This window comes from Brienomyrus brachyistius, chromosome 1, assembly GCF_023856365.1.
Source record: "Brienomyrus brachyistius isolate T26 chromosome 1, BBRACH_0.4, whole genome shotgun sequence".
Taxonomy (NCBI): domain Eukaryota; kingdom Metazoa; phylum Chordata; class Actinopteri; order Osteoglossiformes; family Mormyridae; genus Brienomyrus; species Brienomyrus brachyistius.
Window position 1 is genome coordinate 45305009 of NC_064533.1, and position 140701 is coordinate 45445709.

Below are 140701 nucleotides of genomic sequence, written 5' to 3' on the forward strand. Positions count from 1 at the left end.
CACTTGCCACAATAATTACTGTCATCCAAGGGATCATGCAGTAGTTTACAATTACTCTGAATAGGCAGACTAAAGCACAGCCTGTTGTTAATCTTAAAAATGCATTCCACTTATTAAAAAAAATAATAACCTTAGGGATAGTGTTAGACCGTTTGATATTTCAAATCAATTAATAATGTAACAGAATCAAAAACATGCTACAAGGTGATACATTATATAAGGCAAACTACACAGATACACTGCAATGCTAATGCAACTTCTACATTTTCTTGGTCTTGGTTATATGCAACGCTCAATTTTCATTGTGCTATGCAGAAAATGCTTCGGATCATACTTTGCTCTGCGGGAACTTCTGAGAAACACAGAACACATACATTTCATTTGTAATCCCTTTTCTTAAAACTTCTTTTATGAACTGCAGTAACAAAAGAGGCACTGCACACCAACATAGGCACTGCATCTTAGATTTGTTATAATACTTCGAATTCATACTTTGCTAATCACATAGATTTTTTTAAATCCTCCCTTTCTGAAGCAATTTGTGATAATTATATATAGCTAATTAAACTACGAATTCGTATATAACGAGGACAGTTTCGGTGAGAAGAGCCCTGTACAATCAATGTGCAGAGTTCCGATATGTACTGTGAAGGTTCGTGATGACTGTGTACTTTCATCTTACATTCCCACGTGAAGAGTGACGGACACACACTGCAGTTTTGTGCTTTTAACAAAAACAAATGATACTACGGAATGGTTTCCACAGCTATGACAAAGTCCAATTCTTTATTTATTCTCATAGTCAGAGAAACATACTCATCCAACAGAGAAAACAAATAAAAACACTTATTCCAGCTCCACAAGAAGATCGCCTTCCCCGACAGTGTCCCCTGACTTACAGTGCACACTTTTGACCTGCGTGATCAGAAAAAGAAATGACATTTTCAATAACAGATTCCGATTATGGCTGTATGGAAATGAAAGTAACGGGTGTAATCGTTGTGAAAAGGGATAATCTATTAATCATAAAACTACAGCGATAAACTATTATCTGCGTGTGGAGATGATAGAGCGGTTGGTTCTCACCTTGCCTGTTTTGGAAGCAGTCATACTATTCTGCATCTTCATGGCTTCTATGACACAGATCTCCTGGCCCTCAGCCACCTAGAGAAACAGCAGAAATAAAAGCAAAAGATTGCGATGAAAGATCGATAACACTTTGGCCAAAGGATGACAGCAGAACCAAGATTATTTAGAGAGTCAGTATGATCTGGAAGGCAGAAATCTGTGCGCACTCAGAGGTGAGTTTGCTTTGACGTTGTTTTGAACTTTGGGAGCAGATACAGTTATCTGCGCTACACTTTACCAGCCATATAATTCCCGCTTCAAATTGTTGACAAAACTCACAAAAAAGGACAACTGATTTATGTGGTCTGGTCAGGAAGGAGATGTAAACACCATTCAAGCGACACCTGAGTAACTTACTACTGCATTACTGTCCACTTTCCAGAGTCCCCGGACAAATAATCCACTTCACAGGATGCCACAGTGTCAATTTAAAGAAAGCAGAAGCAAAAGTCTTTTTCACAAAAATAATGAGGTCTGAGAAACCTCCCCCAACCCCTGTGTATTTCACAGACTGTTTTTGTCATTTTAAGGGGGAATCTTTCCTTGTGCTTCCATATATAGTCGCGGCCAAAAGTTTTGAGAATGTGAAAGCCAATGCTTGTGACAAAGTTTGCTGCTTCAATGTTTGTAAATCTTTTTGTCAGATGTTTCTATGATATACTAAAGTACAATTGCAAGCATTTCATAAGTGTCATAGGCTTTTATTGACAAATACGTTAAGTTTATACAAAGAGTCAACATTTCCAGTATTGGCCCTTCTTCTTCAAGACCTCTGCAATTCACCCTGACATGCTGTCAATCAACTTCTGGGCAAAACCCTGACTGATGGCAGCCCATTCTTGCATAATCGATGCTTGGAGTTTGTCAGAATTTGTGGGCTTTTGTTTGTCCACCCGCCTTTTGAGGATTGACCACAAGTTCTCAATGGGATTACGGTCTGGGGAGTTTCCTGGCCATGGACCCAAAATGTCGATGTTTTATTCCCCGAGCCACTTAGTTATCACTTCTGCCTTATGGCACGATGCTCCATTACGCTAGAAAAGTTTGTCACCATTGTTTGTCACCAAACTGTTCTTGGATGGTTGGGAGAAGTTGCTCTTGGAGGATGTTTTGGTATCATTCTTTATGTGTTCTTAGATAAAATTGTGAGTGAGCCCACTCCCTTGGCTGAGAAGTAACCGCACACATGAATGGTCTCAGGATGCTTTACTGTTGGCATGACACAGGACTGATGGTAGCGCTCACCTTTTCTTCTCCGGACTATCTATTTTCCGGATGCCCCAACCAATCAGAAAGGGGATTCATCAGAGAAAATGACTTTACCCCAGTCCTCAGCAGTGCAATCCCTGTACCTTTTGCAGAATATCAGTCTGTCCCTGATGTTTTCCTTGCAGAGAAGTGGCTTCTTTGCTGCCCTTCTTGACACCAGGCCATCCTCCAAAAGCCTTCGCCTCACTGTGCTTGCAGATGCACTGACACCTGCCCGCTGCCCTTCCTGAGCAAGCTCTGCTCTGGTGGTGCCCCGATCCCACAGCTGATTCAACTTTAAGGGACGGTCTAGGCGCTTTATGGACTTTCTTGGGTACACTGAAGCCTTGAACCTCTCTTGTTGAAGTGCCTGATGATCAATGAATAGTTGATTTAGGAGATGGTTCCGATGAATGGTTGATTTATGTACAATCTTACTAGCAGCAGTTTCCTTGCCTATGAAGCCCTTTTCGTGCAAAGCAGTGATGACTGCATGTGTTTCCTTGCAGGTAACCATGGCTAACAGGGGAAGAACAATGATTTCAAGCACCATCCTCCTTTTAAAGCATTCAGTCTAGTATTCTAACTCAATCAGCATGACAGAGTGATCTCCAGCCTTGTCCTCGTCGACACTCTCACCTGTGTTAATGAGAGAATCACTGAAATGATGTCAGCAGGTCCTTTTGTGACAGGGCTGAAATGCAGTGGAAATGGGTTTTTTGGGAATAAGTTCATTTTCATGGCATAGAAGGACTGATCACTCTTCATAACATTGTGCCGTATATGGAAATTTCCACAATAAAAACTGAGGCAGCAGACTTTGAAAATTAATATTTGTGTCATTCTCAAAACTTTTGGCCACGGCTGTACTCCTCTGGGACTGGGTGAAAGGTTACATTCAAAATTAATAAGCGGGCTGTAATTAGGGATAGCTTTATTTACTTCCATGCACATATTTTGAAGAGCTCATGGCTGCCGAACATTCTAGAACCATTTCCAAACGACCACTGTCCATGATTCACTGCCCATGATGCACTGCCCATGATTCACTGCACATGATTCACTGCACATGATGGGAAATGAAAGCAATAGGAAACCAGCTGCTTATCTTGGTCCACAGAATTTCTATAAAGGCATTAAGCAATTAAGGCAGATTATGCAAGATTTGGGAAATTATCAGCATCAAGATTTTTGAAAAACAAAATAGAAAAAATCTTGACATGGGGATAGTTGTTGATTATATTTTCAAAGGTTTCCTATAGAGTCACAATTACCAATTATATTGACACTAATCATTTTTGTTGTTTCACTAACACAAACGCATATTATACAGATAAATAGCTCACTGAAGAACTTGCCCAACTGCAAAAAGCATTCAGCGAAATAAGAGAAAATGCTAAACCTTTTATTTAAAAAGCAATAATAAAGGAGTGAAAAGGGGAGCATTTTACCAGGGATTTTCAGCAGCTGTTTTGCAAAACAAAATCGAAATAGCTGCATCTTATTGAAAATATGGTGCACTGAGACGGAAATTTATTAAGCGGCACCAGTTAATGTGTGCATTATTCATTTCTGGTGAGCATGAAGAATGATTTAAAGAGGTCTGAAATTGCAGATGCAAAGGCTGACTGCACAGTGCCCGACTTGTTCATTTCATCCTTTAGAGAGGCACAGGAGTGTGATCTCCGTCACTGGACAGGGTTTACAGTAACAGCTGTGCTCTTCTCACAAGGGGGTGAGCAGTGAGCTGAGCTGTGGTCTGTATGGAACAGATGGAAAAATACATCAGTGCGACCCCCCCTTACCCTCCCGACACACACACACACACACACACACACACACAGTTATTAAAAATGTGACATATTCCACATTGGGATAAAGTAGCCCCTGAATGGACTTCAGTTGTTTAGTCAAAACAACATTGTTCCAGGGGCACAGGCTTGCTTTTGGTGCCATATCTGGCCAGAAAGGCGAAGCCTGACGGAGACCCCGCCGACGGACTTTTCTTCCTCTTTGTTTTGAGGCTTTTTAAACCCTCTTCCGCCCAGCGCACTGCGCAGGCTGCAGTGGAAATGGTGCCAGTGGCATATGGCCTTCCACTGCGCTAAACATTCATACAACAGACAGGTTCATCAGTCATTGCAGAGGCCAGATGAGGGCAAAATATGAGGCCCTGATGGATGGTATTTAGTACTAACCTGCTGGTAGCGCATTACCAGTGAAATGCAGGTTCCCTGGGCCACGGGAACTGCAGAGCGTGAAATGCGCCACTCAGAAGCGCACATCATGTACGCCAGGTTATAGCAAATAATAAATAAGCTATTTAAACCCTCTGCGAGGAACCCAGGGTCAGGCCTGCACAGGCCAATTAATGCACAGCATCTGCTGTGCACGGGCAGCACATGAAGAACTTCCGAACGATTCAGACAATTAAAGGAAAACTGTTTCCTGCCTGTTCAAAATGTCTTATTGCTAGAGTGGGCACCAAATCGCTCTGCAGATTTGAGCAAATTAAGCCATTCTTTGGGGAATCTTTATTTTTATGGTGAATGCCTTCCTTTGTTCTTCCTTTGGCCGAGTGTTTTTCTGCCAAATTTAACAGACGGCTCAGAGGCTAACTGGGGTCCACCCCAATATCACCTTCTGCTGCTGAGCAACTACCCAAGACAGACAACCACTCTGAACCCTGCTGTCTGTCCCACAATGTGAAAATCCTTTAATTAGGCTCTATTATGCTGCATTCTCCTTTCAAGTTGTTAGATCATATGTACAAAAATATATACCTTAAAAATCCAGTTAAATTCATTTTCCATTACTCTCTTTCACCAGACAGCAAATGATATAACCAATTCTTGTACAAATATTGCATTTACATTTTAAGGCAATATGAAGGGGTATTAATAGGTGTAGTACAGCCATTTTACATGGTTGGCATGAATGCAAATCTGTCCCTGCATTTCGGAGTTTCACATATGATAAATATTATATCATTTAACACCGTTACATTAAATTATCGCTACCATAAATATGAAAGCCTTTAAATGCAGTCCTTGATATTACCTATAGGGGCAGTGCTGGCTGCAAAACACCCTGAAAGAGACTGGAAAGAGAGAATGATTGCTTTCAATGTTGTTTCAGTAATGTCTGGAAACAGACAATCAGCAACACGATAAAAATAAGAAATAAAAAACTGAAAAACTAAATGAAATCATAGTTAGACAACTAACAATATTCCTATTAACTTAATCAGTCTGTTAGTTCAGAATAAAAAATATCATCCAAAATAATAAAAAAACTTTCAAATTTAAAATCAAATATTTGGCTTGTTTGAGAAACATAGAATTACTCAATGTCTCTTTTAATTCACTAAATGAATTCCAAGCTTTGCCTGGAATATGTTCTCATACACAAAAACCAAATGTTTTACACTTTTAATTAGTTTTTCATTAGTATAACAGAAATATAGAGATTTACTAAAAAGATGTTTGAGTGCCAAAATGTTTGGTTTTTATATATATAAAATTGAAAAAATGATTAATTTTAGAAACAAAATTAGAATGCTAATAAAAAAATATAAAAATTTTTATGATGTAAACCATATAAAGAATTTATGATTGTTTGTTTACATAAGAACGGTAGTGATAATTTTGAAGCTTGTTGGATAAACTACGGGCCTCTGTGATGGCAGTTTGCGTTATCTCACAGTTCATTTGGTAATCTCACCAGTAATAAGTCATAATTAGGGGACACTGGAAAACCACAACAGATTTTTTCCCCATTTAATTGCCAAGCATTGTTAGCCAAGCGCTTAACAGTCTCGGATTTGTGCCTGTTCCACGTGGCAGAATCCATACATTGTAAAGGGGATTTGCTAATGCTCTCCACTCAGCAATGGGTTCTGGCCGGGGCCGCGGGGCCAAGGGGCCGCGGGGCCAAGGGACGATGTGTCCGCGGCCCTTTGTTTTGCCGACTCTCCATTGTTATGTTTTCTATGCAAGGCGTTCAGTCATCACCATGTACATTTCGGCAATGAATCCAAAATACATTCATTTGCATCTTGGTTTCGATAATCTGACTCTGGTTCATGCAGATGACCGACTGGAACAGCCACAACATTCACATCGTCAATGGGGGTCGACAACCTTCCTAAATGCTGCCACAATACCCCTGTCAGTAGCCTGTCATTTGTTTGCTAAAGATTCTCACCGAACAGTTCAGCCTTTTATGCATTATTGCATTACAATATCAGGCAGTACTTCCAGTGTTTCCCCCAGTTAAAAGAATAAAGCTCTTAATTACAATATGCAAGGGATGAAATAACTTCACAACAATTGCAGTTCTTTCCTTAATCTCACTGTCTGATAAGTATGTCAGCTTTGATGGCATTTTTCCCCCGTAAAGCAAATCATATTTAAAAAAATAAATGTACTCCCCACTCATACTGCAGCTACGTTAATTCATTAAATCTTATTTCTACTTCTGATATTTCTGAAATACCAGCATTTGTTAATTTTGCTTTTGAATCACGCACACTGGCTTCCAGAACACAAAAAAGGGGTACATCCACATTTTCCACTGAGAATCAGGAGGGTTTTGCAATTCCAGCTACTGACATGTATCTAAATTTTTAAACCATTGAAGAATCAATTTGGGGGGAAAAAATGTTTAGCAACATGCAGGTCATCCAACTCATTAAATTAATTTTAAAAAAATGTCAAAGTAACAACAAAAAAAAACCTATGTGTATAATCTGCTGAAAGGCAATTTCTAAGATCTAGACTAAAAACAGGGAACTTTGATAAACAGGCACGACGAATCTTAGATCTCATATTTAACCCGGCGACAAAACTCCACCGGATCTATTTGAATTCATGAGGGTTGTGTAGAGGAGGAAGGATTTAACTTCAGTCCCTTTCAAGGTGGTAAATGTGTTTTTGTAATTACTGTATAACCACACATTTAACACTGACAAGTCTAGGTCAGCAGAGCAGAGCTTAGCTGTTCAGATGTTCAGCCAGTCTAAAGTACACAGTGCAAACAGCTGCAGAGCAAGAAGAGGAGACCGAGCAGAGGGAAACATTCGGAACAAGAGAGTTACTGAAGAATAAGACAGACTTCAGCCCACAAAACCTGGGATTTTTCAGCGCATCACATTTTCTGTACAGACTTGCATTACACCATGGTCCTGGTACATAGCAGGCCTTAGAAGAAGCCACACACCTTTCCACAAAGCTTATTTACTCTGCTACAGTAGATAAATCCACTTTCCTCCATAGTAGTGAAGCAAAATACCAGTAAACAGGTCAAGCAAGTATTTTATTTAACACCAACGCCTGTTTAAATTTTACTAAAATCAGAATAACAACATTTTCTCCCTTAAAAGAACACATTCATCTCTGTATTATATATGTAACATTGTATCCTTTGTATCACACATACACGAGCCACAACACCATGCGAAAGACTATCAATGAAAATAATGTTTAAGTTATCTTTATGGTGGTATCAAGTTATGATTTTAGGTCTTTTAAAGGCTGTTAGCTTTGAGAGTCACTCCGAAAGCTGCAGTTAACAATCGATATACCTGTGCATCTGCTGCCGCACCCACTAGCATACCGTGTTTAATTTGTTTAGCTAATTAAGTTAATTAAGTGAGCTACTGGTGAAATTTAAGGAATACATAGAATGGCTGGCGTGCCTCTGAGGCGATGTGGTTGTTCGAACCATTTAACCGGACTGCAGCAACTTTTTGGAGAACAGAAGAAACTATTGTTACTATTTATTTGTATATAATGTTAAATAGTGTTCTTTGAGCAAATATGCACTACAATAACTTTTAAGTACTGTGAGTATAGACAGTATCAGTCTATAAAACCATATATATATATATATATATATATATATATATATATATATATCATTCTGTAACAAACATCTGCTTCATGCCAAGATTTTAAGCTTTAAATTGAAGCAAAAGGAAGAGGAAAAAAAGTGTGACTGCTGATTTTTTTCCTTTCATTGTCCAGTTGCACTATTACGTATTCTTTACACTTTACAAATTGCCACTGCTCTGTGAACATGCACAAATTGCTGATAATTTCCTTTAATGGCACGTGAAAGACCATCCCTGTCTTTAAACATTCATTTAAGCCTCAAGTTTTACTCAATGAAAAGCAGAATTCAGGTACATTTAAGTGAAGTTGACACAGCCTTTTAAAGAGTGCACTGTTCCTTCATGACAACTCAGCCATGAAATTACAATGGCCCTCCTTCAACATCAAGCCCATTAGAACTGCAACAAGCCATTATTCAAAGGCTCATTGCAGTTTTTTGTACTTTTGCTGCCGCTTGAGCAATTTGAAGGTGCCTGTTAGGGTGACCAGCTGAAGACTGTTTTGTAGAAACTAAGAAATCTGGAAATAAACTAATACAATTCTGGTAAAAGCACTTCATTAAAAATGGGTACTGGTCAAGTCCTAAGGATTAATGGTTATTAAGACTGCATTTCTGATTTACTGTGGGGGGGATGGGGTTGACCTTAAATCAAACAAATTGGTAAAATGTTCAACTAAAAATATACACATGTACAATATATTTAAAAACAATAGACAACAAGAAAAGACAATATTGTAATTAAACTTCAATAATATGGTTTTCATTAATTATACTACCTGAAAAATAACCACACACGAGATCACAACACATTAGTCAAGGAAATTTTTGATTTCTACGAAGGTTAAAATCTATACATCAAGAGGAGCACATTGTTGTTTGCTCATTGTATCACAGCAAAAGGTACCGCTGTGTGCCCACTGCATAGCAGCGAACCGCTAGCATGCTGAACCAGGCAATGAGGAGTGGATTGCCCACAGCACTGCTTTCCCGTGGGTGCCACTGAGCGGTGGCGAGCTCATCGCTCTCCCGACCCTGCAGTGAGCATGCGGGGGCCCCTGGGCACCAATCCTTACCGTATCGCCGGGCCTGACGGACACTGCCACCACGGAGCCAGGCATGGGCGAGCGGAGAATGCTGCTGGTGTCTTCTGGCACCTTCTCGGGCATGTGTTTGCTCAGGACAGCTGCCAGCTTACTCAGCACCCGCACCTTATACTAGGTGGCATGCAGGGGGAAGGAGAACACACAGAGGTTAGGCCATAATGCATGTCTTTCAGTGACCAACACCAGGACATAACTACAGAGCACAACAATGCCACACAAATACACACCTGTGTAAGCATGTGTTCCGGTGAATGGAAAATAATAGCATGTAAAGCAGCGATGAGGGGGTTAAAAAAAAAAAAACGAAAAAAAGAACATAGAGGGGAACGAAGTTTAGCGTTTAAAACGTACTTTCCAATTTTTCCCTCTCCTGAACAGTCACTTTGGGAATTCTTCTGAATTTTATTTAAACGTTCCATTTGCAAAACATGTTTGAAACTGCGAATGCAACTCTGAGACAGTGGAGCAACTTATGTCCACATATTAATATTTGATTAAATGTATGTGTCTTGCAAACATCTAAGAAACAGGCACTTTACACAAAAACTCCTCTACGTAAGACATTCCCGACAGCTTCACGATTCATTCATCAATCCGTAATGAGAACACCTACTGATGTTTTGCATATAATCCAGTAGATGGCAATATATATCTGGTTTTGTGGCAGTATTTATTTATTTATCTTTTTCTTTTAATTATCCGTTTGGCTAAGCAACAACTTTGGAAGGAGAAGAGCAGGTAAATATTGTGAATAATTCAGACAGGGCCTCGAACTATTTGTGGGAATGATCAAAGGAAAAAAAAAAACAACCTTTTTTTCTAAGCCTTTAACTTGGAGTGGGGGGAACAGGGATGCTGCAGGATACAAATCCTACCTGGAGAGTCTCCTTCATTAGCACTATTACATAAGCAGGTGAGAGAGCATTAAGCCTACTTAAAGCGTTAGCAATGCCACAAAACTACCTCCCGTAACAGTGTTACATGCACAAATAAAGAGCTATAATGCATGCAGCCCCTATTTGGCAAAAGCTTCAGAAAGGATTTTACAGGGAGACTGCCGAAACACTGTGAGCCCCATCGCAGCACTGACTGTCACATCAAAAAGACTCCGGTAAGACTTCTCCATTGCCGCGGTAAACAATTTAATATTTGATGCACACGGATTCCTCTGCCGGTTTGTGCTGTGCGTGTGGCATTTGGAGAGGACGTAATTTGCAATCAGAGCATGGGAAGGCCCTGAGAATTCAATCATGAAGTCAGATAAGGAGGCAGATAAAAGGCACTTGCTCATATAAAAATATTCTAAATTAAGGCCAGGAGAGGGAGGGCCGGCATAAAATAGCCCCATCGATGCGACAAACAAGCTATTTGCAAAGAAATTCACCAAAGATAATTACAGAGCGAGAGCGAGTGCATTATCAACCCCGGAAACCGAAACGTGTGCAATTAGACACATTCGGCCATTTCTCATGTCACGTGTCGATGCCTGTAATGTATCTCATATACAAATAAAGAAAAATGGTGTAATGGACAGGCTATTCACTCTTCTCAAGTGACGACACTCACCTACGTTACACTGTGTAGCGAAGATGCTCACCACCATTACGCCGTGTAGCGAAGACGCTCACCGTCGTTACACCGTGTAGCGAAGACGCTCACCGTCGTTACACCGTGTAGCGAAGACGCTCACCGTCGTTACACCGTGTAGCGAAGACGCTCACCGTCGTTACACCGTGTAGCGAAGACGGTTACCGATGTTACGCTGTGTAGCGGAGACATTCACCTATGTTACACTGTGTAGCGAAGATCCTCACCTACGTTACGCCATGTAACGAAGGCGCTCACCTACTTAAAGCTATGTAGTAAGGACTCTAAAATGGCAGGAGCCTCGTGCCAAAAGAATTTGGATCAGACGGGGGCATGAAGGTGCCAGAGGAGGTAAAACCAGACAATCATTAACGCAGCAAATAGAACAGGCGCTTACGATCATAACGACTGGAATATGCCCCTATGGGGCACAGTAAAATTAGACCATAGCGTTACACCAGTCGGCCCTGCAGGATCCCCACTACACAGAGGCTCTTCAGATTAGCAAACATTATTTGACATGGCCCAATATGCACAGTGTACTGACAGAAAGATAGCCTTGATTAGAATATGTTAGAAGCCAGTATACACTGATCAGGGAACCTCCAAGAGCCAGTATAGGGGCCCGCTGTGTTAAAAGCCCGGTCTCCCATGGATACCTTACAAACCGCAGGGTCACATACAGCTCATTCAAAATGCAGAGGGATAAGAAATTCCAAATATCTAATTGGACTTCGATTCTCTTGCTAAGCAGAAGAGAAAAACTGATCAGGTCCTCACCAAACACACAAAGACAGAGGGGGACTGGGGAAGGTGAGAGAATTCTGTCATTGTTATAATTGTTATTTTTATTACTATTAGTCACTGGAAGTGTGACTAATATGGAAGTGTGTGACACACATTGTGTAAATAAAGGCTGACAGTCACAGTGCATGGAAAGATCTGAACACTGGGAGACCATGATTGATAAGCGCTCAAAATATTGCTGGTTAAGCGAGGTCTGAACTCCACCTCTTAGAACTTCTAGAGAAAATATTTTCATAGCTGAAAATACAGTAAAATTGGAACATATAATCTAAGCACTACACAACTGAAACCTAACGAAAGTATATCTTTCTCATCTTAAAACTATTAAATAAATACTGAGATACGAGTGGTGGGGTAGGGAAAACCTGGGTTGTGTGAAGGCCCACTAGTGCATATTTCAGTCGTTCACTGCCATAATACATCAAACAAGATGGGTATTTTCCCATCAAGCGCTTAACTGCCAAGCAAATACATCGCAAGCGCTATTTATTTGCCGTACTTGAGAAAATGCACGATAAAGAATATTATATCGCAGTATAATTTCGAGTTTCAATCTGCATGCTCCAAAGATTTAGACATGGACCCTCTTTGCTTCATTAACAGTGGGCATGTGACAGTGGCACAGTTTTGTGAATAAAAGGGGAACTACAGCAATCCAAAGAAAGCACATCCCAAAGCAATACTGACGTCTTGTTTGATGTCCTTGGTTGAATGTATCATCTGGTTACCATCATCTGGTACCTTTTGTTTTTTTTAACAGACTGCCTGATAAACAGCTCCGTCCCTAGGGGATGGGAATTGGGGAGATACTGAAGTCTATCTAACAGCTGGGCGGAAAGTTGAGGAGCGAAATGATGCAAACGAGACACCGAAAGCAACAGAAGGTATCAGCGTAAGCCATGTTTGTTTTTCCACCTTTCCTGGCGGAAAAAGGAACCCCTTGATCTACCTCCAAGCACACAGTTAGCTTTTGTTCAATGGCAGGAAAATAGATTTAAAAACATAAATTTAGTGAGCAAATGTGGTACGAGGATGGTCAGCCCCCTAACCCGAGAATCAACTTGGCTGGAGCAGAGCAACACAGGAAAGATGGACTAAGCGGCTGATTTTTTTTAGCCATCTGCATGAACACCTCACCACCAGTAAATTATCCATAAGGTAGAGAGGATATGGCGCAATATTTCAAAAGGTGGAGTTTAGTTCATTGGAGGTTAAGCAAAGACTAGCTTTTAACTTGCATTAAAAACACACAGTATTCGATACTTGGCAGACACTGTAATTGGCGAATGTAATTTTTCTCATACCTTTAGATGTTTCATTACAGCAATTTTAAGTGCCCGTTTCAAGGGAACAACGTACAGACCCCTCCCGAAATCTTGAAAATCGAATCTTGCAGTTAACCTGCAGCTAACATCCGCATTGAGAATTAAGCAGTGAAAACGATACAGTTAACGTTAAATTTCTCGATGGAAAACCCTTCGGAGGTGATAGAGCCAAGAAAGTTATATGCAGATTAGGGTTCCGGACTACAGGCCGCGTGAATGTTGTGGTCGATTTGTAAACAGCCAGATTAATTGCATGTTTTAACGTAAACACACAATTCCGTTAAGTGCGCACTAAAGCTCGGAGTTACTACCTAGTTAGCATCCCCATATATTTTGATGCACGCACAGCATAAACGCACATGTGCGCACGGTGCAGCGCTCAGTACATGTGCAGTGACTGGTGCAGCCTGTTAACATAATGCTTTGACAACTCCATCAGCTAAATCTCAAGGTAGCCGTCAATCAGGACGCATCATTTAATCCAACAGCACTCCAAGGACTTTTTCCCGAGCAGAGCACATGACAGCACACCTACAGCTCTATTTATGGATGCGCATTGTCGTGTTCGCAATGTGCTCATAATTAGAAAAAAAAAAGGGAAATGAGAAGCAAAAACGGGGAGGGAAAAAAGAAAAACAGCAACAAGTACCGATATTATGCAAACAGCACTTTATTTTCGACGCCGCCTGTTTGAAGTGTGATCTTGTTCCATGGTGACACCAGGCTAAATGACAAAAGCACTACTTCATTCATCCTCTTTGGAGAGACAGTGCTTCATTTGCAACTCACTATAATTAGATTAATGGTGTAGTGGCATACAAAGCGGGCCCACTCACATTAGATAGCATATAAATTAGGACAAACACTTATTTCAATTCCAGGCAGAGAAAGCAGAAGCTAGGGTATTTAGCATACTCTTTATGGTGGAATGAGATGTTAATTGTGTACCATTACCTCTAAACTGCTTGCTTGTTGTATTAATCACTGTGCTAATTGATGCAGAGATAGAAATGTAGCCACAGGCAAGAAAGCAACGGAATGAGCGCTGAAGATGACGGATAATGGATTATCGAATAAACCATATGGAGATGGCACGGCTTTGAAACCTTTCCTATATATGCTCGCAAACATTGCTGCTTGCGATAAGTATTGTGCCACCGCAGAAATATTAATTCCGAGTTTAAACTTAAGAGAAAGACACTTCAAACTAGCGCTGGAGCGTGAAGGCACCAACCAGATGCCACATGTGTGCTCGACACCTTGTTTTACACCAACACAAGGTGGGGGGGGGAGAATAAGGCGGGGTGGGGGTGGGACAAAGAGAAATTATGGAGACTTTTACGCTTCAATTGGATTTCCCCATGATTTTTCAGAATAATAAAGGGAAAGTTGGCCAAGGGGAGGATAAATGTCAAAGTACCTCTGGTTTGCTCCCCTTTCATTGTGGCACGTGTTGATGTGAAAGAGACAAAGAGAAAACGAAAGGCCAAAGTAGGGAGGAAAAGCAAATTTGGTGCCGAAGGTAGACAGAGCAGGGGGGGGGGGGGGGGGGTTAGACATTGGGACCATGGGAATGGTTTTCCTCTGCTTTGTAACACAGCCAGGCTAAAAATGTAAAAATAGCCATCTGCCACAGAACGATTAAAGATACCAACACTACCGAACGCTCCTGAGCAGCCTTCGCGGCTGATGACCGGTTCTTTTTCTTTTTTTTTTGTGGGAGACAACGGCTCTGACCAATCATCAGTAATCACGGTCGCTCCATCACCAAGTCCCCAGACCCAGTAGCGGTGCTGCTTCGACGTTTAAACATTCAGTTGTCTTCTGCTTCACTGCCCCTCTGTGAGAAAATACTACAAAAAGGCCATAATCCAAAGACAATAGCGGCCTGCTTTTGATAGGCTTTGATGACATATTGTGCGTCCGAGATGAAAAGGGGCTGGGATCCCACTAACCAAAGCCAAAGCTCCTATCCCTTAAAAAGTTTCACGTTTTTGTAATGCAGATTCCCTTGTCAGTATTCAGTTATTCAAAAAAAAAGTAATTTGAGGAGGCATATGCCAGAAATAGAAATATTTGCATACATTTAAACCCATTTGAAATGCTAATGGTCTGAAATTGCGCCATAAATGTGTTTTTCTAAGAACTGTACGCTGCTGTCCGTACGCTTTCTGATGCCAGGGTGAACAAGACCAATATTTAACATTAGCTCCACCTGGTATAACACCGCAATTACAAAAGCTATCTATTAACAATTTGCAGAAAGACTCCCACACCGCAATTATACATTTATAGCATTAGCTGAAAATTAAATACATTTGCACTTTTCCTGTTTTGCCTTTTCGGATCCGCAACTTTTCCAGGTAGTTAGATAGAAGCCGCATTCTCTAGCGATGAGGAGTTTCCCAGGCTCCCAAACGCCCAAACTGGTTAGCCCATGGTGCCAAATTTACTTTACGCAGGTGTTGAGAGCCTCGCGGACCTGCCTTTCAGATTTTTCTTTGTTCCCCTGCAATTGCTCGGAACTCACTGCTGTTGATGATAATAATAGTGTTGGGTATCCATTGATTTGCTGTGGTCTCTCATTGAGAGTTCACTCTAGAAGACATTCATCTGCTCGCTTTAATTAGCGGCTGCACAAGTCCACTCTTCACTCATATACTTGATTTTGTTACTCTGATACAGACGACCTCACAGTTCCGGGAGTCTTTGCCCCAGCATTTTGTTCGGTCGGACGCGGCGCCTCACCCATTTACCTATCTGACATGCATTCCTATTAAAACAGAGAGAAAAATAAGTAATAATAATAATAATAAAAGAAACAGACACTTTTGGCTGTAAATGACTAAATTCCTAAGGAGTACAATTTCCTTTGTGCCTTTGATTAATCCCTGGAGAGCTTCCATCAAAACCTTTGTTTACAAACTGTTGGGAAACACAGGGCATTGATGGAACACGACTCTCGAATTTTGTAAAAGTAACAGTGATTGCAAAAATAATTTTGGCAAAAAAAAAAAACGACACTACATAACACAACACAACACATGTGCATGCACGCACAGACACACACACACACACACACACACAGGCACACACATAAAACTCCCATCAGCATCAGCGGTGGGTTAGCTTTTCAAAATGTGCCCAACACAAAAGCTAGGCAGCTTAAGCAGCAACCCGCAAGTTGTTCCCAATCATTTCTCCTGATCCACAGGAGTCTAATTACTAAAGCACTGCTGCCCAGTTTCAATCAAGGAGAGCAAAATGACACAGTCTTTTGTTCCTCTCTCATATCACACATGATGCACTGTCATTCTTCTTACCACAAACCCCAGTGTGGTAAATCTCTGCTTGCCATCTGTCACAGAATGTGGGGGACTGGTCGGGACAGTCTGGACGGGACAGGAGCCATTATTCAGCTAGTCATGGTCTCTGCACATATTTCATGCCTCCTCCTGGAGTTCTTGTGGCAACTATTAGCAGCTTAAGAAGTTGAGAAAGCTTGATAATCGCTGAAGCTTTAGGGGCCCATATGACCGCTGCCACCCCCTAACCTCATTAGACAATAACAAAAAAACAAATCTACATATTGCCCACCATGAACAATGCATTGCTGACCAGTATGTCTATGCTTGTTTTTATTTTTTAAAAAACAAGACAAAAATGAGGGGGGGGGGGTCATTATTGGGAATTAGACAAAAATCAATAAAAATCAATGCTATTCTTCTCATTATTGTGCCTCAAACCTTAACCCATTGCACAGACAAGACAAGGACATAGACAATTACCACAAAAATAATAAATAAAAGAGCCAGATATGGACCAGAGAAGCCTGAACTTGAACCCTGAATGACGTTACAGTTTGCTACTTTCTGTACCTATCAGGCAACCAACTCCTAGAATCAAAGAATAGAAAATACTACCTAAGGTAGAGGAGTCCAAGTTTGATGCTAATCAGAGGTTGCCACACCAGCTGTGCGCCAGCAAGGCCTCCTGAAGGTACAAGCTGATGACCTGGATGGAGCCGCACAGATGTATAAAATCAATCCATCACTGAAGGGGGCCTGACAGTTGGAAGCAGGTCTAGTAAAATGACCCATGGATGGCTCTGTTCGGGTCTGTAAGGGGGATAAGTGTGCGTATGTGCTGGAGGGTTAGAGATGTGGGAGGAATCTTGGCTCAGGCAAAATAGTCTTTAAATCCGACCTTGGATGTCTAATATTGGAAATTGTTTAGTCATCATATGTAAAGCTAATCACACAAAGATGCAGTCCTCTGGCAAAGGCAAAAGTAATCACACAAAGACACAGTCATGTGGTAAAGGCAAAAATAATCAAACAAAGATAGTTACAGACCTATGGCAAAGGCAAAAGTAATCACCGACAGACACAGCCATGTGGTAAAGGCAATAATAATTACACAAAGATACAGTCCTATGGCAAAGGCAAAAGTAATCACCGACAGACACAGCCATATGGTAAAGGCAATAATAATTATACAAAGATACAGTCCTATGGCAAAGGCAAAAGTAATCACCGACAGACACAGTCATATGGTAAAGGCAATAATAATTACACAAAGATACATGCCTATAGCAAAGGGAACAGCATATAACCCAATGAAACCTTACAAAAGCTATTTTGTGTAACCAACTTTCACAGCACTGAATTACACTAATGTCAAGTTAATATTCTAACATTCTCAAACGCCAGGAGTAATTATTCCAGATTTTACAAGATAATAATTTTGAATAGATGGAAAACTAAGAAAAGAGTCTTAATTACTATTCTGTCACAACGGAAAACATGGGAAACTATTTGTTCAGTAGAAGAAAAAAATGTGTAAGTCAACTTGTTTTTTAATAGCAGTGCAGTTGTTGAGTATGCAACACCTCGAATCCCCAGCTCAAATGCCAGAACCTGTACAGACCCTATTGTTACTTCATTGTCCAAAAATGGAATTATTACCTTAAGCTAAAGAATGCAACAAACGTGAAATTAAGTTCATTCGTGACAGAAAATATGTAGAATGTCACAAGAGTATAATTTAATAATACTGTAGGCAAAGCATAATCTTGCTAGGTCCATGTGCAAAAACATGGCAAAAAACTCACAAAGTTACTAAGTAACAAAAACTGTAGTAATTAAAAACCATTATTATAAATAATAAAGTAAAATATTTAAACATCTGCCAAAAAATCGAAACTTTCCATGTTTAATTAAAATTTTAATGCACACTGACCAAAAAAAAAACAAAACGATGAAACTGACTTATGTTCATAGTCTGACAATATTCAGGGTTATTATATGGGCACAGTGACTTTTCACCCAGTAAAAATTTCTAGAACCATTCATTTGGGATTACATCATCTCCTTCTCCATGCAGTGTCTATATTTAGTGTGGGATACCCCACTGACAATCAAGAGAAGGGTAGGTGGAAGTCGCATCATAAAAATCACCTAAGGAAAACACAACAGGGTTCATAAATCAAAGTTTTGGGGGCAAAGGGGGTTTGGGAAGTGCACAGTTCCCACTTATTTTTAGGAAAGCAGGCATTTTCCTTCTGAACCCAGGTCATGGGTGGTCATGACCCTAAAAGAGCCATTGTGCAGTTGAAACCATGGTAACATCAGTGCCACAAATTATCTGGTAAAACAACCATAAAATTAGGCAGAAAAATAACTTTGCTCTCTACATTTATGAAAAGTTACCGACAAATTTTGCAGCACCACATTTGACCAAACAAGGACAGGTACAAAAACATAGAATGGTTTCTTGAAAAAGATATGCAAGTAGACTAAAATATTAACTGAAATATCCACCATCCAAAATACTATAAATGAATCTCCAGTGGGCTTATTACATCAAGCAGGGATCTGAGTAAATTGATTCGCTTCTACATTGTTACATAGAATTGAAATAGTCATATGGCAGAGTAACCGTATCTCCCAAGATATGTCTTAAAAATAAATAAAATAGTTATTTTGAATTGAACTGAATTTTGAAGTTCAGAGTGAGGCTGAGTGTCTTGGGCATCGGAAAAGCACAGTCACTGGTGATTCGGATACTTAAGGATGCTAAATGAGGCATCTTAAGCGTGAACTCTTCAGGATATGACATTAAAAGAGATTTGCATCTTTATGGGTTTTGGTAAGTAGTGGTTTTTTTGCTCTACACCAGAGGTGGCCAATCTTATCCGCAAAGGGCTGGTGTGTATGCAGGTTTCGCTGCAACTCCCTAATAATCTTACTATAGAGGACTGATTGGCTGAAGAGTCCTCACACCTGGGTTTGAACAGCTGACCTAAAGGTTATCCCAAAAACCTGCATACACACTGGCCCTTTGCAGTTAAGACTGGACACTCTTACGTGGCATAGTATCATCAAATTATGCAGAATGCCAAGAAATCTCAACAGTACCTCAATACACAAAAATCACACTAACTCAGGTATTTCTTGAAACCGAAGTAGGTAGTTGACAGGGAGAATGCAGCACATTGACAGGAAGCAATCGAGGAACTACACCGATTTGGCAGAACAGAAAATCACATACAGAAACTTCATGCTCCGAAAACAGAGAACCTCGCTCGCTGTTTCTCACTCTGTCCGTCCTACTGAATGTCCAGGCACCGGGTCAGGATTTGCTGTAAAGGGGCTAAGCCTTTGCTCAGTCTCCAGAAGAATAGAGGCCTGGGAAATATTCCAAGCTTCAAGGCCCGCGTCATTGGAGGGGGGTGTGGGGGGGGGGGGGGGGCGCGATGTGTCTACCGTCACGTGAGATAGCGTGTGACAGCAGAAACAGGAGCTTGGGCAGTGGCAGACGTGTCATAACAGTCCTCCCGACGATGCTGAACAAAGTCAGGAGGACAGGGGCACAAAACCGGGACTGCGGGGGGAGCAGGTACTGAGCTTCACTTTGCACATGGAAACATGACAACAACAGTCTCATTAGACGAGAAAGGGGGAACAAAACAAAGAGACCACTGGGGACTTAGACCAAGCGGGTCCTGAAGCAGAGGGTGATTTAAGGCCAACATGGTGTCAAAATACACAGCCACAAATCGGTTAATATACCCTACGGCTTGGGGTTTCTCGTAATCCCATAGTATTATCACCTTTCGTCATAATTAACACGTTCATTCAAAGTTCGGCTGGAATACGTGAAAGGCTATAATATTTAACCCCCCAAATAGTTATTGACGTTATTAAACGGAATTACGAAATTTTCGTTAGCGCGAGTATGCTAACAGTTATTGCATGTCATATTAGACAGTTGTCACCATGTTATAAACATCTTTTATAACTCCTGTTCTGGTTTTAGCTCCTAACATCCCATGTAGGCCATGTCAAATGTGCCCAGAAATAACACAAGCCTCCCCTACTGTCAGTGAGATTGCCCACCTAGGAGCTTGGCATATACCACAGCGCAGCGCACATAAGAACTGCTGGATCAGAGCGACAAAGAATATTTTAACGTAAAACTGGCCTGCACGTTTCCAAAACGCAAACCCTCATTGTCCACACTGCGTCAATTAGATTGACGGCAAATCATGGCTTATTACTTCATTCTTTTGCCCAAGTGAAACACACCCTCTGAGTCATCAATAACTTAAGTACAGTGCAGCTACTATGTCAGAGAGTCGCGAGACAGGGGCCCAAGGTGTTTGTCAGGGCTACGAAATTTTCCTCTGCAGTGACAGCAGATCTGCACAGATAAATGGAATTAATAACCCATAAGTTAAAAAAAACCAAAGAGCAGACAAAGTTTAAAGTAATAGCACTGTGACTGACAAGGGTGCAGGTGTACCCGTTTATTCTAGATGGTACCAGCCCGACAGGTGACCACAAACTACCTAACAAGCAAGTAATTACACCACAAAGGTAATTTACTGTATTAAGTGTGACTTTCCCCAGTCCATTGGTGAGACGGCACGCAATTACACATGGCGACCAAACAATAGAACAGTGTGCCATTCAGCGGGTGGGAGTGGCTGACTAGAGACAGACCTCCACAGATAAACATGCAGCAGTTTTAACAGGGAGACAAAGGATAGGCAAATAGAGGGCAGCCCCAGACGAACAAACGAAAAGTGCAGATACAATATTGTACACAGCCTGGATATACATGTTGCCGTCTGAACAAGTTTTGTTTATGAATTACCCTTCAATACCCTTCAAAGAACATTAAATCAAAGACTATTTATGTAAGAAAATGTGCGAATCTCCTTTGGGAGTTCGGGCAAATTGTGGAAAGCTATCAACCGGTGCTGAGAAAGCTGGCTCTATGTCCAACTGCATGAGCAAAGGACAATAAATACTCACAACACTGATGACAAGGTGGTTACCAGCGCAAAGTGTTTATCCCTGACCTGTATCATACACATCGATTCATTGTCTTGGCGAATATGCCAATATCCCGAATCCCACACTATAAGAAACCCCACAGACTCAAGTCAAGTAATTAAGATGCACTAAACGGAACTGACGATCGTGCTTCACTCTCCATCCCACCCAACATCCCTTGTAATCAACGTCTACAATTCATAGCGTAGCAAGTGTGGGGCAGGGGAGATGCAGCAGAGCCGAATTGAGTCATCCACGTCTGATGGGGGGGGCTCACTTCTGACCATAGACAGCACATGCCCTGAACTTAGTGACCTCTACTCAGCACTGTGTAAGAATACGGAGTGTCAGGGATCATGAGAAGCCCCTGTCCACTTCTATACCGGGGGGGGGGGGGGGGTTATGTGACGAGGCAGTATGTCCGCCCTGTTAGCTAGGTGACCAGGCCCTAGCGCCCCGCCTGAAAGCAGACAAACTATAAAACGGCTACACAAACAATGCGTATCCACCTGAGACTACCGCACAGGATACCGGCTACTTATAGCAACTGCAAACCAGCTAACAAGAATAGCAGGAAAGCTGTTCCAAACCCTGCCGCATTGATGCTTTGAAGTGCACCAATTCTAATCTATTATCATACTTCAGGCAAGACGCTTTGAAGGCAGGTTTATCCTCTGCAGCCGTGTGTCCTGTTGTGAATGAATTGTTTCCTTTTTTCCCTTTGTTTTTATTTTCTGTTGAAACTGACACTTGTGATTGTTCTCCATACTGAGCAAAAAAATAAGAGAATTAAGATTTTTCTTCAGCTCCATCGCATCGCCACTGGTCAGGCGGACAAAGTGACTACCTGTAAGCGGGAATAAGGGGTTTCCTCAATTAATGGGGAGAAATGCCCATTAATTTGACCATTTCTGGAAAAGCGGAACCAGGTCACAACACAGGTCTGACCACAGATTAGATGTTTGGTGATATTTCAATTAATGAAATACAAAAGAAAGACCAAACACATATCATAACTTCAAGCAGAACTGATAAACAGCCTTTTCTTTCTCATTGGAACCCTAAATAAAGTTCCCTTAGGTAATACAATAAAATTCCTTTCTTACATGTGGAAAATGTTCTGAAAAATGTACCGTATTTGTCATTTAGTTACATCCTAAATTACAAGAAAAATTTGATTCCAATCTTGAGCAGAATTACTGAACAATGTTAAGCACATAGCCCACTAGCTTTTTGGTTGCTTTTTTCCATAAGAATGTAAGTACAGTAACAGACTATACAATGACTATGACGTTAAAGATGCACCGTTGCCAGTTGTATTAATTAAAGACAAGAACCAGGAATCTGTTAACAATAAGTATTATAAGAATAACGCACTTCACTCACTGACTGGCAACATTCAGATTAAGCTATTTCCAGTCTTCACACTATTTGTGTTCCATTTTCATCCACTGAGAAGTAGTACGGTTGGACGGACAGAAGGATTTTAAGAATCGCTAAGGAATACATTTTACAGATGGCTGCTAAGTCTCTTTAGCGTTAATTTAATTTAGCTATCATAATTGTAGGGGGCAAGCACCATTGTCAAAACGAAGAAAAAGAGGGAGATAAAAACTTTTTTCAAATTCGTAGCCTGCTTTCTTAAATGAGCACAATGGGCTCAGTCAAAGAATAAAAAAAAATAGGGCTAAACACAAGAGACGTAACCCACAACCCATGTCGGCTGACCAATAACTGCTTCCATAATTAGATAAACATGGTGTACAAAGCTGAAGAACATTAAGCTTTGGCCTCTGTGTGGCAAGATATTCTTAGTGCATCCCCTACCCACTCTATAAAAGTCGGAAAGGAGTGCAAAGTTGCACGTTAGCCTACTAGAGCAGGAAATTCCACAGCTTTCCCTGTTCTGGAACACAATACCACTCGAACCAGAAAGATCAAGGCAAAGATATAGACGTATTTATTTGTACACACGCATAACTTCATGTACAGCAAATGTGTTTTCCCACTATCCAGCAAATGCATATTAGTCAATGAAAAAGTATCCAGTGTAGAATTTGCTGTTATATCACTACCATTAATTATTGGGTAGCTTATGTTGCAGCCTACATTCTCTATACCCCAGATGCGAGAAAAATCTCTTGACGGATTTAGAGAAAATGACATTCTTTCACACATTATTTTCATTTTCCTAAATTGCTATAGATGCAGCTAAGTAATTCTTTAGTGATTAGGCTTTAAAAATATTTCTCAACTGAATCAACTAACAGATTTCTAGATGAATAAAGCATCTGAAAAAGGACTGACAGAATAAAAATTAACATTGCCCACAACATATCTATTACTCCTCAGTGCACAAATGAATTCAATAACAAAACTATCGCTAACAATAACTTTGTGGGAAGCCCATTAGTAAAATTAACTTTGCTCTGATGACGGGAGATGTTTCAGAATATTGACCTTTTCACACCAAGTGTGTTACCATAGAGACAATCAACCAGAGTAAAGTTAAAAGCACAAAAGCAACAACCATTCTGTTATCGAAAAAAGACCAATGGGGAATGCAGGAAGGCTACATGGTGCGAGCACAGTCATTTAACGAAGAATTTCTAACATAGCCGTGTTTACTAGGGTCCGTTTATCAAAAATAAATTTTCTGATCAGTTATGTCTCCCAAAACATAAGTATAACAATGATCCTGCTGCATTTTCTTTGTGAACAGAATGTCCAGACTACAAGGGAAAATTCCAAGAAAGGAGATTATTTCAAAAAACAATGCATGCATTTAAACGAGATCTAGCAGTGAATGAGACCAAAGAGACACCGGAGTATTTGGGTAGTATTACCACAACAATCTCCTTCATTAGGTATTAATTTATTCATTAAATATTAACTCTTGCCTGGTCCCATTCTGAAGGTGACATCTTCATTTGGTCTAAGCAGGATGTGGACTTTAGTGGTAATTCTTCACAGTTGGGGAAAAAGCAAATTATTCATTATACTAGACAAGAGTGCTTTCTATTAAACTACACCATAGGATCCATAACTCCACATAATTAACTCCAAAACATTCAAAAGGACGACTGCAGATCCTATATGTAATTCACAATGTGTCTTGTGTCACAAACACTGGATACATTCTAGGACTAGAATATTTTACATTACCACCATGAATAACAATGTTTCATTACAACAGGAGCAGGAACAGTATTTAGATCGCCATAACGTACATAACGAAGACTCTACTATAGACCAAACTTTATTTTCTTTCCCGCACAAAGGACGTCAACTGAGGACTGCAACTACTAGGGACAAGATGAACCCAAAGAGAGGAATACTCCTCCCTTTCTCGTGACAAGACATTCTGCAAGTAACCCTGTCACACTCCGACTAGCACAGTATCAATGGAGTGAAAAGGCCCTACAAATAGACTTTAATCTGGACCTGAATGGCGCCTACAAGCACCAACACTAATTACGACTACTGAAGAGGTTTGCGTCCTTTTTCCCTTGTACGTACTAAGTCTGTGTGCAGGCTTTGAGACTTAAAAGGCCCGTCGTTACGTTAGACACCTGCTTTGTAACCCTCAGCTCAATCGCATTCGAGAGACATCTCTCACTTAAAGAAAGATCCATTGTGTAGATCCACTGAAAACATTGCCATGCTTCGATGAGACCAAGGCGGCATCTGCACTGTTCAGATGAGGAGGACGTTGTACTCAGTCTGCAAATTCTTACACTGCCTTGCAGGTACCAAGCAAACGGCTAACTAAAGCGTTTGCAAAAACAGGCACTTTACATACAAATTCTCTCTCATCTCACTGTGGTTCAGAGGCATCAAGCGAAAGATCTGCTGTCTATCGAAGACATCGGGTAATCGTTTTTGGGGATGCAGGAAGAGGTAGGTGTTGGGAAGTTCCGCAAACTTCTCGAAAAAGAAGAGGCAATACAGTTGCGTTGGTCAACTTCTGAAGGTTCTCTTGGCTTTCATTTACATATAATTACACTTTAATAGGAGCGTGACAAGCGCAAAGACTAAAGTGGCAGAGAGGAGCGGGCTGCTCAGGACCCCCTATGATAGTCGTTGACAAGACGCAGCACAGGCTCCGTCTCCTGCTAATTAAACGAATCAATTAAGAGACTATTGTTGTAACTGTGTAACTGATGTTCTATAGAGGCAATAACAGCCCCATTGGGAGGTCTTCTACTACATTAAAACACTGTCCTCTACAACTCCATCTGATATCATTAGAAACACTGATTTGCGTCTTGCTGTCATGTCAGCGGAAGCAACGCATTATGGAAATATGCCCAGCAGAATGGTCCCAGTATGAGATCAGGTTCACTCCTGAACCACCAAGGAGGATTTTTCACCCCAAAGTTCTCTGAAGTTCCTTAATGGAATCAATACATCCATCAACGCAGCAACCATTTAGTCAGTAGCTAAGGGTCACATATTTGCATACTTTCCCTGCTATGCAGATACAGGTTAAGATGAAAAATTATCATATTAAATTTACCCTCCTCAGTTAAACTGATTGAGTTCCAAATTGTTTTAGATGGCTGTCATTAATCCCCAACATAAGGTTAGCAATTTCTCTGCTAATTTGATTTTGTGGGTGCATCAAGGGTCAAAATACTAGCATATTAATGCCAAACCCCATTTAATCTCTAGATCTGGGAAACCATATTAACATGCAGTTTAGAAAAAGAAAATATAACAGACAGCTCCTCCCTCTGTGCCTTTTCAGAAACCATTTTTGTCTAAAATGCCACTGAAGGCAAATCTAAATATCATTTATATAGTAATACTAAAAATAATAAATTCTTCAAATTATATATATGTGTGTGTGTGTGTGTGTGTGTGTGTGTGTGTGTGTGTGTGTGTGTGAGTGTGTGAGAGAGAGAAAGAGAGAGAAGTTGTTACTAAAACAAATTCAAAAAGTAAAAAAACAATTAACTCCAGGATAGAAGGACAAACATGAAAAAGAGCAGAGTGTCAGGTGTGTGTGAGGGTATGATTCTGATCTGTCCTGACATGGATCACACTTGGCCGTCCACATTCACTGGTCTCAGCGCAACCTTAAGTTCTGCAATTGTCTCTCTGAAAAGCAACCAGCACTCATTACACAATGGCAAACAAAGCCAAAGACAATCAGCGGTCTACCGACGAGCCCTGATATTTAAGATAAAACTAATATAGAAATCGGATAGCAAAGTATACGTTTGAACCAATAACTGATACTATAATATGCATTTATATATTACAAATATGTAGGCTACTTAAGCATAAAAAATCTAATAAGGACACATTCAATGACCTTCAGTCCATTTTATTGTCATTGTCTGTATAAACACACTTTTCTGTCATGCGTGGAATTATAGTCACTACTTAAAAGTAGACTGTCATCATCTCAGAAACAAAAGGTACCTTAACATTAATATTATTTAATATTATCATTTTGGCATAGCATAAAAAACAGTGTCATAAAAGCTGATAAATTTGCCGTTTCAAACAAATGTGTGTATATGTATTACTAGCAAATTACTATACGCTTAACCATAGGCTTCATTTTGAGGATTGGAAATACTGCAAAGGAAATACATTATCATTTTCGAATGGAAAAAACCCACGGTGAGACTTAGATTCAGTGATGCAGTTGCGTAAATGGATGTAAATCCTACAATATACTAAGCACAAAGTCGAAGGGTGCCTATATCTGTACGTATAAATAGAAAAAAATGCAATAAAGAGCCGTATCATACTATAGATTCATTACGAGTCGCCACAAAAAAAAAAAACAAGCTTTTTTAAGCATTCTAATTAAAATACTGTTTTCCATCACCGGGAATTAATTCCCAGCCACGCTGCCAGGGAGTGAATGTTACTCAACGTCCTTCAACTGGCCATGTGCAAGAGGCCAGCGATGTCTCGCTCCGCTCTTCCCAGGCCGCCTGGCGCCCAGTTGTCAGATGGCTGGGATAACCCTGGTTTCCTCCCTGCAAACTGGCGGCAAAACCACTGTGCTTGCCATCTAGTGTCAGGGAATCAAATGAACCATTTCATCTGTGTTGATGCCCCCATGACAGACAGCCTGCATGCACCCCCCCACTCCCACTCCCCCCCCCCCCCCCCCCCCCCCGCCTCCCCTTTCTCTCCCATCAGCCCCGGCTGTTCGAACACTGCTGACAGAAAGGTCAATGAAGCCGGCGCTAAGCAGGGCCTGGGTGCCATGGACAAGTGCCAGGCACACACAAGGACAGGTACAGCACTGGCATCCAAGAGTGAAACGCTGAGGAGACCGCGGCCCTCGCCATAGCAGGTGTGCCAACCTGCCACTCCCACATCGAACATCTAACATCACTTCCTGAATTAGAACAAATGGAAAACTTGACTGCCATTCCTCTAAAGACACTACTACTGGAGTTCATTAGGGCTAAAGAGATGAACACACAGAACGGGAGATATTTTGATGGCCATTCGACATTCCCCTATGCTACCCCCCCCTCCCAAGTTCAAAAATTCCATTCAATGGACACTGGCCACCTGCCAAGTCAATGTCTGCTTGTCAAACCTTTCAACCTTAATGGGAAAATGATTTATTATATATACACGGAAATCGGCATAGTCAATCCGGGGCGTAAATATGTTCCACCTATATTAAAATATCCCACTCATAAATCTAAAAGGGTTTTCAGCCTACCTCCTGCCACTGATATCCACCCCCGCCTGACTCAGAAAACATTCAAATTTGCACACTAGAAAGTTTAATCATACATTTGTCTATATTCAAGGAAAGATGGAAGTAAAATTACTCACCGATGTGCCGAAATACTGAAGTTCTATCTCCCCGGCTGCATTACGAGAGAGGCACTGAAAATATGAAAATGCAGAGATGATTATTCTAAGGTTTAGATTAAAAGTAAAACCATATTAACATATCAAAGCAATGCAAGTCTTGCAGTAAACACATATTTTCAGTGAAATGAATAAAGGTAAAAAAAAAATAAAAAAAACTTGATTAATTTCCATTTAAAGAACAAAGTCTGTTTGAAATATTCAGTCAGTGAAACTTGAATAATTGTCAGTACAATATCACGTAGAGTTTAATATTAGATAATCACAATACATCACTATAAAAAATACTAAAACTGAAGACTTTGGACATTTGGGGATGATTACCAATATCTGCACAATGGATTTGTAGAATTAAAACAATCTGCGTTGAAAACCACACAGATGAACTGAACTTTGCATCAAAAATGTATGTCTGATGAATGGATCAATGATTTCAGCCATTTACAAAACATCTACTTCGGTCCCATGAAAGCGTCAGGTGGCCAGAGCAACAATACTAACAAAGTGAAAATGATAGGCTTGCAGACCTACGGATGGCGTTTAAGGACTTCTATTAAGTACACTTTCATGACAATTAACGTTCCCTTTTCAAAAAAATGCAACCAATATGTCGTCGGGCCAAGTGCCTTTCATGGATGACAATAGCTACTGAGGAAAGGTCAAACAGTCAATCACCGTGAGGCCTTTACCCTTACTCCTGATTGGCTGCACAGTGTGAATGGTTCCGACTAACGTGTTAAAATAGAATTATTATTTAAACTAAATTCATATAGATAAAAACATTTTAACAGGAACTTTACCGATGAGATGTTTCACATTAGAACAATAGACAGGGTGGACACGCGTTCCCTCAGCACTTTGCAGAGAAAATTCTAAGCTGACGACCTACACCAGATTTTAACACTGTGAGTAACACCGTGAGCACTGAGCTGACTCTCCTGCTTCCCACAGCAAATGAGCCAAGACGTGGCCACACAGCTGACAGCAGGCAGAGGGATCTTAGCCAGAAAGTCGTCTCCCTAACGTGAGGCTGGATGCAGGCGCGTTCAGTCGTGGCATCGTTACGAGCCGGGGAAGGAGACGTGGAAAGCACCGTGGCCTCTTACAGATTGCGGATCTCAGCGGTCTGTGCCCGTCACACTGCTGCCAAAATAATGGCTGCCCCCGTATGCGGCGAGCTTCAGTGAAGAAGTAAATACAAATGAATGCATGGTGCTCTGTATGAAGTGAAGGAGAAAGAAAAAAGAAAAAAAAACTTGCAAAGAATTATATGTTAAGTATCACAAAACAAATGCTTCTGGGGCATATGCCAGTAAGTCGAGTGCCGATTTCCCAAGATCTCATGGATGCGACATAAATCCTTTAATCCCTCGGGAGGGTTTGGTGGAGAGACGGCAGCGGCAGCGGGAGCCCGGGTGGGCCGGGGGAGGCTGCCCTGGGAGCAAGCCCAGGCGGAGAACTCCGCAGCACTCACCTCCTCTCCAACTTCTGAAGGACTCGCAAGTAGGAGGAGCAAAAGGCCTTGGCCAGAGTGGGGACACAACAGCTTAGCGGAATAAATATTCATGAGCAGCATGCACCCGCGAACTAGCGGGGCCAACCACCGAGGGCGCTTATTATCATCGGTATTATTACTGTTGTTGTTTCACAAGCACATATTTTCATACATAAAATCATTAACCGCTATTACGCTGATATTCAGTCATAAATGTACGCAAGATTAAAATCTTCTGATATACCCTTTCAGCATTTACCTAAATCCAGGTCAAAGTTACCTGGAGGTATTTTTAACAGCAGCAAAGACAAAGCAGATTAAATCCCCCCCCCCTCCCCCTCTATTTTGGGCAGGTTGTGTTACACTTTATGATGATGCAGCTGCACGAAGTCCATGACCAGGAAAGTGATTACCACACAGCCGTAAATGGTAATCTGCCTGCCTGCTCGTAAATTAATGTGAATAGAGTCACCAGGCTTCATGATTCTAAGGATGCTTCGCTTGATTGGCTCAGGAGACACAAGATTGCATGTGACTTGGCCCCAGCTTATCTACAGGATTTAAGAAGATCCCTCGCTATCTCTACTGGAAACCTTTGGAAGGATACCGCCTTGACATTTACACATCCTCAGTCTCCATGTGTATATTAGCATCGTTTTTTCATTCCGCGGACAAAGACATGCCGTTTTCATTTATACTGTATGGTTATTTTCTCCTTGTTATCTATTATTTTCCATGGCCATTTCATGGTCCTTCAAAGTTCACCGGTTTTCAGGAGAATCCCCTTTTCGGTATTTTTTAGTATCCTGTTGATACAGTAGGTTAGTGATTCTGGGCACGGTGGCTATTTGGACTCTTTCATCTATTTTTTAAATCTAACATTCTTTGATGCCTCTCACATGCCGACTCGATATCTGACCTCAACAAATTATAATGTCTTGTAGCAATTTTACATGGTTTATTTTCTGTTTTGGGAATATAATCAATTAAAATATAATTGACTGGGTTGCCAGTGAAGAGCATACAGTTTTGCACATGAAACATCTTAATTCCGTCAGTAAATGGAGGTAGTGTTTGGTAACCTTATAAATAATTGCATAATATTTTACAGTGAGTTTTATACCGCACAGGGCTTTTCTCTCCGACTGATTCGCAGAATCTGGCTAAACCACTTCAAAACAACAGTCTTCCCACCCACATCTATAATGGAACACTAAATACATTGTGAGTATATTATGTTTGAACTTCAAATTAGCTAGCTAAATATTTTTACCCTAACATAATACGGTCTGGTAAATTACTGAACAAATATTTGCTCGAAAGGATGGGTGTGATCCAACACTTTCAAATGCTTTGTACTGGGAGAGAGAATTCCTGAAATCAGTCGTTCCATTTCTCGGCAAGTTCACTACATTGTCAGTGAATCATATCTGTGGTGAATCAAAGAAAAAAAAAAAAGAATCGACCATATGGTAGTACCTTCTGCATCAACTATCTTAATTGGACCCCAACAACTAATCTTCATTTTCAATGGCTCAGTAATACAAAATTAAGGATCATCTTTGCATGGAACAATATGTAACACTACAGAGATTCTTTAGGTATGCTGCAGAATCTTTCCTACATCCACAGATCATATAATATCAAAATATTTATCAACACATATTCAATTTTCCTTACTGCTGCTGCCACCGAAAATTGCCACATTGAAATATAAAAAAAAAAATGTACATATATATGCACAACGGAGCAGCCTCCTTTTAATCCAAGCATACAAAGGAAATAAAACTTCACGATTACAAGCTAGAAACAATAATTCCTGCAAGCAATTACTACTTCTGAAGGAAGCGTTAATTATTTTACAAAGTGTAAGTATAACGTAACAACAAGGTAAGGTGTAAATGTATAATCCCCCTGATCTGGATATAACACACGTCATGATTCAGGGTTAATAACCACAAGAATACATGTTCCGCCACTTAACAGCAATCAAGTATTTCTCATTACACAGGAAGGGTTTGTGTGACACTGCACCAAATCTCTCCCTTATTCTTTCCCAAATTAGTTCCACTTAGTTGGGTACCAATGACCTATTCAATGCAAAATGCAATTGGTGACAATCAGCAGACTGGTGGCCTTTCACTGTCTAAGTTCAGGGCTACAGAAATTACAAGAAAATAAGGAAAAAAGAGGAAGGGAGAAAAAAAAAAACAGCAATTCACCTGCAGTGGAACTGCCCTCTAATGAAAGCTCTGGGGGGAATTACCAGCATATTTCCAAATAATAGAGACCCCCCCCCCCCCCCCCCAATCAACCGCATGATGGAATAAAAAGGTTACAATTTAAACAAAGCGATCATGTACGGCCCTAACTAACCACAACTTTAAAAAGTATACACACCCAATGCTGAAATTGCTAGAATCGGCGATTAAGCGTGTTTAATTTGAGGCAGTGATTCCCTGCAACACCACTCAGTTGTAAACTAAGAGATGTATATATTAAAGCAAAAAAGTTAATAAGTGTATAATACCACAATAATATCTAAATGCTAATTTGCAGCAATGAATATTTATCTTTATTTATGAATATTTATAAATGTTTTAAGAAAATATTGAACTATTCCGCTGAAAAATAAATTTAAATACCACCTCTTTTTTTAAAAAAAAAAAAAAAAACACTACTATGCTTGTTAGTGAAGGGACACGTAAAATGAGGTGGATGGAAAGACGGGTGGAAGCTTATGGGATTGCAGTCACGCCTCCTGTTACACTGCACAATAGGTTTGACTGTAGTTCTCCTGCATTGTACATTTCAACATCAGCATTTTACGGGATGACTTCTCTATTGGCATATTCCTACGCCACTTCTGATTCCCTAGTTCCACCAATCGCCCTCAACAAAACTGTCCAATCAATGAAATCTCGGTATTTTCCAGAAGATTTTACAGAGACACTTGAAGTACTATTTACCTTCACAGTAAGGATACTTGCTGAGAAAAAAAAAGTACTTTCACAGAAATTTCACTGAGTACTTTCAGAGTAAACCAATAAACATAAAAAAGAAAGTGGCAGAAAGAACTAAATCAATGCTCAATATTATATAACAGCAAATGAGTGTTAGAATCCTTCAGCTGCCTGATGAATCTTCAATTAAATATATTCCACATAAATAAGCAAGTAGCCAAAGAATGCTTTGGTAACTCAAGTTCAATCTGTCGTGCGACTGGAACGTTGCGTGCGTGCATGGTGTTTGGTTTCTGATACCTGCACGGTCCTTTGGGTGCCGTTGATGGTGACGGGTAACAAAGCAGACGCCAGGTTCCACTCACTGGACACATCCACCCTCATTCCATCAAGATCCACCTGCGGAGATGAGCACACAAGACTGTTACTGAAGAGACAGACACAAAACACATCTCAAGATCATCACTCCGTTACCATGCGGCAACCATTTTAAACAGATGGCGCCCAAACAGCCTGTCATGTTTACTGTTGCTGTCATAAAAGACAAGAGTCCAACAACATGGTCTCATGGGGGCCCCTGGGGATTGGCGGAGGACCTGAGAACAGCTGCCTGAGGGAACTCAGGGCTTCAGCCTGAGACGTGCCCCTCCCATGCCGCTCTTCCAAACTCCTCTACCTATGTGGACATGCTACATTTACTGCAATTAAATAAGCATGCCATTTGAATATTCGGTGACACATCGCAACCTGCTCAACGGGGCCTGCATATAATCTCGTCCCCACGGAGCAGGGAAGAAATTGTCCGTGTCACTATTAATGAAAGAATTTGCATTGTTATCTTAATTATGGAGAAATAATGAAGCTCACTTCTGAATTAGTTAATCGACAAAAACTTGTACAAATGTGTTTGCATGGCCTATAGGTATGGCCTGCTGGTAATGTATATTCTGCCCGGGTGCTTGGGGTTACGTCAAGCGACGTCTGCTAGCCCCTAATAAGGCAGGTGTTGCTGGGCATTTCTTCAGCTCCTTAGCAGTCACGATGGTTTTTGACCCTCTCAAGTCTTTCTTCTCTGTCTTTCACACGAAAAGGCAGCAGAAACCAGAAGGACCAGAATACACGTTAAAGCATTTGTGACATTTGACTATACTTCTGTTTAAGACCTTCTTGCCCCAGTTAAAACCAAAATTCTACTTGAGGGACAGTTGTTAGATTAGTTGTAGCAGGGCGGGGGGTTTTCCAGCAGCCGAGGTGGGTGGTAACCTTGGAGCTGAGGGTTAGAGAATGTTCGGCTGCCTTTCCGCTTTGTCTGAACACAGTAAAAGGACAGGAAGGCAGAGTGGAAGCCAGAGCTCAATGCGCTTGACAATTCAAGGGCCTCAAATGTCACATGAAATATCAACGCAACGGTGACAAGAACGGACGGCCACAGGAAGATGACGGTTTCTATGACAGTGCGGTTGCATGCTACCCTGACGAAAAGAAACCAAACTCAAGTAAGCAACTCAACACCAACTACAAGAAGCCAAGACTATGGGATTAAATTTGACTGGTCAGAGTCAACATTAGTTCATCTTAGGCTGAAAAATCGGTAAGACGATTTTTAAAAAGCCCAAAAGATATTTCATTGTACTTTTTGGAGGTTTACGGGTCGGGTCAATCAAAGCGCCAGTAGGACCTGATACTGCTTCCTCTATCGCTTAATATTCAGGAAGGACTGAAAATTTCTGTACTGCCTGTTTTTTTTTGTTCATAATGACCAACAGCAGTACTGCCAAAACAAAAGTTAAAGGCTACGACTTAATGGAAAGTGTTTTGCACTGGAAACCTCGAATTTGTCACCTGACCAAATACCTTTCTGAATCAGGCCAGATACATGAGCAGATAATACAGAAAATCTTAAATCGAGCTGGTTTACATAGATCAAAAAGAGAAAAGAGTCCCAAGTTATGCCTAAAATAAATACAATTTTAGCCTGCTCTCTGCAATAAGCTGAAGTTTTTTTTATGAACAATTAACACATTTTGGGATTTTGTGATAGAACAAACATAACCAACAAACATAACCAACAACAGAAATAGTGTTCATTCTCTGAAAGCTCTAGAAAATGATTTAAGTTAATTAACCAAATGTAATATCCATTTTAATAAACCTTCAATTATGTTCAATGAACTTGCTTACAATAGTAATTCAATTTTAAGTCGTCGTTATTATGTTGCCTCTGTGCTGAATAATCTGCGTGAAGAGCTTAGGTGTTTGCAATTCGCTGTGCGACAAAACAATGTCCCCAGTTGTGGGAGACTGAAACTGAACTCCAAACTTATTAGCCTTTCGGTTTAGTGTAATGGAATGACTGTACAAAAAAGAAAAAAAATCAATTAAGCACTTTGCTCATACACTGAACCAGCATTTATGTTTATCCAGAAGTGCAAAGTATCACAAGGATGACAAAATGAAGACAAAAGCAATACGAGTGCGGGTGATGATACTGACAGCTTATCAACCAGGCAGAATAATTCTAAAGAAAATCAAATACCAATTTAAAAAATATGTATTCCATTATTGCCCTGTGTACTTCCAAAAGTATAGCAACATTAGGAATGTGACACTATACAAGGTCCAGTGTTACTAAATTATAAACTAACATAAAAGGTGATAACACACTTATCGGTAGCCAAGAATGGAACAGGGTCAATTAAATGAACAATGAAATAAAAATGTGCGCGGATGCATCAGACGTGTCAAATACATTTACTATAACGGGAAAATGTTTCACAATAGTTATTTTAATGCACTTCCACATTTAAACTGACAATCTTTGGGCAAAACACCAATCCCAACAATGCAATGGCATTTTTAGTTTTTTGATTGCAGATTTTTATAAAATCGAATTTCCCCTTGTGGGGACCGAAAAAAATGTCCCCACAATGTCAAAATAACAGGTTTTTTTTTAAAATCACATTCTGGGTACAATAGGTCCGCACAATGTAATGCATAGCTGGACCACAAACACAGTACTGTGCAAAAGTCAGACAGCCAAAGAAAATTATGTAGAAATGATGTTCAAGTTGGTGTCAAACTATGATATTATGCTTGTCAAAGTGTGCCACCCTAACCGTTTCAAAACATCTCCAAAAGTCACCCAAGTATGTCCATTACACACGTGCATCTTTGGACCCTCCCCAAGCCCACCTCGTATGGCTAATCAATATCTCATTGACTGTTTTAACTAATTAAATTAATGAATGAAATGAGCTGGTGGTGAAGTTTAATAAACACATAGAACGGTGCGCCTGAGGAGAGGTGTGATCTTCTAGTCGTCCAACAAGATATCAGTGACTTTTTGGAGAACAGAAGAAATTCTTACTAGATTTTATTGTGCTGCTCTTAATTTGCACATGTTCTAATGCTAAATTGTATTTTGTTCTGAGCAAAAGTGCACTTACTAGCCAGATAAAAAGCTTTAAACGTTTATTTTAACTGCCTAAGATTGCACAGTACTGTGTATATACACACCAACATCTGCAGGTGCTCCCCAGTGGCATACTAATTGAAGATACGCATCCTAGAGCAGAACCAATTTGATCACATTCTGTGGTCTGTAGGCCCAGAAAACATAACTTTCCTTGAGTTCCATGGGATGTTCTAGAAGGCTGGGCTCTGTCTGTCTCTACAGCAACGTCCAATGTTGGACCGGTGCCTAGACTGCTGTAGGTGGAATGTAGTGAACAGCGCTCTCCTACAAGCATGCTGCACATTGCTTGATGAAGCATGCAGACCACAGAGGGAAGGCAGTGGCTGACAACACACATACAGGAGGTCTGCGCCACCCAACGTCTTTGATATGGCTGTCGGAGTCTGCAATCAAGTATGCAAACGGCTATCCCTGATTCAATTCAAAGATGGCCATTCAAATTAAATTTTACTTCATGTGTTGTTGTTTACACCTAGTTAAGTTTTTGTTAACCAACACAAATTGTACATCACATCATTTCTGAAAAGAAGGTTTTTACCATGAAATATCTCAGTATCTCCAAACTAGGTTATGCACCAATCAAAGATTGGATTGGAAGCTGGGCTTCCAAGCATTCTTTAACAATAGTCTACAAACATTCTTACATCTTCTGGTTTTCCTTCCCATGTTCTATATGTCGTGGGGTTTCCGAAATGCATTTCACACCGCATGCTATGGGATCAATTTTTCATAACTATCCATTATTACTGAATGATCTAGGAAAAAAACACATATAGTTAATAATATTAGAGCAGAGCTCGGAATAATGTCAAAATATCCAATGTGAAGAAACTTTATAATTGGAGTAAAAGCCTATATATAGGATGAATACTCAATACGACATTTATCTTCTCATACAAGACCTTCCACATCTGTAAAAGGGGAGACTGTAAGCAGGTAATCATGGTGAATGGATTCCTTAGCCCCTAACAAGTACTGCACTGGTCACTAGTGGCACTGGGACTCAACAGCTATCTTCTGGTACTGGAGGAGAAATGCCTCAAAACTGAACTTAAACCCCTTGATGTTTGAGTGTAAAAAATATATCTCGTTTTCAGCCAAGCCCAGACTTCCCAGCTTGAAGATTTTTTTTCTTCTGTTTAAGAGATCACTCCCTGACAGATATCATTATTTACTGATGAGGCCCAGCAGCTAAAGGGAGATATTTTCAACATGAAGCCAGTTGTGTAAATACAAGATCTCACTCTGGCAGAGGAGCCTGGCTTCAAAACAACAGTAAAACTGAACCTCAGAAAACCTTTCAAAAGAACCCTGTTTGAAGTTCTCGTTATGGGTGAATGGAATACAAAATCTATTGCAACAAACTATCATCAGGCCCATATGATTCCCTGATTGAGACCATGTGTGGCACTCCTCTGACGGCCTTCCTCACTGCAGGCCTACCTGTGTACTAGCCAACCCTGGGCTGCATGTGTCAAAACATTCATCCACAAAGTCACACTAAGAATGCAAAATCATCATGTACGAAAATGGAAACACGGAATTCCACTGCAAGATTGAGGTTCAAATTATCGTGCTGAGAAAATCGCGGAAAAGGACTATTAAAATCTTTCCGTTAATACTCTGAACGAAAATATTAATAGCAAGGTCAATCAAGAACGTGTACTACAACTAAGAACCTACATTACAAATCACGTCCTGGAAGGCTACGTGACATAGGCAAAAATCGCAAAAAACAAACATTCAAATTATTAAACTTTAAATGCTGCATGTTGCAGAAAGCAAGTAAATACATCAATTGCACAGTACTGGAAACATACAATACGCGGGTAATTGGAGGAGGCCAGTGCAGAGCATAAAGGGTCTACAAGGAATATCCTTGGTAGAGGTTTTCTGCGCTGGAACCATGTTGGAAGTAATAAAAGGTAGCATGAGACAGATAAGGGTTAAGGGACTCGAGATTGGATGAAGATAGATGAAGCAGATCAAAGGCTGCGGACAGAGGGCCAGAGGCCAGTCTGGGGATTAAACCCCTTTCTGTTTGCATTTTCCTGCTGTTTCACTCACAAGCTCTCATCGGCTTCTTCACAGAGATCAACCCTGGCTTGTTATGACAATCATAACAACAAACAGAATAGCAAAAAATGGATAAACCCACCAGGTAACATTTCGCATTGACTTTGTTATAAAGTTTTGCTCAGATTACCGACAACAAAAGTCTTATTAGCCAAGTAAGACAAATATCTGAGGTGGAGGTTTGAGCAGAATACTGAATACAGATAATGCTGGATTACCACAATGAGGATGTTTCAGTTCACACACACACACACACACACACACACACACACACATATACTATGTTTTATAAGGAATAATTACTGGTCAATGTCAATGAACAATGTCAACAGTCAATTTCAAGTAGAACAGAGAAGTTGATATGTAGCAAACTGATTATTAAAATGAATGCTTGGAAAACCACAACCAATACTTTTGTTGCAAATTTTCCTCAGTAATAAATGATTCAAGTAGATAAATTCGCAAAGTTTAGTTCGTTATTTTAGGAAGCATAAAAGTGGCACCCAGAGGAAAGAAAACATTGTATTTAATGAAATACATAAATGAAGTATAAAATCAAATTTCCATATTAATATAGTCAAAATTTTGAGAATAAATTTTACATAAAACAATCATATAATAGGTCAGGTGAGTTTGTGCCCCCAGGAAAAGACATTTATCTGTGATTACTTTTGGATCGTTATTACTAGTGCAGTTATCCAACCACAAAACCACAAACACCACATAGCTTATCTTAACAATACAAGTTGCCGTAACACGTTCAGACTTTAGGTGCTGTACTGACTTCTTCAGGGCTGTCATGCTTGCGAGAGACCAAGGGTCAATCAACTCAATCAGTTGTCCCACCCTATCTTGCGTAATACTCTAGATGATGCCATTTTTTTGCACTGCGGTCTTCTGAGGGAGGGGAACAGCCAGAGAGTATAAAACTTATTGAATATTGAAATATTGAGTGATATCTGAGCTGTGTCCCATTAAAAAAAAAAAAAAAAAAAAAACTTAGAATGAAGTTTCTCCCTACATGTCCCGTATTTAGCGGACTTAAGTCAACGGCACTGTACGTGTTCGGTGCACGCTATGTTAAATATCAAAGAACAATTAAATTCAGCTGAATTCTTTTCAAACATGGAATACAAACATTTCAGGAACTCACTGAAAATAAAGTAGGAAAAAGTAACGGCCGTGCATTTATGCATAAAACGGAAGACAAAACATTTCGAAATCCCAGGAATCAAGCACAGTCACTGCTAGAGGATTAGTGAGAGTTAGACCCTACATACTGGGCTGACATAGCCGCAGTCCATGACAGATATCAGTAATCCATGATAAACAAAAGAAGAAAAACCATTATCGTGTGTAAATGTTGTATTTAAGAGCAGATTTAACAGCAGCCATTATAAGAAGTAACCTGATCATGAGCTTGGAATCCCATACATCCAGAAAGTACCAGGCCCATTTGTCTGCTATAGAAATATGACTGAAGTTGACCGTCACTCTCTAGCTGGTAGTTACACAGCATGCAATGTGCATTCATTCTATTCCCTTAACATTTGAGTGACCAATTACCGCTATCACACTCATCAAGGGTCAAGACTGTCTCTCAGATCCAAATTGTAATGGACATTTTGTGCCTGCATTATACATCCTAGAGAAAACCCAGTCTTTATCCGATTCCCATGATGTGCTCCCTTAACGTGCGGTAGCCACAAACTGTGACTTCATTCTCCAAATATTATTTCGACTATATTCTTGACAGTACTAGTCCGGTTCTCAACATTTGGACTATTTGCGAAAGATTAAGTGGAAACATTGAAATTAAACACAAGTCGAAATTCTTTTTATTCTTCTTTTGTTTCCTTATCAGTGCCCCTAATAAGCTTCTGTAACTTTTGTTATGTCACTGTTTTCAATGATTGGAATTAAATCTACGTAAATTAGAATTTCAGTTTCACTAAAACTAAAGTAGCACTAGTAGAGAGAACAGAGGGGGGAAAAAAGCATCCAGGAGTTCATAGATTCTGAATGAATGTATATTGCGAATAAATTTTAATAACGATAGCCAAGTACTCGGTTATAAAATTGTAGGACTGCAGAAAAATTGAATTCTAGTAATTGTTGATTCAAGCAACATGATTCTTTTCTCATTTGTTTTCACCGATTCACCAGTTAGTAAACAGCCGGCAAATTTGCTGAACTAAGGAACTTTAGGAGCAAGGTGGGTAAGAAGAGATCTGGTATAGATTAAGTACTGACTACCATGCTCTCAGATTTTTCGGACAGGACACCGAGTTTCTGCAGGGACTGAATCTAGATTTTCTCCTCCCACGTATCTTCAATTACATTTTTCATCATTACGTGGTAAGGCATACAGTCTTCCAGGAACAGAATTACAATCACAAAGTTAATATTATTCAATTCTTCAACCAGAAAGAATGGGGTTGTAATTGAATTTAGAAAATAGGGCAGACTTAGTTAAACAGAGGCAAATACTCAGCAAATATATGCCAGTCTATGACAACAGAAGTAAATATATAGAGATGTTCATGTCAGCCACGGGGAAGAGACTTGAAAACAATTCTTTTGAATCGTTTTGACAGTTTCTTTAGCACCAGAGATACCTCTGCATTATCAGCTCTGCATGCATGCATACATATTGTGTACATATTGATAAAAGCGTTTTGGCGCCGGAACAAGCAGTTCAGGTACTACAATTATATCCTCAGAATAAAAACCGATGCATTTTAATTGTGAGACGAGGCAAAATTCGGTTGGAAGGAGTTTAGCGAGTGAATGGAAATGTGAAGAATGCGACAGGAGGTGTAACCGCGAGGATGGGGGGGGGGGGGCGGGGGGGGGCAGATGGGACTTACTGTGTAGGTTGATCCGGAGTGGGAGACAGTGACGGCGTGGACCCCCTTCTCCAACTCCACAGACAGTTCCCACCTCCTCCGCTCCTGCTGGGAGCCGGAGACTCTGTAAAACAATGCCCGCATTATCCACCACATTTTAGCTCCAGCACCTAGAACCACTGCACTCCATAGCTATGCAGTAATTAAGTCTCCCACCATTTGAAAATTAACCTATATTAAGTATCATTCATCATTCGGCTATGTGGGCCTGTGTAGGCTACAGGCCGAGGCACAGAGCTGGGAAAGAAGGCCCTTGGGTGGACTGGTTACAGAGTGGCAGCAGCAAATCTCAAAACTTATAGTGGCAATCAAGCTTTGGTCTCTTGGTTAGCCCTAGAAACGGTGGAAAATCTATTTACCAGAAAATGTATGATTCTCCTTAATTTTGATATATTGCTTTAGTTTATTAAAAAAAAAAAACAAACATGATACATGGCTGATCCCACACACACCAAAAACAAAGTAACAGAAAAAAAACACAACACTGAAGACTTTTGGGATGGAAAGCTTGGTATCAGGTTCCATGGTTATTCTGTAATCTGTTAATAGACCTTGAATTGGGTCACGGAGCTAAACGAAAATGAAACAAGGAAACTTCACCAACATTCGCACGGTTCTGTCTGACAACTAAGCTTTGATGGGACATTTTGCGTTGTTTCCAATAAATAAAGTTATTGAATCTTGACTCTTTGGAACTAACACAATAAATAATAAACAGATATGAAAAGAAAATATGCAAGATTTTTTTTTTTTTTTTTACTTTAATCAAAGCAAGCTTTTTGTTTGTATGTAGCTGTTGTCCCCAATTCGATTTTTTTCCCCCAGTTTTGTCTAATTTGCTGTCATGTGACCCCAAAGCGTGCTGGGCCTATCCCCGAGGTCGCCCAGTGCACAGTGTGGGCTCTCTATAATCCCGGGCTGGCCGGCAGCCTAAGTCCAAGGCCTTGGCCTGATGGGGGATCCCCAGGCCCCATGAAGTGGCCCCAAATCGCCATCAAGTAGACACAATGCTGGCACCCAATCAACATTGACTTGATCAAGACAAATGTGTCACTTCCAGAAAGCCACCGCACCAAAGACTGTCTGTGCACACACAAATCTAACATAGGACTCACTAAGGCCTGCTCACCAAAACAGAGCACAGCCATATTCTATCATTATAAGCTTCCCATTCTTTGCTTGGTGCTGCCAAGTGTGAACATAACCCCCCAATCCCTCACACCAAGAACTACTGAATATTTAAATATGAAATCTCACAAACAATACATATTAATTAAATAATTAAGATTCAAAGCCATTATCACATCTACCTATACTCTACAGTACAGACGATGCCAAATGATTAATAAATAAATTGGCCTGAGCATTACAGGTTAAGCAGACTACAACCATTTGCAGATTCCTTTTGGCAGCCTCCCAGACTATTGTGTGGACAGATTGTGATTCTTGGTACCAAGCAGTCTATCAATAGCTTACTTGGTGAGCAATATGCATGATGAGCCCTCGTTGAGTGGCAGGGACAGGACAGCCCCCCGAAACATAAACTGCGGCAGAATCTCCTGAAGACAGCCAGCGAGGAGCCACTGCAGAAATACCATCTTTGGCCGAGAGCCAGGAGCCCACTCAAGGCCGCCTCTTCAGCTACAGTAGGTCAAGCCTGTCATAAGGGTTGGGTCCATAGTGTCACCTACGTGTCACAGGCAGACGCAGAAGTAGCCACTGCGAAAAAACCCCCACCCCCAACAGAACAGCAGCACAAATGGAAGTGGCCTGGCACAGAAGACCCATCCCCCACCAAAACCCACACAAAATCCGACCCAAACCCATGTGTTAACACAGTGGGAATCATCCCAGAGTGTCGCCGGTGCTCATGCGCCACTAAAATGATACAGTACAGGCTTAGTGAGGATTAAAGACTTCATTTATACTCATATTTAATATGTTATTAGAACTCCTAGTTTTTTTTAATGCCATCACATGATGTATGGCACTTGGGCAACAGCACCTTATCTCCCTTTATTTGGGAACATCAAGAGTGACTGGCATGATTTCTCCAGAAGAACAAAACAAACCACAAAGATCGATGCCCTGATATTCCGCTTCACAATGAGGCCGACTCAATGCTGGGATAGTATATACAATGGAAATTTAGTACATACAAGATGAGGCGCAAGTCATGAGCTATGAAATGAGGGGTGAAATATTCACTCTCAAACAGTATATTTTGTTAAAGTATTTTTGCACAAGTGCTCTAACTGGTTTGTATTCACCTCTGCACACATGTATTTATGAAGACCTAGACAAGAAAACAAATACATACAGTCACTAACATACTTTACGTTAAACATATGATTACGTATCAAACTAGGCATTCGTTTTATACAAATATAAACCCTTTGCGGCATTAAATATAGCAAGCATAGAAATCTGGTCTTCTGGGTTTGATAACATTAAGCATGAGTCTTATTATTAGGCTAAGTCGAATTATACAGGCCAGTAAATACTTCAAAATCATCCAAAGTCTTTCCTTTTAATATTTATCGTAGCAATTGAACAGGAAAATAAAAGAGACATATTGACTTAAAACAATGTTAATAGTCAAAGCATCATTAAGGAATCCTTCATCATAACGTGCTCTGTGGGGGGGGCAGAAAAAAAAGATCAAAAATAATGCACTGTGCTTTGTAGCCACTGCGGTTAGTTTCCTCAATGAAGGGTAAGAAAGGGAGGTGGCGGGGTGTTTAAAAAAAATATAAAAAAAACTTCTGAAAGTCGGCCATTCATGTGAACAGAGTACAGAGAATTTCCAGCGCCGTAAAAATATTTTATGCAAGGACATAGATGTATTCAGTGGGGGTGGACAGCACAAGCTACCCCGAGACTACAAAGCAGAGCTCCCCAGGTTCATGAATAAGTCGAGGAAATGATCAGAAAAAGCAGGGAGATGTTTAGACAGATGGCCCATTTAAAACGTCTGGGAGAGAGCAAAAAAAAAAGTGATTTTAATGAAACTTTATATTTTGGAAATAATTGATCTTTATTCTTTTTACATTCCATGAAAGGTGAGAGTGAATTTTATGTGTTACAAGTGCCCATCTTGTGGACACTCACGCTGTACAGCACTCAGATTAAATAAAATCGACATCATGAACAGTAAAAGAAGAACCATGAGATCAGATGGGATGGTTTCAAACGGGAATGTGGCGCCAAGAAAAATAAATAGAAGACGATCTCCGCCCCCCCCCCCCTTGCTTGGGACTTAAAGGGGCAGGGAAAACAGTACTTGGTATTTTTAGAAATATCATCTGATGGGATTCTAGCACAACAAGTGTCCTCTGACTCTTTAAAGTGATATCGGATGCTGCCTGCAAGGGATCAGATTATATATTATGAAACATTAATTATTAATAAGGAGACGCGTCTGAAATGGGCATTAAAGGCTTGCAACTGAAACACAGCACAGTTTTGTTCGAATTTTAAGATTAAGGTATTATTCATTAAAAACCTAAAAGAATGCAGGGACGGGGTCAGCCGATCCGTGTGAAATTTGCAAGAGAATACTTTACTGCAAATCAGAAACACAGGAAAAACTATACCACCTCCTCTCACAGGACGACAAAAGAACAGGAAGTACAATGCATCGTGTTAGATTTATTACCTATACAGTCACCTATCGCACAAGACTCTCCATGCTCCATGGTCCTTTTCTGAAACTCAAAATGACCTTAAACGTTCGATTACAAACACCAGCGACAAAGAGTCACTAATCCTGCAAAGATGATGACAGTTCTCTAAAATGCGTTTTTAAATGTAACAGACAGATATGAAAACCCAACACTGAGTTACCTTGATCTCAACCAGCATCGCACAAGCTCTTCAGTAACAGCCATTCAGGGTCCCTTCACAAAATTCCCATAACTTATGAAATTATTAAATTTCTACTTAACAGCCTTGTTCTGCTTGATCAGTAGAGTGAGAAAAGTTCATCCCAGAAAATAGGTTTTCTGGAATCAGATTAATCAAATTTTATGTTAGTCATCACAAGAAAAAAGGAAGGAAAAAACCATACAACGTCTGCAGTCTAAATCCCAAATTTTCAACACAGATTTATAAAAATAATTTGTGTACAATAAAAGAACTTCATCTGAAGACTGTAAAACTCGCTAAAACTGCCCAAGGCTATTGAACACACTTTATTAAATGTGCAAAATAAGTCCTGATCTGAAATGATTTAAATGCTTTATAAATGTTATATAAAGGTTGTATTTAATTTCCCCCCCAAATAATTTCAAGACATCAGTAGGAATTTGAAAAATTATATAACCTACCCATTCAATGTGAGATTTCTGCTATATCTCAAAAAGGGTTGATCTGAGTATTAAGTCACACAAGAGAAAAATCTATGAGTAGGGCCCACTAACACATAAAAACTGAGCTGACACATTAGATTTTGTCTTGGTTAATAAAAAAAAAATGACCAAAATCCCTAGTACTGCAGTGTAATATAATGACTCAGATATGCAAATCAAAATGAGAAGAACTGGATTTTTGAGTGACACTTCAGGCTTTGGCAGCCCTACCACAAACGCGTTTGTCCAGGTCCAGGTGGACGTGACCCCCCCCCGTGCCACAGCATGACAAATTTTCATTTGAGACTAATAACAGGCCACATTCATCCAAAGCGGACGACAGAGGAATCCCCGGCTGGCCACCGAACGGCACATGGAAGGGTCATCATGGGAAAGTCGCCTTGGCACTGGGCAGCTAATTCGCGGGCACCTTTCATGGGTCGTACGGCTAGGATGCAAAAATAAGGCGCTGTGTGTGGTTCAGCAGGTTACGATGCTGTGCTTGTGATCGCAAGGTCACCAGTTCCAAACCCACGGTCTGCAGAGTGATTCCACTGTTGGGCCCTTGAGGAAAGCCCTTAACCATAATTGCTCCAGGCACTAGCTGACCCTGCTTACTCAACTGCGTGTAACTTTTAATAAAAGCATCTTCTAAAGTAATAGGAACAAAAAAAATAATTTTTAAACATACAACAAACAAAGTTCAGCCCTTTCTTCTTGCTACAGGAGAAAGTATTAACCTGACAGACGGTTGAAATTATATCATAAAATAAAGGCAACGTTGATAATCTTAAGACAATGGTGTTCCAGAACAAATTTCGATAACGTAAAAAATACAGTGTAGCAGGCAGCTGAGAATGCAGGCTATGCGTCGCCTGCACGCAACGTCCTAAGGTACAACAGATAGCGTATGAGGGAGGGTCAGGGGAAATACGGAAACAAGGATTCTTGGGTCCAAGAACAATGGGGTTTGCCGTCAATCTGAAATGAATTTACCCATCTGGCACCAACGGCTGCTTCATGCTCTATTTTAAATTTAATCAATATCAAGCCAAAGAGGCAAAAAAACATATAGGGATATCTCAACTGTGCTTCCCCCCAGTTGTGCCCTGGATTTGCAAATAAGTAGCTGAGAAGCTTTTAATGGCAACACCAGACGAAACCCACAAATCAGCCGGCTTTGTTTCAGGTTTGTCGCACTGGAGACTGATGAATGAATATGAAACCCAGCTCAAAACTGCTCAATCAAGCACAAATAACAGGATCACGAGTAGATAATGGGCCCATTGCGATAAAAGGCTTGGTCTACACGCTGAACAATTAACCAACAGAACTGTAGCTAGACAGAAATTCAGATAAATAATTCTCTGCCAAAGCCATTCAATGCAAACTACAATAAAAGTTAAGGCCAACTCTTGTAATGAGATAAGGTCATAATCTATAGCAATTTACTAACTATATAAAAAAGGTTTTAAATAAGGAATTTTTTACCAAAACAGATACATACCAAATAGGTACTTATCGGCCAAAAAAAAACACTTTTTCCCCTTTATCATCCTAAATTGGCAGCACACCATGACAGCCTCTGACACTGAGATCATAACAAACATGCACCGAGTTAAGTCATGTATATGAAAACCAAGATTGAATGTACCAATATTAGGGTTATTTAAGATGGTCTTAAATTAATATGAGATTAAATTTGATCTTCCCGGTGAAAAACAAATAAAAAATCATTACCATGGGACTATAATTTAAAAAATAACGCAGACGTGTAAAACTTTATTTTGTCTCGTTATAAATGTTAGCATCTGAAAACAGGCCATGATACTTATTTACAATCCACTTGTTAAAAAAGAAGAAAGCTTATTTAAAAAAAACACACACACACACACACACACACACAGATTGTTACTGAAGTGCTTGTATGAACAGAATGAACAGAAATTAAAATGTTTCATATTGAGCGATCCAAAATGAATTGGGGGGGCAAGAGGAGAAAAATCAATTGTGCAACGGCTGCAGAGACGGAAGACAGGCATGAATAGACTTTGCCAGTGGGGTGCAGCAGCTGCTAAATAACCTACAGGAAAAAAAAATAGAATTACAATAATACTGATGAAGTGTGCAAAGCCCTCAGCCAATCAGAGCAGGGGAACCCAGGCACGAATGCAACAATGACACAGTGAGGCTCGTCAAGAACAAAACCAGATCAAAGGCAACAGAATCTCTTATCGAGTTTGGGGGGGGTGGGGGGGGGGGTGGAGAGACAGTTTCACATCTACAGCATCATAAACATGGATGAAACCAAACAAACCTTGCAAGTAATACCCCACGCGGCAGCCACGCGAGTGCCGCGTTGATAGTGACAGACTTGGGACAGCTGTTTCGTGCGTAACCAGCTCAAATGTTAGCTAATGCTTCTCTAAACATGAAATTATATGCTGCCCCGGTTCACTTACTGCAACCAGCCTTCGCCGTATCCAACGCAGCAGTGACTAAAGGGGTATAAAATAAATAAATAGGGCGCTTAAAACACAGGAATGAGAGGTACAAGCCCATCACCTATTTTTATGCTGCATTTAATTTACATTTTATTTCCCTGCCGATAAAAGCAGACAGGTAACACAAGGACGGTGACATAGAGACATCTTCTGGGCGCCAAAGGTCAGCTTTTAACCTGTCAAAAGCAGAGTACTTATTAGAATAAATCAACAGACCCACTAAAGGTCAGCAGTGGCCCCTGGTTTGGGCTGACCCACTGCTGGTCTTCCAGGGGCAGAGGGCTTAATGCCCCCCTTCACCACCCCCACCCCCCAAGACAGAGGGCCTACTGTACACGGCAGAGAGACATGCTCCGCAAGTATACCAGGAGAAGATATATGCTGGTCTCCAGGGAAGCAGAAACTGGGAGAGAGTGGGATGACATGAACTCCTCAATGTTTAATTTGGCTTCATTTGCCATACCCCCTGCCCGTCCCCTGAAAATAAAAACGTAGATGTTTGCTTTTAAAATTATTAAGTTATGACCCTCGATATCAACCAGTCTCCTATGCCCTTGCCAGTCCCTAATAATTCCAGAAAATCTTTTTCCAGAAAATCTTTCCTAGAAAGCAAGGTTGGCGAAAATATTTTATTTGCAAAGTCGGAACTTAATCCATTTTTTTGGACGCAACTTTATGTACACATTCAAAAAGCATGTGTGCCTTTCCAGTGGGTCTGGAGATTAGTACTTGTTAGGAAGTAAATATGGCGATATATAAATCTCACCAAAAAAAGCTGTGTGTGAAGCTAAATGTGCCGTTACAAGACAATCATACAAAAGAGGCATTTTACTAAAAGAAAAGTGCATGGTCCTCCTGTAATGTTTGGGGAGTGTTCTCTGTATTGGCATGTAAATCATTTTCAGAAAAATATTATGGTCTGGAATGGGGACATAGGGCAGCACCTCTTCACCCATTCAAAAGAAAGATGAAAGCCACATTCCACAAAGATCAGAGGAAAATACTCAGCACTGCCAACACAAGCACTGCATGGGAAGAGCCGAATGCGATCAAGCCTCGCAGCATCGCAGCATTACTGCGCCCATGAGATACGCATTAGCGCCACACCTGAAGGCTATCCACCCACCGGCCCACCCACCATCGCGGCCCAATCCTGCGCACCTTGCAATAAAAACAACTCTCGTGCCAAGCTGTGGCACACACGTGTAGCGCGTCAGCGCTCGGTGATCCGACGCCCGGAACGGTGGCATGCAGGGTCGCAATAAGCCGGCGTGCGCGCCTCTGAAATACGCACAGGGTGTGGGTGTCGCTCTTTGCCCTTGCGTCACAAAGTAAATAGGGGAAAGTTAAACAAATGAGAGCTGGGAGTTAACAATAAGAACCTCATCAATCACTCAAAGCCATTTCCTGCAGGAAATGTGTGTGTCCCATTATCGGCATACGGGACTTAAATACCCACTCTTGCCGATGACCCCTGTGACCCCAGGGGGCCGCTAGCACTGGATGAAGAGCCGCCAGCTTGGCAGACCTTTGAAACCAAGGGAAACCTCTGATAGGTCACTGTCAGGTTCAGATAGGAAGCCTTGCATGGGGGCGTTTCTGCCCCTGTATTAGGGCCCCTACTGTCCTACCCTATCCTTCACAACAGGAAACAGAAGCAAACCAATTGCAGGGAGTGTCCGGCAACGGACGCACATAACTGTACTGTCTTCTCGAAAATACCACGGAGCAGGACGGTGTTACTCTAAGCGCATTTTGTAGCGGCCTTTTCCTGATGCAGCTTCCACAAAAGCTGGAAGAGGGTTAAAAAGAAATCCTTCACAATCGATAGGTGCTCACTTTGATGTCTTCATGCTGGAGAGTGAAGGCGATTAATGGGTTTCCAGGGAAATGAATAAGTTTGCCTGCATTTTCCAAATATAGGCTGGAAGGTTAGGCAGGTTATCTGAGGTTAAAGGCATTAACACCCATAATTAATTTGACTTGCCAAGGATCCACAGGATCCTTGAACTTATAGGGAACTTCCAGGAACTTATATTTCGTTAAATAATACAAGGGTCCTGATGTCAGCCAGAGCTATTGCTCCTAGCGCTGCCTTGCAGCTTTGACAGTCCATCACAAGATACATGGATGCTACAGGCAACGTAGAGATACCAACTCAACTAACTTATTGCCTTTGGGGCATAGAAGAATCGGGGCGCTTAGAAGAAAGCTGCACCAATAGGAAGCAGAACATGCAAACATCACACACGTAAATCCGGGGGTGGGACCCGACCACCATCGCAGGAGGTGTGAGGCTACAGTGCCAACCGGCGAACTACGGTGCCATATGGATCTCGGCAGCAGGAACAAAATCGCAAACTGCAATAAAAATACCTGACTGTAAGCTGTACTGGATATCTTACTCCAAAAGGAACACAAGTATAACATTTTCTATATCTGACAAAGCAAAATATAATACAGAGAAGTACAGTATTTTGAAATGTAAAAGAAAAACACACAGACAGTCCATGTATTTATATCTTTGTGGGGACTCTCCATTGCTATGGACATAATCCCAACAATGAAACACACACACACACACAAACACACACACACACACACACACACACACAAACCAAACCTATCAAGTCTACTTTTTGTACATAATATAGTATCTTGTAGGGGTAAAAAAGAATTCCCAACCCAAAAATATAGAAAATTACCGACCAAAGCGGCAACAAGCACCAGAAGCAAAAACCTGAACTTCACATCCTTAGAACATCCTTAGAACATCCTCATCTTCCAGCCACTGAGGGTCAGGGTAGGTATCGCTAATACACTCACATTCATCTCAACATTGATAATGGTGGCAACATTTATATTTATGCAGTTTCGCTCCCAACAAAAAAGAATGTTCAAAAGCTGTGTGAATTATCCTTAAATTCAAGAACTTCTTTAGCTTAAATTCCTAGACAAGGTACGGACATTTTCAGTAACTAAAGGTGTCATGTAAGGGTCAACTGAAGTAGCTTATTGGCTTTTTGTGTCATCTGTGTCTGTAGGAAAAAAAACTGCACTAACTGCACATTCATAATGCCTTTATAAAGCATGCAAGGAACATTCAGTACCACTTTATAGTGCATTCATAAGCAGCATGCAAGTATGCCACAACATCCTAACATACTTGAACAACTTTAATGTACATTATATAATGTTTGTTATTAATGTACACTGAAGCTGTTAAGGTATGTTAGGATGTTATGGTATACTTGATGCTTATGAATGTTCTATGAATGCATTATGAAGGTGCACCGAATAGTCTATGAATGCTCTGTGAATGCATTACGAAGGTGCATTTAATGTAAAGCGTAGTCGAAAAACTACGTAAGCTATGTTAAATGTGATGCATCTTGATCAGTGTCCGTCAGAATTTGCTATGGTGTGATCCCTATCTAATACAAAATAGGTAAGCAGATTGACGACAAAGAATAAGGGACTGTAAAAACGGAGAAGGTGAATAGCACCTGAGCATATGGTTGCCGAACTTCAGTCGCAACACCCACGCTCCACACTTAAACTCAAAGTTAATTGGAAGACTGCTTCAGTTACTGCAGGATTGACGACACGCGGGGAGGGGGGCGGGGGGGGGGGGGTCGAACATCTGTGCGGGCCAGCGTCGGTCTTGGTTCACTTACCTGAGGTTCCCGAGGAATCTCTGGGAGCGAATCTGTGCCGCTACGAAGACAGAAGCAGCGGTGGCAAGTAGCTCCCTCCTCTCAGAATCTGACAGCTGGTGACCTGGAGGTCCGAGGGTACAAAAAAAGACAAAAAATAAAACACCCAAAAAAATAAAAAAATAAACCGAAGTGATGGCAGAAAAGTACAGCTTGAGAAGAGTCATATAACTCAGACAATACAACAGTGCCCAAAAAACTGCAGGCAGATGCTGATAAAAGGTTTTTAACCATGTGTTACCGTGCAGAATGATAGTGTACGGCGACACTATCCAAAATGAAAAAGGCACATTTAGTTCAATGAACTTAAGTAGATCCCTCCAGAGAGGGAAAATACATACATTTGTTTTAAGGGAATCTTAAGCCATCGCCTATTATTGTACATGTAATTTGGTTAAATTATTTCAAGATTAAATTGTTCAATGCAGATGATGGATGCTACCATTTAATTGCCAAAGAATTCTGTCACATATCTCTTACTGTCATTTTAAGACTTAAGATCACAGTTAAATAAGGACACGAAAAAAATATCACGAGACGCAAGTATGCACTCACAATTGAAACAGTTAAATTAATATGATTCAGTGAGGCTATTCAACGCACTTACTGCGCACAGGAACAAACCAATTGGTTACAATTTAAGAAACAGTAAATCAGCTTGGAGTTTTTGAGTGAAACAATGGCCCACCTTTGAAGCCTTCTGGGTACACCTCTTGGAGGAACTTTGTGCTGATGTCTCCAGAGATGAAGCGGGGGTGTGTGATCACCTCTCGCAGCAGCGGAATATTGTGCGTCACTCCTGAGGATGGGATCCCTGACATTTAGTCACTCCGACAAGTCACTAAGCACTTTTTTCACAGTACACGCATAAAGACATAGACTCAGGTCTCCAAAAACTAGACTGAGAAATAAATATTGTAAAAAAAAAAACAAAAAAAAAAAACAAAAGTAAATGCTACTACACTGGTAATAACAGCTTAAGGGGAAAAGTCAATGGTACAAGTACAGTCAATGGCCTAGCACAGAGGAGATTTAAGATTTGAAGAGTAGTTACTGAGGTATTGAGTGCTACTCTTTTGTCTCAAAACCATGAGTGAGAGCCCCCCCACCCAGTCCTCCTCAATCTCTCAGTTCCATTTCACCACATTCTATGCCACGGTTCCCCAGCATTCAGGGCCTGCACGGCCCAGTCCAAACAAATCTGAATAAATCATTAAAGTGTTGAACAGGGCTTCCCCGCAACAGCAGCACCGAGGACAACAGTATCAAACAATGTCAACACTGGAGGCCTGAAAGCCCTAAATCATCTCCTTCCTCTGCACTCACCGTGCTCCCCACTGCAGGCAGCGATATGCATACAGGCCTAGCTGCTGAAGCTCCCCCACACCCCCCCGCCAACTGTGTGGCCCAGGGAAATCGACACATGGAATCGGGTCCAACCTGAGTGACAGGCGACAATGCCCCCCGCCCCTCCCCTCCAGCTCGAACCGGCCACTTCAATGGCAGACTTTGGCGGTATGATTAAAACAAGACCAGCCATCCCCCGGCCACCTGGAGTCCAGGGTTTTGCTTGGGTCACTGGGACCCTTTTGAGTGCCCCTCGACCGCCTAATAACCATTCACGGCATACCATCCCCCACTAACCACCCTTCCTAAATCCAGCATCTGAGACAGACCCCCCCCATCCTGGACTCTTTATTTCACCAAATGCATTGTGCTGGACCAAAACTCCATTGTAACACGCATCTCGGAACAAACAGAGAGGGTGAAAATCCATTTTTCATAAATAAAAAATTCATGGGTATCTCTCGCATTAAGTGAAATCTCTCTCTCCCTCTCTGTTCGTGCGCTGCTGGCTGGGATCGGCAGGCGTGTGGCCCGATAAGCATGACGTGGAGAGAGCAGATAGCCCCGCGTCCCTCTCTGCACCCCCTGGATCCCTGGCGAGATGATGGTCGATGGCAGATGTGGGGGGATTTCACTGAAGCAACTGATTAACCGAAGAGCCCTTATATCAAACACTACCAGAAGTATCCTAATTCTCAACTCGCCAGCTACTCTATTATTATGCTCCTTGAATGATCATTCGAAAAATGGAAGAACACTACATGGGAAGCTGAGAAAACTCCGTAAAACTCGTCCTAAACAAATCTACTAACTGAAGATGTTTAATGGTACAATGCTATGTGCATTTACAGTATTCATGTAGCTATTTAACCATTACATCAATCGTATTTACATGTCCAATATTCATGTAGCTATTTAAGCATTACATTAATGCTACAATACTACTTACATGTCCAATATTCATGTAGCTATTTAACCATAACGTCAATGCTACAATACTACATACATGTCCAATATTCATGTAGCTTTTTAAGCATTACATCAGTAGTTAATCAGAGCAACAGAGCACCATAATCTGGTGAGCACGAATGTTCAAGATTCTTTAAATTGTGTATTTAAATGTAAATGTAACTCACCTCTCATTTAATATGCGGTATATTGCAATGATTGCATTTCATCAAAACCAGCCAAACTGCAGTCTGATTTGCGTCTAAAACAGTACGCAAAGCTTCAAAAAATGGCTGCTCAGATTTGCCTAGGAAGTACTGGACATTTGCCAAAATGTTTACTAAAAGCAATTTATTCCTCACAGCCAGGCCTCTTAGCTTAAAAGGGGGGGGCATTCTTACATGAGAATAAAAAGCAGATCATGAAATTCTGATTCATTTAAGAGAAAAAAAAATAATAATGAACTGGTCCAAATCTCAACAGATACTACAGATTTGCAAGTGACATTTTTCCATCTGGAATGTTCTGTTTCGAAACCCCCAGCCAAAAAGACGAATCCGAAAATATGTAATTTAAAAATGACCTCAGTCAAAGGTCAGGAGGTCTCCATCTGTGTGTGAGCATCAGAGAGACCAAAGAATGATGACCCTCCGACAGCTTGCCTACGACTGCCTGCTGCTTGAAAAATACTGACCAGACACTGAGCCCCGCACTCAAAAGGATGGAACAGGGAGAATAAATAGTCCTCATTTCATAAAAACGGGAAATTAGAAAAGAAAAAGAAAGGAAACCAAGTTCATCGATAGAAGGCGGGAATTCGAAATAAAGGAAAACTACACTTTCACCTCAATAACATTTTTCATTATAATAATACACAAAAACTCAATAATAGAATTTGATTAATCTATTTTACTATTCTCATGTCAAAAGCAATTCTAACATAAGGGGTTTAAGGGGAAAGTCATTTTTTACCCCATCACAAAAATTCAAGTTGAAAGGCAAGTAAAAATTATAGAAATGGAAAAAATATGTCCGTTGCTTCATAAGCTTCTGTTCACACCGGTCAAAACTGAGCAACAGGCATTTGCTCTTACATAAGGAGGGCTTTTCAATCCTGTCGCAAAAGCAATGCAGGAGGAAACCCAGTTTTCCTTAAATTCTTAATTCAAGGCGATGGAGCTCACACACACAGAAAAAGAAAAAAAAAAAAAGTTGGTCCTTGCAGTTGCATCACAGAGGGAGGAGGGGGCGCGGGGAGCGTGCAAAAGTGGTGGGGGCTGATCCGCGCGTGCGCACACAATCGGCCCCGCCTTTCGCAAGGTTATATCACCGGAAGGGGTGAAGCAGGGCAACAGATTTCTACACATGGCAGCGGTGGACAGGGAGAAACCGGAGCACGTGCTGATACAGCGGAAGAAAGGAAGAAGAGGACGACAAGGAGCAAAGAAAGGAAAGAGATTAGGATACAGTAATAATAGTAATAATAATAGCACTAAGGATACTACTACTATTACTAATAATAAATAAGGTGATACACTCTTAAAAGGATAAGTTAAACAAATCTAATTCCCTTAAATGTCTGTAGGAGCCTTTGATTAGGTACTACACCACTGTAACAGTACAGACAACAGACGCTGCAGTATCTGTTCGATTGTGTAAAAGGGCCATTGTGTGCGTGAAATGCCCACAATGGATCCTCCAGGACCAATGTTTTTATGCACTCAGTTATTTTTAAAAGTACTTGACCCGGGTGATACACAGCGGCTGGGGACTAGGATACATGCACATCAATGTAATGAAGGGATACTTACTAAGTAACACTGAAATCCAGGGCCCCATCAAATTTAAAACATGGTGCTCCAGATGAAATGGCATGCAGCATGTACATGTAAATCTATACGCTTTTAGGCACCATTTCAGAAAGCCTTTCCAAAAAATCGTACACACAAGAGTTACACTGCTGGCTTCCAAAGCTAATGCAATACAAATACGAAGGAAATAATATGTAAAGGATGTAATCAATGTACAACAGAGTACACAACATATAAAAGTAAAGATATATATATATTAAATCTTACACTCAACATATCTATTGACAGAACAAGCACACCCAATTCATTGCAATAATTCATACTGTCCCCAGCTGAAGTCAAGGGCCCAGCGCCCTGATTAAATGTTTACCCTGCCAATATTTGTTACCATATCAAATGCTGATAAATACCCTGTGACTGCAGCCAATTATGTTGTCACATTTTTTGCTTGCTTAACAGATACCTTCACTGTGGCGGAGCTGTGAAGCGTAGTCAGACGTCTAGCCCTCTAAGTCCCATGTTTTCCCCTTAGCGACCATTTTTCCGCTTTCAGGCAAAGCACAAAAGCATATAGAAATATGTGAAGTAGAGTGCAAAGCCACACACATACATTACACAGCACCATTATTCCAATAATACTCATACAAACTATGGGTGCAATTTAAAGTATGACCAGTAAAATATTAAACGACTTCTATTCATTTGTATTTTCCCTGCCCGGTTTTTCCTTCCCTTCTCCAAGCTCCCGATATATAATTACTAACAGAGTGCGGTCAGACAAAATTAGGTCTGGCGTTTAATAAATATTAAACTTTTGTAATCACCACAGAGTTTTGAATTCCCTGAGCTGACACCCACTTAGCGTTGCTAATTGCTTCACTTTCACACTTCATCACTGGTTCAGCGCTTCCAACTCCTATTTACACAAACACCTCCGTCATGTCACTGGCCTTTAACAACCGTTTCACACACATCTTGTACCGGAAGAGTGAACATGTCACCGGTAACAAGGTACAGGGCTAACATGGAACACACGTGCCCAAGGACGCCGCATCGAGACTTATCGATAGCGCTAACACTATAACAGAGCCACAGTCACGCTTGTAAAATTTGAACATTCTCTGCAAACACAGATCTTTAAGTAACCTTCTATAAAATCAGCCACCGCTTTCTTTCAATTCTTATACAATCATTCCTTTGTTCTTTTTTACTCCACTGAGATAAAGAACAATCTACATACACATCTTGCATTCAGTAAACCAGGATAGCTTAGCTCTGATGGGGACTAGCTAACAACATAGGCTTAAACTCATTTCAGTGACCCCCCCCCCCCCCCCCGCCCCCACCTCCGCCTCCTCACGATGTCCCACTGCTATGCTCCTCAGCATTATTAATTCAGGCTTTTGTCCCACCTGCTGGACGTGCGGGATGTGTGAGAATGACCTTTCCTCCTGGCCAGGAATGTCACTGACAGGAGCACCTGCCCCAGCCATGCTGCCCGGCCGCCCATGTCATTTACTCTTTCTGTGTCGGACTGGGGAAACACTCCACGTACATATGCTCTCATTATTTCTCACCCGTTAGAAGCCACCACTTCAGTAATACGGCATCTGAAGATATGTAGATGACCCCCCCCCCAAATCCAAAACAATATCTAAGCTATTTCCTAAGATATACAAACAACTCGACAATTGAAACGCACTCAGATGAACAATTTCATGAATGACCTGAAATCGGCGAAAAAATTAAGAAAATTCAATTAAAAAGTTATTAGCTAAAATGCTACTCAAATCAATTGCAAAGCCCACAATTAAAAACATACCAACACTAGACAGAAAAAAGACGGAGAGGAAAATTCCACAGGAAAGAACAAACAAGCTAACAGATGTCACTTTCTGGGCCCAAGAGTATGAGGCTAACACACTTTGGCCGAGGATTAACAGAAAAAAAGGCTCCTTCTAAATTAAATACTTTCTAGCTAATTACTGCCAGCCTTTTCTGTGTTTTAATTTCAAGTTAATAAGCAAAATCATATTCAATTTGTTAATTATAACCCGTTCCAGCTGTTTCCCTTTAATTTCTGCCAGCCTACCACACCAGGAGCTGGGCTGCTCACCTCGTATGACATAACTGTCAAGAGCCTCCACCATTCTCTGTAGTGCTTCAGCGCGGGTGGAGCCAAATGTAACCAACTGCAGACGGGGAGAGAACCAGCAAAGATTCAAAATCACAGTCACAGTGACACTCTGCCGCTGAGATTCCTTCCTTGCTTTCCCCACTTCTACTGCGGACACATTGTAGCGATCTTTGAATATTAAAAGGACTGACTAACCACATTTTCACACGCCGTTCAGGGTTAAAAACAAACAAAAAAAAATGGCATTAGGACATATTAAGATGCGCCCTCATATTCTCACTTCTGTCGCGAGCTGCAATTTCTCCAGGCGCAGCACAGTTATACGGTTTCGGCATGCGTACATATGCAAGTCTAAACTACTCCACTCACCATTAAACTGCATGCAGGTGGCAAGCAGGAACATATTGTTGCCAGTGATTGAATTTACATTGAACAAAGGATACCTCCTGTACCGGCGAGTCCCGGCACTCCGCTCTCCAGAGACTAATTATCAAACACATTAGTACAGCTTCACTCCAGCCATGACAAAAATAATCGCCGTTCTTGATATAGCACCATTGTTTCAAGCATAAATATCAATATTAAAGGTTTATTTAAATCTGATTTTTATTAAATAGAGAGTCATGGTATAATTACATGACTAGGCTGAAGTTTAAAAAAGAATAACAAGATGCATCTTCATGTTTCTGTTTTTATATCTGAATTAATAATGGTATTGCTACCATCCATACGCAATCAAGGATTTTATACAGAACCTGAATATTTGAAAAAGTCAGCCAAATAATATCAGAATTAACACATAAATGCTTAGAGCAAAATTCTGATGACTAACCTTGGAGATCATTGGGTCATAATAAATGCTGATGTCACTTCCTTCCTGAATCCCACTGTCAACACGGACCTATAAGGCAACAGTGCATTATATTATAAATTGAAAATGAAGGAACAAATCCATATATTTAAACAGACATCTTTTTAACACAAGGATACATGGATATATCTTCAGTACGAGCTGAAATTTAAAAGAGCATTTAATTGATTTTCCTTAAAAAGTGATCATTCAAACAAGTTTAAACAAAAAGAATTAAAAAAAGAAAAAAAAAACGCTGGACAGACACACAAAGGAATAGTCTGGGTTCAGGCCCAATTTTCCGTTAGAGTGTAATGGCAACAAACATCACAGCAGTGTTTGCTTTCACTGCCTCAGAAACAGCAATTTAGAATTAACTAAACAATTGTACGGGGCAGCTCTCGAAAGTATTTGAATGTCACTTACACCACAGTTGAGGAGACAAAAAAAGAGAGCAATCATTCATCGCACAATTTAATAGCAAGTGTCTGCCTTCGAAAATATGTTCCACCTGCTATCCATCACACCATGTCAAAGAAATTCAGAGTAATACGTAATGTTAATACAAATATTAAGTGCATTCAGAGGACTATATTTCAAAAACTAAACATCCAGCAACCAAAAATAAAACAGTCATCCTTCCAAAGTCAATTGAAAAATTGAATCGTTATTATCCAAATCTCAACCTTAACGGCAAAAAAAAAAAAAAAAGAATATTTTATAGTTTTCAAAAAAAGGTACTTAAAGTGCCAGAGGGGAAAATTGTGAAACATCAGTGAAGTGATCTGGGCACGAAGAAAAACGTACAATAAAACATGAAAAAAATGACATTGTAGAGGTAAGAAAACATTTAGCATAAACTGATCGGTAGAAGACTCAAGAGCAAACACGCAAAACAGGTTGACGTAGTGAAGGATGAGCGATAAAATGGCCGATCGTAAAGAAATGACTGCCGTCCCTCCGAAAAGTCCACAGGAAGCCTAACCCAAAATAATCAGCAATTCTGTACTCAGAACCCAACATTCGTATAAATACATTTTTAGACTGCACATGTATTATTTTTCATAAATGAAACCTGACAAGGGCACCTAATTCCGAAAATTCGATTTTTGCGTGTAGGTGGAAATACACGCCGTTGAACACTTCTCAGTATTTTATAAGTGCGTTAAACGATAAACCTGAAACTTAAAGAAAACCCAGAATTGCAGAGATACTGTTCTTTCTTCAGGAAGCATAAATGTATATTTTTAAATATAACGATGCATTTAACAGAGACGCATAAAAAGCATTCTAAAAATGATACGGTAAACATGCGGGACGTTAGCTTTTCTTTCCCCGATTCAAAGATCATGAGCGATGCATAAACGCAGAGCTGCATCCTTGGGGGGGGGGGACACTCCGGAGCCCAGTAGCCTTGCCTCTCGAGCTCATCTGAGGGAGAGGTTTCCAAGGGACTCCCACCTGCACTCACGTGATGCGTCAGACCCGCAGCGGTCCACGCCCACCACCTTGCCCTCAGACATCGCTGAGCGCGCTTCATCAAGTAGGATGCATGCCAACCATTTTTTCTTTTTGACACATCCCCTTTCCATCCTAAAAAAGCTGCATTTCTATGGCCATTTGAATTTCTATGGACAAAGCGTGTCTGCAGAGAGCGCACACCCCAATAACATCCAACCACCCCTTACTACGGATACGAATCGTGTCAAAACTTAAATCCACACACAGCGTGGAAGGTTATATGTAATACCATCCTTCATTTTCTAATACTTTAAGGCAATATATTCTGCGTAAACCAAATTTAGTCCTAAGAAAGGATACTTTGGGGTACAAAATTAAACACTCTCCCTGGTTACAGACAGGGGTTGCAACGAGGCAGGCTGTTCTCACCGTTCATTTAGAGCTCGTCTCTCCCCCCTTAGGGCCGCCTCTGTACACCCGACGAGCGAAACCCCAATTTGATTAAACGCCCGTGAGGGTGGGGATGGGTGGGCCCCTTGACAGGCCAAAAGTGATCACCATGGAGATACATAAGTACAGCTGTTAATGCTTCAACTGTCCCGCTGGCTTCAATTTCATTGCTACAAGCAATCATGATAGACAGAGTATAGCACGTGCTTTCCTGGACTCAGCCACATTACCCTTATTCAGTGCATTTAGCAGAGATGCCACAGCCACTAGCAAACCTGAGCTTCTCTCTTTTCATTTTTTTTTGTTGTTTGCGGCCCACCTGCTCACGTGGTCATCTTGCAAGCGCAAGTGTTATTACATAAAACTCCTGCTGTAGCATTAATTGAAGAAAGATTGGGTGGGAGAAAGACCGTAGGGGGTAGAGCATGTCCATTATCACTTGTGCTTTCAACAGGTTTCACGTCGGAAAACTGCAAATTGCAAAAACTTGCAAGGGCAAAATGTTTGACATTATTTGATCCGCAACCATATGGTGAAAACTTTCATGAGAAGAGGTACATGGTAAAAATATATAAATAAAATGCATATATATATAAATATATATATTTATATTTATAAACACATGAGAAGTAGGGGAAGGGGAAAAGAAAAACAAATCAAGGAAATAATTATTCAAATGATGTAATTAATAGGGGGTTTACTTCAGTGGGGGGTGTCAGGCCGTTGCTGGCCCCTGCTCCTACTTAATTTGCTGCTCCTTCTTTGCAGTGTCCTTGCTTTCTTTGCCACAAATGACATTGACGACAGTCACATTAAAGATGTTAAACAGCATCTTCATGAACTGGGGCGCCGGGAATGGGGGGGGTGTGGAAGTTCACATTGAGAATATCTGTATTCATTTTTTTGCCTTATGCTGAAGGTTGATATCTCATTGCTTTTAAGCTGACCTGTGGAGGGGGGGTCCACTATGTACAGATTTGCAGATATGTTTGGCCAACCGCTTGCTCATTTTATTTTAATTACTTGTCCTTATTTCATTTCAAGTTCCCCCCCTCAGCATAACTTAAGGCCCAATTAACCTAAAAAAAAGGGGAAGGTAAGACTGGACGGCTCTATGGGCACCACTTTGTTCTGGAGGCACCTCACACCTCCAGGGTAGGAAGATTGAATCTCCCCCCCCGAGCATATGGAGTTTGCATGTTGCTCTTGAGCACTCTGGCTACCACCCACAGTTCAAGAATCATGCAGCTAGGCTAGCTGGCATCTCTAAGTCATCTATAGGGTGTGAGTTTATGTCCCATGCGGCTGAGAATAAGCTTGAGGTCCCTCCGCAACCCTACGCATGATAAAGATCTGAAGGTAGATGGCAGGTCAAAAACAATATCAGAAAATTAAACTCGTACCTTAAACTCAGAAACGTTTTTAACAGAAACCTTTTCGATACACTCTGTATACAATATAGCTATTCAAATCAATTAATTTAAGTTTTCTGTGTATGGCTGTTGGTAAGCACTTTAAACTCGAAATTGTACAGCTGAAGGATATCACTAAGAGTGTAAAAAATTGCACCTTCGCTTGTCACTGGGGGTGTACCCTTGTAATTGTACCTTTTAAGGTACAGATATTGGACTCTGAGGAACATCCCAAAGGTACCAACAGCATTAATGTACCATCAATAGTACAGATATGCCCCTCAAAGGTAAGCCAATTGTACCTAAGGGTACAACTGGCAGACCCTTGAAGCTTAAGCCCCAGTAAAAAGCAAAGGTACAATGTTTTTTCTGAGAGTGTAGCTCTGCCAAGTATGTTTTTCCTCTTGATGGTCAATCCCTCTGCCAGCCATCGAGGGGCACTGTCTGCAATAGGCGTCACACCATACAGCTTCCGCTTCTAGAACACCTGAACAAGAGAACCATTACTTTTCTACTTTTATTCTTTAAACCACCCAAACGCCTTCATGGGAACAACCTTACCAGCCATGACGGGTATATAATGCAGGCTGTTTAATTCTGAAACAGCAAACCGTGCTGATGCAGAATAACTTATTTTTTTTAAAAAACAAGCTTAGCGCATACCACTTAAAGCAGAATTGTTTTAAATTTCCGATGAGCGCTTTACACATCAAAAAAATGTACATTTAAAACTAGCTCCTCTGAAGTCAAATAAAATTTTACTTTTTTTATAAATATTTCATTACTTCTTTTTTTCCTGATGACAAGAGAATAGATTATTAAAATGAATGAAAGTGAAATCAAATTTATTTTTAGTATTTTGTTTATTTCAAGCGGTTCGAATCGATATAGGAAATTTCACGGTAACAGATCATGAAATTTTTTGCCTGTTGGTCCTATCAGACTGTGTAGCTTAGCTAAAGTGTCAGGGAGTCATATGAAGAACTGGATCGACTATCATAGGAAAGAGTCCGAAGAGTCCATTCCTACAGTGCTAGTCAAAAGTTTAGCCACAAAACGGTTTATTTATACCATTCTCTACATTATGTAATAATTATAGAGAAATCAAAACTTTAAAATAACATATATGGATTATGCACTGACCAGGTATTAAACAAACAAAAAATGTTGGGGGTGGTGCAGCTCTGTGGGTTGGGACTCAGAAGGTTGCCGGTTCAAATCCCTGCATCGGCAAAGTGATGCCGGCATTGGGCCGTTGAACTTAACCCCAGTTACTCCAGGGATTGGCTGACCCTACTCTCTCCATCCTCTGGGATGCTCAGCTCTCATTGGCCGCTTTTCCTTCACGTTCTGGTCAAACTCCTCCAAAACGTTTTCTGCTGTGTTCAGGTCAGATGGCCAGGTCAAGTGATGTGACACTATCGCTCTCCTTTGTAGGCGGCTTGGCGTTTCCAAACGTTTGTGACTTGTACTGTGTATCGTGTAGATGAGCTGACCTGCCAGGGTAAGTTTGCTCTGAGAATATTCCTGCTCAGGTACTGGTACAGTTCTGATGTAGATATGAACCCAACACCATCGTGAGTCATTCCCTTGATGTAGCTCTTTTGTGCGGCGTTTAAATTAATCTGGGAGTTCATTTTGGAAGGATGAATTATGCGGTAGAAATTCTCTGAAAGAATCCCAAATTGAGTGTTAGCTACCTCATCAAAGACAGAGGCAGAGGGACGCCCTTTTGGAGAAACACATAAGCACTTCCTTATAAATATGCAGCTAAACAGAGTTTCAAATAAGAGTTAAGAGAAAAGGACGCTTTAAATGGGCTTTCCTACAGCTGAAGATGGTCAAAATGTCTCTCTCCTTGCTCCATTTTCAGCCTATGCATGAAGGGAGCGCAGAGCATCCAGAGGGAGAGGAAAGGGTGCAAGGAATAAGTGGTGCTATTACAGCTGATCCGGGGGAATTGCTGCAGCTCTGGTATTAATTACGTTTACTTAAGGCCAGGAAGACGGCGCTGAGGAAACCTGCTGTCCCACCATTACTGTCCTTCAAATGTTCAAAGACAAAGGAGTCACAATATGGGACAAATAGTGTGAAAAGTTGCATCACAAAATTGACATTTTTGCCAAGCTTTCTGCTTTGTTTCAAGCCAGAAACATGAATTACGCACGCTTAAGAACCAAATTAAAACCACAAAGTTGTCTGCCATCAGAGTACTACTATATCTTTGGACAGCAATACTAGTCATACTACCCAACAGTATTAGCTAATCCGAGGAGATCCGAAATTAAGTTAACGGTGGTTTAACTGAATAACGGCTATTTCTGAATGAAACTCAGCTACATACAAACATCCCAAAATCAAGAATAATTATAAGCGGTTCATGTTGCACAGCAGTAAAAATTACCCGAAAATTACCCGAAAGAATTACTGCTAATTGCAATACCATTTCATATTTAAGCATAGTCGTCAGCTGTTAAATACATTAAATACATTAAATACATAAATGAGGAAGGGGGGGGTAACCAACAGGAAACTTACTTGGGGGAGATTGACGGGCTCCTGGTATTGGGAGAGGCGGCCAATGGACGGCAGGCCAAAGGATTTGTAAGGGTCCTAAGAGGAAGTTAAAACAAGGGGAAGCATTAACTTTTAAATAAAGCACAGGAAACAAGGCCCACTGCCACCTAAAGCCATTGGTAAGGCCAGTTCTTGCCCAATTATCCCTGGTTAACAGGATTAATTACTGCAGCTTCTTTTCTTGTCTTCGCTTGGAAGCAAATAACCAATAAATCTACAGCTACTCTTAAAAAGGTTTAGAACGTCACTCTAATTAGCATAACAAGTCACAAAATTATTGCAGTCTTAAAATGCTCACTGAGAAAACATCTGAAGCACACAGGATGTTGTCTGCAGTTTGGGGGGGGGGGATGATTCAATTGTATAAAAAAAAACTAAAAGCTGTTAAAAATAAGTAAGGCAGTCAATGAGAGAGGGCAGCACACAAAAAGACGCTTTACTGTTGAAATGTATACCGTTAGTTGCTCTAATTTTAGCGTAAAACATAATCGCTAAAGAAGGAAAAACGTAATGGCAGTTTTTGTTTTTTTTTTTTTTTTAATTATTTGCCTGTTTTTACCTCAGCGTAAACTCTGCTCTCAACGGCCCAACCATTGATGGGAATATCTGCTTGCTTGTGTCGGAGTGTGTAACCACTGGCAACGCGAATCATTTCTTGGACTAAATCCAGGCCGGTAATGCATTCAGTGATGGGGTGTTCAACCTAGAAAATTAAGAACACAAGCAGAGACTGGCGTGACAATGCCTGACAGAAAAACACACACAGTTTGTGAGCAGTGACTTTTACCACCGTCTCCATCCCAGGTACCTTCTTTGACACTCGGCAGTTAAACACAGTCGCCTATTAAAATTCATGAAGCCATTAAGTTTTCAATTATGTCAAAGTCAGCATGTCTTAATTTCCCCATAATATTTTTATAGCGTACAGAAATATCAAAAAGGGCTCATTACCGTGATGTTCAACGTAAGGAAATAGTAAACACTGTGAGTCACAAACAATGGAAGGCCTGTAACGGCTGGGGGGTGTAACTGTACAATAACAAGACTGTCTTAGCTCAGAGGTGCTACTAAAATGTAACACGGAACTGATTAGGAACCACCGGCTACCTCCGCTCCCCCACCCCCCCCCCCCGAAATGGAGTAGTTCAAAGTATGAAGAGAAAGCATGCGATTTCCACACAATTGGTTTAACCCAAACCTCACTCGTTCGCCTGCTTTTACTAACCTGTCCTGACAAGTAACCAGATTACCGGAATCTCACATCAGTGCAGAGGAGCAGAAATGAGCAGATGGATGGTTCATTTCCCCCCCCCTCCCCCTCCTCCGCTCCCCTCAGACTTATCTGCGTAGTGCTTAGCATGCACAACGGCGGGAGCAGGATCAACGCGGTCAACGCGCTAACAGCAAAATGCCGTTAGCGGCTTAGCATGATGCCGTTATGGGAATACCCAGCTCTATCCTGACGTCCAACGCATTAGCTTCTCGTATCACAAAATAAGCACATCATCGCCGAGAAAAAGCCAACGTGGATTCATTACGCACGCCTTCTTTCATAATGGCATTAATTAGAAAAGCCTGACAATTTAAAAATGCGTTCGGTAAAACGAATAGCCTAATTATGGATGTTAAACCTCGATAATACAAAAAGGTAGCTGTGGAAATAAATGAAGAAATAAATCTCGGGTTGCAGACTGGGAAATTTAAATGCAGATTTATAACATGTCATCTGCTATGAAAAACTAGGCTCGTCTTTTTACAGTTTCTCTGGTAAATATCAGTAAGTTTGTGAAACTGAACAGATGGGCATCCTAATTAGCTCGGTTCACGTTGTAAGTTTGTTTATAAAGAGAGAAAGGGGTTTCAGACATCTTGACACATTTTATTAACATATCATACCTTAAAGTAATACCAGATGATACCTGTGAGGCTTTTCTACCTCAGCTAAACATACCAGCGAGGTGGGGGGGGGGAGGGGGGGTGTTGGTCAACGTCAATGCTATAAGAAACAAACCTTGTAAGATGCTCGTGACTATGGACAATTATCAGGGAGCGCTTTCTGATACGCTTCTATTACATTTCTACACCCCAAACGTAGCCCAGAGCAGCATGCGCGGGAAGGGCCTAAAAGCTGAGGAATAAATGGATCCCCTGCCACTCTGACAAATGTAACTATTGTCTAGAAGGAGCAGCTAACAGGATGATGTCACAGGATGATGTCACAGACAGTGGGAAACATGATGCTCCCAGCAGACACGAGGGTGTTCGCCGGTGTTTTCAGAAAAGGGGCTGGCAGAGGGCTCTGTCATATCTGTGTCATACAGGACACCTGGCGAGCCGCGCTCAAAACAGACACAGGGCAGGGGGGAGCTGCCTCCCCCGAAGGCAGCGGTCACTAGAGCCAAATTCAAATAAGGAGCAGGTAACCTGAAGGGGGTGAGAACTGACAATGAATCTTAGCAGCAACAACCCTAATAAGCAGTTACACTTAAATTAATGCCAACTACATCTTAAAAAGACAGTATGTATGTTCAGGAAGCATCACCTGATACAGGCTATCAATTCTAGCCAGTCATTCTGCCATATTTCAAAGGGATATGAAATAATCATGCGTAACACTGAGCAGGCCCAGTGACTGGCAACCCTCCTGATATTTTTCGATGGGGGTTCAAGCACGTACCTGGCTATGGGGGGGGGGGTGGATTCTAACCGGTTATTGGGCACATGCCCAGCGCTGTGGAATACCAAGGGTTATACAGAAAAGCATCTACAACATCAGTACATTGCAGTATTCAGCGAAAAAGCTCACAAAACAAATACTCAGAACTACTCAAGAGACCCAAATAAAGCGTTGTGTTGTTTTGGTTTTATAATTTAAGTTTCACATTTAAAAATGAGCATGTAAGAAGTTTTACTGAGACAAAAATCTTCACATACCACTTGTGGCACCTCACAAAGACACATGCGGCTTTGAACTCACCACTCACTATGGCATGCTTCACAAAAAACAAAACTGCGCATTAAATACAGCCTTTTGAAAGAAACTGGAATCGTACGTTTTTAACTTAGCTGTGAGCATACAGTATTGTGCATATATATTTTATAATCTTGCAATTTATTTAGAGAGACATACACTTAAAAAAATGTGGAGAGGGGCATACAGTTAACACAGAAGAGAAAAAAATATCCAAGATTATTCTCTGTCATACTGCAATTATATAGAGACAAAAGCCGCACAAAGTTTCATCCCCATCAACATGCTTCAGTACACAGAGATAAACATTTCCCACCAAATGATTTCCTGTTAAATCTGTCATCAAATAAAAAAAAACAATTCTAAAGAACAGCTAGCTATCCCGGTCTGTCTCAGCCTTCAAAAAACCCTTTATAATGAGCCATTTAAGGTCTTTGATCCCTAGAACTGCCATTCAATAGTGAATTGTCTGCTGGTCTTGTTTCCAAAACAGCCAATGCTGCAGATATGGTCTGGTCCCCATAAGGTAAAAAAAAAAAAAAAAAACGGATATTCATCATGTTGCAGGACCATTTGGTCCCCACAATTTGAGATATACCTGGACCACACACGCAGTGGCAGTGTGTGGCTCGGCCGTGATCGAAACGTTGCTGGTTCAAATCTCATGTCAGAGTTATTTCACCAAGACCCTTAACCCCTATTGCTCCGGGGACTGACTGACCCTACTCTCTCAACTGCATGCCACTTTGGATAAAAGTTTCTGATAAATGAATAAATGAATAAATAAAACATTAACGTTAACCCTACAGTCAGCCATAACCTTTTTTTCAGGGATACGAGAATGGATTTCAATATCTCGTACATTTTTAGCTTTAGGCATTTTTATGATTAATAATGAAAACTACGTTATTTTATTTTATTCAAAGATCAGTCAAGCCCTCTACTGTGTTTTCCTTTAAACAGCGCTTAAAAATATTGATATTGGGGTTTTTTTCTTTCCTAGAAGCCTCCAGCTATTTTTGACATGACGGTTGTTTTTCCCTGCTAGTTAAGATATGAAAGATAGGAACCTGAGACTTCTGTGATCTTCAGTGGAAGGTTACAGTTGTATTTGTTTTGTGGGAATGCATTGCATTTTGTGGAATACAATGATTTTAGTTGTGATCTGAAATTAAGTTTTGGGGCAGAAGTACGAAAGCAAACACTTCGGGGTAAGAGGCTGAATACAATCATGCAGTTACATTTGCCGCAAAAAAAAACAATAATCTTTATGATTTTTTTCCCATAGTGCTCATTATATACACCCAAACCTCTACAATAAGTGCAAATGCCCTGACTGCAGTTATATTTCACCGAAATATGTGGCTTCAAAGAGGTAAATTTATGGTGGGGGTGATGAATTTATTACCAAAATTTCAATATTGGGGAAGCACTGGTAAAAGCACCACCACAGCACATTCAACTCAAAGCACAGCAATTAAACAATGTGACAAAAGTAGCACTTTGTCATCTTCACAGTGGAAATGAGTGGGAATTCTATACGATTAGCGCAAACATCCCTGTCTTGAGGCACACCCACTGAGAGAACAGGCTCTTCAGCATCACACACACAGCTATTGATATCCGGGAATAAAAAAAATAAATATACCAAAGCCTAAACTCAATATTAACACTAAGCAATTAGGAATTCTACCTCTTCAGAGGGATGGTATGTGGCTGTTAGACAGGGGGGGGAAGCATAAAACCTACAGTAACATGATTCATTTAAACGACACAGAAATATTCTTGTTGCAGTCCAAGACAACCAAGAATAATCACCATGAAGGTTTGACACCAAATTTGGCATTTTTAATGCAGCCGTTTAAAAGAAGAAAAAAATCATTCTGACGTGTGCCCATCCTTAGCCTCCACAAAGAGGTTATACAAAGACTACTTGTCTGTGACTACTGTCATCATTTCCTCTTACTCAACGTGCTTCAGCCTGGTGGAGGTCATCCACCAGGTCATGTGACCTTATCGAGGCACCTGCCTCTCTATCCCTTCCTCTCCTGAGCGCTACACCCACCAAAGCAGGAATTAGCCGCCTTATGAATCATCTGTACAGGAAGATCGTGAGCTTTGGATGGGGCCGAGAGGGCTGCGGTGGGACGTCTGATGAGCTCAGAGGCATGGCCCTCATCCAGGATTCGGAAGCCAGCGCTATGAGGGCAGGGGAAGCAAGCAGATAGGGGCCATGAAATTCCACAAATCTCCTCCAATAGGATCACTCGATGAGTTGGGAGGCGGGGCAAAGGAGACAAAATGCATATTTTCCCTCCCTTTGTCTGCGTAACTTAGACATCAGACGCGAGTATATTTTCCCCACTCGTCCCCCTCCCTTGCATACCTTCTGCTGCTTTCTTGCTCTCCTACAGCTCCCCAAATCTCCACAGGGGGATTCAGATAACCAAAACCGCTGATCCCGTCACAAAGCACAGTCTACTCGGAAAGGTCAGGCACAACAGCCTATAAATGCCTCCCGACCGGCCCAGCTCCTAATACTTTAAAACCCAGCCTCCTAGCATTGCTACCTAAACTGTCTATCGTGTAAAGTGTCAGACCCCTCTGTGAAATTGCCAGCTTTTGTGGCCCCATCCAATGGGAGCGACTGTTCTGTATTATCCGTGACCTTCAGGCAAAAGCACTTTGAGCAACAGACACCAATTGCTAAGGCCATTGAAACTGGAATTGCCCCGTGCATCTGTTGCAATAGCATTTAAAAAGAGAGGGAAAAAAAAAACATTGATACTTAAATTATGGCAATTGAAGAGATGGGCCAATTTAAGGAAAGCATTTCTGAAATAGAACAAATTGCATATGAATAAACTCTCAAAAGAGTCCGTTACAAATGTGACCCACTTACCATATGAGGTCAACAACATACTATAGACACTACTCAACAAAAGATCTACAAGGCTCTGCATACAGCAAACATGATTTGCTTAAATCTATCTCATGCACACTTGCGATGGGTCACTAATCCTTAAGGGTGTTGCCAATAATACAATAAGTAGATGTTGATCTAAACAAGCCAGAGAGTTTCCAAGTTGTCAGGCATTACTTTAAAGGACAGCAAGCGACGAGCCTCAAGTGTATAACCTTACACACGCTGGCTGTCAGCGCAGAGGGCACACAAATGAAAACTGTTTGGTATCAGAAAGGGAGAGAGGGAAAAAAAAAAACATGTAATGTCAGGCATCAAACTTAAGATTTATTCAAATAAATAAATAGACACCAAACAGAGAATGTGAAAAGGGAGACACCGCTGTTTGACAAATATTTGGAGAGGTGGCGATGTTTTTACTGCTGACGTTGACATAAATCTCATGAGTATGGCGAGGCCTTACTGAGCATGTGCTCGATCGGGGAAAAAAGGCAAGGGAATTATGCTGCGTGAGGGCAGGAAATGTGGAGCATCCCGGTCCAGCCACAGAGAGTCAGCTGGCTGCCGGGGTAATCCTGAGTACCTGCAGGCGAGTGTTCATCTCCAGGAAGTAGAAGTTTTTTCTGGAGTCCACCAGAAACTCCACGGTACCAGCAGAGGAGTACTGCACGGCCTTGGCCAGTGACACGGCTTGTTCACCCATCGCTCGCCTCGTCTCGGGGTCCAGGAACGTGCTACGGAAAGGGGACGGGCTGATTACTTCCACGTACTCGCGAGGACCTCACGGCCGTGCGGCCTGACCATTCATTAATATCACAGCTTGCTAAATGGGGCTCTTCCACAAAGAGTATTTTCATAACCTTCTCAGAGTGTAGTTCACATAAAAGGGTGATCGACCGGGTGGCCTTGGCTGAAAACCACAATTACCTCAACCTTTAATAAATATGTTTTTTTTTCAGTACCTTCAAATCTGTATTTGTGAGGGAAATTTTTTATTTTTTTTTTTAAAGGGTGATGCAGAGAGGGAACAAGACCACAGCAAAGCACCTGCAGTGGATAGGAATTCCAAATATTTAAAGTGCTCCGAGAGAATAATGTTCTGACATTATGTCCCTGGAGGTTCTTAGACAATCAGGAGACCAGAGCGGTTATCAGGCTATAGGGGGGATGGGGTGGGGGGGTGGGGGGTGCACTGCACATTGTTTCTGGAGAAGGTCAAGGATGAGCTGGAGCCGGATGCCAAGCCAACCTGGGCAAAATGCAGGAACGCTCACGTAGCACAATGACGCGCCCTGGTTTCCAGCACGGATGTAGAACAATCCACAGTCAATTTAACAGCCTAACAGTGTATGGTCAAGGCAGAAGTACGGCGTCTCTGGACACTCAGCGAGTTCAGTTCAAAACTATTGTTCAGATGAGAAAAAAAACGAACACACACACACACACACACACACACAAGCAACCCAAAAGCCAATTTTCGTTTTGGAGAGAGAGAACAGTGGTGTTGGGTGCTGGCAGGACCTCCCGATCTGACTCCTCTGGCTGGGAGGGGAACAATGGCCAGTTGGAGGAGGTGAAGTCGAGGGCCGGCAGCCCTCCCCCAGCGTGGCAGGGGCAGCACATGCCAGCGGCGTATCAGCAAGCCGCGTTTCTCTGGTTCTCACCACCTAGGAGCACCGTGGCCCCCACTGCCCCAAAACACACCCACCCACTCTGCTCTCAGAAGAAGAGGTGAACCACACAGCAGCTGGAGAGCACAAAAGGGCTGGCTATACTCTAGTTACCCCAACAGCCTCTTTCACAAGCAGAGAGACGGTCATTTGAGAGATGGAAGCTGGTTTGTAAGCAGTGATTTAAATATGACAAGTCTGGGTTTTTATTATTATTATTATTATTATTATTATTAACTACAAGGGTGAAGGACACGTGAATTTACCTTGGAGCCTCTTCCACCACCTTCTGATTGCGCCTCTGAATGGAGCATTCCCTCTCATTTAGCCACAGGGCATTGCCGTGCTTGTCAGCTAGAACCTTGAGGGACAACACAGAAGTTCTTATTTTTCAACTGTACGCACAACCAAATCCTCTGACATCCAGCAGAGGATGTGGACAGAGATAGACGCATCAGCAAGCAATGCTGCCTCATAAGCATATTTACGGGTCAGTATAATTTTGAGTCTTGTTTACAGTTAAATAAAAAAATAAAAAGTTGACCACAGAAATAAGACGCGTCTTGCAATATCCAGCTCCTGTAAGATCTACATGCTAATACCTGAGACTAATTAGAGTGCGATATTTTGAGGACTGTTTGACACTGATCCAGGTACAATGGCACAAGGCTTGGACCGTATACCACAGTATTTTGGGCCAAGATTTTGAAAATACCGTCAAAATCTCATATACTGAGGTGCATCTGGAGTAGAGATGGAAAAGTGCGAAAATATCACTATTATAGTTACCAAAATCATCACGATCATCAGTATTACTGCTGTTCGGTTACAAAGTGCTTTAAGTGTTCAAAAAGTACTGATACACACACTGAAATTATTTCATCACATTTTACATTGTAGTTTTTTTATTGTTCATGCAAACAATATTAGCAGCATTGTGCATTCTATTTGTGAATTTTCAGAGCCAATAGCTTATGATAAAGTATAAAAACCATATGAAATGTACATTGAGATTAAAAATCTCCGGAGTGCCGTTACTGGCTTCCGCGATGTTTTCACCGACGTTAAACAAACCCACGTTGTACGCCGTACCTGCGTACCTGCGTACCTGCGTACCTGCGTCTGGGAGACAGCAGCTAACTTTAGTTGACGCTAGATGCCATTTAACATGAGTTTTTCAATATCCGGTAATCAACCACAATTTATGATGATGATTAAAATTTCAAACAGTACTATTAACAGTAAGGAATTTTACCATGGTTTACCGTGAAACCAGTAACTGTTTAATCCATAGTCTGGACAGTGTGATAGGACAAAAAATAACATACCACCCAAGCCTATGATCTATAAACAATGCCAATTGGCGCGATCTATATTTCAATTGATACCGTGCAGACTGTCATATTGCGAGGAAGTCGCCATTTCCAATTAGTTATATATTTCATGCTTCATCACTGGCAAAAACTGTCAGATCGCGGGGAACAACTTTCGACTTTGATTGCAAACAAGCTGTGGCAATTACATCACCAGGATTTATGGGGGAGGACAGGATGGGTCCAAGGATGGGGACTGACCCTTGGCAGGCCAGCAGGCTGCCTTGCCAGCGGCACCAGAATAGACTGGAGCTCACTGGTGGGCACTACTCCTGTGTGTCACGCAGGGTCCGGGGTCTGCCTGCTGCTGCAGCGCACCAACAAATGCGCTTCTCCTTTGCTCCTGGGTCCCACAACTGCTTCACGTGGAGACGCCACTTGCTCATAAATAATAAATACAGCACTGCAGGCATCCATTCTAATATGAAAGTCTGCCTCATTGTTACAGCGATGCATGCGACGATGGCTTCCGGGGGGCGTGGAAACTGGCAACAGGACTCGAGTGCCAAAGCGAGACGCCGCCGCTTAACCACGGAGCATGAACCTCGACGGTGCTCCTCTCATTTACATCCCTAAAATATGCATGGCTAAGGTTGGCTAAGCCAGACATTGCGGCTCGTAAAAGGCAAAGCTAAAGGATTCCTATCGCAACGCTCATATTGCTAGCAGCTGCCCTGCGGGATATGCACTCGTTTCAGAGGAGAAGCTGGCTGGAGAAGGTCCATCGGTGACTCACAAAAGCTCGGCTGATTGACAAGGGCTGGAAGTAAACAAGGATATATGAGTCCACCAGGAAAAACTTACGGATTTCAAAAAGCGTCCAAATATATACAGGTCTGCAAAGCCAAAACAGCCTCTTTAAACATGCTCCAATGTTGTAGCAATCAACACGAGCATGACCACACCCACACAAGACCGTCTGCGGTGATGCCAGAGATCTAAAGCTACTTCCTTCAAAGGACCAGCCACCACTGTGTCCGTTGTTTACATGGCACCTACAACCTAAATACAACCTAAATACAACACACGCACAAACATACAATGCATATAAGAGGCGCTTAAGACCACAAATACTGCTACTGGTGCATGAGGACAGCTGGCATGGACGAATCCTAACGCACAAACGTAAAGATAAAAAACAATGAAGCAGCATCGTTCCTGGTAGAGGATTGGTCTCACCTGTATTTCTATGTGTCGTGGGTTATCGATGAACTTCTCAATAAGGAGTCGGTCATCACCGAAACTTGAAGCAGCCTCTTGCGATGAAAAGCGAAATCCTTCCCTGAAAAAAAAACAGGGGGATGATTATGTGAAATTGTCAGGAGAAAAAAAACAACTTCGTTTTTGCACTTCCACTTATAACTATACTCATCTACAGAAAACTTCTGTGGAATTCAGCTCTCTTAAGTATTTTCTGATTAAAACATACATTACAACCAAAAAAAATCTATATATAATTCTATACATATATAAGCACATAATACTGTTTTATTCCACAAACCTAAGTAAAATTAGCCTGTTCTGAACATGCAGACCTTTCCTAATTGAATACTTTTAAAGTTTTAACAAGGAAATATATATTTTTTTCTATTACTCTGCCCCCTGGAATAAATTCACACTTTGATTTGTTAAAGAAAAGGAGAAATGGTAATGCAGGTCTCAGTTCTCAGAAGTGTTCATTTGTAAATGCATCTATATTTGAGAGAGGAGGGGGAGAAAGCTGCTATTAAATTTTCATTCCACCAGGTGCGTCTGGTACCACAAAATCTAAAGACAATGTTTATTTAACAATATACTATAATACACGTGACATTATTTCTATAGCTTAGTGGAAACTGATAAAAGATCTCAAACTCCTTTATTAATAACGAAACAGCAGCACCTGTTAATGTACTTGTCCCTCCACAATCATATTTTTTTTTTTATGTCCCTACTATACAGCTTGCCGGCGACTGCTTTTAGGTGAAGGAGCCTCGGAACAAATCTTTGCGCTAATGCGCTTACCGCTAAATAACGAATGGGGATTTTGTCTAAGGGATAGACAAACATCAAGATAGTAGCATGACTAAGGGGATACTTGTGAGTGAACGGGGGTCTGCATGGCTTTGAAGACCTCTGCTCGGCTCTCGGCAACGTGACAAAGGCAAGCTGGCCGTCTGGCACCGGCAGCCCTGCCGAGCGGCGACGGTGGCGCACAACCCCCCCCCCCCCCGCCCCTGTAATGAATCAGCTGGGTCCTCTGTTAGCATTAGCATGGCGGAAAGTAACTGGCCGGCTGTAGGTCATTATCTGTTCACAAGGCATCCTCCCGTCAACAAAGTCTCCCTGCCTGCAGTTCCCCTCTTATCGATCCCGCATATTTACATTTGCAGGGGTTCTGCTGAAATATCCAATTAGGTTAATTTAGAACAGCTACAATTCCCGAGAACTTTATCCATTCAGACTACAGATAACTAACCCAATTAAGACTGGCCTCTCCTCTTAAGCCCTGCTGAATTTGCAAATTAAAAATGCAGGCAGAGATTAGATAAGATAGCAAATGCAAACAGGGATAACTTCAACCACCTTAAAAATGCCAATAAACATGCACAACTGTTCCAGCATATCAATAAACTTGGTCACTCTGCCCGCAATCTACCATGAAAACACTAATGGCTACGTAAAATTTTAAAGAGGAGAGGTTGTGAGTGAGCAGCAAAGGTGTTGTGAAATAAGACCATCTGGAAGAGCAGGATCTGGATCTTAAATAGTCACAAACTGGGGTGAATTGCATTGTGGTGATTTCCAGCCACATGTGAAGCAACACGTTGTGTTTGGTCTGACGACACCTTCTCCCGCAGAGTAAACATAAACAGCACACCTGCTGAGGCCCGTTTACTCCAGTCATCTGCTCGATCTGGCCCTCTGGACCACCCCAACTCTCCCCAACATTTCCTTTGAACTTTTTTTTTTCTTTCTAAGGGGGGGGGGGGGGGGTAAGGTGGGGGGTTGAGGATGAAATTTAAATCAAATGACCAGCAGTGTTCCCCCAGTGACTCCTCAGCTGGCTGGTCCATCGGGACACCCAAGGCACACAGGTCCGAAACAAAGACAGACCTTAGCCTCGGCCAAACAAAAGGTGGCAAGAGAAAGATTATACTTTCTGTGTAATACCACATCACCAAAACACGGCAAAAAGTTATGATCAATTTGTACCCAGAGAAGTACGATTCTTTTGATGACAGATGACATTTTTAAATAAGTATACAATTCCTGAACATAAATGTTAAAAGATTTTAAAGTAACATTACATGTAATATAAATATAACTATATATATATATGTATGAATTTTACATTCAGTGACAAAATTATACGATTAAAAACAAGCCGACTCCTGCCTCTAGACACCAACACCTGAAGCAACAAGTTTAACTGGACCAGGTAGACCGACAGCAACAGCATCAAATGGGATTTACAAGCCAGTGTGGTGGACAACTCTTTATTTGTCTTTAATCCTCCCAAAAAGTCCCCCCCAGTAAACAGTGGGCATCCTCCACACAATCTCTCTGGGCTGACAATCATCAACACCTTTGATGCAGGGTGGAAAAGCACACGGTTGAATTTTGGACAGGGTCTCACCTGGTTTCTTCATCATTCCAGGCAATCCTCATGCCTTTTCCCCCACCACCTGCTGACGCCTTGATCATGACGGGGTAGCCTGTCAGTGGGGAACAATTAGACACAAGTTCAAGCTTTGATCATTTGGTCATGTGAACATGACAACTAACCATATGTCCAATATAATACCAGAGACAACTACAAAAAAATCCAAATACACATTTTTTTTTTTGCAAAAAAAAAAGGAAAAGGAGAAGAGCAGAAGGACAGGTTGTGCATTTTAAGTTGGAAGTAAGACCTTTTGCTATTACTGTGTAAACATATTTTAGCGTTTAGCGGTACTTTTTGTCGCACACAATACCGTGCAACATGCCGATACATTTCAAAAACTCAACAGAATTTAAGATACTCGTAGCTTTTGACACAGTGAAATATGACATCTTACATATTACATTAATGGACAAATCGAAGCACTTCTACTGACATTAAAATGACTGAAAGAGCTAGAATGTTGGAAAAAACAAGCGAACCGGTGGGAAACGCGTCTGACGGACGCTCCCTGACAGAGTGGGTGGGTGCAGCACAGACACAGCTGAGGCTTACCGATTTCCCCCGCAATCCTGACCGCTTCTTCTGCATCCTACAGAAAGAGAAAACATAACACAGCATTACCCCCTAGCTGCACCACCAGCCAAACTGTCCTACAAGGCTCTCCTGAAACCTGCCTTGCATTTAGAGCCCCATGAACCTCGACAGGAGCAAAGGAATATTAATAGCATTATACGAGAACTCTCTTAGTGTTTATAATCTCAGTAATAACCTAAGAATCAGACACAGTTGTAATGCCGAGAACGACCAGCAATTACTATGTTCTGGAATCTAAATCGATTTTTTTTCCCCCTCAATGTTAATACTTCCAGATAAAAGTGTATGAATTCTTTTCCTATGTGGGGGAGTGGAAGAGATCAGCTGTCTTGTCCGGGAGACAACCTGAAGCATTTTCCACAAACTTGCAGTAGGGGGAGCACCTCCTCTATTGTTTTCTCTAGATCATTCCCATCCCTAAAACAAACAACTGCAGGCAGTGTAGGCTGGAGCAGGATGGGTCAAATCACCATGCTAAGAAAACATATCATATCACACGGCTCTCGAGAAATAAATCTTAGCATTTATTATACTTTAAATGTAATTTAATAATGTATTCCTTTCCAGATCATCATACCTCCCATATGTCTGTATTTCACAAAATAAGCATTGCTCGTCAGACAAAATCACTAGACTATCAACTGAAAAAAATTAATACACACATTGTTTTATGTCATAATTCAGATATCTGAAAGATGTAATTTCATGCTCAGAAACTTGTCTAAAATGTATCCATTGTCATAAAAAATACATGTGCTTTTATACAATGAAGTCAATCCAAAGTGATTAAATGACAACCTTTTTCCTAAACAAACAAAGCCAATCGCTTCTGTTAAAACTAATGCCTAGCAACTGTCAGTTGTTTAAGCGTGTCAAACAATCAGTCCCTGAGTCAAAACATTAAAATGAAATTTGATAGGCTTTCAAAAATTCAGCACAAGACCTCCTAAAAGCTACGACAGCTCAAGGGATTTTCCGTTTGGCTCGTTCATTTAAAACCTGCTTTCTGCCTCCCTATATTTCATGTAGCTGTCCAATACAAGACTGAGGAGGCGGGTGGAGGGTAGGGGGGTGGTGGTGGTGGTATTGCAACACTCAGCACTCAGAAAACACACAAATAAAGCAGAATTTTAGAGGGACGATCCAAGTTAGCTGGTAGTAATTGCCTTTTTCAAAATTTCTGTTTAGATTCCCTGCAAAATATGTACATTCCATCATTGTCATTATTATTATTGTTGTTACATTCTATTTCGCAATACACATATAATGTTTCATTAACAGGAATGTAGAACAATGGACGAGATAGAAAATGTAGCTTTTTTTGTGTGTGAGGCCAGGTCAGCTTTTTTACATCTAGAGACTCTCTTTGCAAACACACAGACGGAGGTTTATAAGCAGGATTCCACACAGTGGACAATCCAAGCATGGCTTTTGTTCCCATATGTGCAGGTTATGCAAGAATACTTGTCCTTAATAGCCACTCAGTCAGGAAGTGTTAAATCTGCCAAATGCAGACAATCAGGTCTCACACAGAATGAAGGAGGAGTTTTGACCACTAGAGCCAGGCTATTCAACGATGGTTACAGGTTTTCCTTTCTTCCTTGCCAATCATAGCTTATTTCGCAGATCTGCAAAGAGCAGGCGTAAATAGAGCACTTCATTCCCTGATTGCTCACCTATTGAATCCCAGACGACGGGGCCTTTTTGCAAGCTTCCCAAACAGGAAATTCCCAAAGCAAGCACAGTCCTATAGTCTGATCACTCGTCCCATAAAATCCAATCAGCAAATCAAAAAAAATTCAAAAACGTAACTCAACTAACCTCAGAATTATATTTTCATAAAGATAATCGCAAAATTTAGAGGTCATCGTAATTTGAGCATGTTTTAAAGCATTATACTGTACGAGGTAAAACACCTTTAAACGTTAACTTGTTAGCCCAGCTCTTTTAGACTGCCTACGTTCATTTAGACTGATAAGGTTTTTTTTTTTTCCCTGGGAAAAAAAACGCACATCTGAACTGCTAACATAATATTAGCTAGCAACAGGATGACAGCATTAACTAAGGAGTTTAATTCATATTAATTTCCTGTCATCCACAGAAGAGTAAAAAAACTATGAAGACAAAACTAAGATGGTAATGATTGTGAAATGCATAACTTTGAATTTCTTTATACATCAAAACATTTATAGCCATCTACTGTGTAGATGGAAAGAAATAAGCATTCATTCAAGTAAAAAAAACTAGGATGAAAATGCCATAGTTATTGCATAAGCTAATAATGCCTGATCTAATCTTAAGCCATTTAAAATTGCTAAAATAAAAAAAATAAAAAATCACACTCTCACTTGACTGACTTGTCTTGTCATCTCACTGGCAGCGTCTGCTCTATTCACCAATGATGGATGCAGATGACTTACAGTCAGCAATGTATATACGTGTGCTCCACAACAGCTAACAGAGTCGCCTCACCTTCACCACCCCATCAAAGCCGGGAATAGTGTTGACCTTGGCTTTCTTGGCAATTAATTTGCTCTCAATCTTGTCTCCCATGGCTTGAATAGCGTGTGTGTCTGGTCCAATGAAGGTGACACCTTCTGCTGCCTGTGGAGATAATAAAGGCCTTAACTTTACAGCTCTTGAATCAATCGCCATTGAGCATTCACACGAAGACACACAATTATACTTCGGATACTCTTAGTGTCCATATTTTTATGTTGAGTTAAAAAAAACACAGCTAAACTACTGACTTCTGAATTTCATTTTTTGTGTGTGGTTGAGTCTTGCATTGTATTTTATACTTGGAAATTAAGTGGATAATTACGACACTAGTTCATCACCACTACACACCATAACATCTTAACTGTAAAGTGAAGGGGCCTAATGGACAAATCATTTAAGAACATTTCCAAGGTTCTGCGCATTACTTGCACAGTAGTTTGCAGCAAATGTTGGTGGCTTAGAGATGAAGTACGCAAAGAGCTCATATTATAAGATAACCCTCACACACTTCTACAAAGGCACATAAGCAGTGAAAATACACAAGGCGTCCTCTGTTATACGCAGGATGAAGTGATACCACTTCCTGTTTGTTGTAGTGAAGCCTCAGGCAAAAACGTCTGTATATCTTGGAAATGCAAGTTATCCCTTATATTTATATGACAAAGAGAACGACACTTCAAAAGACCCTCCATTAACTAAAGAATTCCACAGAATGGTTCATTATAAATAATAGGACAAGTTCGTACAACACTGGCAACAGCACTAGGGCTACATTAAGACTATGTAAAGTACAAATATTTCTAAAAGCTCAACTGATCGGAAGATAATCAGGAACAACCCCTTAAAGGCAAAGAATCTGCAATTACTGGCGTAGACACACTTTCACCTACAAGTTGTTTACGACAAACAAAAAATTACATAGTGATCAGGAGATAGTTGGGCAATGATCATCAGTAGTAACATGCAAGTATGACAAAACCGTGGCACTCTAGAGAGTCTCCCCAAGTTTGTGTGCTTGTATCAAGCAAATAATTCAGATGTCATGGAATAACCTCTCCCCCCCCCACCAAGATCTCACCTATTGCCTCATTCAGGCCTGATCCTTTGCATAATAAAAGAAAACCTGTGGAACTAATCCTCACAAATCTTTTCTGCTTTTTTTTGCACATACCTTCAGGCAACGCAGGACACAAAATGCTTCATTTGCATCTTTAAACTGTACAAACTGTGAAAAAGCCCTTTTAGCTGCAAATGTAATTACATCTCCATTTCCAGAGGAGAACAGAAGGTTAAATAGCCCACTCAGATTCATAGTAACTCATCTCTATTCTTGCACCTTCCCCTGCACAATGGGCCAGGAATGCGGAAGGCCAGGCAGCCAACCTTACAGCTTTGGTATAGTTGAATTCGGCAGTGGAAATGGATGTAGCTGTTGATTATGCACTGATTAAGGGCCACTAACACAAATAACTACACTTACTTCACCCTGACAAATCCTCCCTGCCCCCGATGGGGGGTAGGGGTCACAAGAGTGACTGAATCAAGACAGTAGGGATCTTCTTCGGGTAAATGTGATACTGAGACTGAACCTAGACTGTCCTGTAATAAAGGCATTAAAGATATTATATGGAGCTTTAGTTTAAATCAAACCATATTTAAATCAGATGACTGAGTTATAATCAGCCTTTCCCCAGCACATGTTCTCTAGCTTTCCCCTTTTCATCTTAAATTGAAAATTCTCAAATTACATTACGGAAGCTGTGTAATAGAGGTCAATGTACATCCGGTTAATTTTGCCCTGAAAAACTTATTGTGTAATTAGCCACGGAATATAAAGATACAATAAGAATCAAATGACCTTATCCGCTGTCATTCTGTGTATCTGCCATTCACCATTTCTGCTCAGTGTTCCCGTGAATTAACACAATTACTTGAAAGTGGGAACGATGACTCAAGACACATTTCAGACCAATACAACAGCTCACCACTTCACAGAAGTCACAGCATCAATAGGAAGTGAGTATTCCCAAAAAGATCAGGCTAATGCAGCCTACCGCCATGGTGTGGCACATGTAATCACATAAGGTCATTTTGTTTGGGAAGAAAATATCACACGTATGATGTTATAGAAGTAATAGACTACAGGTAAAACTACAAACACAGCCTTAAATGATCATATTCCATTTGTCAGTAGTTAGCTCTTCTATTCCATGTTTCCAGCAATAATCTCTCAAAAGTTTACATGCTTCATTTCTCTCGGTGTTGCACTGCAGCCTAAAAGGATGAAGGAAATCCATTGGTGTAGCGAGCTCACTTCTAACCCTAATGGGAACATCTCCACTTCCACTACAGCTAGAAATTACAGATAAACTTTTTGAGGGTTCCATCTCCATGGCAACGGGTTACAGTGTTGATGATGTCGCCCTCATAGTCACTGAAGTTCCAGCATATCAGGATGCAGATTGTTCCTCCATGGGTTTTTACAAAGGGGGTATTTAACACATATTTAGCTGAGAGATGAAACACAGATGGGCATCTACTATAGCACCTTTTAAAAACCTTTATTCACAATATCATGTTACTGTTACAGTGGAAGCAGATTACTGCTGTTTTGTCTTGCAATATGACACAGGCTATAGAGCATTCGACGGAATAATACATTCTCAGGTCAGGTTCTCCATGAGAAGCATTAAATACAAAATGGACAAACAAGCATTAACAAAAGTAATGGCTGACTATGCAGATCAGATAAGGGGGGGGGAATGATCGCACTTAACAGCCTGTTGTAACTCAATTCAATAAATTACTAGGATATTTTGTTCTTTAAAAGAAAAAGTAATTACACATTTCAGAATACGTCATAGCTGAAGCAAAAAATACCCTTCCCATTCGGAAGTAAACAAGTCGCTCATTAAGATGCTAATTTTCCCAGCAGGAATGTTGAAATGTTTTCCCAGCGGTATGTTTGCTACGCGCTCTCTCTCTCTGTTTCAGGCAACAGAAATGTTTAGAAACGTACCGTTCGGCGGCCCTATTCCGCCACGGCGGCCGCGGCTCGCCTGCGAAAGCCCACAAGAGGGTAAGCGTGCGGGACGGTGGCGGCCCAGTTGAGGCAGGACGTGTTTAACATGTCCGTGCCGCTGTAGAACACGCGCCTGAAGAGAGCGACGACCCCGTGCCTTTGCCGCGCTCTCCTGTCGCCCGCGTGAATCCCCTCCGTGCTGGAGGACAAGGCCGACAGGTGACCATAAACAATTAATCAACATTTTGACACGGCTCCATCTGCTGGGGCCAACAGGGACTGGAGGGGAGTCAGTCACTCTGCAGACACTTCTCAGGCCTCACACAGGGAAGCGTGCCGCACGCCGGCAGCAGAAAGCACAGATCACCTTTTACCAGCGTCTCTCAAACAGGCAGAGCCGTGTCAGGGCGATATGGAGGGCGGGTCAGCTTTCAAGCTCAAAGTTCAGTCCAGTCCAGTCGAAAATGAGGAGTTGATCAGAAAAAGCATTAAAAATCAGTCAGTCATTTCAACCCTGTTATTTATAATAATTGTGGGGGGGGGTGGGGGGTGGGGGACAGGACATCAAACTGTTCTGTCATATTTCTGAACTTTAAGAGTTGATATCTTCAGGCACTGAGCATGAAATGAGACATATTTGGAGGAAGATTAAAAATTTTTGTATTTTGTAAAAATTACAATAAGTAAACATAACAGAAATCCATAATAAAAAAATACAGAATGGTAATAAGAAATCAATATTTTGAGCATTTTACAAGCTTGTAACTTGTGTATTTTCATTCCCTTTCAGGGGAATTTGGCAAATGGCTGTCTGCATTTTAAAGACATTGCCTAAATATAAAGCAAACTAATTTGGAAAATGTGGAATCCTTCCCACCCAGGGTGTTCCACAACCTTATGCCGCCAGTGATAGGCTCCAGACCCAGAACCCCCAGCCCCCCCAAAATGATTGGCTTAATGGCTGCATGGATGGCTTTATGACTTTAAGTAACTCTCTCAAAATTTTGCACATGGTATAAAGAAGAAATATCACAAACTAAAATTGAGTCCTCGTTTTGACTGTACCCTCATCATTGGGGCAAAGCATCTTTTAGTACCAATGGGACGACATTGACGTTTTAATAAGAAGCGCACTGAGCAACGTGGCTGTGGGAATGAGTGTCACGCCCACCAGCGGCTGATTGTTCCAGAGGACAAGGACAATACGAAGCGGTGACATTCAGAGCAGTGATGTGCCCCTTACAGCAGGAGTCGGCATAAGCTGTGACTGCAGTCATCCATCACAGGGGACCAACAATGATGCTGGGCCACAGCTTTTCTGACATGCAAGCGCACGGACATACAAGGAAACCTCCAGTGAAACAGCCATGTGATCCAGTAGTCGGTACATGACAAATGCACCCACCATTTTCGCAGGAAAAAACAAACAAAAAAAAAAAAGTATATTACATGCCTGAAAACTGCTATTGCCACTCTCTAGGGACCCCAGAAAAATAAATACAAGCCCAGAAGCAAATATTCACGAGGATCCCAGTCATCTGATCCTGGAGAGCAGCGTCAAGGCCTTCGCTTCCATGGAGTCATTACGTCAAAATGAGAGACAGGCTACCCATCGACGGGGCAGAGCAAACCGGGGGAGATGCATCGTTTCTCTGGCAGGACTCACAGTGCTGCTTTTTCATAAAGCGGGAAGCACAGAGTGCCAGAGAGAGACCGGCCATTTTTAAAGTCTAATTAACACTATAAAAGGACTACGCTGAATGGGTGTGTAAAAAAATAAAAATAATAATAATAAATGATTGGGGTAGGGTGGGGGACTTCAAATTAATCCACCATATTTATCAACCTTAAAGGCAACAATAGTGCAGTCAGCTGGGAACTCTGGGAGTAGCTTTGGACTGTCTGGAACGCGATATGCAGAATCCATTTTTGTTCTTCCATTTGCTCCGTGCTCTATGAAGCACCACAGCATGTTAGAACTGGGGAGCACAGATTAAATACCCAGGAAAGAAAGTTACAATAATACCTCGATTAGGAAGTAGTATGTTTATCTACAAATCAACCCATAGACATAGTACATGAGAGACGATAATCAGCTATAACAATGCATTTAGCCCAAGGGTGGGCAGTCTTATCCACAAAGGGTCGGTCTGTATGCAGGTTATTGGGATAACCTTTAGGTCAGCCGTTCAAACCCAGGTGTGAGGTCTCTTCAGCCAATCAGTCCTCTAATTAGTAACCTAATTACGGAGTTGCAGTGAAAACCCACACACCCAAGGGCCCTTTATGGATAAGATTGGCCACCCCTGATCTAAGACGTGGCACGGACACAGACCATTAAAATAGCACTGACCACAAAGGGCTTTTATAAAACCGTTCGCCCACAAACAGACACATGGACGCGGTTCTTTATGGGCACTGGGAGACTGTTGGATGATCATGCATCCATTTTCCATAAGCAATCACCCAGCACAAGGTCAAGGTAAGCCTGGACACTGTCCCAGGAAGCAGAGGGCAAGATGCAGGGGAGCACACCCTATTTCTAATGCTACTCCATCATAGAGCACCAGCACATCCACGCATACTCAATGGGAAACAGGGAAAAGTACAGGAGACCCATACAGACATGCAAACTCTGGGAAGGCGGTATTGCAATGTAAAACCACCAGGCTAAAACCGCAGCGCCTTCAGATCATCAGCAATACTACACTCAGTGGCCAGTTCATTACTCTTGCTGGCTTGTTAACAGAGAATCTCCCCCAAATGGCGAATCATGTAACTGTGGTTGAGTACATACAGCACACAGGCCGAGCTGAGAGGTTCCACCACAGTTTGGCTAAGCGTTAGGACGGCCAAGACGGCCAACCTAAGCGATCTCGGATGTGGTGCCGGTGTCAGACGTGGTGGTTCCGGGCACCGCAAAAACAGCCGCGCACCTGCGGTTTTCACGTAGTTTGTGGGGGATGTAAACGCGACACGTCTGTGTGAAAACACCGAGTTAATGAGAGAGCTAAGACATGGACGACCAGACTCGTTAAAGCTCACAGAAAGACCACAAGTTTAAACTAAGATCGGTACAGCAGTTTGGGAACCCCTTGCTTGCAGGACTGACCAGCCCTGTAAACTCTGTCCAATTCAAATGGCACCTTCTAAGGGTTTCAACTAAAATTACTTCCATTAAAATTAAGACTAATTTGAACTAGCACACAGTGAGTCTTGCAATTGACCATTTTGTGTTTTATTTCGTCCCCCACAGCACATGAACATGCTATAGCGCAATTTCTTAAGACTATAAACCCTGTCATACACTGCATTCATCAAACTTGGTAGAAAAGCACTTTTCTCCTTCATTAATTCAATAATTCTTTAAACCAGTGACCCAGCAATTTTCCATTTGCGAGTGCTTTTCACAGTATTAATGGTTAGATAAACCTAATTTAACATAAAAGCTGGGAAAAAAAATGTCTGCTAAACAGATTAGAGAGGCTGCACAGAGGACAGGATGTGTGATGCAGTGCTGAAAGACCATTACTTATGCATAAAAGATTGAGTCGGTGATCTAACAAAAAAGTCAGTGTTATGACTTTCGTCTTGTAAATTGTGCTATTTTACCGCAGACCATGAACAAATATTCGCCAAGCCGCCCAGCCATGCAACTGCTCACATCCTTGATCTCGCTTACCTCCTCACTTCGACTCCAGATGATCTGACGTAAAATCACATGGAATTTAATAGGATTTAGAAACGAGTCATTTAGAAATCAGTGTATATTCTGCAAAACTACTCATCCTCAATGCTTAACCTACTGGTCTCATTTGTTTCGAATCGAACCCCTCGAGTATCTCGCAGACGCTACGCCACCATGCATCCTCCATCAGCAAAATAAAATAAATTAAATGAAAGGACAGTACAGCAAACATGTCCGGGGAATCAGGAAGAGCTTGTGCTGTCACTGACTGCTCAAACAGTGGTGGAAAACTGCGAATGTGGAGAAAAGGCAAGTGCAAAACATACAGAGAGCGATTCATCCATCCTCCAACAGGACTGGGTGGTACATCGAATTTTTATGGTATATCGATATATTGTTAAAAAGGGATATGGGGTGACGGCGTGCACTTGATAGCAATACACTTTCATCGTGCGTTAAAATCAGGATGCTATTAAAGATTCGTCTAGAATCTAGACGAATACACAGATTACACAGAATCCCAGAATTCATCGTTACTTCAACATTATGATTGTCGTTAATGGATTGTGAACATTAAACTGTGTGTGTGTGTGTGTGTGTGTGTGTGTGTGTGTGTGTGTGTGTGTGTGTGTGTGTGTGATAATATAGACTGGCCTTGTACCCCATGCTGTCTGGGATAGGCTGTAGGCTCCAGATGGATAAATAAACCAAATAAACCATTCTGACAGACATCCTTCACAGAAGAGACAACCTTCACACAGCCGAAGCCAAGACAAAATCCCACACAGTCAGTATGGTAAAAACCCATCTACAAATATAAAAAGGTTTCTAATATACATTAATGTAACACTTCAAAATGACTGATAAACTTTATACAATTAATGGTTGCTAAGGGGATTAAAGATTTGTAAATGCTTCATACATGTACAAATCAAGGCACAGCTGGGTAACCTTTAATAACGATCAACCCCCACCCCCGAAAAGGCGAGCATCCCATTAATTATGGTAAACATACATAAACAGGATGCAGTAACTAGGATTAAACAATGACAAAATGGCTTTCATCTATAAAAATAGCTTTCATCTATGTCTAACACACTTAATTTGATTAATAACACACCACACAGCAATGCGAAAGGTATTCATAAAATCAAAGGTGTAGAATTTTAAGGCAAAAAGCCTCAGTAAACAGAACAGAAGCAGGCTTCCATAAATACTATTAACAAGAACTGCTGGTTCCATGAAGATCGTATGGCAATTCCAGGGCCCAATATGATACAAAACCACATCACATCACAGCCGCACGTATGGATACAACTGTGCTAAATCCTAATATTTTGACTCTCCAGACCTGTTGATTTTTCCCACTCATGACTTACACTTCATACTGCTCTGGATATCTGAATGCAGCAGAGCAATAAAGTACTTTTCTGAAGTTTCAAGTGTCCTTATTTGAGCTCTCTGACATCGTTCTTCTCTGACACCCTACTTCTCGGTCACGCGCTTAATAAAATTAAAACCATTGTGCTAAGAGTTACTGATTGCAGAAACAAAGGCCAAACGTTACACAGCAGAAGGAATATAAATGTGTAAAGAGGAGCTGGGTGTCCATTAGACAAAAGTTGTGAATATTCAGTTCTTTCCTCCTACAGACCATAAACTCACCCTTTTTGATGGCTAATTATCTGTCTTTAAGTGGCCCTAAGAATAAACGAAGCAAGGCTTCATATTCATTCGAAAACCTGCTTTCCAGGGGTCATTTTCTCCCTTCAGTCGACTTGTTGTGCTTCAGTTTAATCCAAAACTGATTTGGTGCATAATATTGTATTCGGTTCCACTTACACTTCACTCATATATTGCTTTGTTTGGTTTTAGTTCCTCTGTGAACTGCTGTTCATGTCAGGAACTGGTGTTAGAGTGAGACCTGCACTGCGCTCACTGCTCTCCTTCCACTACACTGCCTTATTGATTAAAAAAATAAAATAAAAACTTGCCAATCCAAATTAACACCATGTCAGAAATCCATTGAAGCTAAAGAATATCCGCACGGCATGATGTCCCATGCAATTCATGGGCCTACCAGTCAACAAGTTGTTTTGATCACCAAGGAAATGCATACCTCATTATACCATGGATGTCTGTGTGGCAAATACAGGAAGAATATCCCTGTATTTCAATACTTACAAACAAATGTAAAACTCTCACAACCAAAAGAATCGTTATGATCTTATGACAAAACCAGATTGACCAGTATGAGATTCCAGCCTCTTCTATTCCATGCTTGCTGTGCTCATGCCCTCTCAGTTGCTACACAGGGAGATTTAAACTGGATTTAGGTCAGCAAAGAGAGCCAGCTTGTGGGTGATACCAAAGTAAGATACTCAGCACATTTAGTTATGCGGTCAGCCAACACTTTAGTACAGTGGAATCATCTTACTGCTGCACGTTACAATCACACCTTCACCATTTCTCACTGGATCCAACATGATGGTAACACCTTGCGCGTCCTCAAACCATTAACGAAAAGGTTAATGCCACAAAAAGAAATACTAGATGTAACGAAATCGTCGGGAAATACATTTTCTTCATAAGGGCGACTTGAGAACAACACGAGTCCAGCTACACTGATCATTAAAATGTAAACGTCATGAAACCTTGAGCACATGCCTCACAAAACACCAGAAGGCAGATTTTCTATGAAAGGACTCTGCCCAAGACTTACCTTAGTCCTCATGAAATGCAAGGTAAATCAGGAAAATTCACACTTACCAGTCGACGAGCAAACTCTTTGTTTTCTGACAGGAACCCATAGCCCGGATGCACCTTTAAAACAAAACATTTTTTTTACCATAACTTTTTATTATGATGTAACACATCTAACCTGCTTATACAAATGCAGCAGCATCTTAGTTAGAGACTAGAATTTGAATTGTTACTACAATGCAGCAAACAAACAAAACAAGTTGTTTCACATTATGCCAATGAAAAAAAAATTCAAAGTCAAAAACATGATACCTTTTCAGGTAAATAACTCATATAATTAACGGGCCTGTGTTCACTTCTAAACCATAGTAGTTTGTTTAGTGTTTCGTTCGAGTCTCTACATGGTGAACATACTGCTGCTCCTAATTTGAAACTGGAGGATGAATTTTAATGCTGATCTGTCGGTTGCATTTCACCATATTTTCTCAGGTTAGCATGACATCCAGCCTCAACGCTGTAAAGACTTCGCGTCAGATCATTCGACACTAACAAGAACAAGAAAAAAAAAAAAAAGCTGGATAATCGTAACTTACTACAATAATTAATTACCTCAGCAATTAATTATTCCAAAGGCATTTTATTTATCGATGCATTAACTGTGTGGATGTCTCAGCTTAAGCAATTTAAAATTCATCGGGAACATGAAAGCTCAGGACGGCAAAACTTCCAAACCATATTCCGGCTATAATCTCAGTTCTCTCTTCTAATTCTCACACACTGAACTGCCCCCTGTGGAGTTTTTGTTTCTTGTTTCTAATGTACGCTTTCCAGAAAGCCCGGCTTTAAACTACACCCTGTAAAGGGAATAATGCAAATGTAGCCGCATTTACTGTTCCATTAATGCCTAAAACAAATATTTCTCTTAACACGGGGGGTTCTGGACGACGCAATTTTTATTTGTACATTGCTGTTGTTATACAGGCGGGCGGCGTGTATATGAACTGGGTTCCTGCGTTTTTTTTGGCAACAAACACACAGAATGCAGATTTATCTCAGCTACCAGCCCAGTACAGCTATATAATAACGCACCACAAGATCTGACATTCAGCAAAGCGCCGCATTTCTACACTCTGTGGCATTGTTTTCCTTTTTTGTGTCCATATTTGGCTTCTCTTTCTCCCTCCCTCCCTCGTTCTCTCCCCCCCCTACTCCCCTCAGTCTCCTTTTCCTGCAGTGGCTCAAATTTGGGCAGAGGCCAGAGATCCTCCCTGTTGTGAGAGCTGAATCCAGCGGCCACCTGCAGCAGCGGCCACCAGTGCGGGCAGACATCGCCGGCCCCTTTGATATCCGCGCTCCCGCAGCCCCGCTCACATTTGCACCCGGGCACCGAGAAAGCGCCCGCTAAAGTGGGATATCAAACAAGGTCTCCGGCTCTTTCTCTCCGTTTTTTTGTCTTTTTTTTCCCCCCTTTTTTTTCCAGGGTTTTGCATTTGGGGGTATGTTTAAGCCTCTGCAGCAGCCAGACCCCGGACCCTTTTCAGACTCACAGCTTGGGCTCTCGTCTGCCTGATGGCTTTCATGATAGCGTCCATGTTGAGGTAGCTTTTGTTGGAGGGAGCTGGGCCCACGCAGATGGCTTCGTCTGCCATCTTCACGTGTACCTATGAACATGAACGCAGAGGAGCCCACATTAAAAGGCAAAGCAATTTCAATTTTAAGTATTTAAAAAAAAAAATTTCATACAGAAAAAAACTGGAAAGATGCACGACATTATTAATAGTGTATTATTACATTTCCGTTCCCCGCCTTCCGCTTTCAATCCATGCCAACGCCAACAAGCAGACATTTGAGTGCTAATTAACAGCTCTAGGGTTACAGAGGAAGCAGCCCGACAATTATTTATTGTGTAAACAGAGCTTCCTTGAAAATGTTTGGTGTTTGGCCTCCCTTGTTTTGCGAACACGCTGCGGCAGTAACGGGATTTATAAGCCACGACGGGCAACACGCGAACCCTCGTCGCTGATGTCGCTGATACATGCGTACTGAGGCGGCGACAATCGTGGGGAGCTAGAGGCCAGCACCCCAGGAGGACACAGATAATTACACGAATTGACTAAAAGGGATGCGATGAATATCCCTTCACAGCATCAGATCAAATTAAAGCTGCTTCTTAAGAGTTTAATAAGAATTTGCTACGGCAAGAAAACGAAATACATTCGGAAGAGCACTCCAGATCACGTATTTAAAGGGATTTCATTATTATTATTATTATTATTATTAATAATATCCTGGTTTTAATGCGCTTCCTTTCAAATCTTAGATACATAAACGTAAAAGCTTTTTACAAAACCGTATTTTATCACAGAAGCTAAAGAGCAATTGAAGGTTTGTTATTTTGACAACTGCCAGACCAGATCTTAAACTATTCCTAATAAGAGTATAAAGGCTGATAATATGTCCCAACCTTGCCGTGTAAACGCACGCGCACACACACACACACACACACACACACACACACACACACAGACAGAGACAGAGACAGACACCTGAAGAGCATGTGGTGACAGAACTTCAGCTAATTATGTGACAGACAATTACACTCTGGGGAGAAATTCCTGGGAATTACTATCAACAACTGGATCAACACCACGGTGAAGAAGAGGTGTTTATGGGCCAGTTGTTCACCACTTTTCTTTTTACAGAGGTGCCAAAACAAGCCACTGCCTCCAGTTTTTACACTTTTGAGGGAACAGGGAAAATGCCCAGCTGAAAGTTACACAGTGTAAATACTGAGGAGTAAATACTTTGGTTATTTTTAAGCATAACAGTTTAAATCCAAACAGTTATTCAATAAGAGAGAGAGGTCAATTTCATCAAGTCAAAAAAACCTTTACCAGTCATAGCAAAACAAAGATCACAGTGAACAAATAAGAAAAGCACCAGTTTTGATTTCCCTTTTCAGAAATTGACCACGTACACACATTGCTGCAATACTAATGTATTTACATGTACTACAATGTCTCTATTTCATTTTGCGTCAGGTAATTAACCACAAACACAGATAAAAATTATGTCAGGAATTCATGTTTTATTATTCAAAGCTTTGGGGCTGTTCCACGTCAGCCAGAGCTTGCTCTATGCCTCACAGGGGATAATGTAACTCGCATCAAGCAAATTAAAGGATTAATTTTCCAAATTGTTAATATTTTCTGAACCCTAAAAGGACACAATGAACTTTCAAACAACTGTCAGCAATAACATGTCAATATCATATTCTTCTAAACAATGCAGAGCTGCCTAAACTTTATTACAACACAGAAAACCAAGCAAGTCATCTATTTTTTCTGTGCCATTATTTCACTTTTCTGGTTATATTTATCAACACACGAGAGGCATAATTTATACCTAAAACCTGTGCTTTTACAGACAATCAGATGTTCCCCATTTGGGATCAATAAAGCATGTTTTTCTTTTTAGATTAATATCCCTCCCTGAAAGGCAGAACCATAACCAGAATCCTCACAATTTTTAAACACTATCCAGGAAAAGTGGAAAAAGGCTATAGAATGTCTAAATAAAGTACTCAAGTAGTAGTGTTACAAAAAGGTAACAATGTGGTATAAATGTAAATCTTGTACTGAAACTGAAACTTTGTGAAACCGAATACATTTAGAGTTAAACAAGTGCCAGCAGAGAGAAAATGTAGATGAAAAACCAAATTTGGTCAGAGACACCAAGTGGCAAAAAGCAAACAAATGTTTTATTATATCACAGATAATCTTGTCTTTAGGGTATTCCAATAGGAGCACTAGGGAATCCAATATGCTGCAAGTTATTTCACGGCGAAGAACAAGTAAAGATACCTATCAATGTACCCAAGCAACAACGTGAATTTTCTTTTGACGCAAGAGATTCTGTAACATGAATCAGTTGCTACTTAACAACTACACTTCACTTCACAAGAGAATAAGACTGAGATACAAAGTTATTTACAGTGCAAATACCAAGGTCCTTGGACAAGCAATACTGGTGGGCTGGGGGAGAGTAGTGTGTCTATTGGAAATTACATATGACGTAGAGACAGACCTACAAAAGGTCTTCTCTACCTTCAGCCTCAATTTGTCAGTGTTTTTCAAGATCTCCTTTCAAAAACTATTAGCAGATGCTCATAAAGGCCATGGCATTTAACCAGCGTAAATGCCCTTCTCAAATTCAATGATTTCCACCTACATTTAGACCAAACCAAAAAATGTGCAAATAAACAAATCCATAGCGATTCATTTGGTCTCTCTGCTACTTTCATACCTATAAATATTCAGTGTTTCTCCAATGTATTCCTCTTGAACGTTCACATCAAAACTATTACTGTTTCTCACTTTGCATTGAGTGAAGCTTCATAATCCTCTCAAAGGCAAATCTTTGTATTTACACGGTAACATTTTACCAGGCATCACAATATAAGGAAGCAAGAGACTTGGAAAGCACCGTTTGTATTTGCACATATTTTACAAAGAATACATTTTACTCAACCACAATTCCACCGAGCTTTCATGCTGAACTGATGTGATCCTTATTCAATGTAAATTTGCATGGTTTTCAATTGCATTAAGTACAGTGATACATTTTTAACTACTACCAACATCGCCTAAATCCTTTTGGTTCTGACTGTTCATCAGGCCGGTTGACGAAATGTAGCATGCAGTTGTGAACAGAAAAGGAACTGTATTAATTTACGACTCGAGCTAAGCTGTTAGACAAATGTTGTGATTACTTAACTGTGCCAGATTTCCATTTTATTGCAAGATGGCTAGATCTTTCGGGGTGCCAATAAAAAAACATCCTGCTATTTCCTAGAGATAAAATTAAGAGGTTTTAGCACAGAGGTTATACTGCAATGGTTGATACCAACTCCACCATGAGCTGTCGTTGGCAAGCAGACGCTCTGCATGCAAAGCTGCGGTAGAGTCCTTTCCCCTGAGATGCACGAGCACAGCATGTTAACCTGTCAGGGCGTTTTTTAAGGACTGATTGCTAAGCCCCCTGTAGTTTGAGGTAAACTGACAATTTTCCATCAGCGGGGAATGAGGCTTTATTAGTGATGGGGGTGGGAGAGAGCAGTAAATACTTAAAGCAAGTCCACCACCCCATAATAAACCCTTATGCATCTCCGCCACTTGATTAAAATTTCAGATCATTGAATTGCACCCAAGACAGGGCAAATAATAGCAACAACAATAAACTGCATCAGTGCACTAGTTGAAATACTATGAGAAACAGACTCACTGGCTAAGCCCAAAATTTAGTATTAAAAAGAATTAACGGCAAAAGCTACATAACACACACATACATACAGCTACTAAAAATAAGCACGACCCCAATAAGAGATGCTGTCAGCAGAGACAGAGACTGGGGGTAGTTAGAAAACCAGCATGGGACCCATTTAATCCAACCCTTGATTAACTCATCGCCTGTCCACTAGTCCTAAAGACATGTGCTAACATGTCATAATCGTCATAATGCTCATCAACCCCTGCGTTAGCTCACCAGCTCCTTGATTAGGACTGAATTCCCAGAAGGTGCATGGTTAATGCCCAATAATTCTCCTTAGCCTCACACCACGGTACCACAGGCCCTTGAATTAAATACAGAATCTCTAAAGGAACTAAACGCGTGTGGACAAATTCTCCGTAGGTTTTGTACTCATCCTGACAACATCCCACCCATGAGCAACTGACCCCATCTGCCTTTCCACCTGCCGCCTCCTACAACGACCACCAACCTTTCTTGAGGTGTGGGGGGGGGGGGACTCAACATTCATGACTATTTCTCACTAAAGAAATATTTCATTTGGTAATGTAGGCGACTAGGGCAGAACGAAATCCAACATAACCCAACTGCAACCTGCTAAAACACAGCAGACTTCAAATGCACCCCCAAAATATTTCATCGTATTTAAGGTCATGGCAACATCACCCATGAATATTAAATCCTCTTACTTATAATAAAGGAGGAGGATGGGGAATTGTAGGAGACTGTCAACAACGTCTCACATTTGTCTGTCAAGTGCTGGAGGAATGGGACCTTCAAGAGACTGGGGAGGGGGCAAATCCAGAGAAGCGAGACACTCCGCTCCACAAACATGAAAGTCTGCATGGAGAGTAAAAGCGTTCATTTCATTTGCAGTGCAACTCCGTTTATTTAATGCCTGCTTTTAGGTCACATACTCTAGAGATGAGATGCACAGAAGCACTGGAGACTTGTCACTCTTTTAGGGGACGTATTAGCCGTTTATAGTCACGCCTCTGCACCAGAATGGTCCAAACCATTAGCAGAAGACTTTCATCTCTGTAACACTTCACGGCAATCTGTAAGTAAAACACATGAACGCAGGTGCCGCATACCAATTCGAGTGAATTTTTAGCATCTCTTCACAACAATCTTGAATGCCAAGATCGCTAAAATATTCCATATTTTTCTATTTTCTAGTTTCGTCTTTTCTATCTGTTGCACGAGATGTAGCAGGTTTCAGGCAATTAGTCAAGGGTTTGGGCCTGTAAGTGCCACATTTATATTTGGAGGGATGGGGGTGCTATGCTCACATTCTCCTAACACACTCATTGCACAAATGATACAAAGAAATATTGAACAGAAGTACAAAAAAAACACTGTTTGCCATCCAAAACAAAAAGTAGAGGAAACGTGACTACCACTATTTTCGACCACGAGAAACGCCCTGATATATGGCAACAAAGTACAAAAAATGTTATCACTGGCGAATGAATATTAAAAAAATTTAACCCTGTGCTCAGTTAACCCAATTCATGGCAACAGAAATGTAAGCCACATGTTCATTCTCAATTTGGGGGCCAATTAATGTCAATTTTTATCCAACACCCAAACCATACCACAAATATTCACTGCTAGTCTTACTACAGACTGCAATTGTTTTGCATATTTACAAATCAAACTTGCACTATCAATTTGAAAATATTTGCTACATTAAATACATTAATTTGCAGCAATAAATATCCATGATAGTACATGTTACAACTAAATGATTTCCTTACTTATATTTGCCATTAGGCTACAGACTACCTAACAAAGGACTTCTGCTAACCCTAGCCTCCTTGAACAGACCACCCAGACATTACAATAAACAAAATTCAACCAACGCACTTTAACAATTCAATACAATTTCACGACATTTATCACCAAACATATTTCACAGCTACTCTTATATACACGATAAATAACATTCTCCAAAAACATTAGCATCCCGTTTTTCCCAGGAGGCGAAAAAAATCTGAATCATTTAAAAGTGCATTTTAAAAGATGACTGTACTGTTTATTTATTAACAAATTCTACAAACAGGACATTAGGTATACATCACGTGATTAATGCGAGTTCATTATTAAAAATCCCACCCCTCCCCCCCAACTTAAGCACAGGGATGCAGGCTCCTGTTCTGTGAAAATGCATGTTACAGCAAAGGTGAGCCTCTGCTATTTACACAATGTCATTTCAGCTCGGCCACTTAGGATACCTAATGGTGGTCAAATAAGTCAATTCTACTTCAATTAGACTATTAAACAAATCTCAGTAGCACAAGCAAGTAAAATGATTGAAATTTTTGGCCAGTACTAATTCAAAGGATTCATAAGATGATTGCATTGTACTGATATTCAAGATATACTTGGGAAGAACAAACGTGTGCAAACAAATTACCTCAGTGAAAGCATTCTTATCTATTAATCTATTGAGGTTCCTGAGAGGAGCTGGAGTGTGAGGGAACGTTGAACACAAGCTCCTGTGATGGCAGCCATAGACATCAATGTAACAGGTGTTGACTGCTCACTGTCCATTATAAGACTCAACTGTCAATGGGTGAAAGGTCCAACCGGCCACTTTTGGAAATTTGAGGTTTTACGGTCAATCAAAATTAGTTCCTTCCAGCCCACTGGCTCACACAGCGAAGGCCGAGACCAAAAATCAAGTTCCTCCAAGCTGATAACATCAATGGAAGGATTGAAGATGCACTGTATGGGGTAATCAGGGCATTGATAATCACAGTGGAAATGAAAAATTCCTTCAAATGATCTTCTAAATTAATCGAGGCAAACATTTACAGCCATAACTACTTTATTTTTATTTATAACAATAAGACTAGTACTCATTTCAGATGACTTCATGAAACACATTAATACATGTCACCCATTTTGGAAAAGTAATTTCATCAAAACAGCCTCCTCAAATGATAGCTCTCCACAGGAGCTTGCCTGTTTCCTTAGGTACGCCAGACATGCACGATAAACAGGAAATGAAAATCGAGTCTCCTTCAACTTACTGCACTGGAGTCCACATCGCTATGTACCGCAACAGTTTTGATGCCCATCTTTTTGCAGGTTTTCATTACCTGTGGATGCAAAACAGTTTGTTAACTTGACGGAAGCCATCATCTTTAAAAAGCTTTTACACTGAATTAAAATGAGGAATGGAGACACTTACCCTGCAAGCAATTTCACCCCTGTTTGCAATAAGAATCTTGTCAAAAGTCTGCCAGGGCAAACAAACATTTGTCAGTACTGTCAAACAACTGTCTAAAAAGTCTCCAGCAATATTACTGCAAAGTTATAAAAGTTTCAATAAATAGTTGTTGTAAGTCTTATTGGCAAATCATGAAAGGATTCATATCACGAAAAGACAAACAGTTTCTGATATCCAAAACAATTTGACATTCCTCCCCGATAAAAATAAAACTTTTCCAAGGCGAAATCACAAATGAGACTTACAAGTTTGAAAAGTGCATGCAAACAATCATTTAATATCATTTTAAAACTATTCATTTTTAATGTTTTTTTTTTTTAATGTTTACATCAAATTCATTGGCCATTTGATGCATTTGATTGAAGCTAGTTGTTGTTAAGTGCGGTTTTATTCTGCCACAAACAACACAACACCCTATTCAGAAGATTCAATGACCACCTATGTCACTGCCAGTTTCTTTCAGGGAAACAGAAATGTGTACATAAAAATAAATACATCACATGTATTGTCAGCCCTGTATAACAGGTTAATAATATTTTAAGAGTGGGGACTGCAGTCATAAGCCATAAGTCATCAGTTAAGCCATTACCATTTGTGTGTTTCTGTACCACCTTTCATGGGTTAGAAACTAAGAAACATCTCTCCAGAGGTGGAAGTTTCAGGTCCAGATAGTAAAAAAAAATCCAGACCAGGATTTTGGTTCAACCAACCAGTTGAGTACTCTGTCAGTGTGACTCTTTATACTGAACTGGTTGGTTGAAACAAAATCCTGGTTAGGAATTTCACTTTCTGGACCTGACATGTCCACCTCTGCATCTCTCACATCTTTTGCTAACCCTGGACATTCAGTTTGTAATAAGAAAACAACAGTAGGCTTTTGGCAAACAAAAATAAAGATTTACAGTAACTAACATGAGCATTCAACTGTTTATATAACCATTTACCTGCTGTGGCCATTTCGTTTGTACGTTGTTCAATGAGTAAGTGCACTCAGAAATTAGGATGTCCTATTTGTGGTGATAACAAGGATGCACCCACCCTTGTCTCTGATGTTTACTCGATAATGACCCAACCAGCAGCCATGATGCTCTCGTATCCCACACCAAACAAACGTGACTTCCAGTATGTAACCGAAAAGCAAAAAAGCTATATGCAACATTTAAGCATCTGTCCTACTGTAAAACAGTGTTTAACTGTCGATAGTTAACTGTTTGGCAGGCCCTGATGAATAATAGTTAAATATGCAACATACCTTTTCACTGGAGTCATAAACCGTGGAGTACTGTGAAACTGTAGTGTTGACATGACACCTTGACTTGAAGGAGACACGCTATCAAACAGCAAAGATAAGAACAAGTTTTGTCATGGATACCGAAATCCTTTACACTGAACCACACATACAATTTTTATGGCTATCCAGTTTAATCCAATTACCTAGAAGCAGTTACATGGTTACTACAGAAACTTATAGTAATCAGTCAAATATTAATTGTTTTGTTTTTAATATTCTAATATTGACATTACTATGGATGATAGAAAACATCATTTTTATAAGTAGCTGGGCTGTCTACTCCAGGACAGAATGATAAAACTAAGTGCGATTATAGAGCTTACCCACTCCATGGCTTTTACCTGGAAATAATGCCTTACAAATTATAACGCTGCATCGTATTTAACGACTGTGATGTCATTATACCAACCTTAAAACGATTAAAGAGCTTTTTGTTTTTTAAACAGCAGGTAAATGGACAGCCAGCTAGTTATCCATTTAGGTGAAGTAGCTAAGCTCTTGTTTCGTGGCAACCTTTTGACATTGACAAAAGGTAACTGGTCTCATATACAGGATCGTGCACCGATTAAAAATTTTTACAAACGAGTGTAAAACGGCACTCGAATTATCAGTGTTTATGATGGCATGGACTCCAAAGCAAAGGTTACAAAAACTTAATGATATACATCCGAGCTGTTGTCTCTTATAGAAGGTTTGTAATACAATTGGGAGCTGCAGCGACAGAACAGCACTTTATAGCTAATGTCCAGTTCCACGGAGGGGAGACAAAAGGCAGTGAATATTGTACAAATTTCATCAGCTGCTTACCTGCAACCCAAATAAAACTCTTTGCAGAGCTCGACTGACTGTGAACGACGCCATGGCTGCTAGGCTGCGCGCAGGAAGGAGATGACCTTTCAACTCGGGGGTGTGATCTGAATCAGCCAATCACAGACCAGCCTTTCGTGCGTCATTGACCTGGCTGCAAAGACTTTTAAAGAAACATTTAGCCCTGGTGAAACGTCGGTCATGGGATGCCGAAAGTGTCAGTACAGAAGTAATTCATTGCATTTTTTCCAGGTTTAATTTAATGACGAAAAACCAGCATTTGCTAAAGAAAAATGATAAAATGTCTGAATATAAGCAATCAAAGAGAAGCACATTCCACTCAAGCACTATAAGTGATAATATACCCTCAACTAAGCCTTTACTTTTCAGTACTTTTTTGCTGTTATGTGATTCCCATTGCTTGACTTAATGTCTTGGTGAGAGCTGAAAAAGCCTACTGAAAATTTGGAACAAATGTTATGTATTTGTATAGCTATTCTTTCATAGTATTGAACATCTACATATGCAACACTTACGTTATGTTCTGATGCTATTACGTTATGTATACTTATGCTATATCAAAACTGCTGCATTTAAATCTAACTCAAAGGCCTTTGATTATCAGTTTTCAGATTTTGGTGACATGATGTCTGTTTGCCTCTGTTGACAATACATTTCACCAAATGCCACCTTCTATAACTACAGGCAAATCCTGTAGCTCTAAGTCATGTAAGAAGAAAAGAAAAAACTGAAAATAAATGAAAGGACTATTTGCTGACCTTTTTCATGGCTACAGGTCCATATACATACATACATACATATACATGCATACAAACATATAAACTCTGCTTCAGATAAAATAATTATATGTATTATGTAGTAAACAAAAGATTGTGAATAATTTTTTAAACCATACTTCAGCTTCCACCCATTAAACTTCTTGAATTGTAAAACGATAATTCAAAATTAATACGTGCAGCATTTTGTACAATTTCAGTTTTTTTGGCAACTAGCAAAAGATTTTACTTTCAACTCAAATAAAAAATTCAGAGATATAAGGCATTCATTTTGAGCCTGATAATTGTGTGCGTGTAGGGGGGGGGTATATATTACATTGTGGGTATGTGATAAAAACCCGTCATTTTGCCCTTGTGGGGACCATTTTTTCGGTCCCACATGGAGAAATTCAATTTTCCTAAAAATCCCTGACTACAATCAAAGAACTAAAAATTACAAAGTCGTGTGTTTTGTTGAGTTACTTATGGTTAAGGTCAGGACTGGGTTGGGGTTAAGGTCGTTATAGTTTGGATTAGATTTTCGCCCATAGGAATGAATGGAATGTCCCCAGAAAGATTTGAATACAAACGTGTGTGTGTGTTTATTCCCTATACACACATATATACATATGTGGATCTTAAATTATTAGATCAATATATATATTTGCTGAACTTGTGATGGAGATGTGCTCTACTAACATATTATTCGAATCAATGTCTTTATTTTAAATTGCCTGGGCAAACTGGCCATACTGTTAGTTTTAGAGTATGATGCTTTTCCTATAACGTGAGTCAACAGAAAGGTTATACGGCTTTACCCCCTCTGGGAAAGGCATTTCTCTGTTTAAGAAATCGTGTTCATTACAGCAAGAAAGGACCGGGAAACAACTGTTGGGGGTTTATGTGTCTCTGAGTTTGTGGCTCCATCTCTTAACTGTTTCTTCTCCATCCCCATGGGCTTCCTCTGCATGGGAAATCAGATAAAGTCCCTGATCTACAAAGTCTTTACCTTGGGATTTACAATCCAGATGGTTACTGCTGTCACTGATTTGCTGCTGTATTGAAATATTACCCATAACTCACCACTTGTATACAGGTGACATCTAGTATTCTGCACCACAGCATCCAAGCCTCCTGAGATATTATTCTGACTCCAGAGAGATGCAGAGTCTTGCTTGATGGTCTTTAGGTTTTTTTGCTAATCTCCGGATCAGTGTACGAGTGCGTGATTAATTATGGTTAATTAACATTCAATTTGTATTTGAATAGCAGAACCCGAATAAAATGTGAATAGCTGCATTGGTAGTATCTTCCATTTCATTGGTCTTTGCATGAAGCTGAACTGCAGCAGGAGCTCACAATCAAGCACTGACTATCATCGTCATCACTGCCACAATCATAATCATTTTATAATATAAAGAATCACAAACACCGCATCTCCAATTTTCAGGGGGAAAAAGCAGGATATGTTTATTTAACAGAATTACTCATGTTTATGCAGAGTATTCATCTGATGTAATGCAATGTAATGCAATGTAATGCGGTACAGTCAGATCCATCCAAAATGCTTAGCTTTGTATCATATTTACATTCCTGTTCCTTATTATTCTTTGGAATTGCAGCAGAATAGCTAAAAATGAGTGTTACCTAGTTCCTGCCTACGAATATGCTCTGCTCTTTATGTTACATTTTTTTCGAAATTTGGAGCTGTGGCACCTTTCCCTTAAACAACCACCCCTGAGGATCAACAAAGTGTCTACCCACGCATCCCTACCCAGACCCTGCATCCGCGACCGCTGGCCATCTGCCTTCCCCCTGCCACAAACCCAGGAATACAGCCATGTTGTTTTTCTATCTGTCCCATTATTTGTGGAATAAACAACAGTCAAAAAAAAGCAAAAGGAGGGTATTCTCTACACTGAATATCACCTGGAATGCCATGAATATTCTTCCTTTTTTGATTTCTCTATTGATATGATCCAAGTGTTTGGGAGATAGTAAAAATCTAAAACTATCAAAACGTATGAGATATATAGATACATAATGACTGAATCTGTCAACTACATTAAAACGAAACGTCATGAAAACATAACGGTTTGCTTTTCACAGATGATTATTGTTCAATGAAAATGAAGTTATCAGCGAAGCACCATCACTTATCCTGCAGTGTTGCTCATCACTGAAGTATTTACCATGTGTTAAAGCTGCATTTTTTTAGATCATTTTATTAAATTCATTTAAACATTGCATATGCGAATATGATGAATAGATTATAACAGACACGAGTACATGAACTTTCGGACACAGTGTTTTCACAGATGAGTATCAACTGAAGTCAAATTGCTCTTGTAATGTGAAAAAGCATATGGAATACATCTGATATCGTTAGGAAAAACTCAATAAAGGTTTCGTTTTTTGGCTTATTTAAAAATGGTACTTGGAAACTCCATGAGTTTTCGTGACAAAAAGCTTGAAAATATTTCTTGACTGCATATGTATCATCTGGATTTTCAAAACATAAATTTGAACTTGTGTTACTATAGTATCGATGCGTGCGTTAACTACCTTGACCCCTGAGTGGAATGCAATGCATCTAAAGATGATTCAAAAGGTGGTCACGTTGCAGTTTATGTCTGTGTCATTTTTTTTATTATTCCTTATGCCGTATTAAATGCATTTTATTTTGGCAACACATTTAAACTAAATGATCAATTCAACGAACTCACAAATTCTAAATTATTTACTTGAAAAAGAATTGCAGAAGTGTTTTCTACAGTGTAATTCTGCGAATCTCCTTGTATCACAAAGTAAACGAACATATAAATGTGTTTAATATATTTTACTTCAGTGAAAATCAGTGATGATGTTATAAAACTGAAAATTCGCTCAGGATATCAGTTTTGTTCTAAACAGCCAAGGCTATGTATTAATTAATTTTTCTGTCGCACTAATAGTGGTTGTTAATTGTAATTTTCAGGATGATATTTATGTTTTTATATAGATAAAAGTAACTTTTCAAACAAGTACCTAAATTATCATTAAATTGTGACATTCTAATTTCCTGTCTCGTTCAATAGGACAAGTTAACAGACGCCTCAAGGTCACCAAGCCCAAATTGTGGATTCTTTGACCAGAAAGGACTTAAACTGGACATGCATGCACACGTGTCGTTTGCTAGGAGTTTCTATTACGCAAACTGGGCGAATAAGGCGTATTGCTCGTCTAAGGAAACACAAGCAAATAAAATGAGAAGTAGATGTGTAAAACCTGAGTATTTAAAATGTGGGCTTATGACTGCTTTTTCATACAGGCTACGTAGCCCATGCAGTAAATCCAGAAACCGAAATGGGAGTTATTAATTGTCTCTATTTAACTTTAAAATGGCTATATAAACAAATTTAAATCCTCATAATATAACTGCATCAAAGTTTTTTTGTATTTTATAATACCGATAAACACTTAGCCTAGATTTCTGTAGGTTCAGTTGTTCTTTAATGTGTATGTAATGAAAAAACTTGTCTTCCGTAAGGTGGCTATGGATCAGACTTCGCGTTTACTGACAAGGGATGTAATTTCGTTTTCCCTGGTTTGTAAGGTATGTTCGTAGCCTGTTCAACAAGCGCGATTTCCAAAAAATTCAACAATCAAAAGGTCTGTGGAACAACGTATATTCTTTCAAAATATGGGTACCTGTTTAAATAGCTACAAGTTCAAGTGAGGACATTTCAGACAAGCACGCGCTTTGATTATTTCTGGATTAGTTCCTTAAGAGAGGAAAATAAGCAGCCTTAAATGAATATACACGGATATGTTTAATCTGTTTTTATAGTCACTTGGCAGCATTATGAAAATATCCTAATAATAATGATTTATATATTTTCATATATAAAATATATTATATATACAAACTAGAGAACAACACGTTTCCCCTATTTTATGATAAAAATGTGTTTCGGCTGTTTTTAACTATATACTAACGGAATTTGCACACGACTCAACTGAAATTAAACACTTTTGCATGAAAATTCATCTCGCTGCAACTGAGTTTTCAATTTTCTCAAACGTGACTACTTGTACCTACGGAGCTTAGTGAAATAAACAAAACTCAATCATCTGCTTCCTTGAAACAATTAATATACATACTCTATATAGTATCATTTCTGTATCTACAGATTATATGTATGTTAATTTAAAAAATAAGCGCAGATTTCAGACGTTGTGCTGTTTAAATAATGAATTGTGAATGATTATGCTAGTGTTGTCATATGAAAATATTTACACCACCTTACAGGATTGTTAATTGAAAAATGCATCGAATTTAATGACAATTAAAACCCTAAACAGTATTTCATGTTTTTTTCTTGGACAAAAAAGTATCTATAATATAAATATTACAAACGTTACTTTGTTTGAATCATTAGTTTCTTTTAATGTTCTGTACCTCCTTCTTCAATCTGAGTGCCGGAACTTCAGGAAATGCTGTAAAATTGAATTTCATTCAATCTTTATGTCCAGTCCCCAGCTAATATTCCATGCCAGTAAAATTTACTCTGATTATGGGAATATTCATAGATAAAGTGATAATAGGTCATCTTTATAGGTGTCGCTTTTAAAGCCACGTTCACGATCGAAAGAACAGACAGTGCCCGCTGATCTAGCAGAGGAGTCTGCGTGCCCGGTATAAGCTTCGCGTATGCGGTGCGAATGGTACGTAGACACTTGACACATGAAATTCAATGAACTTCCACAAGCCGCGACATCAAAAAGTTATGCATCTTTCAGCCAGAACAAATAAAACTCCTTTTACTGCGGCATTTTCGTAATTGTAAGTGATTTTGCTTCCCCAGAAAATGGTGAAAAATAGCCGTTGAAAAACAATTAACAGGAATTTCTTGTTTCTCGAAAAAAAGAATACTGCGATCAGATAAATACAAAGCATGATTTCATTTTTACGTCTGATAGTAACGCTCCATCGTAAATGATTATCAAAATTAAAAAAAACTCTTGATCTTAAAATCGTTTTAATTTGACACTGAATAAAACACACGAGCAGGCGGATTATTCCAATTTGTTTTATTTTCATACATCATGTTTCATCACAAATGCGAGATTTTCTGCTCCAAGCTCCTCTTTCAGTTGTAGTTAAAAGAGTAATCTTTCTTTGCGACAACACAAGCATCCACCGAAAAACACAGGATGGATGAGACCGACATCCCCGGCAAATCACTATATGCCGGGTTAGGTCACTATATATCCACGGTTTCGGGCCCTCCGCGTTTTTCCCATTGCCTCTACTGAAACTATTCGGTGAGTTCATGATCACATAAGCAAAATATGATACGGTACTATGTAAACTCGCCACACCAGGAAAAAATATTTCTTCTGAAACCTACTACGGAATGTGCTACTTACGAAGTGTCTTACGAATATCGAATATTTTGCGTTCTTTATACTGTATTTTGTATAGACGGGAAAACAAAATTGAAAACGATCGTCTACAAACAAACAAACAGATAGATAAACGTTCCATATAAAAGTATCTATCTATCTATCCATCTATCTATCTATCGGTCTGAACATCTGTCTGTTGGCATAAATAATATAACATAATAATACTTTACAAACGGATTCGGTTCAAAAGCTAGAATTTGGCTGTTAGTGCCCATCTCTTGACATACACGGATGCTGGTCAATCATCTACACTACCTCCGAATGGCTTCCGCCTCTTTTGATTTATAGATCCACAGAGCTATATATGTGAACAACAGCAATGAAATGGGGGGGATAAAAAACGGCGTTATACACATTTTATGAAAGTAGAATTTCAGATGACAATGCGCTCCTGTTTGCTATGGATTATCCTGTTGACTTCGTTTGCTGTGACAGAGAACCGATTGAGTGTATGTGATATACCGGAAAACCCCAACGTATGCTACGTTTCGGGCGGATTATTATTAGACCTATAAAACTGACATAAACCGGCCTCGTATACATTCACGTCTTAATGTGCCAGGCTAAGTAATAGGTACCAAAGGCTTTCCCTCAGAGCTGTGTCAAGTTCAAGTTCATGGCTGCTCGACCTCAAGCTTTATTTTCTCTAAACCTGGGGGAGGGGCGAGGTATAAAGGTGCACTAATCCTTCATATACACTTCTGTTTCACAAGATTTACTTCGATGCTTGCAGCTGAGGAGCCAGTTTTTCTGTGCATTGTTTTTTTTTAACCCTCGGGTAAGTTTGATATATTGGGAACGTGAATATCAGTAAATAACATATACGTTCCCCGCTCGAGGCAGACTAAATTGAGAAAGATGCTGAGAAAATTGAAATCACCACAAAAAAAAATGCATTTTAATTCGTTAATTTTCGACCAACGCAAGGAAAGTGACAAAAGCAAAGATTATTAGTATGTTTTTAAAATGAATTAAAACGTACAGCGCAAAACTTCATTTTGGGATTTTTTAATAAGTAATTTAGGCGTAACAGGTCTTAAACAAAACTTTGCAAAAAATCGGTGCGTTTTCCAGTCAGGATTGTATTTTGCTGTAATAGATGAGTGATTCCAATCCGATCCAACAGCTAACGGAATATAAGAGAATCTTTTTCCTAATGGACTTAAAGATATTTCATCTAATTATTGTTACTGATGCTGCTTTTCGTTTTTTAATGCTTTTTATGCCATATTCCAATCCAATCGGTCTGCTCTGCCGCAGTTTTACGGACACAGGTAAATCAATAGTTAAAACTTACAACAACGTGTCCTCCTAAGAAGACACACGTCTTTATGGAGAGTCCTATAACGTATTCAGATTCGGCTTCAGCTGATTAAAATGCTACAGACAAAGGAGAAATATTTTAGTTGCAATCAGAGTGCAATGAACATTGGTAAATAGCAAAATAATAATTATTATTTTAAACTGAACGATTTTTCAACATCTTTAAAGGAAATGGGTCAAAGAGTGTTCACGAACGCATCTAAAGCGTTGTTAAACGTTACACGAAAAACGCCCTAAGTCAAAAAGAAGAGCGCAATTAATTAAACACTTGCAACACATTTTATTATATTTCTGTATGCAGTAAAATTCTTGAAATTTATCACAAGAATGGAGAAAACACTTCTTAAACTTTAAACAAAACACATAAAACAGTTGTCCGCGTTTAGCTCATAATTGTACATACTTATAGTAAAGAAACATTCTTTATAAATATTGTTTTATCTGTAGCAAGTAAATACCATAATTTAATTATAAATGGATAAATATGGCAGCTAATATTTACAAAAGGAAGGGTGTAGTTACAGAAGATTTAACGACACAACGTTTATTTTCCCCCACAATCCTCCAAATAGTATTTCACAATTCAAACTTGCAAAGCACAAAACATCACAAGTTAAACCCAGCAAACGAAATATACATTCACAGGCAAATATTGTGTCTGATGAGTTAAATGTTAACTTTGGCACTGGTTCCAGTTAATAGTTGTATAATTACAATCAAATTGCCTTCAGAGGATCACAATATTTAACATCAGAATACAAAAGATTTTCCCATAGTATGTGCACTCAAAGTCCAATTACAGACATAGCTACCATTGAAGGAACATCTATGACACCAAAGACTGACAAAATCTATAACAACCATGGAAAGAGATTAATTGTTCTCTATTATCATTTACAAAATACTGAATAAATTTCAAACAATTTTTCTTCGTTTAATTATTGTATTCACAATGTAACTTTCCTGGTGTTTTTTTCCTCGCACAATATTACAGCGTCCGTTAGTTATGGGTTCATTTATACAAGCCTTTTTATGTACAGGGTCTTTTTTTTTGTTTTATATTCTGTTAAATGGCTCCGAGTTCGGGGTCTCTCTGCTAAACATACCATTCATTGAAATTGGACGATAGGCTGCTGTGCACATTGCTATTGTGGACCGCTGATGCAGGCGAAAGATTGTTGTTGCTTTGGGTCTCAGCAGAAGGGGAAACCAGGCCAGGGGGAGTGGAGGACTCGTACCCAGAGCTAGCCGCGGGCGACGAATCAGAGGCTGGAGGAGAAGATTCGTGAACCTGGCAATAAAAAACACAATGAATTCATCACTTTATTTTTTCAACTTTGCCGCTGCATGCTGCACCACAAGGCACGTCAAAACACGCAAATAACACAAAAAACACATGTAAACGCGTGTAAAAATCCAAATGAATAACTTTTAAAGGAACTCTTCTTACCTTCATGTGTTTTCTTAAGGAGCTGGGGTGAGTATATGACTTGTCGCACATTTTGCAAAGATACGGTTTATCCGAGGTGTGCACGTGCATGTGCTTCTTCCGGTCACTGCTATTCGCGAAGCGTCTGTCGCAGCCCTCGAACTCACACTGGAATGGTTTCTCTCCTGTAAAAAAAAATTAAGTGGTGCTTTAGAATGAAACTGTGTTTCAAAATAATATTTAAACCATTGACAATGCCCAAGGAATCATATACACTTAATAAATCGATTCGGAAATAAAAGCTACACAAAGACCACAATATAAGCTTAGCACCTAGGAACGGAGCAATTAGCAATTAATGTTTAAAAAACAATACCCATCCGTCCATCTATCTTCCAACTGCTTATACAGCCTTGAATAGAGAAAGAATAGATAGAGCAGAATAATAACCACCGGGCGTTTAAGATTAGGCCTGCGCCTATTTTTATTACATTCTTCAATCAATTGATGAAAATCAAACCATGCAAGCTAAATGTGCTCCATCATTTTATTAACACTTTACTGTAATGTTTCTTAAAAAATAACTAATATTGCAGGGAAATCGAAGGACCACTTAAAATCAATATAATCAATATAATTTCCACGGCGTAGAATATATGTGTAGCAATGGTAATGTACTTTGTGCACTTCTTATATTTTGATAATGCTTGTGCGATTGATGCTTGTGTTGCCTTTTCATACCATCACAAGGCTCGGAAGTCGTCAAATAATAATAAATAAATAATAATCGTATGCAGCCTATTTTTAATTTATCTGAAAAGCCAAGAATAAACTCCATGGCGATCTGCAGAAATATGGCCCGCGATTGTAAATGAAACTGCGAGATAACATATATTTTTCTTGTAGATGTTATCAATGCCACATGCAACCGTACTGAAAAAGCCACGCCATTTGGTGAGCAATAAAAATGCAAATTGCACCTGGACGATGTCAGTCTCCGCGACTTAAATAAATTAGCGGAGTAAACAAGAAAAAATTTGCTAAATCCTTGCAATGGCCTGTCTAGCACCTACTGTCTCTGGAATGTGTGGGAAAACAAAAGACCATTGATTCTTCTATTCTTGCAGGGAAAACATTCAGCACGTTTAAATTAAACTCATTGCCAAGAAAAAGAAAATTGATATATATATATAAAAAAAATCGACTGCAAAGAAACACGCATCACAAAACTACTTCCACTTGTAGATGATGTACAAAACAGTGAATGTATCCCGTGCAAGGAGATGCACAATCAACCTAGTGAAACACGTTTATACCTCCCTCAGCAAATAAAACACTAAATATAACTTGCTGCCGAATATCCTATAAGAGAAGCCACTCATTTAACCTCCCATCGGACGCTTTCATATTGTATTTATATGACTTGCCGTGATATTATAAATAATATATCCTATTATCGCTCGAGCTTATTATCCAGGGTTACAACACAGCCCGAGAGTTGCAACAACAGAGCCAAATAAATTAATAAGTCGAAGTATAATTACCTGTGTGTGTTCGCTTGTGTATCTTCAAGTTTTCTGATCGCGCGAAAACCTTGCCGCAGCCGGGAAATGGACAGGGAAACGGTTTCTCCCCAGTATGAACACGAATATGATTTACCAGTTTGTATTTAGCTTTGAAAGGTTTGCTTTCTCTGGGACATTCTTCCCAGAAACAGACGTGGTTGCTCTGCTCCGGTCCCCCGACGTGTTCCACTGAGACGTGGGTGACCAACTCGTGCATGGTACTGAAAGTTTTATTGCAACTCTTTTTTGGGTTGCTGAGCTGCTCCGGGTCGATCCACTTGCAGATTAACTCCTGTTTGATGCACTGCTGCCGCATATAGCGAAAGAAGGCGCCGGGATGATGGTGGTGAGCAGCCATATTCATGCCCATATTCATTGAACCATACTGATTGTGGAGTTGGGCTGCGGAGTAGGGGTCGGTCCTGGGGCTGGATACCTGATGATATTGATCGGATCGTCCGAAAACTTCTCCGGGTAGTCCAAGTCGCATTTGTCCATTCAGGACGTTTGGAGAGCCGTGGGAAGCATGTTGATCGTGGATCGAAGGAAACAATATGTGGCCTTGACTATCTGTATGGGAGTGATGGAGAGACCCCGCTGCGGGGCCAAAAATTGTATGTTGGCTGCCAGCCGGAGACGATTCTCCGAAGCCGCGACTGCGAAAGAGAAAGTCCCTCGTAGAGTTAAAAGGCGAACTCGCGTACGACGTGACATGGGCTGCATGTGCGCCCAGAGCCGCAGCGGGATAGCCCGTTGCCTGAGAAGTAAAAGCAGAGCTCTGTCCCGGTGATAGATCGTGGTTCAGCTTAAAAGCACCCATGTGTGCGGAATCGACAAAGCTATTTTGTGCTAAAGTCAAGTCTCTGTCTTGCATTTCGCTTGCTGAGTGGTGCCTGGCAAATGTGCCAACTCCCAAGCCGGGAAACTGGTGACCGGCGTCCAGTAACATTATTTCTCGTTGAGTACGAAATTTATTGAAATCAGCGTCGAATGAACTGTACCTTAAAAATATATATACATAAAAAATACCTAGACTTCTGTGGAGGTACCGCTATCCCAACGCGAAAAACACCTCATCAGAAGAAGTTCAGAGCGATGATCCGCTAGCCGCAGAACACTATCGTTTTTTGTAAATGACTACGTCTATATATTTTTTCTCGCAGTTAACTTGTAACTCAAAATCCCCATGAAAAATGTTGAAATTCCTTTCGCTTTTTCCCGAAGAAATGAGTGTGCTTTTACACAAACATGAAGAATGAATAATTGTCTTACTAGATCGTCCGTAAACAGAACGCAGTTCCTTGGCGCATCTTGAATTGTTGTTCCGACTGGTGTGTTTATTTCTTTCTTTCGATTGTCTGTGTTTATCTCGGAGGGTCTCTCTTTCTCAGTGGACTGGCAGTTCCTCCTCTAACACCCCCTTTAACTGAGGCCCGGTCATTCACATGCCGCAGTCTTATTGGCTACTGTGCCTCATCAATCCTAGGTACCCCTCCAATAGTAGGTACCCCCCTCGCTACTAATGGCTGCTCGCCATTTTCCACTAATAATTACCGCCTACTTTTTTCGGAGAAGCTTCTCAGGGAAAGAAGGAGAGAGAGAGAAAAATATATACATTCGGTTATGATTACGGAAAGCCCCTGTTATGCAAAAAAATATTGGCAGACCGCTAATAATTGGCAGACCGATAATAATAAAGCTCTCGTCGCGTGCACATTTACACGGCTATTGTATTACGTGGCAAAAGAACATTTGATTATATTCAGATAATACTTTTTAGTCATTAAATAATTAAGACACAATTCTAATAACCGGTTCCCGATTGGCGCTCAACACAAATAAAAGTTGTTAAACAAATCAAACATGCTGACCTACACCGAATCACTATTATAATTTAATGTATTGATGTCAATATGCGAAAAATGTAATATAATAATAACAACAACAATAATAATAATGGTTGCATTGTTCATAATATGCATAAAAAGTAACAAGCATATTTTGAAATTCTGGATAACCTACTCCCATCTTCTAAAAAGTTCATAACGAGAGTTATTTTGACATTAATGAGCTGAAACTGAAATTTTAATCGTCCAAGTCAATTTCAAGAAAGCACACCTCCAAAGCCATATGTTATTCTTTGTTTTCATCAGATCTAAATGTAAGAACACTACATACATGTATGTATGCGGATGCATAAACACAAAAGATTGCTAAGTAGCAGATTTGTTATATTAAATTAACTTCATCGTGATTCCTAAAGTCGTCGTTTAAACATATTAAACAAACATAATATACGTTACAAGTCCAATTACTTACCCTTATATATTTGCACATTCCGGAGATTTTTTTTACTCCCTGTTTTTTTTTTTTTTTTGCTTGTTTGTTATTTTTTTGTTTGTTTGTTTGTTTTCTTGTTTTTGAGAATTCAAAAACACAGTTCAGTATTGTTACCCTTGGAGTTGCAATTCTATATGCGTATTTTCTCCTTAGCACTTTCAGGAAATTCATGGGCAACATTGAGAATTTGAACGTTTTAGAATAGATTAGTTGTGAAGAGTACTGGGGGGAAAATACGCAGATGTTTTGCATTAAATTTAATTATGGCCATTTTTACATTTCGAATTTATAAATATGATGTCACTGGTCCGGTGCATCCGATTTTGTGACAAACGTGAATTTTCACTGACGCAGCCCCAGTATTGGGCATCTGCATGTAAATACAAGGCAAGCCAGTTTTCTTTCAAAGCATCAGCCGAGTTTGCACATTCACGCGGGGCAATAGGTGCCCACGAGCTGCGATGGTTTCTTGCCAATGTGTAGGTATGAAAACGTATATCATTATTAACGTCTTTTACTTACATGTCTGATGAATAAATGTTTCGTGAGGTTGTCTTCCATTGTTGACCAAACTTTCTTTTCTGTGTCCAAGCGGTTCAGCTAACTGTTTTTTTGGAGAGAGGAAAGATATAAAAAAAACCTTAGGAATTCTGTCTGTCTCAGCCCAAAAGCCCTGCAGTCTGGACGTTATGTACAATTCCTCCAAGACTCCATTTCTACCCTCTCTGCAGGAATCATAGGAGCTGATCCAAGTTCAAAGTCACGTCTGCCGACGCCTTTAAGAATCGCTTATTTCTGTGGAAAACCGCAAAACCCATTTCCCATGTCACTAAGTAGGCAGGGAAAAAAAAGAAAAAAGAAAGAAAATGAAATCGGTCTGTGACTTATTGCTGCAAATACTGATTTCCTCACAGCGTTGATAAGATAGACGGCAGAAAATGCACGAACTCTTGAAAAATAAACCTTTTCAACAGGTTATGAGGGGCCAAGACGTATACCAAGAAGAAAAGACGTTACACTGGAAGGATTAACACTTACATTTGAATACAGGTTTTCAGGACATAGGTAGATATCCCTTTGTACAGGATGAATATTCGAAACATGGCATTTATTCTACGTATATTCCAAATTCGTTCTGCTCTGACAGTACAGAGAGCACATGTTCCAACCAACTTTTTTTTTTTTCAAATATATTGCCGGAATTAAAAGTTAATTTAGAGAATTTAATGTATAATGCCTGCGAGGTTGTACGACATTACCCGAGTATTTTAAACTCATAAATTTAGAAAGTCTTTCAGCCTCCGGATGTATTACAGGCTACTTATTTGATTTAAACGACCTTGGTACTTCAAGGGCGTATGACCTACGACCCGCCAAAACCCACATATGTTGTCTTAGTTTATTCAGTAAAACAAATGTTTGTGTAAAACCCCAGTTTCAAAAAGCTCCGCCCTCTCTGACCGAAATCTAAACTTAACACTATTTGATTTAATATTGTCAATCTCAAAAATTTCAGAAATTAATATATTAATTGGACGACCACTAATTTTGGCGTTTTCCCGTGTCGTAATTCGTTTAACCGTTTATTTGCCAGTTAATTTATATACCATTATTTGGGCAAAGAGAACAAAAACTATTATGAATCTTTCACATTTACATTTAATACGAAATGCACATAAGTTCCAACAGATAGCCAAGCATACAAGAAAATCTCAGTACAAGAATAATAGGCTACATATTTAATACAGGTCTCATTTTCCAGGTAGCCGGACAATTTACATTTGCTATGAAAATACTCCATCCATCCAGCCATCCACCCAACCACCCATCCATCCATCCATCCATGTCCATCTCTGTCGATTTGTAGAAATCGTGCAATATGACTTTTTAGGGATATGGGCGCCATATATTTTTTCTCCATACGGAGAAAAAAATTAATAAATAAATCGATAGGTGGGTAGATACATAAATAAATAAATAGCAAATATATCTATTAAATCAATAATACAAAAAGCCACCATATGAGTGTATTGCATTTCATTCATAAATATATATAAAATTAAAATAAGACACATAACAGAGTTATGTGGACGTGCTTTTCCACATAATCCATTTGGGATGTGAGTTTTGCGTGCATGTATACCTGTACAACTGATAAAACGAGAGACCTTTCACCGATGTTTTACAGCCTTGTGTCGTAACTTCCATTGAACATATCTTGCACTTTACGCGTTATGCCGCTATTTGTTTTTGTCCTTCACAGTCATTCTGATTATTTTCAAAATGTTTCATTGTAACTTTTACTTTTCAGTGTGCATTCCATCCAATGGCAGTAACCAATATAGATTTTATAGGCAAGCACATTGATTTTACCGACCTTTCAATTCTTTGTCTTTAAACCAAGAATGAATGTTTATACTTAGGCTAATAAATCTTAATTGCTTACAAAATGATTTGGTGCAAATGAATAATCCATATGATATATTTATAACACTACACTGAATGGTACTATGCAAGGATGATACGCCATTACTAAAGATAAGTTAATTTAGTTACACTCATGGACTGCCCATGTAGATGCTTTGGAACACTTGGCTATTGGGAACATTTCTTAATTTTAAGAGATAAAACACTTCTATACTGTTGTATATAGACTAAAACACGCGTAAGCAAAATGAATAACACAGTTGTAGATTTATTTTCTGATGATTAAACGTAGAATAACTTTTGGGATAAGTAAAACTCCATCCATAAGATCTGGGATTTTGTTATTTTATATACATATATATATTTTATATATATATATCGATTCCAAGGGTGTCTTTGAATTAAGACATATTAAATCGATGACATACACATCACGCTGAGTTCAACAGGGATTCTACAAGAAGGCGTGCACTGATACCATAAAATACACCAATATACAGGTTTACAAGTTTTCCCCCTTCCCATCCATGCGTAAAGTCATAAAAAGTGAATACAATTGAGCTTGGGTGTGTTGGCGATGAAAACACAGACACGCACACACGCGCGCGCGCGCACACACGCACACACACACACACACAGACCAGAATTGGTGTTCTGTTATGAGTACATTCCTGAAAACCAATGCAGATTCTGGATGCCAACTCGGAGTGAAAAATGTAAGAATTTAACGAAATTCACGTAATTACAATATAAACATTTTATTTATTATAGGATGAACTTGCCCTTTGGAGATCACTAAAAGACGAGTGTTCTGAGTATAGTTGGTAGTTTTAGATGATACCATAACGTAGTTATGAATTACAGTATATTTGAAACATTTTTACACTGTATTAAATACTTTAACCTTCAAATGAACGCGTTCTGGATTATTAAACAACATGCACCCATGCAAGTATTTGACACTCCCAGGTCACATGTCTCTGCTGCACTTTTAACATAATGGGTCATCAGTGCAAACCAATTTACTTAAACTTTGCGGATTGCTTTCGGGTCCATTCGAAACACACCGTGTGGCTGAATTAAAACGGGTGCTTTGTCCTTGGCGTCATGCAATTTGGATATCCGATTACGAAGAATCTGTATTTTCAAATACGCATTACGCGCGAGACTGATGGCATTTTTACATTTCAGACGGCGATTTAGAAAGTTAACAACTATAAACGTGTGGGTTTAACAAAATTTGAAAATCGATGTGCTACACACTTACAACTATTTTGGCAATAAACTGCATGCGAATTTTAACACGAGATCAAGTCGAATATACAAACTCAGAGAATCAGATCCACCGTTAATGTAACTTTGAAAAATGTAACACTATTTCTAACACATTAGCTGGCAACTACGTTACTCACCCACCATTGCACAGGGTGAGCTGTTACCTCTTTTAATTTTCATAGAAAGCTAGTCGTAGTGATTCTTACATCATTCGCTTATCAGCTGAAGTATTAAATGTAGATGCAATATAATTAATGACAATGCTAATCTGGGTTAATTTGATTTTAACATCATTAAAATGATAAATGACCGGCGCGAAATTATTTAAAATGAAAATAAAGGATTATTCAATCTATTTATTCGGGGGTTGCTCTGTCGACTTTTTTACTATATCCACGTGCTTAACTATCAGCAAACATAAACAAACATAAACAGATTTTCTGTTAACTTTGTGAGTACAACTTTTGGAAACAACAGCGATGAAGGGAGTGAGGGGGCGGATTCCCGCTGTGCCTCTGCGCTGAAAGACAGCCAATCGCTTCATTCGCTTAACTGCCAGTCACCGAAATCCGTCCAATACCCACAGTGCCATTTCTAAACTGTATTCCCCACTGTGTCCTCCAACTGTTGTATGTTCTGCCAATCGCTTGAGGACAGAGTGGGAAAAGGAACAAGCAGAGTTAGAGGCAGGACAAAAGAAGTTATATACACCGCTATATACATATATAAAAATTACGATTTTGAATGGCGTGCGTCGGAAAAAAACAATAGAAGTGAGTTTGGATGGACTGGGCAGAGTAGCTATGGAGCTCCCTTTGAGCAAGAGGAATCCGGCGCTAAGATTAGCGGATTTGGCAGCGACTCAAACCCTTCCTCATCAGAATATGACAGGCTTCCCGGGGATAGGGGGGCATCACCCTCACTCCCACCATGCCCACCTCCACCCTGGGGAGATGGGCAACGACCCTGGAGTGGTACTCACTCCATTTGGACCTGAGCACATGGCACAGACAAATGCTCTCAAACTTAGTCCATCTCAACACATTCAAAGCCACCCCGAAGCCCAGACCGCGGCATCTTTTACTTCTTCTCAGACCACAGTTGGTTTCCCCGTGGCTCACCCCCACTCAGGCTATACAACCTGCAGGGACTACGTCCTCAGGAGAGAGCTCTCAGCCTCTGCTATGCATGCACTTGGCGACCAACATAGTTCCGCCTCCTCCCCTCATCACCATGGCATGTTCATTTCCCCAACAGGTGCTTATGGGCACGCGGAAGGTGGTGCCCATCCACTTTTTACTGGACTCCACGATCAAGCTGCCCCAGGTGCTCACCACCATGCTCTCAACGGGCAGATGCGTCTGGGTCTTCCGGGGGACATCTATGGCAGGCCAGAACACTTCGGCCACAGGCCCGAGCACTATGGACCTTCATCTCTCCACAGCTACAACTCCATGAACTTAAATGTGAACATCGCTTCAGCTCCTCATGGAGCCGCGGGGGCGTTTTTGAGGTACATGAGGCAGCCCATCAAGCAAGAGTTAATCTGCAAATGGATTGACCAGGAACAAACTTCAAAGAAGCCATGTTCCAAAACTTTCAGTACAATGCACGAGCTGGTTAACCATGTCACCGTGGAGCACGTCGGGGGACCGGAGCAGAGCAGTCACGTTTGTTTCTGGGAGGAATGTCCACGAGAGGGAAAGGCTTTCAAGGCAAAGTACAAACTGATAAATCACATCCGAGTTCACACGGGAGAAAAACCCTTTCCCTGCCCTTTCCCGGGTTGCGGGAAAGTATTCGCTCGTTCCGAAAACCTCAAGATCCACAAGAGAACACACACAGGTTAGTTACAGGACGATCGGTAACATTTTATGAAGCAGAGTTGCCTTTAGAAAAAACGAAACTATCTTTAAGTTGAAAAAACATTGTAGTACTAGAGCTGCACGTTGCAGCCGTTTTTCCGAGTTGACTTTAACATTTGATTTTTAACTTAAGATACTTTAGAATCGACAGTCTAAGTTATCCAGACGCAGAGTAAGAACTACCGGCAAGTCAGTAATGTTTTTCTTGGCGAATTGGACTGTTTTCTTTGTTAAGAAATCTGATAGTACAGACAGGGCATTAACAATTTTACGCGCATTTTACTAATTTGAAGTAAATACAGCTTAAATGCTTTTGTCAGATATATTTTGGGTGATGTTTAAGTACGTAATGTTTTACATGATTGTTTTGTTGATTTACGGTCTGTCACTGTCTCTCACAGCCAATTCAATAAGAAATCCGCTTTGTATGCGAGCTAGATTTTCTCGATTATTCCATTTTAAGTGTTACTTCTTAAGAAAATACAAAACTATGTCATTTTAAACAAGAAACAAAGGAAATCAAAAGTTGGGACTGAAAAACGGTACGACCGCGTCTAAACCAATACAGTAAGATAAGTGTAGTTCTTTATTTAATTTATCATCTGCTTCGGAACTTTATCGGGTACATCCTAGGCTTGTGATCGGTCCAGGAAGAAATAACAACTGGACAATAAACGATCGTTTTTTTTTAAACACTATCCGTGAAATGCAGAAAAATCGGAATTACTATCCAAGGGTTACGAAATTTACAAATTTTGGATTTCAAGTCTTGCTCTTGAATAGTTCAAACGACAGAAAATGCAAACAGTTTGCCGGCGTCTTTATTCATAATTAATGCGGCCTGAAGAGATCTAGTCTGTGGGAAAAGCAATTGAAATTTCTCCTCGATGTGGCTCGAGCTGTTAGCCTTCGTAGGACATAAATATGTACTTGTTAAAAACTAATTAGCTCGTTAAAGTACATAAAATACCCGAATAGCATAGATGACATTGAAAGCTGTGTTTGATAGAACACATCGCTGATACACAACAGAGTTCCTTGTAGTTGAATAGTATAATGACAAAAACACGTGCTCTCCTTAATTCCCAATGATATATGTGATGTAACAATATATCAGACCTGCAGAAAAGTTACAATAAATAGGACTTTTAAAAAAGATTTCAGGCATGTTTTCTAAACTGAGAAGTTGAATAGTTCTGTTTATCTAAATACAACATGCGCTATTACTGCGCTCGCAATAGTGCAGATATCGATTGTAAGTTGTGTCTTTTTTTAAAAAGGAAAGGAAAATCATTTTGCAAAACTACAAACTTTCTTTGCCATATTAAACCCTGCTCTATTACATTAACGTTAACCGGAAATCCTTAATACTTAAAATCTAAAACCTCTAAATGTATAAAGCTTGGTCAGGGAAGATCCAAATGACCAAACTCACTGTCTCTTTGTGTCTTTATTTCCATATCTTCGTTTTGGTTGCAAATATACTGCTTTTTAAAAAATTAAATCGTTGAGAACATTTTGAATAGGAGATCTGTAAAATCACGAATGGCACAGCTAAATTATGCTTGGGGTGTCTTGGTAAGGTGAGACAAGTACTTACATACCAGATTGACATTTTTATTGGCCACTTTTTAAAACCCTGGACAGAGGCGTCACCTCAAAGACTAACGAAAAACGTGCGTGTGGACGAGGTGTGGAAGCTTGTCTTTGTATTTAAAAGAATCTTCAGGGGCAGAACAGTACGAAAATAAATAATCGAGTATGACGCAAAGACTACAGGAGAGAAAAAAAACTCGTGGTAGGAAAACATATTGTCATGAACGTTTGTGTGTTTGTTGCTGGGGGGGAGGGGATGCTGGGGGGGGGGCGTCGAAGGAAAGAAGTATTAATAAATTCAAGGTACACCAGACAGGAAAAGCCTGCGGCAGTATGGGAAACCACACAAACCAGTCATGAAGTAATTAAACTGGAAGTATAGCGTAAGTTATCCATGTATTTATTTCAATTACATATTTACATGGTGGTAATAAAAATTCGCCACTGGAAACATGATTATTGAAGAATTTAATACGGTTTTCTTACATCCGCATATAACGCAAAATCTAGGCAGTTTTCCCATCTTTGGGACTCGAATAACTGCCTATAGTGATAATGTTAACCAACTGATTTTAAACGTTTTATATGAGTTTGGGGAGATCCTTATGTCCCTTGAGACTAATTTTTGCGTTTAATGATTAAAAATACTAGCAGTTTCCCCCACAATACCCAGAGGAGAGATAGAACGAGCCAGCCATTTCCACTTCGCCTGCCAAGAAGACGGACGAGGCTGCCCTACATCAGCATAACACTGCTGCTTGCCATGTTTGATAAAAAAGGAAATGTTTTATGATCCATAATTTCCAATAACCCGGTATTTACGTGTCTATCTTTATTTGTCTGTTTATTTATATATTTATTTATTTTTAGGAGAGAAGCCGTTTAAATGTGAGTTCGATGGCTGCGACAGGAAATTTGCCAACAGCAGTGACAGGAAGAAACACTCTCACGTCCACACGAGTGACAAGCCTTACTACTGCAAAGTAAGAGGCTGTGACAAGTCCTACACGCACCCCAGCTCCTTAAGAAAACACATGAAAGTTCACTGCAAGTCACCTCCGCCTCCTTCTGCCAACACTGGGTCCACATACCACTCCTCATCGAGTACTCTCGGAGCCCCTCTCTCTCCGGCCTCTGAGCCTCACAGAAGCCGCTCGGCAAACCTCTCCCCTCAGGTTACAAACCTCAATGAGTGGTACGTGTGCCAAGGAAGTGCTGGACCTAACCATCTTCACACTCCTTCCAGTGATTTGCCAACATCGGACTCAGAGGACGAGGATTCTTTCAGGAACTCAGACCCAAGACCAATGCTCTAGTGCTGACAGCATTGAAGGAGAATATTTTCCCACTGGTATAACATATGATAAATAAACTAAGATTATAAGAATATCAGCTTGTTTAATAATGAAGTAGAACACAGTGCCGCAGAGGTGAAATGGCAAAGGACGTAGGCTGTTGAAATCTTTACTTTTTTGCGTAATTGCGCGCTGCAGAGAATTTAAATTTACATAGCCCTAATTTTTCATCACCTCCGAGCTACGCAAATGCAGAACGATGAGGTTAAGAATGAACTAATTATATTCGTATATTATTAAATACCAAAATAAAGGTCTTCGCTTATCTTGATAATATTCCCCATTAATAAATATTCTCATCATAAATAAAATTGCATTCTTAACATTATATGAACATTTCTCCATGGTGTCCTCCAACCAACACTACGAGTCATTATTGTTTTATGCTAAAGGTACTTTGTGAATGAGATCTCATCAGAACCGCCATCCAAAGTTTAAAAGTTCAAAGCTTTATCAGACTGTGTCCACCGATGCCTGCGTATGAAAACACGGTAACCGCGTAATACCAACACTGCGCGTATTTCAAGGACATTTATGGCGCATAACTTTAATTTATCCACATGTACAATAAAGGTCCACAAAGTGAATAATATTACAGAATAATTTATTATTAGCCCATTAGATGGCATTTCTAAGATCAGCATAAAGCGAAGCACTGCAGTAAGATGGCGATGTGCGACAGTCGCCTTAGTTGTGGATGAGAACGACAAAGCGGAGCTGCACCTATAGCATTCACCTGTTTTCTAAAATATGTACAGTAACTAATTTACTTTAATTGATACATTTTGTGCTTCTTAATGACTATTTAAAATACTTTTGATGTAAAATTCGTTACAGTATTACAAACTCGTTAAAGAGTACTTATTTGTCATTTGAGACCCTAAATATGTAAAATTGCCAGACCTATCCCTGACTGATTTGTACATATTTGTATTGTTCGTTTGTGTTGATGTAGTCTTTATAACAATGATGTTGTTTTGTAAATTGTAATTTATTTGCTGACATAATGTCCTGGAATTACAGATACACCAAAGAATATTAATCTTAATTTTGGTGAGATTTAGTGATACTTTCTCGTCGTATGTAAGAAGCATATTCTCTTTTTACTTGAATAAGATGTGTAATGTGAAAACGTACTTTCTCGCATGTCCAGCAAAGTAGGCCTATTTAACGTTGCGGTGCATGGTGTTGTTGGTTTTGATGAAGAAAAAAAGATAAAAAAACAGCTTTGATTGTGGAGGTCTTTGATGTTTTGTGATAAAATGATAACAGTTAACATGGTAAACCTGAATAAAATGAACAGGACATTATAAAAGCCAAATTCGTGTTTGTTAATATAAGGAAGATTAAATAGCCACCGACTTCTTCTGCTGAATCACAGAGCTCGTTTTAAGGGTAACACAATAAATTAGGGCATATTAAGCATTTCCAGGACCATTGCCATTTAAATGCAATACTCGCTCCCAATGAATGTACAATTACAACAACCCAAATATCTGAAAAATGAAATAAACAATTTATTCAGATCCTGGAATGTGCGTAGACGAATATAGATACGACGAGCAGAGTAAATTAATACGCTACTGGGCTAATGGGCATTGGTGTAGGAGGAAAGCAAGTTAAAGTATTTTTATGCCTTACGTACTTGAGTCACTGTTTTGAAATAAACATTTAAATCCGACTGAAAAGAATCGAAAGGGACTCTATACGAATAAACAAATAGCCTAGTTAAATACAGATGATTAATTGCTACATGCTTGTGTGGGGTTTTGCTTGAAGTTTTGCTGCGAGTTGCATGACAAATGAGATACTACATAGAATAACAGGAAAATAAATGAAGGCGTTTATCAATAGAAAAAGTTATAGCTCCGTAATGGAGTCCCTCATAAAGGACAGGACAGAACAAAGGCACTGAAGCATGAATCATTCATAGGGACATAAAAGATAAAAGATATCTCACAAAAAGCAGGACCTTGTATAGAGTATATAAAACAAGTTTCCCCCTCTTATTTCCACCATTAAAACGCACAATCTTATTTTCAAAGTGTTCCTTGTCCAGTCTATAGAATTAAAATTGACCAACGCAAGTTCTGCTCGACTTCAAAGTAATCTGCTCCAGAGCGGAAGGCTCGGAGCTCAGGCAATCTTCATGGTGCGTTAGGATTTCTATAGCAATTGGCAAGCAAGACGTTCACATTTGAATATATCTAGTTGAAAACCACTTACTGCCACTAAACCGTCTGTCATCAGGATGGGGGGGGGGGGGGGGGGTCCGTTTTCACGAGGCGCTAAAGATCTTTACAAACAATATATACACAGGTATCTATCTTTTTGAGAACCAATAAAATGCAATTCAATTCACACATCGCCAGTTCAACAGCCACGTGCACGTTATCAATAAAAACGCTACATATATTACATATGTTATAAATAAAACAGCGACTTGGATGTGAATGCTGAAGTGATTCTCGAGTTGTTTCCAGATCTGCATGCTGCTGTAGTACTCTTAAAATCGCATGGAAGATAAAGGCTTGATTCATTTTATGGTATTTGTTGAGCTTTCACGAAGATTTCTCTTAATTATACTTTTTGGAAGCCTTTTCGTATAAATGATTTCAGTTAAATAAATGAGCACGCAATCGGAATGATATGGAACTGCGCAGTAATGATGCCCCAAATGTAGACGCTTTATCATCCACTTAGAGTTGAAACATCGATCATTCTAAACCCAAACTTCTATTGTTCAAAGACAGACCACTATGCCATAACTATGGCAATAAGCTCTCGAAGGCTAAATATATTCAAAAATGAGCCAGCTCAATTCGAGACACTAAGATACAGTTGTGTGTGTTGACCTTTAGTTTCATGCCACGTTAGTTCAGTAAATTTTTCACTCTATTACAATCTTTCATATTTGTCCCCATAAACCCCTTTAACCCTCTGAGTTCACCATCAAGTTTGATTTAATACAACTGGTGCTGGGTTACCAATCACTTGTCTCAAAACTCCTATCTGAATCGCCAAAATAATTGTTCCTTATTTATCTAATACAAGTGGCCCGTGAATGGTGAAAAATAAACAAAATGAAAAATAACCAAACAGATGATTCCTCTGAGTGAAAAGAGTGGACTTAATAAAAGAGTGAAACGCTCACCGTTGAATGAGAAGTGCTTTGAAGTGCAACTTATCATCTGAAGAATACTTCTGGGTTGTCCTAACGACGCTGCTGAAGTGAAAAGGCTCTCTTTTGTCAGCGATTTGTTCTCCTTTGCTAAGATGCCCGTAGAAATCACTTACGCGGACGGCCTTAGCATGCAACCCGCAAATCAGTAACTTTCTAAGTCAGACTTGTAGACGCCACTATCCAGAGGACAAAGCGGAGGCCGCAGAGAAAACACCGACAGTTTTATTTTGTTTTCCTTCTTTATTGTGCCCCGTGGAATCAGACATTTTTACATTCTGTCACATTAAACGTTTTGTATTGTATGCCAGCTCTCCATTTCTCTAACCACCGCACAAGAACGTTTCACAATCAATCCATAAAAAAACGTGTGAACTCCCAAAGTATGACATTTCATAGCCTGTATATCGAACAGTAAAACACGTTTAATGACGGATTAAGTGCGAACTGTTGTTTTAAACATAAAACTTGTTTTAATAACAACCTAACGTTCAATATTATTTAAACCAAAATAATTCAGGATAAGAAAAGTTCCTTTTTATATATGTATTTATATTGATATTCGCTTTGGTAAAGGCAAGTAAAAACCTTTTTGTTTGTCCTTTTGTACTTGTCAAATAGTGGGAACTATTTGCTTTCGCTCATTTTGACCTACATATCGTTTGAACTTTACAAAAGAAGACACACGCAACACTATCACTTATTGAATAAACAATCGGTTATTTACTCAATACTACTACTAACATTTTTGCTTACTGAAATAAAAACAAATAGTAAAAAAAAATAAAGGTAGATGCTAGGGTTTTTCTTTTCGAAAGTCATTGTACACTAAACTAGGTGATTAAATAAGGTTATTGGAATCACAAGTCCAATGTATTAAATATTGAATGACAGAATGCAAAAAGAACTTGTCAAAGGACACTGAGCCTGAAAGTCTTTTTTTTCTACAGTTGCCTGTTCAACTGCTTAAGCTGGTGTTAATTAAAGCTCCTTGTAACAGAGTTAGGGTTAGGCATTGTCCATCTTCTCATTGAAATGAAAGGAACTCTTGTAACGCTAGTTAGGTTCTTTCTCATTGGTCCTTTTTTCCGCAGTGATTTACAAGCAGAAGTACAGAGGCACTGAAAAAAAATAAAAATTAAATAAACTTTATAGACTAATCGTAAATCTTATTCAGTGCCGTAACATGAAATAGTCAACAAACTTTGACAGAGACCTCGGAATGTTGGATGCAATATATCGACCCCCATTCAATGCATTAAATGAAAAATTATATTCATCAATGTAATTAACAACATTTTATGCACTTAAACATAGGTATGTCATAAGGTGAATACAAGCCAGTGTAAATAAAGTTTACAGCACAAAAAGTTTATCCTAAATAGCAGGTATTCCAACATAAATTAACATAGATATCCTGAATAGTTTAGGTACAATCATATACAATCAGATGTAACAAATTATTGTTATTAATTATCAAGGCTAATGCAAGCTTTTCCCCTTAGGCAAACTATATAATGGATTATATACAACATCACCACTCTTCACAAAAAGTTCCTAGCCACCTGTCCAGAGATTTTGAATACCACTATTCCTCCAGTTTACGCAGACAAAAGCATTTCCTGAAAAGTCCCCCAGAGAAACGTACCAGGTGACGCTGAAAAACAGATAACATACGTTTGATTCAACTTTCTGCCTGCATGAACATAGTCCGTCTCCTTCCTATCTCCAAATGCTAGTCTAAGGAAAACTGGGCACATTTTCACTATCCAGGCATTTTGCCAAAATCTTCCAAGCACCCTACCTGGCTAGCTTAAGTTTCCTGTATATGTGAGAAAAAAATGCAATCCAGTTGCAGTTGGACACGGTACTTGTCTGGTCAACACCCGCCCTGTAAGATTCCTTTCCGAAACGCAAAAGGTGAACAGAAACTTTCCTAAAACACCTCACCGTAAGTATGCGTGAACTTTTTTTTCCCTAAAACAATTTCTGATACAAATTTGGAAATAAATTATTATTCGTTACTGTCCAAAATAGATGTCGTGTTGTATATTAACGCCCGGAAGGGATGAACTTTGTGAAGAATTTGTACATTTAGGGTTAGAGAATGATTGGTGTCTTATTAAATTGGGACTGGGTGAATACATAAAACTGCCTTTTAAGTTTTAGGGACGACTCGTTCTTCTTGTTGGAGTCCAGTACGAACAGCTGTGAGTTCACCTATTAGCCCCGATGTTTTTCCGAAGAGATCGGTGGAGCTAAACGTCAGACAATGGGCTCTCCGGGGTGCCTCTCTCCTGACCTATACCCGGTTTTAATAGTTTCATAGGAACTTCATTAAATCAATTACTTAGTGAACACATCATAATTTATTTGTAATTAGCTGTGAAAAGCCTGATTTTTTTGCAACTCGCTAAGGAAGCGAACTCAGCAGGGTTTTCTGTCTTCTACAAGAGTTTTTACTTGTGGTATTATTTTCAGCTGCCGAAAACGTGAAGTGTAAACGTTTAAGGAAGTACTATAGCGTAAAATGTGTACTTATTCCAGTTGCTGCTGAGCGGGAACGGTGTCAGAATAAGCTGTACAATCTTGCCGGACTTTTAAACACGGCTATTAATAAAAAGGCTGCATTGATTTTGCAAATATTGTTGAGAACACCGCTTTTATAACACTGAACAGCGCTTCACCAATGTATGTATATGTATATTTTATACAGAAACATATACACGCAAATATACAAAAGTCTGCTGTGTTTATATATTTATCAAGGCTTTTTCGGTACCTTTTTAGTACCGATTTTCAGGCAGGTTCATTGTAACAACTGACTGCTGACTGGCGAAGTAACAGTTAAAGGATGATTTACAATGTGGCCAAGCAGCAACTTGATAATTAAGTTGTAATTAGCAAAGAACCTCTATGGCCACAAAGGTAATTAATAGCAATGCGCAAGTAAAATTTATTGTATCATTTATTGTATTTACCAAAGATCCCACCAGTATGGTGGTGTCCAGATAAGTGATTCATTTTTTAATGACCCATTTGTTTTACTATAAGAAAATACAGGGTCAGATTAGTGGGAAGTGCTTATGTACTTTTGACACACAAACGAAGAAGTAGGTGTGTCTCTCCCGGGCCCTAGCCAGACTGATAATGACAACCAATAATAGAAAATATAACATTTACTAACCATAAGGGTTGCAAATATCGAATTATTGTGCTATTTCTTGTGTCATGTATAAGGCGGTTTTATGCACACATATCTGTGATTCTTTATTATAAAAGGGGATTTACAGATGAAAGTATTTTTAATATTAGAAGCTTGTTGCATTATCCAGTAATATCATTATGGTTGTAAAAATGTAATATTTGCAATGAAGTATATAAAGCTGAATTTCTAAAATGATTAACTCAACACTTTTCCTTATTTGCTCTCTTGGCTATTGCATGATGGTTTGGGGTATTGTTTGCATATTAATGCAAGAAGACACTTAAAAATCCATCATATTGGAAACAGATGCATTAGATATGTCTGTCTCCTAAAATCAACATAAAACCAACATAATGCCTAACTACTATATAACATCTGTGGGTATACAAACTTGGGGGAGGGTCAAAGTCGGATCCACAGGACTGGGAATATTTCCAAGGCGCTAGGTGTTGAGAGCAAGGTCATCTGCGGACAATCACACAAGCAGATGCGCCAGATCCTGGGCTTGCGGTGCATAGATCCCAAAGTAAACATTGCAGAGCTGCATGAAGACCTCACTGGCCTCCATGTGTTTGACAAATGCATGTTTAAAGGTTTCAGCATTGATGGTTGGATCTCCAGGAAATGTAATGACTGCGAGGGCATCATCTGCTCTGCTTTCGAATGACATCACTCCTGGGTGGTATCGTTGTCTTAGCTATTTTGCGGATAGGCATTACCCTGTCAAGAGAGTCATCAGCAGTGATGTCCCGCGACTCCTTATTTGGTCGTACATGTGGCTCTCATTTGTTCTACCTCAATATTGCCACCTCGCATTGGCGCAAAGATGAAGTAAACTCTTTTCAGCACTACGTCGTTGCCCTATATTGTGTTTTAATTTTTTTTTTCATTTGCATGACAATTTTGTTAAACTGATTGCATGGTACAGTAGATGTGTTTTCAAAAACGCACCAAATGAAATCATTTAGTTTTAATTGGACTATTACAACTGTCTTGTCACATTCTCAAAATCTGATTTTCTTTTGGATGCAGTTTGACTATTTTGCCAATGAGAAATGTCGCTTTCGAATGGCATTTAACATTACCTCATGGTCCCATCGTCTTCTAGAGATCAACTGTGTGGGTTTAAGGCATTAAGATTCAATTTCTGCTGGACTATAATTCATCCATCAGAGGTTTTGCTCTGGGTTCAGCACTGCTCTTTGCAGGAAAGGTCAGTGTTCGGCGTGATGCATTTACTCTCTCACAGCTGGAGGGGTAGAAGGCAGAATTGGTTATGACGAAAGCATAGACACTCCCTGGTTTGAACACAAATTGGCCGTCAATGCTCATCATCACAGGTGAAGGGACAGAGGTCACCCTTCACAAGCACTGCTTAAGTAGAGGCTGTTGTGATGAAGTGTTTGAATGACCTCACATTGAGAGACACTTATACTGTGGGCCAATCTGCAGGGCAAGGTCCAAATAGCCTGTCCTTCAATGGGATCTCCAACTTATAAAATCCTGAAACAAATGGGGACTCTGGAGAAAAAGGGACACGCACCTCTATGCCATGGTCACCTGATACCTGTGACTTTCCCCCAGTTTCCCAGTAATTTTAAGAATAGTTACCAAGATCTCCAATAGATCCAAGCGCATGTCATGGACTAAACTGCGATTGTCCGTTTCCAATTTGCTGTTTATGCTGAAGATCATCTTCCACTCTCCTCCGTTTATCCCATATTAATTGAAACAAAAAGGAATTGTTATTCTTAGAGAATACTCATTACGGAATTCCAGTTCCTTCCCATTGGCAATTTGTATACAATTAATGTGAATAAATCAAACGTTTACTCAGATACTGACGTAGTAAACCTGGGAGCTGGTCTTGTTTAGTAATTAAACATTACAAAGTTACAAAGTTACAATGTTACAAAGTTACAATGTGGATAAATGGCAGTCCCTCCAACCCAAGACCACTGGCACCAACATCCGTAAGTTTGTCTGATATGAATGACATTCTGCAAAGTGTTTCTTTGTATCATTTTTGTGCCGTCTAGATGTTTGCCTTTTATGAATGCTTTAGTGAATCAGTATTACTTTATAAAGTTGTTTCTGAGAACAAAGTGGTTTAGGGATAAGCGTGCCACTGAATTGACAAAGAATCAGCATCTCATTTCATTTAACTGCATTAGTGCATCTGAGCCAAATGTGATGCAGTAGCAGATAAGCACACCCTCTATTAGATAAACAGTATGTATAGAAACATTTTGATAATATTGTAACAACAAGCCTGTTCTACCTGCAGTTAAACTGAGCAGGTGATGTCATATACAAGTTCATTCCCAGAGCATTACTGAATGAAGCCGTAGATTTCAACATTAAATACCTTTTTCATATTAATGTATAGTTTCAGCTCAAAATCTCTCAAGGTCAAATTTCCAAAGTATTTGATTTATAGGGGGATGCTAACAACTGTTTATGATCAGCTTGAAGGGTTCCTGAAAGCCTGCCAAAGGCGGGGAGGGGGGCTGGGGGGTGTCAGATTTATAAAATGTGAATTGAAGCATTCAACTATAGCACGGAACTTACTATTATTATAATATTAAGATTATTTTTTTCTGTGCTGTGCTTAAGAATCTGTAGAAAAAACAATAAAAAACCATATAATTGAAATAATGTGCCAAAGGGCCATGGAGCCACTGCAGGGGGTGTAACTGAAGGGCAAGTCTGGCTCGCCCTATCAGTGTAAAGCCTTCAGACTTCGGGGCAACCTCTCAAAGTACCGTTCATTGCTCCATCTGCTAATCCAGTCGGCTGCGCAGCATCGCGGAGAAAAGCATTTCTTTACCTGGAGCAATCTGTCACAAGCTCAACATTGAATAGGATACCATCGACTAGCTGGAAACATGGGGGACTTACTGGTGTCAGTTTCGTGATAAAACATGTTGCTGACGTTGTGCGCATTATGCACAACAGGTTACGTGACGAGGCTGAAGTTAAAAGCCCACAAAACTTTTCAAGTTAAAAGCCCAAGAAAAAAATTGAGGCTGTAGAGGACAGGAATTAAACAATTTCACTATGAAGATGTAAAATAGATAAAATTAAATAAAATGGTGAAATGGTCATACTTAATGTTCAAAGTCGATTTTACAACAAATCACTGACAAATGACGAAAGGTGCAAACTGAAATAAATTACATATGACTGAACGATGACAAATATTGTTAATAGAAAAAAAAAACATAGACTGGAAGTTTACTTGCGACAGAGGGCTCATTTCTGAGTGACATATTGTCCACGTCACAAACTATGGTTTATAGTTGTCTACTTTTCCAAGGGCTAATAAATGGTGGGTCATTAATTTAATGCTTTTCCAGTTCTCTCGTGCATTGCACTTCAAAAGCGAAGATCCTCACACGGACTGGTTTAAGCAGACTCTACGTAAAATGTACTATACAGCTCAAACTAGAAATAACGCTTCGCTTTCATTAAGGACAACGGCTTAAACGAGCGAGTTATAGAACTGCTTTTACTTAAGAAGTATATCGAATGACTTTCATCAAGTGCCGTGAAAGAGAAATCAGAAATAATTCCGATTAAAAAGGGCAAGCTATTATACGTTAATCTATCGTGAATTTATTTCTTTCTCTGCACCATAAAAGCAATACTCTGAGAAAAGACGAGAAAAAGTTGAAAAGCTTAAAAAAACAATAAATGCGGCAGTTGCTTTTTAAAATTGAGGTCCGTTTAACCACTTCTATAAGTAAGCCACGTGTACTGAAGAAATGATGGGCAGGACATATCGTTAAAACACTATTAAACGGCATCTTAACATTCCAGTATTAATATTAAGTTAGTAAAACCGGAATATAAGTAGAAAACAAATTATTAAGAGAAGCTATTCATTTCACAGATGTAACAAGTATATTACAATATATATTATACATGTGTTATTTATTTAAAAATCGCCAAATATTATATGAGGTACCATGGTTGGTTAAATGATAAAAATCACAATGCATGGTTCATCTTTTAAGGCTATCGAAAAAAACGTGTGTAAAGCACAGGCTACCAAGACTGATTTTATATATGTTGATATGGACAGAAAACTAGACAGCGCCATTAAACGTTCCGAGAATTAACCCGAAAATGAATGCTTAAATATAATTGTCGTTTTGAACATTTTAAGTGGAGGGCTAAGCAGCATTTGAAATAGCACACAACCAATAACTAGCAGGTGATAAAAACATTCGGCGTTCGGACTAGATACCACCTGTTACCTTTCGCATAAAAGAACAAATACGGACAAAATACCTGGTCATATGTGTTTGATAGTATATTCATGTATCTTTAAATGAATGTTTTCTCTTTGAGTAACGGTTCGAAACTCGATTTTGATCAGTTTGTATTTTAACAAAAATTGAACCTTAAATACACAATCAATTCTGATTTTTCTGACTTTTTTCTAAAAAAAATGTTTTCTCTGATTCAGATTCTCATTATCGATGCATATAATTCAATTCAACATTTGAATTAAGTTTATGGAAAGAATTATGGAAACAATTACTTAGCAATTTATCTTAAGGTTGCATATATCAATACATTTTGATAAATACCAAATACAGAAATCAGTAATAGAACTGTATTATCAAGTGAACAAACTACGCGCAAGTCACTGCATTGCAAAATAGTATAATGACGTTTTCTTTTAACTAAAACAGCGAGACAAAAAAGCAGGAATTTGAAATCTATTCATCGAAATGAAGGAAGAGTCACCAATGTAAAATGTGCCTGATAAGTTTCTGTACTCCAAATCTTGGTGATCTCTTTAATAGGATTAACTAAGATGATGTCATAACAACGACTCGGGAAGCTGCACGCATTTCTGCAAAGACCACAGTGAAAGTAACACATCCTTCTACTCAAGTGTAGCGGATTCAACAGTTCCGCTTTGGAGTTTGCCCTGGATTTGAAGCCGGTGTTATACTTATCTTCGCAGATACTAACGGCCAGGCTACTTTTTGCACATGTATTCTTATTAGAACGTGGGGTCTTAGTCTTTTGTGTATTTAGCTCTCTATTCCATGTCACATAATTTAGGCATTAAAATAACTGCCTGATCGTAAGAGCCTCACAAAGGATGTTGCCAGGAGTGAATTAATGCACCGAAGAATGTTTAGATGGCTCTTCAAATAGTCTTGGGCACTTGAATATTACTAATTGTAGCCACGCAAACAAAATATGAAATAATAGTAATATAGTGAGGCAAACATCAGCTAAAATGACCATCACAATATCAAGAAAAACAAAATCTCATTACAATCCTTCTGTACTATACTCCAACTTGACTTTCATTAGCCATAAAAATGTGCTTCTCAATGATCAATAACTGACAATGGAGTGCAGGCCGTTGTTTGGGGATTTGATTCATGCTTTAATCGTTTTAAGCTCTGTAAGCATCGTTGCTTTTATTTAGCTAGATTTTATTTACGTATGATCTCAAAAATACGACTGTCAACCATGTAAAAATAAATTAAGCTAATTAACTTTTAGGTAGCATAGCAGAATAAAAGGAGTATTTTGCTGTTGCACCCAAGATCAAGGTGTTTAACCTGAGAAAAAAAGTAATCTAGTAATCAAGTACCTATGGGCATACATACTTGGATGCTAGATTTGTGAAAACGTAAAGGACGCATCTTCAATTCTGATGCAACATAACATATGGCACTGCAAAATGTGCTCGCACTTTGTGAGTGGCCAGATCACTGCAAAAGCCAGGGAAAAGAGAGAATTCATTTTATTACTGACAGGACACCCACGATTAAGCCAGATTTTGTCCACATCTGTAAATAAAGTGGGCCAGGAAACTTGAGGTAAATAATCCTGCTAATGGACATCGCTGGCCTATATATCATATTTGTTGATAAGAGGTTCTTAGGGAATAGGTATGATTTGCATAAGCTTAGATACTGAAAAATTAAAAGAGTATTAGGAGTTAATATCTTCAAAGCCAGAATTTCAAGCGGTTACAGGACATGTTTGGAATGAACGTTTACAGCTGTAAAAACAATCTCGAAAAGAGGCAGGTGGCATTAAATGACATTCCTATCAGATTTGAAGTTCAGGAATTGAATATTTGTATTGGGGGGGGGGGGGGGGGGTCAGTATGAACCGACAGGTTTGGCTGAACTATAAGGACAGGAACTTCAATTCTGTGTCTTCAATGATGGTCGGATGTGCAAAGCAGTAATACTCTTAAAAATACAAATGAACTATTAAAAAAAACAAGGTCTAAGCACTGTAGCAGATTAAGTATTAAGTTTAAAGTAATTATAAATGCAACCAGTTTTATCTCACTCTCCAATGCTGAAGTTGTTAGTGGTTGAAGAGAGATTGAGAAACTGGTTCTGACTGTACAATATAGGGCAAGGTGTATGTTCCAGATAATTATGAAACATTGTATCAGAGAAATTAATAGGGTTGTTGTAAATTTACAACAAAACACTTTACTGGGATTATTCTATGTATCAGTGGTAATCGAATGGCTGAAATATCAGTTCTTTGACTGTACTCATTACATCTGAGTTGGCGCCTCTCCCGGATAAAATGAGTTATGCAAAAATGATCAATCATTGCTTAACCATTTGAACTAATGAGCATAGGGGAAAAAGTATCAATCGCTATAATACCCATTCAGCCAAAATTTGCATCTCAGTAATCATTATGCTGTCAATATGAACAATGTTACAGTTTTGCCATTTCACAGTTCTGTCTCTCTACTTCCCGTTACCAAATAATGATTGATACATAGTTTATTCGTTCAACAATTGGTACCAGTTTTCAATATTGGATCTATTTTTTCCATTTTTTTGTTGAGCAGAAAAGTTTTCTGTATTTATGCATTTTATTTTATTTTGTTTTCGACTAAAGTTGATGTGGTGTCATATCAACGTTACACATTAGCTCTTAATGTGCTCTCTGAAATATGCTTTGGTTACCTGTCAATTGTATTCTTGTTGTTGTGCTTTTAATTAATGTTAATTTAGTCTTACAGATGTAGCTTTGCAGTTCACAGCAACTCAAAATTAAAATCAACCAGATTATATACTGCTTTACTGTTGACTATACACAGAATATTAATGCACTCGCTTACTGACCATATGTTTACATTTGTGGGAAATGGTTGGCATGCGAATACCAGACATGTCAGCAGTATAAATGTCTAAAAAACAAGGTTGACTAAACTACAGCTTACACTAGTGGTCAAAATTGTGGAAACACTTCTAATTGTTAGAGATTGCACAACTTTATTCAACTGTTGTTCCAGTTACTTATTTCATTGTCTGATCTATATTTCCAACATTCTTTGAGTGTTTATAAACATTATTGCCACTATTTGTGTAGCAATTCTTAAAGCGTAATGCCAAAAATGCTAGGTTCTTCCTCAGTTTTTGCCACTAATGTATATCATGACTAAAGACGTAAAATAAACCTAGACATTGATGTGGAACATGGGTCTAATGAAATCAGTGTTACAAATTAATATGAGTGTGTAAAGTCCACAGCAAATACTCCTCCATTGTCAGCAAGGGTTAGCTGCACAAGGAGTTTGTGGCAAGGTGCATCAACATAACTGCCACAAGTTGGCCTCCATTACCTATTAAAACTGTCAGAAAATACAATTAGTCAGTGTTTAGATTTGCCTTTTTCATTATAAAACAATCAGTGAAGAATTTAAATAGTCTTATGATTATATTTTATTACCCACTTGCTCAGCTATATAATTAGGCACTTACAAATTACTCTTACAGCAAACATCAATGCACCACAGTATGCTTATTTATGGTTAGTTACTTATCCATTTATACAGATGGATATTTTCATAACGGTGATGTTTATGTCAATTCAGGTTAAGCACCTGACTAAAGCCCCTACTGGGATTTGAACTAAAAACCTTCAGCCCGGTGTCCTGAACCACGACTAGCATCAGTCTTTGTTTAAAATTTTATTTCACAGACATTTATTACCAATTATAGACTGAAAAGTGAAAATGCCCGCAGTCACCTGCCACTTTTAAGTATTAAACAAAGTGCAGTGAGGAGAATTTGGCTCTAAATAAACTAGGAGAGCAGCTGAAAGACATACAGCCAAAGACAGTCCTTTGAATAAAATCAATATTAAAATCTATTTGTTTCCACTCCTGATCAGTAATAAAGCACAACAAAATCAAACTTGGTTATAAATCATATTTAGTAGTTCAGTATTCACTAGTGGTGTCTATAATTTTAGGTTCAATTCAAAGTTCAATGCAGTGTATTTTGTATTCAGCGTTCCTACCCCTGTGCCCATTCCAGTATCGATTATTAAAGTTTAAATACTACCTATGCAGCTGTAGCACATTAAAAGACATATTCTTGAGAATCATGATTTACAGCAGATATCAATGAGCTTCAATCGGATTATTTTAATATAAGGTCAAGATCATCTTTTTGCCATTACCAAATTTAATATAAATGGTGTAACAATTACTAATATACATTATTAGCACAGAGCACGTTTTATGTTTTGTGTGTTTCTTCTTTGTTTATATTAAAATAGAAACTCCCAAACATATTATAGGGCCTGATAATTGAAAAAAAAGGATAAAAAAATGAATATGAGCACTTAACAGGTGCTACATCCTCAATATACTGGTCTTTCAACAACCACTGTATTAATATTAATACGTGCATCATATAAAACTTTATTGACTGTATAATGCATTAAAAAATAATTAAAAGAAATGCAGGTTCTTTTTTGGGAAAAACAATTTATAGAGATCTGAGATCTCTTATGGGACAGAAAAGGTTGTTTATTCTGTTAAATGAAGGCCGGCTTGACTGATAATTTAAACAGCCATACATATTTTACATTACATTATTAGTTACAGGCAAATCAGCTTTCATTCATTTTACCTCACATTTAACGTGACTGACGAAACACTATACGCTACCAGTCACGTTGAAACGTTTTTGAAAGGCATGAAACTGATTGATCCCGGACTCACAAGTTAATTTTGTAATTCTCTAAAAGCCACTGCTAAAACCGCAGTTCTGCATTTCATTTAAAATTTCCGCCTGGATATTGTACCCCGCTGGTGTAAAAAAAATGGAGACGTAAAAATACATATAGAGGATATTTTATAAGGCGATAGTCACCTTCAATTGACATTCAATGTAGGGCAGCGTCATTTTATTACGCCTGTCTAAGGAATCTGTGTAAAGCGTTTGCAAGCGCCGTGCTTTGTCTGAAATGTTGCTCACGCATTACCCTCGGTGTGCAAAGCTGTAGCCTAATCATCTCTAACAACCAGGCAGCTATAAATGGGAGCTTGAAAGCATACATACCCCTTTCTCTCAGTTTTGACGGCATCCGCCGGCAAACTTTTGAACTGAAGGCGCCTGCGCCTTTCAGGGATCATTAAAATGTCAGTAGGAGAGGTAGCAGAAGCTGGGCAGAAATGGCAAATCTCCCAGCAAGGTACCTCTTATTCGATAATGTATTTATTTTATCGCTGCCTGCAAAAGATGGCATTGTTTTAATTTGTTTCTAATAAGAATAAAGATAATGAACAATGATTCGTTTCCCCCCCCATTACCATAAATTTAGTATATGGCTGTGAAACTATTTTATAATCCTTCGGAAAGTATATTTGATAAATTATACTTTAACATTGCAATCGTGTAAAATTAGGTGCTGCTTGTCATCTTTATAGTAACATACGCATCTTCTAAACACAGAAGTCACACAAGTGTGTTGTTTTACTTTAGTGCAACTTGGAGAAAAGGGTAATCTAATAACAAAATATACAGACATACGCCGAATAAGCGAGTTGTTTTTTTTTACAGCAATCTCTTTAAGCGTGAAGGATAAAATACCTTTGGTCTTGGTTTAAACGTCGTGGTAAGTGCAAGGTTTCACTTGTGGGGAATACCTGCAAGCTGGACGAATATGATAAAACCATATGCGTAATAAATAGCATTAAATCGTTTCGCGACATGGACAAGTGTGTTTTTTTTACGATTTTTGTCTAAAACATCTTCGCGGAACTGAATACAAAAAAATTAACTCATATGGTTTCGTTTTATAAAATGTTTTCTTAAATCTAGCATTTCCCTAAAGATGAACAACTTAAAAACGATCCTATTAGAAAACCTGGCAAATAACAAAAGACGATAAAATTGTATTTGAAAATAAAACAAACTGACGTAACAATACATAAAACACAAGCATTCGTTGCATCGAGAAGCTGATAATCGATCACCATTAACGGCAAACGTTATAATGTATAAGCCTTGGTGTAAAAAAATCTAAATAAACATGTATAAAATTTAATAACTAATGCCAACATTAATGTTTACTGCATTCCTTTTGCAATGTTGCGGTTGCAAAAGGACAAAAAAAAAAAAAAACCAGAAAAAAGTTTGCAGAAGAAAAGACAGAAGCGCTTGTTTCAGGGAAACTGATTTTAATCTCCGTAAACGATTATGTTTTCACATAATTATAAGATGTCAGTTTATGAAAGAGACGTAGAAAAACAATAATGTTTAATAATAACATATAAATATTCTGAAAAGGCGGAATTAGTCGGACTCGGAGAAATGCGCTGCTAAGTAAACAAACGTTAAGTCTTCTCGCCCCCAAAGTTATGGAGTTTATTAAAGGATCTTAGAGCAGACAAGCAATATAACCGCAGGTGCAGGGGGCTGAAAACATAGTAAAAATGAAAAGTTGGGGAGACTTTGTCACACTGTAACGAGTCTGATTAACATGCCCCTGACAATCTTCCTTAGTTTACTAGACTCCTAGCAACAACACACAAAAGGACTGGGGTTTAGTGGGGTCCGCGGGGAGACGCTGCGGCCTTTGATCTGTCTCCATTTAAGTAAGTGTCAGTTCAAACTATCAAGGGCAGAGAAAAGCATCGTCCCAATTCTGCAAACTTCACAAGACGTTCTCCATTGAAGGGGAATTATCTTTCAGTAAAACACACACCAGTCCAGCGCAAGATCACTTCACTAGTCATGGAAATGACACCCGAACAGACAGTCAACTTTTCAGGATATTGCGCTGTAGATTGACTCAACGATTAAGCGCAGTGTAACATATATTCCAACCCTTTTTAAAATGTATGTATTATACTTGACTGGTAAAGATTATTTGTGAAATGTATTATTGCAAGCATTTGGGCAAATGACCGATGTTATTAATCATATATTAAAAACGCATGTAGGCCTATCGCAGTTATTTTGAAATACATTTAATGACAGTTAACAAACATCGATAACCCATCAATATTTGCATTTCACTGCTATGTGATAGAGCATTCCATTGTGTTATTTATTTATTAACCATATCAAATGTTTCAGGTTCATGCCACGTTCTCCCTGTGTGTGTGTATGTATGTATGTGTGTGTGTGCGTGTGTGTGTGTGTGTGTGTATGTGTGTGTATTTTATTATATAATATGGGAAAAGCAACACTTAGGTGCATTTGTTTCTTAATGTCATACATATTTTGGCAATCCGTTTTGTTAAAAAAAGCGGAAAAAAAATTCAATATGGCACACACACATTTAACAGCAGATAGCAATTTGCGAAAGAAGACAATTAAAAAACAATCGCAACACCATTCTTGCTCATTGGTAATATTTCGGCGCGATTCTTTTATTTTATTGAATAAAAAAGTTAATAAAGTTCAGTTAATAAATCTCATTATTGTCAAAAATGTATTCAGTTTTTCAAAATTCAGGAAGATTTTTTATTATTATTATTATTATATAGCCTGTGTAGACTAGCATATGGCATACTACGTCACCATCCAATATTTGAAGGTCTCATTGGTAATTGGTCACCAAAAACAACAGAGAGAAATCAACATAAAAAACACTCGGACAGCACGAGGAACTTTAGTTCCGATTTCATGCCGTCGTTAGAGGTGCTAACGGGATGAAAACACAGTGCTCAGACCATTTCTGAAAAGTCTTTCGATCTCATTATAAGTACATAATACATTCAGTATTCTGTCCTCCCAAAGTTGGTAGGCTATCGATGTGTTCCCTCACACACTGTCAGTAGGCCTATTAGCCTAGGTTATTAACTGCGTATATTTTAGATAGCCCTGCTTTATAATACTAGCTACAGATTTTATAGTACTGCAAAATACTTTGCTAGAATGAGGTTGTCAGAAATTGTCAATAGCTCTCTAGTAAAACAATGAAGACGTTATTTAGAAAACCCCCGGGCGGGAAATTAAGGGAATAAAACCATCTTTACCACACGGGTCCTATTGAGATTAATGAAAAAATTATGCAAAGCATTTCAATTTAATCTTCTTCCGACGGTGTTTTGCATACACACATTTTCTCCGCTGAATTGTA

General features: G+C 39.8%; 3 protein-coding genes across 6 annotated transcripts; 1 reads left to right on the forward strand and 2 right to left on the reverse strand.

The window, feature by feature from the left end:
* Positions 1-754: 754 nt before the first annotated feature.
* pcca (propionyl-CoA carboxylase subunit alpha) lies at positions 755-114057 on the reverse strand. 3 transcript variants are annotated; one of them, XM_049007108.1, is made up of 25 exons: positions 113918-114057; positions 100512-100674; positions 99666-99743; positions 98375-98422; positions 98214-98282; positions 91416-91529; positions 89935-89988; positions 80426-80557; positions 77912-77948; positions 77330-77408; positions 74890-74992; positions 72604-72698; positions 71251-71401; positions 65333-65476; positions 64735-64809; positions 58856-58924; positions 58003-58078; positions 52469-52579; positions 51742-51844; positions 41173-41275; positions 33052-33150; positions 28255-28308; positions 9345-9485; positions 1087-1164; positions 755-915 (listed from the first exon to the last, which is right to left on the reverse strand). In XM_049007108.1, the coding sequence occupies exons 2-25, from the start codon at positions 100563-100565 to the stop codon at positions 847-849; spliced, it is 2136 nt and encodes a 711-aa protein (XP_048863065.1). In that variant the 5' UTR covers positions 100566-100674; positions 113918-114057; the 3' UTR covers positions 755-846. The 3 variants fall into 3 exon arrangements, with proteins under 3 accessions (XP_048863065.1, XP_048863075.1, XP_048863085.1); XM_049007118.1 differs by lacking the exons at positions 755-915; positions 1087-1164 and adding exons at positions 3294-4135; positions 5437-5476; XM_049007128.1 differs by lacking the exons at positions 755-915; positions 1087-1164; positions 9345-9485 and adding an exon at positions 11021-11136.
* LOC125738301 (zinc finger protein ZIC 2-like) lies at positions 108322-114058 on the reverse strand. Of its 2 annotated transcripts, XM_049007154.1 has the most exons (4): positions 113918-114058; positions 111035-112630; positions 109512-109675; positions 108322-109352 (listed from the first exon to the last, which is right to left on the reverse strand). In XM_049007154.1, exons 2-4 carry the CDS (start codon positions 112002-112004, stop codon positions 109158-109160), a joined length of 1329 nt encoding a protein of 442 aa, XP_048863111.1. In that variant the 5' UTR covers positions 112005-112630; positions 113918-114058; the 3' UTR covers positions 108322-109157. The 2 variants fall into 2 exon arrangements, with proteins under 2 accessions (XP_048863111.1, XP_048863107.1); XM_049007150.1 differs by having other exon boundaries at positions 111035-113924.
* Positions 114059-117731: 3673 nt separating this feature from the next.
* Positions 117732-123228, forward strand: LOC125738292 (zinc finger protein ZIC 5-like). Its single transcript, XM_049007137.1, has 2 exons — positions 117732-118942; positions 121429-123228. Exons 1-2 carry the CDS (start codon positions 117901-117903, stop codon positions 121872-121874), a joined length of 1488 nt encoding a protein of 495 aa, XP_048863094.1. The 5' UTR covers positions 117732-117900; the 3' UTR covers positions 121875-123228.
* Positions 123229-140701: the final 17473 nt, after the last annotated feature.

What these genes read in the sequence shown, in the direction of transcription:
- pcca (XM_049007108.1), bottom strand. Translation starts at nt 100,565, where the DNA reads ATGGCGTCGTTCACAGTCAGTCGAGCTCTGCAAAGAGTTTTATTTGGG. An exon ending in AAGAGTTTGCTCGTCGACTG is followed by an intron (nt 80,558 to 89,934) that starts GTAAGTGTGAAT and finishes TTATCTCCACAG; the next exon opens with GCAGCAGAAGGTGTCACCTT. An exon ending in AGATGAACACTCGCCTGCAG is followed by an intron (nt 65,477 to 71,250) that starts GTACTCAGGATT and finishes TTAATTTTCTAG; the next exon opens with GTTGAACACCCCATCACTGA.
- LOC125738301 (XM_049007154.1), bottom strand. Translation starts at nt 112,004, where the DNA reads ATGTTACTGGACGCCGGTCACCAGTTTCCCGGCTTGGGAGTTGGCACA. An exon ending in ACACAAGCGAACACACACAG is followed by an intron (nt 109,676 to 111,034) that starts GTAATTATACTT and finishes TTTTTTTTACAG; the next exon opens with GAGAGAAACCATTCCAGTGT. An exon ending in CCTTAAGAAAACACATGAAG is followed by an intron (nt 109,353 to 109,511) that starts GTAAGAAGAGTT and finishes TTTTATTGCCAG; the next exon opens with GTTCACGAATCTTCTCCTCC.
- LOC125738292 (XM_049007137.1), top strand. Translation starts at nt 117,901, where the DNA reads ATGGAGCTCCCTTTGAGCAAGAGGAATCCGGCGCTAAGATTAGCGGAT. An exon ending in CCACAAGAGAACACACACAG is followed by an intron (nt 118,943 to 121,428) that starts GTTAGTTACAGG and finishes ATTTATTTTTAG; the next exon opens with GAGAGAAGCCGTTTAAATGT.